We start from the raw sequence: 144,179 nt of genomic DNA on the forward strand, positions 1-144,179 counted from the left end.
TTAGTTGTACCAATCACTACCAAATCACAAAGAAATAGAACTGAAACAGTTATCAGGCATTGACCAAGACACTGAAAAAAATGATGTCAGAAACAGCCCAGTCTACCCCATAAGATTCTTCTCACTAACATTTGAGGGATAGTGCCAAAATTGGAAGAGCTGCTTCATACTCTCGTCAAGCAAAAGCCTGACAATGTCTAAAATCTATGATTCTATGAGTATGACTATGTTGCAGACACCACCAGCACAGGATCTGCCCTGTCTCACTGGGAGGAACGATCCAGCTGAGGTGGCGGAACAGTGGTCTCCAGTTGAGAGGGAGATGCTTTGGGAGACCTCAAATTTGACTCCAGACCCCATAAAGTCTCGTGCCTTCAGGTTAAACATAGTAAAGGACACCTACTGATTACCAAGTGCCATCCTGCTTCAGCTGATGAATGAATATGCCTCCATGTTGTACACTTTGAGGAAGCACAACCATAAAATGTACACTGCGTAGGGGATTTCAATGTCAAACACCAAGACTTCCGTGATGGCAATACTACTGATTGAGCGGATCAGATCATAAAAGACATGGCTGCTATATGGGTTCTGTAGTAGGTAGTATAGGAACAACATGAGGGAAAAAAAACATACTTGACCTCATCCTGCAGACACATGTGTCTATGAGAGCATTGGTAAGAGTGATTACTGCACAGTCCTTGTGGATTTGAAATCCCACCTTCATATTGCGAATGATCTCCAAAATGCTGTGTGATACTATTACTATGCTAATGGCATAGACTTCAAACAGATCGAACAACTAAAGTGGGGGCATCCATGAGACGTTGTGAGCCATCAACAACAGCAAAATTGTATTCCAGCAGAATCTGTAATCCCATGGCCTCGCATATGCCTCAGTCAACCATTACCATTAAGCCATGGATGAACGCTGGTTTAATGGAGAGTGCAGAAGGGCATGACAGGAGCACCGCTGGGTATACCTGAAGATGATGGGTCAACCTGGTGAAGTCACCAAAGAAGACTACTTGTGTGCCAAAGAACAGAGACAAAGCTAAATGATTCCATGATCAATAGATTAGGTCCAAAGCTCTGCAGCCTTGCCACATCTATTTGTGAGTTATGGTGGATGATAACAACTCACTGGAAAAGAAGGCTCCTCAAATATCCCTTTCCTCAGTGGTGGAAGAGGTCAGTATATCAATGATAAAATGAAGGCTGAAGCTTTTGCAGAAACCTTCAGCCAGAAGTGCCGAGCGGATGATCCACATCTGCCTCGTACAATGGTCCCCAGCATTACAGATACCAGTCTTCAGCCAATTTGTTTCAGTCCACTTGATATCAATAAACAGTTGGAGCCACTGAATACTGCAAACGCTGCGGGCCCTGACAATAGTCCAAAAGTATTACTGCAGGTTTGCGCTCCATAACTTGCTGCACACCTAGTCCAGCTGTTTCAGTAGTTACAACACTGGCATCTACCCTGCAATATGGAAAATTGCCCAAGTATGTCCTGTACATTAAAAGCAGGATAAATCCAATCCAGCCAATTCATGTTCCATCAGTCGACTGTCAATCATCAGTAAAGTTAAAGATGTTATCAACACTTTTATCAAGCAGCATCTGTTCAGCAATCACTTGATCAGTGACACTCATTTTGAGATACAGCAGAGTCACTCAACCATGAACATAAGAGCTGAATTCCAGAGTTAAGGTGAGAGCGACGCCCCTTGACAGCAAGGCTGCATTTGACTCTGTGTGGCATCACGAAAACCTCGCAAAACTGGAATCAATGGGTATCAGGGGTTAAAAAAAAACATTCAGCTGATTAGAGTCATATCTGACACATTGGAAGATGTTTGTGGCGATTGGATGTCAGTCATCTCAAGTCCAGGACATCGCTACAGGAGTTCCTTAGGGTAGTGTCCCAGCCTAAATTGTCATCAGCTGCTTCATTAATGACCTTCCTCCCCATCGTAAGGTCAAAGTCGGAATATTCATCAACAATTACACAATGTTCAGTACCATTCGTGACTCCTCAGACATTGTGTCCAAATGCAACAAGATCTAGACATTATCCAGGCTTGGGCTGACAAGCAGCAAATGATATTCATGCCACACAAATGCCAGGCTGTGATCACCACCAAGAGACAATTTAACCACCGCACCACCGCTCCTTGACATTCAATGGTGTTACCATCACTGAATCCCCCACTACGAGCATCTTGGGAGTTAATATTGATCTTAAACACAACTGGACTCACCAAAACCTGTCCACCAGCTTCAATGCACAAGTCAGAAGTACTTGACTGGATAAGTGCAGTTGCAAAAGCTTGACAACATCCAGGACAAAGCAGCCTGCTTTATTGGTATTACATCCACATGCATCACTCCCTTCGCCACTAATGCACAGTAGCAGCAGTGTGCACTATATACACAATGCATTGTAGAAATTCATCAATAGGATCTCAGACAGCATGATCCAAATCGATGACCACTTCAATAAGGAAATGGGCAACAGATACATGGGAAGACTGCCGCCTTCAAGTTTTCCTCAAAGTCACTCACCATCTTGATTTGGAAATGTATTGTCGTTCCTTCACTGTGGCTGGGTCAAAAGCTGAGTTCCCTCCTTAAGGTGATCAACTCACAGCAGGAGGACTGCGGTGGTTCAAGAAGGCAGCTCACTATTACCTTCTCAAGGGCAACTGGAGATGGGCTGATAAATGCTGGTCAGCCAGCAATGTCTGAATCCCGCAAAATGAATGAGAAAAGAAATATATAGAAAAATGTTGAACCAAAGTGAATTTTCCTCAATCAATTCTGCACCAATGTGCTTGGGCCCACGCCTTTAACTACAATCAGTGGCATCTGCATCAACTGCTTCTCACAGGAGATTGGAACCAAAGTTGTATCCTGAATCTGTAATGGCTGTCCCGCCTATCTTCTCAGTCTGGTTTAATTCTTGCACAAACTTAAGGATTGGAGTCCAAAGTGATTCTTATTAAAGACTGGTTCTGCAATCATTGAAAGCTCTGTGCCTGTATTGACCTCCATGAGAATTGCATGGTTATTTAACCCTGTATTAATTTTTTAGTTGTTCTGATTTGAATGTAGCTAAGGAATTTACCTGTTCTGAACCATGGGGTGCATTGTCTCCAGGCTTCTGGCCTATGAGTTCTCGTACTGAACTGAGGTCTCATCAGACTTCTTTGCTATCTTGAGTTTGCACACTAACAGCAACTAGAACGGCTTACCAGGCTGGAAGCTAAAGAACATTTCATCAAGGCTTGGCTTTATTTTTGGGTTCTGCTTGGGTTGAGGTCGAGTCCCTCCACTCAGGATATGCCCTGCCTGAGACTCCGCGTTTGCCTGCAATCAAGTGGTGTTTGCCAAGCTCAGTTGGACAGATAAGGATTCCCTGTACCTTACATGCTCCATTTGCCACATTTCCCATGACAGCACCAGTTGTAACGCTTGTTTGAAATCCAGTTCGGCTTCAGCTACTTGGCACTTTTGCATGGTTACATTGTTTACTCCACATATCAAATGGAGTCTCAGCATCTCATTCAGGGTTAACCCAAAATCACGCACCTATACCAGCTGCTTAAACCGAGTCAAAAATCCCGATAGAGATTCCCCAGTTCTCAAAATTCCAAATAAAAGTGATAGCATTTCAGATTAGTGAAAGCTTGGGGTCGTAATATCCCTTTACTAAATCCATCAACTCTTGCAAGGTTTTAACATCTGATGACGCAGGGAACGTTAGGTGCTAATCAAGGTCCACGAGCAGTCAAAAGACTGTTTGTTACTTTTCTTCTGCCTCAATATCATTTGGCCAGAAAAAAGGCATCTGTTTTCCACATACTTGGTTCAGTTGAGGGCAGGATCGAAGGAGTCAATCTTTGAAATCACTGGCAGAATGCAAGAAATGCATACCCCAACTCAAAGATGATTTTTGTGAGCAAATGTCTTCACAGACATAACTGCTTTTGTGAAGTTATCTCGTCACCAAGTCCCCTCGATTTGCACATGCATTGTGCATGTCACTTGCTCAGTTCTCTCAGAGGAGAAAGTGAGGACTGCAGATGCTGGAGATCAGAGCTGAAAATGTGTTTGCTGGAAAAGCACAGCAGGTCAGACAACATCCAAGAGCAGGAGAATAGATGTTTCGGGCATGAGCCCTTCTTCAGGAATGAGGAGAATGTGCCAAGCAGGCTAAGATAAAAGGTAGGGAGGAGGGACTTACGTGGAAGGTGGTTAAGGGCGATAGGCCAGATTAGGGGTGGGGTCGGAGAGGTCAGGAAGAAGATTGCAGGTTAGGATGTTGGCACTGAGTTCAAGGGTTGGGATTGCGACAAGGTGGAGGGAGGGGAAATTGAGGAAACCAGATAAATCGGAGTTCATACCGCGTGGTTGGAGGGTTCCTAAGCGGAAGGTGAGGCGCTCTTCCTCCAGCCATCATGTTGCTATGGTCTGGTGATGGAGGAGGCCAAGGACCTGCATGTCCTTGGTGGAGTGGGTGGGGAAGTTGAAGTGTTGAGCCAAGGGGTGGTTGGGTTGTTTGGTCCGGGTGTCCCAGAGGTGTTCTCTGAAACGTTCCGCAAGTAGACGGCCTGTCTCCCCAACATAGAGGAGGCCACATCGGGTGCAGCGGAAGCAGTAAATGATGTGTGTGAAGGTGCAGGTGAATTTGTGGTGGATATGGAAGGATCCCTTGGGCCCTTGGAGGGAAGTAAGGGGGGAGGTGTGGGCACAAGTTTTGCATTTCTTGCGGTTGCAAAACGCCATCCCATATTCCCAATTCCTTCGTCTCTGCCGCATCTGCTCCCAGGAGGACCAGTTCCAATACCGAAAGCGACCGACTCCGACAGCTACCTAGACTACACATCCTCCCACCCTGCCCTCTGTAAAAACGCCATCCCATATTCCCAATTCCTTCATCTCCACCGCATCTGCTCCCAGGAGGACCAGTTCCAATACCGAACCACCCAGAGTGCCTCCTTCTTCAAAGACCGCAATTTCCCCCCAGACGTGATCGACGATGCTCTCCACCACATCTCCTCCACTTCCCGCTCTTGTACCCTTGAGCCCCGCCCCTCCAATCGCCACTGGACAGAACCCCACTGGTCCTCACCTACCACCCCACCAACCTCCATTTACATCACATCATCCGTCGTCATTTCTGCCACCCCCAAATGGACCCCACCACCAGGGATATATTTCCCTCCCCTATCAGCGTTCCAAAAATACCACTCCCTCCGTGACTCCCTTGTCAGGTCCAAACCCCACCAACCCAAACTCCACTCCCAGCACCTTCCCCTGCAACTGCAAGAAATGCAAAACTTGTGCCCACATCTCCCCCTTTACTTCCCTCCAAGGCCCCAAGGGATCCTTCCATATCCACCACAAATTCACTGCACCTCCACACACATCATTTACTGCATCTGCTGCACCCGATGTAGCCTCCTCTATATTGGGGAGATAGGCCGACTACTTGCGGAACGTTTCAGCGAACACCTCTGGGACGCTCAGACTAACCAACCCAACCACCCCGTGGCTCACCACTTCAACTCCCCCCTACCAAGGACATGCAGGCCCTTGGACTCCTCCATCGCCAGACCATAGCAACACGATGGCTGGAGGAAGAGTGCCTAATCTTCCGCCTAGGAACCCTCTAACCACAAGGTATGAACTCCGATTTCTCCAGTTTCCTCAATTTCCCCTCCCCCCACCTTGTCTCAGTCCCAACCCTCGAAGTCAGCACCACCTTCCTAACCTGCAATCTTCTTCCTGACCTCTCTGCCCCCACCCACACTCCGGCCTATCACCCTCACCTTGACCTCCTCCCTACCTTTTATCTTAGCATGCTTGGCACACTCTCCTCATTCCTGAAGGGCTCATGCCCAAAACATCAATTCACCTGCTCCTTGGATGCTGCCTGACCTGCTGCGCTTTTCCAGCAACACATTTTCAGTTCAGTTCTCTCAGAGCCAGCTGTGAAGGCAAGGATGCTGACGGACATTCTTGTGTTTTTTTTTATATTTTATTGAACAATTACAAAAGTTTGCATAACAGTTTACAAAAAAAAGTTAATATTAGCAGTTGTATACAAAGAGACAGCAATTTAACAAGGAAAAGGAGCGGCAAAGCCAGGCTCCAAACCCTATCATTCAGCCAGTTTAAAGGGAAATGAGGACAAACCTCAAATCCAAGTTTCAAACATTACACGACAGCAACAATGATATTTGTACATGAAAAGACAATCCAGTTACATAAGAAACGGTGCATACAATACAGACCCAGCAAGCCCCCCCATCCTCCCACCTTCCGGCCACTCTAAGGCAGCCTGCCCCTATGCCCCTTCCAGCTCTCGGTCCACCCTGCCACACCTTTCGACCAGCTCTAGGACAGCCCACCCTGGCACCCACTTGTGGTGACAGCGGGCAGGATGGCCTACCCACATTCTCGCTCTCGGTCTGCCCACCCTAATGCACTGTCTGGCCTGTGGACTGCCCTGACAGACCTTAGGGCCACCTCTAAGACAGCCCATCCCCTTCCCCAGGGATGACAGCATGCAGGGCAGCCCACAGGCCTTCCGGATCTCAGCCTGCCCCTGCAAGCCTTCTGGCTCTCGGCCACTCTGCCACACCTTCTGACCACCTCGAGGACAGCCCCGTCCCAATTATGCCTTCGAGACAACAGTGCTCAGAATGGCCTACCTACCATCTGGTTCTCGGGGGCGACCGGCATTGGGGTGGCCTCCCCACTCTCGGGCTTTCGGGACAGCTACTAACCTTCAGGTTCACAGGTTGGCCTACACACCCTCCAGCTCTTGGGTCATCCTGAAAGCTGTCACCCCATGAGTCTCCCAACTCACAGTAAGGCCTGTCAGATCCAGGAACACACAAGACAGTGCAGGAGATACACCCAACAAACAACATGATAGATATAATTATCAAAAAAAAGGTCCTTTCTGGTACACAGAGTCCAGATATAGAGTCCTCAAAAATATAGAGTCTATTCTCAGGAATAGAGTTCACTCCAGTTTACAACATGCATCATCAGGAGTGGTGTTCACTCCAGTTTACAGGGTCCACTCCCAAAAGCAGCAAATGCACACCCCACAGCACACAGGTGTTCAGTCTCCATGGAGTCCTGGCACATCCTTGGAGAGCCAGGGCCACTCACAGGAACAGTACATTTTAAAGGTGCAGTTGACTCACCTCCTTAAGGCAAGGTCTTCTCCCAAACTCCAGGATACAGCAAGTGCTCACCTCCCAGCACACGCACAGCTGATCAATCTCCAGAAGTCCAGTCCCAGGGCTAGGACTTCCCACAGGAACAGTTCCTCTGGTGAAATGTCTGTCTTCCACAGGCCTCAGTCAAAACACCAATAAAAAGCGAAGACACAGACAAAAAAAAACTACAGTCCAAGGGCTATGCCCTACCACAAAATTAACATTATCCTTTTCTCAAAGGAGTAAAAAGAGAAAAGAGTAACACAGGCTATAACCAGCCAGTGAAAGAACAGTCCCTAATGAGAACTGAGTTACACCTGAAACACATGATGTGCATCAGGAGTTTAACAATCAGTCCTCACTGAAAGGAATACCAGTTCAGTGATCAGGTTTCCCCTTCCAAAAAAAAGGAAGCAGTAACACACTGACTGTAACACCAGCCAGCACAGAGTCAGTCCCCTAAATTGAGACTACCTCTGAATCTCGTTATTTTTTTCTTCTGTAACCACAAAGCTGGACAGGTTTTTTTTAAATTAAAAGCAGTAATCTCTGAGAATTTAGGCCAGTCACATTTTGACAATTTTCATCATATCTTCTGTTTTTTTTATTAAACAAATTACAAAACAGTTTACAATAAACATTTACAGCTGCACAAGAGACAGCAATTTTACAAGGGAGAGGAGCAGCAAAGCTAGGCCCCAAACCCTACCGTTCGACCAGTTTACACTGAGATGAGGACAACCCTCAAATCCCAGCACCACATTTAACAAGACAATGACAATGACATTTGTACATTAAACAATACGGTTACATACAGAAGTGCAGACAATACAGACCCAGCAAGCCCCCACCCCTCCCACCTTTCAACCACTCTAAGGCAGCCCCACCCCTACCCACGTCCAGTTCTCAGTCCACCCTCTCACACCTTTCGACCACCTCTGGGGCAGCCCGCCCCAGTACCTGCCCGGGGTGACAGCGCTGAGGACGGCTACCTGCCTTCTGGCTCTCAGTCTGCCCCTACGTACCATTGGGCTCTCACCCACCCTGTTGCGCCTCCGACTAGTGAGCTATCCTAGCACACCTATCGACCACCTCTAGGGCAGCCCGTCCCTGGGACAACAGCGTGTAGGGTAGCCCACAAGCCTTCCAGATCTCAGCCGTCCCGACACGCCTTCTGGCTCTCGGCTGCTCTGACACCTTTCGACCACCTCTAGGACAGCCCGTCCCGATTACCCCTTATCGGGGCGACAGCGCTCAGAACAGCCTACTCACCATCTGGCTCTCAGGGTGACTGGCATCAGGGGGGCCTACCCACCCTCTGGCCTTCAGAGCAGCCTACCAACCTTCAGGTTCACAGGATGGCCTACGCACCTTCCAGCTCTCAGGGTGACAGCTTTCAGGGTGACGCATGAGCCTCCCAGCTCACGACAAGGCCTGTCAGACCCAGGGACACAGAACTCAGTGCAGGTGATCGATCCAGGAAACCCCACAATTTAAAAAAAAAGAGTCCTTTCTGGTACACAGTTCAAATCTATACATATAGAGTCTTCAAGATATAGAATCATTGCCAGAAAGAGTCCACTCCAGTATACGATGTGCGTGGTCAGAAATAGAGTCCGCTCCAACCTGCAGAGTCCATTACTAAAAACAGAGTCCGCAACCAAGGGCAGAGTCCACTCCTGAAGGCAGCAAATGCACATCCCACAGCACACAGGTGTTCAGTCTCAATGGAGTCCTGGCCCAGCCTTGGAAAACCAGGCCCACTCACAGGAACAGTACATTGTACAGGTGCAGTTAACTCACAGCAGTTTGGTCCACTCCTGAGGGAAAAGGTGTTCTCCCAAACTCCAGGATACAGCAACTGCTCACCTCCCAGCACACGCACAGATGTTCAATCTTCAGAGGCCCAGTCCCAGGGCTAGGCTTCCCCACAGGAACAGCTCCTCTGGTCAAATGTATGTCTTCCACAGGGCTCAGTCCAATCACCAATGAAAAAGTGAAAATACATACAAAAAGCAAAGAAAACTAGAGTCCAAGGGCTAAGCCCTACCATAAAAGTAACATTGTTCTTTTCTCAAAAGGAAAAAGAGAGAGTGAAAAGAGTAACACAGGCTATAACTAGCCAGTGAAAGAACAGTCCCTAATGAGAACTGAGTTACACCTGAAACACATTATGTGCATCAGGAATTTAACAATCAGTCCTCACTAAAAAGGAATACCAGTTAACAAACTGACTAAATAATTCAGCCAGTTCAAGAATCAGGTTTTTCGTCCCCTCCAAAAAAAGGAAGGGAAGCCAAAACTAACAGTAACGTACTGACTGGAGCACCAGCCAGCACAGAGTCAGTCCCCTAAATTGAGACGACCTCTGAATCTCCTGTAAATTTTTTTCTTCTGTCACCACAAAGCTGGACAAGTGTTTTTTAATTTTTTTTTATTTTATTAAACAAATTACAAAACAGTTTACAATAAACATTTACAGCTGTCCAAGAGACAGCAATTTTACAAGGGGGAGGAACAGCAAAGCTAGGCCCCAAACCCTATCGTTTGACCATTTTACAGGGAGTTGAGGACAACCCTCAAATCCCACTTCCACATTTAACAAGACAGTGACAATGACATTTTTACATTAAACAGTACAGTTACATACAAAAGTGCAGACAATACAGACCCAGCAAGCCCCCACCCCTCCCACCTTCTGGCCACTCTAAGGCAGCCCGCCCCTACCCACCTACCAGTTATCGGTTCACCCCGTGCCCCTTCCAGTTCTCGGTCCGCCCTCACACACCTTTCGACCACCTCTAGGACAGCCCACCCCGGTACCCACCCAGGGTGACAGCGGTCAGGACGGCCTACCCACCTTCCGGCTTCACTAACCACCCTCAGCACCTTTCGACCACCTCTGAGGCAGCCCGCCCCGGTACCTGCCCGGCGTGACAGCGCTGAGGACGGCTACTCGCCTTCTGGCTCTCGGTCTGCCCCTACGTACCATTGGGCTCTCACCCACCCTGTTGCGCCTGACCAGTGGGGTATCCTAGCACACCTATCGACCACCTCTAGGGCAGCCCGTCCCCTTCCCTGGGACGACAGCATGTAGGGTAGCCCACAAGCCTTCCGGATCTCAGCCCGCGCCTACGCGCCTTCTGGCTCTCGGCTGCTCTGACACCTTTCGACCACCTCTAGGACAGCCCGTCCCGATTACCCCTTATTGGGACGACAGCGCTCAGAACAGCCTACCCACCATCTGGCTCTCAGGGTGACTGGCATCAGGGTGGCCTACCCACCCTCTGGCTTTCAGGACAGCCTACCAACCTTCAGGTTCGCAGGATGGCCTACGCACCTTCCAGCTCTCAGGGTGACATCTTTCAGGGCGACGCATGAGCCTCCCAGCTCACAAGGCCTGCCAGACCCAGGGACACACGAGACAGTGCAGGTGATAGATACAGGAAACACCACAATAAAAAGAGTCCTTTCATATACACAGTCCAAATTCATACATAAGAGTCTTCAAGATATAAAATCCGTTGCCAGGAAGAGTCCACTCCAGTATACAATGTGCATGGTCAGAAATAGAGTCCACTCCAACCTGCAGAGTCCATTACTAAAAACAAAGTCTGCAACCAAGGGCAGAGTCCACTCCTGAAGGCAGCAAATGCACACCCCACAGCACACAGGTGTTCAGTCTCCATAGAGTCCTGGCCCAGCCTTGGAAAACCAGGCCCACTCACAGGAACAGTACATTGTACAGGTGCAGTTCACTCACAGCAGTTTGGTCCACTCTTGAGGGAAAGGTGTTCTCCCAAACCCCAGGATACAGCAACTGCTCACCTCCCAGCACACCCACACAGGTGTTCCATCTTCAGCGGCCCAGTCCCAGGGCTCGGCCTCCCCACAGGAACAGCTCCTCTGGTCAAATGTATGTCTTCCACAGGGCTCAGTCCAATCACCAATAAAAAGTAAAAATACATACAAAAAGCAAAGAAAACTAGAGTCCAAGGGCTAAGCCCTACCATAAAATTAACATTGTCTTTTTCTCAAAAAAAGTAAAGAAAAAAAGAGTAACACACAGGCTGGAACCAGCCAGTGAAACAACAACCCCCCTAATGAGAATAGAGTTACACCTGAAACACATTATGTGCATCAGGAGTTTAACAATCAGTCCTCACTAAAAGGAATGCCAGCTAACAAACTGGCTAAATAATTCAGCCAGTTCAGGAATCAGGTTTTCTCCTCCAAAAAAAAAGGAAAGCAGAAACTAACAGTAACCATACTGACTATAACACCAGCAAGCATAGAGTCAGTCCCCTAAATTGAGAAGACCTCTGAATCTCCTGTTAATTTTTTTCTTCTGTCACCACAAAGCTGGACAAGTTTTTTTTTATTAAACGCAGTAATCTCATTGAGAATTTAGGCCAGTAACATTTTGACATTTTGATCATATCTTCTGTTTATTTTTTTTAATTTTATTAAACAAATTACAAAATAGTTCAGTTCACAAGAAAACATTTACAGCTGTACAAGAGACAGCAATTTTACAAGGGAGAGGAGCAGCAAAGCTAGGCCCCAAACCCTACGGTTTGACCATTTTACAGAGAGATGAGGACAACCCTCAAATCCCAGTTCCACATTTAACAAGACAGTGACAATGACATTTGTACATTAAACAATACTGTTACATACAGAAGTGCAGACAATACAGATCCAGCAAGCCCCCACCCTTCCCACCTTTCGACCACTCTAAGGCAGCCCGCCCCTACCCACCTTCTGGCTCTCGGTCCACCCCGTGCCCCTTCCAGTTCTCGGTCCGCCCTCACACACCTTTCGACCACCTCTAGGACAGCCCGCCCCGGTACCCGCCCGGGGTGACAGCGGTTTGGACGGCCTACCCACCTTCCGGCTTCACTAACCACCCATTGCACCTTTCGACCACCTCTGGGCCAGCCCGCCCCGGTACCTGCCCGGGGTGACAGCGCTGAGGACGGCTACCCGCCTTCTGGCTCTCGGTCTGCCCCTGTATACCATTGGGCTCTCACCCACCCCGTTGCGCCTCCGACTAGTGGGCTATCCTGGCACACCTTTCGACCACCTCTAGGGCAGCCCGTCCCCTTCCCTGGGACGACAGCGTGTAGGGTAGCCCACAAGCCTTCCGGATCTCAGCTGCCCCTACGCGCCTTCTGGCTCTCGGCTGCTCTGACACCTTTCGACCACCTCTAGGACAGCCCGTCCCGATTACCCCTTATCAGGATGACAGCGCTCAGAACAGCCTACTCACCATCTGGCTCTCGGGGCGGCTGGCATCAGGGTGGCCTACTCACCCTCTGGCTTTCAGGGCAGCCTACCAACTATCAGGTTCACAGGATGGCCTACCCACCTTCCAGCTCTCGGGGTGACAGCTTTCAGGGTGATGCATGAGCCTCCCAACTCACGACAAGGCCTGCCAGACTCAGGGACACAAGACAGTGCAGGTGATAGTTACAGGAAACACCACAATATATAAAAAAACAGAGTCCTTTCTGGTGCACAGTTCAAATCCATACATAGAGTCTTCAAGATATAAAATCCATTGCCAGAAAGTGTCCACTCCAGTATATGATGTGCGTGGTCAGAAATAGAGTCCACTCCAACCTGCAGAGTCCATTACTAAAAACAGAGTGCACAACCAAGGGCAGAGTCCACTCCTGAAGGCAGCAAGTGCACACCACAGCACACAGGTGTTGAGTCTCCACAGAGTCCTGGCCCAGCCTTGGAAAACCAGGCCCACTCACAGGAACAGTACATTGTACAGGTGCAGTTAGCTCACAGCAGTTTGGTCCGCTCCTGAAGGAAAGGTCTTCTCCCAAGCTCCAGGATACAGCAGCTGCTCACCTCCCAGCACACACACAGGGGTTCAATCTTCAGGAGGCCCAGTCCCAGGGCTAGGCCTCCCCACAGGAACAGCTCCTCTGGTCAAATGTATGTCTTCCACAGGGCTCAGTCCAATCACCAATAAAAAGTGAAAATACATACAAAAAGCAAAGAAAACTAGAGTCCAAGGCCTAAGCCCTACCATAAAAGTAACATTGTCTTTTTCTCAAAAAAAGGAGAGTAGGAAGAGAAAAGAGTAACACACAGGCTGGAACCAGCCAGGGAAACAACCCCCTAATGAGAATAGAGTCACACCTGAAACACATTATGTGCATCAGGAGTTTAACAATCAGTCCTCACTAAAAGGAATGCCAGCTAACAAACTGGCTAAATAATCCAGCCAGTTCAGGAATCAGGTTTTCTCCTCCAAAAAAAAGGAAAGCAGAAACTAACAGTCACCATACTGACTATAACACCAGCAAGCATAGAGTCAGTCCCCTAAATTGAGAAGACCTCTGAATCTCCTGTTAATTTTTTTCTTCTGTCACCACAAAGCTGGACAAGTTTTTTTTTTATTAAACGCAGTAATCTCATTGAGAATTTAGGCCAGTAACATTTTGACATTTTGATCATATCTTCTGTTTATTTTCTTTTTTTTAGATATCTTCTGTTTATATATGTCAGCCAGGGTTCCTGGATTGGCCCAGGCTAATAATGCCGATCAGGTATCACATGCACAGCAAGATCCACCTGGGCCAACCACATTCCAATCACTCCAGTATGTTCGTGTTGTTTTAGAGTTCACTGCCAGATTAAGATCAAAGTTGTTCTTCAGGATGGATTCAGTTGCCTTAACCTTGGATAATGAACTGACTGAGCTTCAGTTCAGAGGTGCACAACACTTATGAGAGAAGGGAAAAAAAAACAATAATTTGAACAAGCAAAGAACCCATGCCTGGGCAAAAAGACTTTATTTACTTATCCATACCCCTCATTATTTTTCAATCTTCATAAATTCACCCCTTTGCCTCCAACGCTCCAAGGAAAACAGCCCCAGCCTATTCAGCCTCTTTCTATAGCTGAACTCCTCCAACCCTGGCAACATCTTTATAAATCTATTCTGAACCTGTTCAAGTTTTAGAACATCCTTCCTATAGGAAGGAGACCAGAATTGCATGCAATATTCCAAAAGTCACCTAACCAACTTCCTGTACAACCACAAAATCACCCTCCCAAATCCTATATGCAATACTCTGACCAATAAAGGAAAGCATACCAAATGCCTTCTTCACTATCCTATTTATCTGCGACTCTACTTTCATGGAACTACGAGCCTGAACCTCAAGATCACTTCGTTCAGCAACACTCCCTAAAACTTTACCATTAAGTGTATAAGTCCTGCTAAGATTTGTTTTTCCAAGATGCATCACCTCACATCTAACTAAACCTAACTTTACCTGTCACTCCTGAGCTCATTGGCCTATCTGATCAAAATCCTGTTGTACTCTGACTGTCCACTACACCTTAAATTTTGGTGTAATCTGCAAGCTTACTAACTATACCTCTTATGTTCACATCCAAATCATTTATATAAATGGAGAAAAGTAGTGGACACAGCACCGATCCTTGTGGAACTCCACTTGTCACAGGCCTCCCGTCTGAAAATCAACCCTCCACCACTACCACCAGCATTTTCACTTCGAGCCAGTTCTCCCTTTATTCCATGATATCTAAATGTGTTAACCATTCTCCCATGGGGAACCTCGTCAAATGCCTTACTGAAGTCTACATAGATTACGCACACCACTCTGCCCTCACCAATCCTCTTTGTTACTTCTTGAAAAGAAACTCAATCAAGTTTGTGAGACATGATTTCCCATGCACAAAGCAATGCTGACTATTCCTAATCAGTCTTTGCCTTTCCAAATACATGTAAATCCGGTCCCTCAGGAATCCCTCCAACAAAATGCCCACCAACATCAGGCTCATTGGTCTATAGTTCCCTGGCATTTCTCTTCCACCTTTCTTAAATATTGGTACTACATTTGTCAGCTTCCAGTCTTCCAGCACCTCACCTGAGATTATCAATGATGCAAATATCTCAGCAAGAGGCCCATCAAACATTTCCCCACGATTTGAACTATCGGGGGAGGCTGAATAGGCTGGGGCTGTTTTCCCTGGAGCGTCAGAGGCTGAGGGTTGAAAAATCATGTGGGACATGGATATGATAAATTGAAAACAATATTTTCCTTGGGTTGGGGAGTCCAGAACTAGACAGCATATGTTTAGAATGACAGTGGAAAGATATAAATTCGACCTAAGGGGTAATGTTTTGATGCAGAGGGTATTGCATGTCTGGAATGAGCTGCCAGAGGGAATAAAGGAGGCTGGTAACAATTGTAGCCTTTAAAAGGTATCTGGATGGGTGTATGAATAGTGCTGGCAAATGGGACAAGATTAGGTTTGGATATCTGGTCAGCATGGACGAGTAGGACAGATGGGTCTGTTTCAATGGTGTACATCTCTATGACTCTACGAAATTCCTACTTTGATTTTATCTTCCAAAATTCAACACCTCACATTTTTCTGTACTAAACTCAATTTGCCATTTCTTGGCCTAATTCCCCAGATGATCAAGGAGCTGCTGTAATTTCTGATAACCTTCCTCACTGTCCACAATACCATGTATTTTATTGTCATGTGCAAACTTACTCATCAAGCTTTGAACATTCTCATCCTAATCATTGATATAGACGACAAACAGAAATTGGCCCAGCGCATACCCTTGATGCACACCACAAGTCACAATGTTCCAGTGCAAGTATCTTCCACTATTACCCTTCGCTTTCAACCATCAAGGCAATTTTGTATCCAATTTGCCAGCTCCCCCTGGATTCCATGTGATCAAATCTTTCAGAGCAGCCTAACATGGTGTATTTCATCAAAGGCCTTACTGAAATCCATATAGACTACATCTACGACCCCTCACTTGTCAACCTTCCTGATCACTTCACCAAAGAACTGTAAAAAATTTATGAGGCATGATCTCCCAGGCACAATGTCATGCTGACTGCTTCTAATCAAAATTCCTGTATTCCTGATGAAGGGCTTTTGCCCGAAACTTCGGTTTTACTGCTCCTTGGATGCTGCCTGAACTGCTGTGCTCTTCCAGCATCACTAATCCAGAATCTGGTTTCCAGCATCTGCGGTCATTGTTTTTACCTAATCATACTCTGTCTTTCCAAATGCATGTATGTCTTATCTCTCAGAATCTTCTCAAGTAACTTACCTAACACAATGCTAGGTTTATTGTTCTATAGTTCCCAGGTTTTATTTGCAGTCCTTTTTGCATAAAGACCTCATCCATGGATAACAATCACCCCTCACCTCCGTCCTAAGCCTCAAAGTATCCTTCCATATACGTCAGAAATTTACCTGTACTTCTACAAATGTCTTCCGCTGTAGTCTCCTCTAAATTGGGGAGACAGGACATTCCTGATGAAGGGCTTTTGCCCGAAACGTCAATTTCGCTGCTCGTTGGATGCTGCCTGAACTGCCGTGCTCTTCCAGCACCAGCAATCCAGAACCAACTTTCAGATCCTTTCAGAGAACATCTCTGGGAACTCACATCAACCAGCCCCACCTCCCTATGGCTGAATACTTAACTCCCCCTTGCACTCCATCATGCTCGTCCTGGGCCTCCACCATTGTGAAACCCTAATCACATGAAAGAACACCTCATCTTCTGTCTTGGGACACTGCAACCACACTGGATTAATGTGGATTTCACCAGTTTCCTCATTCCCCCCACCTTATCCCAGCCCAAGCCTCCAACTTGGCCCTTTCCTCTTGACCTGACCATCCTCTTTCCCATCCATCCGCTCCACCCTGTGCTCCAACATATCACTTTCTCCCCCACCTTCATCTCCCTATCTCACTCTCGGTTGCCTTCCCCCCAGCCCCACCCCTCTGCCATTAATCTGTCAGCCCCCTGTTCCACAAGCATTATTCCTGATAAAGGGTTTTGCCTGAAACGTCAATTCTCCTGCTCTTCGGATGCTATCTGACTTGCTGTGCTTTTCCAGCACCACTTGCTCGTCTTAGACAAACAGTGTCTTGATAGCCTTGGCTCCTCCCAGTGCTTATGAGCATTGAAAAATCAACAGTATAACAGGAGGTGGCAAAGTCAGAGAGAAGGAGAGAATGTTGAAGAAAGCAACAGGTAGAAGTTGAAAAGTTATCTGCAAAGTTGGCACAAGTAAGATGTGCAGTATCTTGCTCCATGATACAGTAATTGCATTTGCATTGAAGAACTTGAGAATGAGCTGAAAATGTGTTGCTGGAAAAGCGCAGCAGGTCAGGCAGCATCCAAGGAGCAGGAGAATCAATGTTTCATTCCTGAAGAAGGGCTTATGCCCGAAACGTTGATTCTCCTGCTCCTTGGATGCTGCCTGACCTGCTGCGCTTTTCCAGCAACACATTCTTCAGCTCTGATCTCCTGCATCTGCAGTCCTCACTTTCTCCTAGAACATGAGGATGACCAAGTACATTTCAATTAAGATTGTGAGATATAACGGTGTCAAGGTTTGCTGTGGAGCCACTTAAATAGTATGCACTTCCTGTTTTGTTTGCAAGAATAGGTATCATTCAAATCATTACGTTTAAGGGTGAAAAGGAAGTTGATTGGACACCTTTCAGAAATGTGTCAAAGTAGTGGCATATATCAGAATTTCAGACTAAAATGTCTTCAAGATACTATCATGTGAATTCCTTTGTGTCTGGAAGCATGAGTCTGTTCTACCTAAGCATCTGTTTGTTTCGTAGTTGATGTCCAGAGTACAACCAGGGGGAAAGTCTACTGAAAAAATCCAGGGTCAAATGTCCCCTTGTTTAAGAAAAAGACATGCTAACACTTCCACTAAATACTTTCAGCATGTGCTTTGGCTGTGAGAAGAGAGATATCTGATCATTCCCACGTAACTGCTGTTCGACAAAATTAAAAACTTAATTTGCCAACGCATCAAATGCAGAACAAAACCAATTTGATCAAGCAAGCTGCTGCTGGATGTGTCCTGTTGAACTGTTGACAAATTTAGAAAATCAATGATCATTTATACTTGGCACGACTGGGTCAAGAGACTGCAACTGTCTGAATTAAATTCAAGGCACAATGTAAGTTTATGCATTTATTTTTGGTTCAGTCGTGTGTGGCTATTGCATTCCTTCCTAGTGTCAGCAAATAAACAAAACAGTGCAGTCCTGACAGCAACAAGGAAAGCAATCTGAAATGATTTGAAGTGGGTCATACTTTTACCCCTATGAGAAAGTAAGGACTGCAGATGCTGGAGATCAGATTTGAAAAGTGTGGCAATGTAAAAGCATGGCAAATGGTATTGGTATTAAATGCTTGGGGTTTTGGGATTTGGAATCCCCCCCACAATTCCACTGTAATGCTATCTGAGATAGAGTCGTAGAATAATACAGCATGGAAATAGGCCCTTCGGTCCAAACTGATTAATGTTGCCCACTTAGCTAATTCCAGTTGACCGCATCTGGTCCATATCCCTCTACATTCTTTCTATTCATGCACCTATCCAGACTTTTAAAAAAAATTGCTATTGTACCCGCCTCACCCATTTTCTCCAGCTGCCCATTCCATATGCACACCACTCTCTCTGTGAAGAAGGTGCCCCTTAGGTCTTTCTTAAATTTTTCTACTCTCACTTAAAACCTATGTCCTCTAGCTTTCAAGTCTCCATCCCTGGGAAAAAGACTATCTGCATTCATCCTAACAATGCCCCTCATGATTTTATACACCTCAGTAAGGTTATCCCTCATTCTCCTGCATTCCAGGGAATAAAGTCCTATCTTGGCCTACCTCTCCATATAACTCAGGCCTACTGGGTGCCTGGCAAAATCCTCGTAAATCTTCTTGGCACTCTTTCCAGTTTAACTGACTTTCTTTACCAGGGTGATCAAGATTGTACACAAGACTCCAAATACGGCCTCACCAATGACATATACAGCCGTAAAATAATGGCCGAAAACCTATAGTCAATGCCTCAGTTGAAGAAGCCAGCATCTTAAAGCCTTCTTCACCACACTGTCTACCAGCTATGCCACTTTCAAAGAAACATGTACTTGTACATCAAGGTCCCTCTGTTCCATAACACTCCTCAGGACCTCACCATTTACTGTATAAGTCCTACCTTGGTTTGACTTTCCAAAGTGCAACACCTCACACTTCACCGCACTGAATTCCATTTGCCAATCCTCCACCACTTCCCCATCTGACCAAGATCCCTGTGTAATTTTTGCGAACATACCTCATTATCAATGACACCTGGTAATTTTGTATCATCCGCAAACTTACTAATCATGCCTTGTACATTCACACCCTGATGTAAATAACAAATAACGATGTCCCTTCACTGACCCACGGCACATCACTAGTCACAGTATCCAGTCCGAGAACAAACTTTAACCATCAACCTTTGTTTCCTACCATCAAAGCAATTTCGAATCCAATTAGCTAGCTATTTCTGGATCCAATGTGACCAAACCTTCATGATTAGGGGAAAGTGAGGACTGCAGATGCTGAAGATCAGAGTCGAGAGCGTGGTGCGAGAAAAGCACAGCAGGTCAGGCAGCATTCGAGAAACAGGAGAATTGACGTTTCAGACATAAGCCGTCCTAATGAAGGGTTTATGCCCAAAACATCAATTCACTTGCTCCTCGGATGCTGCCTAACCTTCATCTCTAGCCTGCTGTGCGGGACCTTGTCAAAATTCCATTTAGACAACATCCATTGCCCTATCCTCATCTATCCTCTTGGTTACCTCTTTGAAAAACTCCATAGATCCCCCAAAGTTGCCACACAATTTGATAGGGTTGTTAAGAAGGTGAGTGTTGTGTTGGTTTTCATGAGCAAGGGATTGATTTTAAGAGCCATAGGGTTATGTTGCAGCTCTAAAATGCGCTGGTTAGACCACACTTGGAATGTTGTGTTTAATTCAGGTTGCGTCATTATAAGAAGGACATTGAAGCTTTAGATAGGGTGCAGAAGAGACTTAGCAGGATGTTGTCTGGACTAGAAGGCAGGTCTTATGAAGAAAGGCGAAAGTGAGGTTTGCAGATGCTGGAGATTAGAGTAAAGATTAGAATGGTGCTGGAAATGCACAGTAGGTCAGGTAGTATCTGAGAAACAGGAAAATCGACATTTCGGGCAGGTGCCCAATGCGAATGGCTCCTGCCCGAAACATCGATTTTGGTGCTCCTCAGATGCTGCCTGACCTACTGTGCATTTCCAGCACCACTCTAATCTTGACTCTTATGAGGAATAGTTGAGGGAACTAGGGTGCTCTTGATTGAAATAAAGAAGCTCAGGAGAGGTGATTTGATAGAGGTGTACAGGATGATGAAGGGCAATGATATGCTGGATAGCCAGACACTTTTCCCCAGGACAGACATGAATATCACCCGGGGGCATAATTTTAAGGTTATGGAGAAAGGTATAGGGGAAATGCCATAAGTAGGTTCTTTATACAGAGAGTGGTGGGTGCATGGAATGCAATGCCAGCAGTGGTAGTAGAGTCAGATACATTAGGGACATTTAAGCAACTCTTTGAAAGGCACATGGATGATAGTTAAATGAAGGGTAAGTAGGTTAAATTGATCTCAGATTAGGATAAGAGGTTGACACAACATTGAGGGCCACAGGACTTATACTGTGTTGTACTGTTCTATACTCTTGTGTTCCAACAAGTTTACTGAAGCTTGGGAAACTGATTGGAGAAATGTGGCATCATTATTCAAGAAGGGAGCACGGAATAAACCAGCCTAACATTCGTCGTGGAAGCCTTTGGAAGCAATTCTAAGGGACTGAATTAATCTTCCTTTAGAGAGGCAGGGATTAATCAAGAACACTCAACATGGTTTTGTTAAGGGGTCAGCAAATCTAAACAAATTGATGTAATTTTTCAAAGTTGTGACCAGTGTGTAATTGAGGGTAACGCTCTGGACTTCAGCAAAGCTATTGATAAGGTCTGAGATGGGAGACTGATAGCAAAAGGTCCAGCGGCTCCAAGGAATCTTGGAAAATTTGATGCAAATTGGCTGAGTGGTGGGAAGCTGAGACTGATGGATGAGGCATGTTTTTCTGACTGGATTTCTGTGTTCAGGGTATCATACAAGATTCACAACCCTTGCTGTTTGTGGTTTCCGTAAAAGGTTTAGGCTTGAATGTCGGAGAGTTGATCAGTAAGTTTGCAGACCATACAAAGATTAGTGGGGTGGTAAACTGTAAGTAGGGTAAATAGCCTGGGATGACAGGAGGATATAGATGGACAACTCAGATGGTCTGTTCATTGGGAAATGGGATACAGCCCAGATAAATGTGAGGTGATGCACTTCATAGGCAAACATGCACAGGGAATACATTTTGAATGGAAGGACCATGGGAAGCACAGAGGATCACAGAAATCTAGATGTGATTGTACAGTGGCTTTTTAAGGTATCAGACCAGGTAGATAAAGTGGTTCATGATGAAGAAGGGCTCATTCCCAAAACATCGATTCTCCTGCTCCTTGGATGCTGCCTGACCTGCTGCACTTTTCCAGCAAGACATTTTCAGCTCTGATCTCCAGCATCTGCAGTCCTCACTTTCTCCTCTATGATGTAGCTTCCCCTGTTAGCTGAGCCAAGAGTTTCAGAGCAGGGAAGTGAGCCAGAACTCTAAAAAACCGTGATTTGGCCACAGCCGCAGTATTGTATGCCACTATAGAATGCATAATATAGGAGGGAAAGTGACAGCACTGAGAAGAGAATGAAGAATTTTTATCTGAATATTGCCTACACTGAAGTTTTAGCTATGAAGAGAGATTGGACAGACTTGGGTGTTTGAGAATTTTTTTTTCACCTGGAGTGCAGTGGCAATCTAGAACTCACTGCCTGTAACGGTGGTAGAAGCAAAAATATGTTAATATTTAAGAAGTATAAATATGCACTTGTGATGGGACAGCACACAAAGCATTGGGCCATGCAATGGAAAATGGTATCAGAATAGAGAGGTGGTGGATATTGATTATAGAACATAGAAAGATACAGCGCAGTACAGGCCCTTCGGCCCTCGATGTTGCACCGATCCAAGCCCACCTAACCTACACTAGCCCACTTTCCTCCATATGCCTATCCAATGCCCGTTTAAATGCCCATAAAGAGGGAGTCCACACCACTGTTACTGGCAGGGCATTCCATGAACTCACGACTCGCTGAGTAAAGAATCTACCCCTAACATCTGTCCTATACCTACCACCCCTTAATTTAAAGCTATGTCCCCTCGTAATAGCTGACTCTATACGTGGAAGAAGATTCTCATAGTCAACCCTATCTAAACCCTATCTAGCACAAGCTTGGGCCATGGGTTTTTTTGTGCTTCGACCTCTATGACCAGACTGTTAAATTCTGATTACTCATCCAGTCTCCATGGTGTCTCTCTCAGGTGAGCTGCCATGCTTAATGTTGTTAACTCCCAGTGACCATTGAGTCTTCATCGATATCACTTCTCTGTCACCATGGCATTCCCTTTGCCTTTTGCTCTAGGACACCGTAACCATTTATTCTTAGAATTTGAAAAAAAAACCAGTAGTTCTCCACGAGCTGTGTAAGTACCCTCCACAAGTCCATGATGGAAAATCCACAATTGTCCTGCCATGCTCTGTACTTGGAGACCAAACCAGCCAGGGATTCAACTTCAAGCCAATAGCTGGAACCCCTCAACTTGCTGCTGAAATTACTGACAAAGGCAAAAGGGGTAGACTGAAGCTGTTTTCCCTGGAGTGTCGGAGGCTGAGGGGTGACCCTGTAAAGGTTTATAAAATCATGAAGGGCATGGATTGGGCAAATAGACAAGGTCTTTTCCCTGTGGTAAAGAGTCCAGAACTAGAGTGCGTAGGTTTAGGGTGAGAGGAGAAAAGATTGAAAGAGACCTAAAAGACAACATTTTCACAGAGAGTGTGGTGAATGTATGAAATAAGCAGCCAGAGGAAACATAGGCTGGCACATTTACAAAATTTAAAAGATACCTGGATAGGTATATGAATAGGAAGGGTTTAGAGGGAAAATAGACCAAGTGCTGGCAAATGTAATTAAGTTATCTGGTCGGCATAGAAAAGTTGGACTAAAGGATCTGTTTATGTCCCGTACATCTCTATACTCTATGATAGATTGACTATAACAACTCATCAACAGATTGTTGTTGTTTTATTGAGCCACTAACATGGGGATGTAATTTATATGGTGGAACAGCAATTGACATTGGACACTGACTATGTCTCTACAAAAGCTGCGTTCACAACGTCCACATCAGTGACCATTACAGCGGGTTTCACACAAAATAATCCACCATTTCAACTCTTTCATCACAAAAATGTTTCTGAAATTAGTGTTATAATATTTTACGCTGAGACGAAGTCAAAACATTTATCTCCTGCAATATCTTGTGAAAACCTAAAAATTCCAGAAATATCTCGGACATTGCAGTGACAACTCACATTTAGTGAAAAAAACGTTGGAGAGATTTTCTCTGGAAGAGCCTTCCTATTCTGGAAGTTGTTTAAAACCTCCGCACGAACTCAATTCATCCAAACCCTTCACAGTGCCGCTCCGAACTACATTACCCATACTGCACTTGGGCCCCACGCCTGCTCACTGCAAAGGTAAACGCATTGCATTGCTGTTGTCGCTTCAGGTGCCTGATGGGAGCTGTAGTTCTGACCCGCTCAACCTGACCTGATATTGGAGGTGCATTCCTGTATATGTCGGCCCCTAGCGGTTGAAATCAGGATCTCTTCACGCTTCCCCTTCTTTCAAAGGCCTTCTTCCCCTCCTCCCTCAAACTCACCATTCCTTCACCACCTCTCGGTCCAGAGGACAGGAATCACCCGGGCTCGACTGGACACAGCTGATAACCCGAGTGTCGCCTTGAAAGCATTCTGTTGTAGGTGGTCTGTAAAACGGCCAGTGTCCAAAATCTTTATTTACATAAAATCACAGAGGTTTGATAAGCCCCAGAACAAAGAGATTAGTCAAATCATCCTCCTTTTTCATAAAAAGAAAAATAAATTGCATACATATAATTTATCAGTTATAGATTCTAGATTCCAGCAAGAAAATTATTACATTTAAACAAAATCTGTTGTATTCCATTAGTTCCGATTTCTTCTGTTTCTCTCCAACAGGATTGTCTTTTCAGCAGGCAGGTATGTTTATGTTGTGCCTGTGAGTTGTTGTTGTCTACTCATTTGGTATCTGCTGGCTCAAGGCGACATTGGATTCACTTCAAGATGTTGTTGCTGTGGGGAGTGCCATTCCTGTGATTATTGTTGCCGCCAATCTGAGATATATTAACTGTCTTCTAGATCTGACATTCATTCAGTTCCTCACACAGTTGGTTACATAAGATTTGTCTCATGAACTACATGCTGTGAGTTAGCAACTTATCCAGCTACAGTTCAAAATCCACAGGAACAAAGATGGTCTGGTCATTCACTTTCACTGTGAACAATCGAGGTAGCAACCTCAGTATGCTAAATATTTTCATTCTGACCAGGTCTCCAAATCTAGACTCTGACAACAATTTGGAACTGTTATCAAATTGACCTTTGGGTTTCTGTCTTTAATCTTGTTATGCACTGCTGTTAGCAGTTTTGATCTTAGTTGTTTTGTTTTATCTATTGGAAAAGTAATTTGGGTGCAGTTTTTCATTACTTGCTGGACGGCTTTCCATTCCTTCAGTAGGTATGTTTCTCCATGGTAAGACTGTGTTGTACATGTGTGAGCTGAATATAGTTATCTTTTTCTGATTTGGCATGTTTCACTGCTGCCTCAACCTTTCCATTTGACTGACAATAAAGATGATGTATGGTGCTGAATTTCTCAACCATTCATGAAAGACTGAATTGTTCACTCGTGAATTGAGGTTATTGTCACAGATCACAATGTCAGGAATGGCAGGATGATTTAAGTGTGCTTTCAGACATTCTATAATCTCACTGGGAGTTACTGATCTCAAATGCTCTAACTGCTGCCTGAATAGCAGTGGACAGTGATGAGATAATCAGTTAATGAGCAACTCTTTATCTTGCTTAGCTTGACATTCATCAGAAGCACTGCACTGGCTGATGTGGTCCTTCATCTCTTCCTCATGTTTGGCCAGTACTGCACTTCTCTTAAAAGTCCTTAGACTAGAGTCAATTCCTTGATGTATTGCATGGGATGTATTTCAGCCTCCCTTTTCTCATCTCTTGAGGGATAAAGATGCAGCTCCCTTTGTATAAGGTGCCATTTTGGGTGATCAATTCATCTCAGCTTGTCTATTGGTCCCTCACAGTAACAAGGGTGTCCTTGATGGTGTCAGACTATCCTTACAGCACAACCTCCTGTTTGAATTTGAACAGTTTTTGAAGTGTTACACCATGTTGTTTGGTTTGCTTAATCTTAGCAAGGCATCAGTCTATGAGATTCAGTTTTCTCTACTGAGTTGATGACTTCCAGTGCTGCTTCATCTTTTCAAAGATTTCACACACCGCACCAGCATCAACTTCCTTCAAAGATAGTGCAACTCTCTGTCACACATCCATGGTGTTCATCTGGTTTCCTAACGTGTTAGTCATGTGTGAGTGCGTTTGTGTCTGTGGAGGTTTGATGATGTTGAGAATGTTTTTTCACACACTTTGCACCTGAATGGTTTCTCCCCTGTATGAATCCTCTGGTGGAGCAGGAGTCTCGAGGAGTCAGGGAATGATTTGTGACATGCCTCACACTTGAACAGTTTCTCCCCAGTGTGAATACGTTGGTGTGTTCGGAGGTTTGCTGACCGGGAGAATGATTTGTCACAAGTCTTACAACTGAACGGCTTCTCACCGGTGTGAATACGTTGGTGGTCACGGAGACTTGATGACTGCACAAAGGACTTGTCACAAACTTTACACACAAATGGTTTCTCCCCTGTGTGAGTGCGTTGGTGTCGACGGAGAGCAAATAACAATGAGAATGATATCTCGCAAAATTTGCACCTGAATGGTTTTGCCCCGGTGTGACTCCGCTGGTGCCTGCACAGATCTGATGACTGTGAGAAAGATTTGTCACACATCTCGCACATGTATGGCTTCTCTCCTGTGTGAAATCGGTGGTGTGTCTGGAGATTGGAGGATTGGGTGAAAGCTGCGTGACATACTGTACACCTGAAGGGTTTCTCCCCTGTGTGAATCCCCTGGTGTATGAGGAGGTGCGTAGACTTTACAAAAGCTTTATCACAAACCTCGCACTTGAAGCGTTTCTCTTTCATGAAGGTGTCCTTGAGTTAACAGTTGTACATCAGGCGTAGTTTACATCAAGAAGATCCGATCAGCCTATGGAGTCCTCCTCACACTTGAACAGCCTCTCACCAGTAGGAATAAGTCAGTGGTTCATGAGGCTGGAAGAATGATTGAAGCTCTCACCACACTTGGTACCACTCAACTTCTTCCCAACCTCACCCTGACTGATCACCCAAAATTGGACCATCAGAAACGCTTTCTGATGGAAGACTACACACCACTGACCAGTTTCAGATGTGAAGATGATTTGTCAAAGCTCCCCTGACCCAACCGATTTCCAGATGATGGTTTCACTGTTTGATCTTCTCTGTGTTGAGCAATGCTGTGAAGGGACTGGGTGTCTTCCCACAGTTGTGCGGTTGCAGCTTGAGTGATGCTCAGGTTCTATCTGCAGTGTCTATCCTCTCTGTATTCTCTGGTGTAGTGTGGTGCAATCCTTCTGTAAAACAGGAAAAAGGAATGTGATTTTCTCCAATTCCCTTGCCTCCTTTGCTGAAGGGACTAACTCCTCAGTTAGGGGCTGTTCCAGTCTGCTGTTCCCCACTTGTGAAGGGGATCAGATACAAATCCTTTCTTTTTTCTCACATGTCTATCTCACACACCTTCTGTTTCCAGCAGCGACACTGTCTGCTCCCGGTTAATATCCAATGTGGTTATATCCTTTTATCCAACCAGATCTCTAATTTCCCAGGAAATGTGAGGGCAATGGAACAACAGTTAGGTGGTATGTTAAGCAAGCTGTCTAAGCTTTAGTCATGCTGACAAAAACAAGTTTTGCCCTTAAATGTATCTATATAATATTTTTTAAAATACGAAGGAGAAACATTAATTGAATGAAGATTTTGAATTTTTAACTTATTTTCCAATACAATCAGTTCTACTATCACAAATGTTCCCTCAATGCGAATTGGCTTTAATGCGATTGAAGAATTTAGGCCGTTATTTGCAGAAAGTGAACTTTGCTTGCCTATATTTGCCGTAATGGGGCTAACAGTCCCATTTGTTTAAACAGCGCAACTATTGCACTATTTGAGCTGCAGGGACAGGCTGAAAAGACTGGGGCTATTTTCACTGGAGCATTAGAGGCTGAGGGGTGGTCGTATACAGGTTTGAATAATCGTGAGGGACATGGAGACAGGGAACAGGAAAGATCTTTTCCCCAGGGTAGGGGAGTCTAAAACTAGAGAGCATTGGCTTAAGATGAGAGGAGAAAGATTCAAAAGTGATTGAAGGGGCAACCTTTTTATGCAGAGTCTGGTGCAAGTTTGGAATGAGCTGCCAGAGGAACTGGTGGAAGCTGACAAAAGTATAATATTTAAATGGCATCCAGATGGGTATATGATTAGGAAGCGTTTAGAGGGATATGAACCAAATGCTGGCAAATGGGACTAGATTAATTCATGGTGTCTGGTCAGCATGGATGAGTTACACTGAACAGTCTGCATCCAAACCGTACATCTCTATGATTCTGTGTGACTCTCGTTCCACACAATCACCACAAAGTCCAATAATACAAGGAAAAGCCTCCTGGAGGGACTGCAGTGTATGTTGAGTAGAATAATCCTTGTACTGCAAGGGTTAGTTTAGGAGGAGAGGTCAAACTCGGATTATATTCCTCAGAGTTATTAGAAATTTACGATTGATCTGTTTGAAGTATTTAAGTTACTAAACTGTTTTCATTGTCATAGACTCACAGAGTCACATTACTCTCACACACATCTGTGAACTGTCTACATATTTGCTCCTCTATTTCTTCCTGACTCTTTGAGGGCCTTTAATAGACTCCTAGTAAAGTAGCTGCCCCCTTTACATTCTTAGGTTTGAACTGCAAAGCCTCATTAGAGGATGTTTCTGAGATATCATCCCTCTTTACTGAAGTAATTGACTCCTTAATTAATAGTGCTACACCACAGACCTTTTTACACACACCTCTGTCTTGCCTAAAGATCCTATACCCTGGAATGCTGAGTTGCCAGTCCAGCCCCTCCCTCAGCAATATTTCTTTGATAGCAACAAAATCATACTGCAATGTTTCAATCCACACCATTAACACATCAATCTTAGTTATTACACTCCTAGCATTAAAGACCATCCAGCCTTACCTTATTCTTTAACACTCAACATTGCTGAACTCACTGACTTGCTTCCTATGGTATTGTATGTTGTGTCTCTGTTTCATCAATATTCTGTGCCCCTTCCCTGTACCTGACTAGTTTACACTCCTTTCAACAACACAAGCAAACCTACCTGCACGGATGTTGGTCCCAAACTGGTTCAGCTCCAGACTATCCCATTTGTACATGTCCCACCTTCCACAAAAAATTGCCCCAGCTATTCAGGAATCTAAAGCCCTCCCTCTTGCACTAACCCTTCAGCTGGGCATACATCTGTCCTAGTTTCCTACTTCAAAACTCGCTGGCATGTGACACTGTGAATAATCCAGAGAATTTGGCAATTGAAGGTTAAACATAAACTCTTTATGACAAAACCATGTTGACTATCTCTATTTAACTCATGCCTTTCCAATTGAGTCGTAATTTCCCCCATTAGATTTTTTTTTCCAATAGTTTCTCTACCACGGATGTGGTTCATCTTTATGACCTCTTAAAAAAGTAGAATATTTGAATTCACTCCCATTGGCTTCAATGGGAACATATGTCTGACTCAACGAATGCCACGAGGAAAAGGATATGATTTGAAATATCACATTGTTGACTGTGGGATCTTGCTGTGCACACACTGGCCGCCGGATTTCCCACAACAGTTCCACACACAAAGGTATACCATTGGCTGCAAAAAGCTTTGGGACATCTATGTTCATGAAAGTGTCCTAATGAATACAAAACTTTGTTTCTTCCATTTCTGAATAGTCACAGAGATGGGGTCTTGGACCGATTTGAAAAGACCACACAGATCCCAAAACGCAGACAGAACTGACCATGAACAGTCCGCAGGATAACAACCAGCTCCCACCATATAGAATTCAACAACAGGAAATCAGTAACAATCCCCAGACACTCTGCATCTCCCAGATAATTAAACCTCACCCTCTCATATTCAGGAATGAGCCATCAACAAAACTCAGCCTGGAAATCAGAGGGAAATGCTTCCAATAAACACACTCAATATCCAACATACAGCTCCAGTCACACAGTTCAGCACAAAGCACCGAGTAAACAGCTCTCTCAGCTGGATCTTCTCACACAGCATAAGGGACATTTCCACCCCTGATTACCCACAGGATAGTCAGACTGCCTGAAGATTGGTGTGGATATTATGGGATACAATTTGTATAAAAGCTGCTCCTTCACTCACCATCTCCTCACTTGGTTTTCAGTCCCTATAGGAAGTGAACCGGCTCTGGAAGAGGAAGAGGAGACAATGGGCAGAGTGGGTGGGCTCTCTGATTGACGTCTCTCACAGTCAATCCAAATCGTCATGATTTGGAGATGCCGGTGCTGGACTGGGGTGTACAAAGTTAAAAATCACACAACACCAGGTTATAGTCCAACAGGTTTAATTGGAAGCACACTAGCTTTCGGAGAGACGCTCCTTCATCAGGTGGTAGTGGAGGGCTCGATCGTTACACAGAATTTATAGCAAAAATTTACAGTGTGATGTAACTGAAATTATACATTGAATAATTGATTGTTCAGCCTTTCATCTGTTAGAATACAGTGATAGTTTCACTTCTTTCATCTGTAAATCACAAAACCCTTTTTTTAAAGTTGCATTCTCGGGTTAGCTGTTAACAATGGTGATAGCTAGACAATATGTTGAAGGTGTTGCCCCCCTGTGTTCTCTGTCTATGACCTGATGTTTAGATTGATTCTAATCTAAAAAGTGAGATAACAGAGTTTTACATAAATTCATGCAGTTTTTGAGCTCGGAGTTCGACATGAATGTATGCAGTTTTTCAGCAAAGTACGATGTAACACTGCAAGTACAAATTCATCACACAAAATATATGTGTGCATCTGGGTCTTTGTCTGTGTGTGTGTGTGTGTGTCTGTTTGTCTGTCTGGGGTGGGGGTTGTGAGTGTGAGATGCTGCAAGACGTGTCAGATTGTCGACATAGATACCACTATTACGCTTGGGAACACCTCCCACCTTGTACATGCGAGGTACTCATGTCACTCAGCCAACGTTGTCTATGTTAAACGTTGCAGTCAAGGATGTCCAGAGGCATGGTACATTGGGGAAACCGAGCAAAGGCTACGACAACAGATGAATGGGCACCGCATTACAATCAATAGACAGGAGGGTTCCCTCCCAGTCGGGGAACACTTCAGTGGTCCAGGACATTCAGCCTCGGACCTTCGGGTGACCATCCTCCAAGGTGGACTTCGGGACAGGCAGCAGAGGAAAGTGGCCGAGCAGAGGCTGATCGCTAAGTTCAGTACCCATAGGGAGGGCCTCAACCGGGACCTTGGGTTCATGTCACATTTCAGGTGATCACCATTGCACTACACACACACAGATATTCCTACACACACACACTCACATACACACGGACACAGGTACACACAGACGCGCACACAGACACCCACACACACCCGTATAGACACACACACTTCCACACGCATCCCCTTACAGACTTAAGACACTCTGCACTCACTACACACACACACTTTCTCACGCTCACAACCCCCACCCCAGACACACACACTTTCTCACACTCACAACCCCCACCCCAGACAGACAGACACACACAGACAGACAAAGAGCCACATGCACAAATATATTTTGTGGGGTGAATTTGTACTTGCAGAGTTACGTTGCACTTTGCAGAAAAACTGCATACATTCATGTAGAACTCTGAGCTCAAAAAATGCATGAATTTATGTAAAACTCTGTTATCTCACTTTTTAGATTAGAATCAATCTAAACATCAGGTCATAGACAGAGAACACAGGGGGCTAACACTTTCAACATACTGTCTAGCTATTACCATTGTTAACAGCTAACCCGAGAATGCAACTTTAAAAAAAAGGGTTTTGTGATTTACACATGAAAGAAGTGAAACTATCACTGTATTCCAGCAGATGAAAGGCTTAACAGACAATCAATTTTTCAATGTATAATTTCAGTTACATCACACGGTAAATTTTTGCTATAAATTCTGTGTTACGATCGAGCCCTCCACTATCACCTGATGACGGAGCATCGCTCTGAAAGCTAATGTGCTTCCAAATATTTGTGGAGCAATATGAGTTTCCTGAAACTTGGGAAACTCACCGGGGAAATGGAGGTGACTTTGAGCAGCAGATCAGGTGGGGATTTAAACTTGTCTTCGTCCCATCTGTATAAAACCTCACTTATTGCAGCTGCTGTCTCAGTTTCCCTGGTAAATGTTTGCCAGAGATTTCTAGTGTGGGAATAGCATTCTTCCTCATCAGAGGCTTTCAAACTGACAGCATCAGTGAGGGATGTGTACCTTTGGATGTATTTGACAGCAGATCAGAAGAGGACGATCCATAGCAGCCAAGGCAGCAGTGGTGGGATCAGCTCATGCACACGAGGGAGGGTCATTGAAAATAACACTGAGATGCTGAGGCCAGAAATGGCATTGTGATTTGGCCAGTGAGGTATAGCTCATTGTGACAGTATCTGCCCCATGAGATGATAGCTGTTAAGGGTCATTTCCACCCGACATTCACGTCTTCATGTTCAATTTCCAATATTCAACTGATTTCGGTCTCCTCCCATGAAAAACCCATGTATTCACCTTTCCCAGAATATCACAATCCATTCACCGCTCCCGGATATCAGTCCATTCACTAATCCTGAGATATCACTGTCCAATCACAGCTCCCATCATAACTCAATCCATTCACCATTCCCAGCACATTTTAAAAGCTTCATTTGTGGGGTGTGGGCATCACTGGCTCTTGAGAACATGGTGGTGAACTGCCTTCTTGAATCACTGCAGTCCACGTGTTGTGGATTGAACCACAATGCCATTTGGGAGGAAATTCCAGGAATTTTACCCAGCAACAGTGAATACATTTCAAGTCAGGGTGGTGAGTGTTTTGGAGGGAAACATGAAGGTGATGGTGTCTTCCTGTATCTGCTATGTGGAGAAACCGGTGTTGGACTGGGGTGGACAAAGCTAAAAATCAAGCAGGAGAAAGTGAGGACTGTAGATCAGAGTCGGGAGTGTGGTGCTGGAAAAGCACAGCAGGTCAGGCAGCATCTGAGGAGTAGGAGAATCAACGCTTTGGGCATAAGGCCTTCATCAGGAATAAGGCTTGTGGGTCAGGGCTGAGAGATAAATGGGAGGGGGTGGGGTTTGGGGGATGGTAGCTGAGAAACCGATAGGCAGATTAAGGTGAGGAAGAAGGTAATAGGTCAGAGAGGGGAGTGGTGGACAGGTTCAGAGGTCAGTGTCGAGTTGGAGGCTTGTTAAAATCACGCAGTACCAGGTTATAGTCCAACACGTTTATTTGGAACTTTCGGAGTGCTGCTCCTCCATCAAGTAGTTGTGAAGCAGGACCATAAAATACAAAATTTACAGCAGAAGATGACAGTGTCATGCAACTGAAATGATAAATTAAACAACCCTTGATTGTTGTTAAGTCTTTCATCTTTTAGAATGGGTTGCCGGTTTTGGTTCATTAATACATAAATTTCAGAATGTCTTTTAAGTCGCACACTCTTCACAGACACACAGACACACACACACACACACGCGCACTCCTGCACATGCAAACACATCTAAATATCTAAATCTATGGGGTGAATTTGTATTTACAGAACTATACTTGCAGGCACATTCTATTTTGCTTAAAAAATGCACAACCTGCAGGCAGTCAATCCATGTAATAATGTGTAAAATTCACTTTGGATTTAGAACCAGTCTAACTGAAGATTGGGATACAGATAGACTGTAACCTCACACCTTTAATGTAGTGTCTGAGTTGAGATGTCACCTTTCTTTTATAAAACCGTAAGTTACCTTGAGAATGTGACTGAAAAGATGTTTTGGGATTTATATAATAATAAACTGAAACCAGCAACCCAATCTAAAAGATGAAAGACTTAATAATCATCAAAGGTTGCTTAACATGTCATTTCAGTTGCATGAGACTGTAATCTTTTATGATGAATTCTGTGCCTTATGGTCGTGCTTCACAACTTCCTGATGAAGGAAGTTGTGAAGCTTGTGCTTCCAAATAAACCTGTTGGACTGTAACCTGGTGTTCTGTGATTTTCTTTAACATGTATCTGTTGTTATTGTCCTTCTGGATGGAAATGATCACTGGTTTGGAAGGCGCTGTCTGACGATCTCTTACGTACTTCTTCAAAGCAGATTATTACAGTTTAATCACAGTTCTCAGGATTTCACAGTGCATTCACCACTCTTGGGATATCAATGTCCAATCACAGCTCCTGGAATAGCAGTCCAATCACAGCTGTTGGGATAGCAGTCCAATCACAACTCCCAGGAGATCAAAGTCCATTTAACACACTGGGAAATATCATCCAATCACAGCTCCCAGGACATCACATTCCAAAATGCACTCCTGGAATATCACATTGCACTTACTGCTTCTGGGATATTATGGTCCATTCACCTTTCCTGGTTTTTCAGTTTATCTGTCACTGACTCAGTCTTTGTTGTTATTCATTGCTTGGATGTGGCAAAGCCAGCACTGATCGTCCATCCATCAGAGCCCTTGAAACATTGGTGGTTAGGTGCCTTGTTGAACGGCTGCTGCTAATGGATTGCCAGAAACCCCAATAGCACTGTTATGAGGGAATTCCAGGATTTTGAATCAGTGACATCGAAGAATGTGTGATATAGCCCGAATTCAGGATGGTGAGTGGTTTGGAGTGGAACTTGCAGGTGGTGGTGTTCCTATGTATCTGCTGTCCTTGTCCCACTAAAGTCAGAGAGATGTACAGCACAGAAGCAGACCCTTCAGTCCAACTCATCCATGCTGATCAGATATTCTAACTTAATCTAGTCCCATTTGCCGGCATTTGGCCCACATCCCTCTTAACCCTTCCTAGTCATATACCCACCCAGATGCTGTTTAAATGCTGCAATTGTGCCAGCCTCCACCACTTCCTCATTCCATACACACACTGCATGCACCACTGCGTGAAAATGTTGCCCCGAGGTCCCTTTTATATCCTTCCCCTCTCACCCTAAACCTATGCCCTCGAATTCTGACCTCCCCCACCCCAGGGAAAAGACTTCATCTGTTTATCCTATCGATGTCTCTTATGATTTTATCACCTCTATCAGGTCAACCCTCAGCCTCCAACACTCCAGGGAAAATAGCCGCAGCTTATTCAGCCTTTCCCAATAGCTCAAATCCTCCAAACTTGGCACAATTGTAAATCTTTTCTGAATCTTTTCAAGTTTTACAACATCCTTCCGATAGGAGGGAGACCAGAATTGCACACAATATTCCAAAAGCAGTCTAATTGATCTCCTGCATAGCCACAACATGACCTCCCAACTCTTAAACTCAGTACTCTGATGAATAAAGGAAAGCATATAAAACATCTTCTTCATTATCCTATCTACCTGGAACTCCACTTTCAAGGAACCAAGAACCTGCACTCCAAGATCTCATATCTCCCCACTCCCCAGGACCTTACCATTAAGTTTATAAGTCCAGCCAAAATCTGCTTTTCCAAAATGCAATACCGCATATTTTTATCCAAATTAAACTGCATCTGCCACTCCTCAGCCCACTGGCCCAACTCATCAAGATCCCATTGTACTCCGGGGTAACCTTCTTCACTGTCCGCTACGCCTCAAATTTTGGTGTCATCTGCAAACTTACTAACTATACCTACCGTGTTCACACCCAAATCATTTAGATAAATGACAAAAAGTAGTGGACCCGGCACTGATCCTTGCGGTACTCCACTGGTCACAAGCCTCCAGTCTGCAAAGCAACCCTTTGTCTTCTACTTTTGAGCCAGTTCTGTATCCAAATGGTGAGATGGCAGTATTTATGGGTTTGGAAAATGCTGACAACTCAGCCTTGGTGAGTTGCCGCAGTCCATCTTACACGTAGTAAACACTGCTGCTACTGAGTATCAGAGATCAAGGAAGTCAATGCTGAAAGTCTACGATGGAATACCAATCAATGGTCTGAATGGTATTGAGGTTCTAAAATACTACTGAAGCTGCATCCATCCGGGCATCACATTCCATCACTTTCTTGAGTGATATCACAATTCTTCACTGTCACTGGATCAAAGTCCTGGAATTCCCTCCTGAATAAACTTGTGGCTGTACCTACTCCCAAGAGACTACGGTAGTTCAAGAAGGCAGCGCACCAGCACCTCCTCCAGGATGATAAGGGACAGCAATAAACGTTGGTGGAGCCTGTAAATGAATTAAAACTTGGTAGTTCCTGCACCCAATTTACATTTAAGTCAAAAAGAAAAGGTAAAAGCGAAGCCCAGACCTCAAGAATTATTTCCGTGACCACAGCAAAAACCCTAATGTACATGGAATAATCCATCCAGAGTTGAATTTGAACCCACAGCCTTGCTTTCTGAGTCAGAGGGACGTGTGTTCAAATTTCAATCCAGGACTTCAACATTGACATGTCTGGCTGCCACTTGGGTGATGTACTAAGGGCTGGATGAGAGCATATAGACAGGGAGGAATGAGGTCAATGAGTGATTCGAAAATTTGCTGAAAGACTAACACTAAGCCCTTGAAAGTGAACCCAATAGAACCAATATATTATAAGTTATTATCAGCTGTGTCATAGGATTGCATCTTAGAGTGAGAAGGTTCTGGGTTTAAGTTTCACATCTACAGACCTGAGCACTCAGGCTGACACTTCAGTGCAGTTGGAAGGTGTTGGTAAGCTATGCATTTGTGGATTTTATGTGATTTGAAACAAATTGCTTTGGGATTTCATATTATCACTCATTAAGGAGATGAGTAAAGGTTCTTGCTAATTGAGAAGAAATTAAGGACAAACTACTTGCAATTCACCTCTGTGACTCAGCCATTCCAGGTTGTCAGTCAAGAACCCGCATCAACCGGGTTAGCTGGTAAGTCAGTAACTTTAAAGATTGTGAACCAGTCACTCGTATCTTCTTCACGCAAGTGAAAGACCTTGGGGAACAGAAATTGAGGAGCAGCAACACATAGAGACATATAGACCCTTCACTCCAAGTTGTCCGCACCAACCAGACATCTCAATCTGACCTGCTTCCATTTGCCAGCATCCCACATCCTACTGAACTTTTCTAATTCATATACCTATCAAGACGCCTTTTACATGTTGTAATGATGGCTAAGTGGTTAGCATTGCTGTCTCACAGTGCCAGGGACCTGGGTTCAATCCCAGCCTTGGGGAACTATGTGCGTGGAGTTTGCACATTCTCCCTGTGTTTCCTTCCACATTCCAAAGATATTCAGGTTAGGTGGATTGGCTATGCTAAATTGCCCGGGATGTGAAGGTTAGGTGGATGAGCCATGTGATAGGCAGGAATAAGGTGGGGGGTGAGCCTGGGTGGGACGCTGTCTGGAGAGTCATTGTGGACTTGTTGATGTGAATGGCCTGGTTCTAAAATGTAGGAACTCTATGATTCCTCTTGCAGCTCATTCCAGATACACATCACCTTCTGCGTGAAAATATTACCCCCTCAGGTCCTTTTTAAATCTCTCTCCTCTCATCTTAAACCTATAACCTCTAGTTTTGGACTCCCCCACCATAGGAAAAAAGCCTTTCTGACATACCAAAGGTCAGGAATTCAATAGAAAGGGATCATTGCACTGTTGTGACAGTTTTTCCCTTCATCCATTACACTCAGTTTATTTTCTTTTGGCTGTCTACATGCAAGCAGGGAGACTTTTACAAGGGAGATAAAGTTTTAACCAATATTGTGATAGGTTGGTAGTTCAGAGATGTGTACCTGCAGTGAGAACCTTCCATGGTCTTTGGTTTTTAAAACATTCCTTCTATTTCAGTTCACAATCAAAATTACAGGAAAATAAAAAGGCATGGTCTTTAAAATCTGATATCTTACTATTGTGTAACAAAATGCATTCCTTAAGTAGGTGTCACATTGATTTGCAATAAATAGTAATTCTTCTTAAGTAGAGAAACTGCAGTGAGCTGACAAACAACTGAAAACTGACCAGCTCCCATCGAAATGATCAATTATATATCAGTGGATAAAGCTATTCCAAAGTTTATGAGCTATCCCTTTCAGGCCAACTGTCTTATACAATAATAACTATGATTTAATTGATTAGTTTTACATGCAGAACAAATCTCTTCTTATGGGATCATAGAATTTTACAGTACAAAAGGAGGTCACTTAGCCCATTGTGTCCGCACTGGTTTCTGAACGAATTTCTTTTCTCCAGGTTTACCTCTATAGCCCTCTAAATTCATCACTTCCAAATACTTATACAACTCTTTTGACACCTCGTACGGAATCTACCTCCACCACTCTCCCAGGCATTCCAAATCCGAACAACTCTCTGAGTAAACATCTCATTCCTAGCTCTCTTACTGACAATCTTGAAATTGTAACTTGCTAGTTACTGATATACCTTCTAGTGATAAAAGAATATCCTTTTTTATCCTGTCAAAATTATTCATTATTTTCAACACCTCAATAACGTGACCTCTTAATCTTCTCTACTCCAAGAAGAATAACCTCAAGTTGTCTAATCTTGCCAGGGTCCTGGGTTCGATTTCTGCCTGTCTGTGTGGAGTTTGCACATTCTACCTGTGTCTGCATGGGTTTCCTCCGGGTGCTCCAGTTTACTCCCACAATCCAAAGATGTGCAGGTCAGGTGAATTGGCCATGCTAAATTGCCCACAGTATTAGGTGCATTAGTCAGGGGTAAATGTAGGGTAAGGGAATGGGTTTGGGTGGGTTTCTCTTCGGAGGAGCCGTGTGAACTTGTTGGGCCGAAGGGCTTATTTCCACACTGTAGAGAATCTAACCTAATCAAATCTAAAATCCCTCATCCCTGGTGTTATTCCAGTAAATCTACTTTTCACCGTCACCAGCACTTCAGCACCCTTTAACATAAGATGCCCAGAACCAAGCATATTACTGTAAAGCTGGTCTGACCAATGATTTAGTGGTGTAGCATCACTTCCTTGCTTTTATATTGTGTGCCCCGTTTATAAACCCAAATATGATATAAGCCTTCTGAACAACTGGTTCAGATCACTTTGCGACCTTCACAGAATCATGCACGTGAACCCTGAGGTACCTCCACTTCTGTCCTCTCCTCAAAGTTTTACTACTGATCCTTTGTTGTCTCTTGGTGTTTCTTCTACCAAAATGAATTATCGCATGTTTCTCTGCATTGAAATTCATCTGCCAGGTGTCTGCTGTTTGGACAACTTGTCAATGTCCGCAGCGGACACGCAGAATTATCCTCATAACTCACTATTCTCCCGAGCTTAGTACCAGCAACAAATTTAGAGATTTTGTCTTCAATACCCAACTCCAAATCAGAAGAGTTAAGGATCCCTGTGAAACACCACTTTGAACTTGTGTCTAGTCTGGGAAAGCCAATCCATTATTATTCTCTGTTTCCAGACTCTTAACCAACTTCTATTCAATGCTGACAAGGATCCATCAATCCTAAACATTTTTAATTTGCTAACCAAATGCCATGTGGCATCATATCAAATGCTTTTGCAAAGTCCAGAAATACAATACCCACAGCACTACCCTCATCCACTGCCTAAGTTATCCCATCGAAGGACAGAATTAAAGTTGTCAGACATGACTTGCCCTTGACAAAGCCATGTTGACAGTCTGGTATTAAATTATTTTTCTCTAAGTGTATATTTACCTTATCCCATGCAGAGGATATATTTGTGATATATGAACAGTGAAAAAGGCTACCCAATATTACAAAGAGATCTTGATCAATTGGGTCAGTGGGCTGAACAATGTCAGATGAAGTTTAATTTGGATAAATACAAGATATTGCATTTTGGTAAAACAAACAAAGGCACAACTTATACAATTAAAAGGAAGGCCTTGGATAGTATTGTAGAACAGAGATCTAGAGACTCAGGAACATAATCCTTTCAAGTTTGCATACCTATAGACAGAGTGTTCAAGAAGGCATTTAGTATGCTTGCCTTCATTGCTCAGACCTTTGAATAGAAGAGTTGTAAAATTATGTTGAGGTTGTACAGACGTTGGTGAGGCTTCTTCTGTGGCACTGTATTTAGTTCTGGTCTTTGTGTTATAGGAAGAATAGTATTAAGCTGGACAAGGTTTAAAAAAGATTTACCAGGATGTAGCCAGGAATGGAGGATTTGAGTTATAAGGAAGAGACTGAATAGGCTGGGACTTCCTTTAGTAAGGGGTTGAGAGGTGATCGTGTAGAGTTTCATAATGTCATAAGGGATCTAAATAAGTTCAATGGCAGGTGTCTTTTTCCCTCGTGTGGGTGATTTCAAGACTAGAGGGGATATTTTTGAGGTTAGAGGAGAAAGATTTAAAAAGGACATGAGGGATAACTTTTTTACACAGACAGTGGATCGTGTGTGGAATAAACTTCCATAGGAAGAGGTGGATGCGGCAACAGTTACAGTGTTAAAAAGACTTTTAGGTAAGTACATGCATAAGAAGTGTTTAGAGAGATATGGGCTAAGCGAAATCAGGTTTTGTTTGGGATTATGCTTGGCATGGGCTGGTTAACTGACAGGTCTGTTTCCGTGCTGTATGACTCTTTATGGCCTCCGTCAATTTTCCCACTATTGTGTGTAACTTCCTCAGTTCTCCTTTGTCCTCTTCTGAAACAACGGCATCACATCCATTCCCCCGGGACTACTCCTGTGTGCAGCGGGGCCTGGAAAGTTTCTGTCAATGACTTCACCATTTGCTCCCTTATCTCTCTCAGCAAACTTGGATGCATCCAAATTGGGTTTGGAGTGCTGCCCTTTTTGCGCCCTTTACTTTATCTATCACTGTATTCCGCAGTTGTTAAATACCCACATTTTCACCTGGACAATTGTCACCATTTTCTAAGACAGAAGCAAAGTACTCAGTTCGTATGACTGCCACACCCTTTGCCTCAGTGAGCAGTTTACCCCATTTATTTCTTATAGGTGCCAGTCATCATGATAAAAAGGAGGACAATGCATGTATTGTTCCATTAGAATGGTCTTCAAATATATTGACCATTTCAATGTAACAACAGAGTCAGCCTTTGGAAAACCTTATTTGCACATCTTCCTCTGTCACTGAGGGTCACTGTTTCCCACTCAGTACTGATGCCTTTCGGAGCATGGCAGACCCATTCCAATGTGTGTGTGAAAACAATTTGAGGATTACAAGTGGTCAGATATTTTGAAAAAGAAGCAGCATGGTTGATGGGAATGCCACTTGTATGTTTATTCATGCAACATATGGAGACAGTATTGAGAACAAGCGGTGAACATCTGTTTCCGAAAGTGGCAATAAGCCCTGAGCACTTGTGCGTGGGATAAAGATAGCAATCTTGTTTTTTTACCAACAAAAAGTGTTAACAGAAGCTATATTCAAAAACGGCATAGACACTCTGAATTAATGATTACTATTGAAAGTTCACAAGATCATGGGCACACTCATTATCATAATTTCTAAAGTGACGACTCACCCGAGACACAGTTCAAATCAGGGAAAGGACAAACACTGGCTGTGCTGTCAGCAACTCAGAGGAGCTGTGGCCATTAGGGGTTAATCCATGCTGTTGTCCCCAGTGCCTTGCAGTAGAATCCAGGGGTGAGTCACCACTGATGAAAGAGCTGCAACACCCAACAAAACAGATAAGAAACAACAAAGCCTGCGGTCCTGATGGTATTCCAGCTGACGGCTACAAAGCTGTTGGAACCTTGCTCCCATCATGACTCAATGAACTCATTCTAAGGATTTGGAAATTAAAAATAACTACCCAAACTTCAAAAATGTGACACCTACAACTATCTTAGTGAAGGGCGGCACGATGACTCGATTCCACCCTTGGGCGAATCTCTGTGTGATGTTTGCACATTCTCCCTGTGTCCGTATAAGTTTGCATGGTGGGGGGAGGGGGCTCTGGTTTCCTCCCACAGTTCAAAGATGTGTAGGTTGGGCGCATTAGTCATGGGGAATATAAAGTTATCGGGTTGGGGAATGGGTCCAGGTGGGATGCTCTTCGGAGGGTTGGGTGTGGACTTGTTGGGCCAAATGGCCTGTTTCTACACTGTAGGTATTCACTGATTGTATGAAGATAAATCAAGCTGCATAAACTATTGAGGTATTTCCCTTTTGTCCAGAGTGAGAAATTCATGACATATGTTCTCCTGAATGACTGAATACTGTGGTTGAGGACACAGTGGCCACATGCAGGAGCAGGAGATTCTGTACATATCAATGTCTTCATTTAATGATGTTTGATGATCTTGACAAAGGTTAAATCAATGACTTTGGGCTAATGATGGGAGAGGTTTGAGAGAGACACTACTGAGACAGACAGTAGACTGGAATGATAGCTTTACAGTCCTTAACAATGTACAACACAGTCAACTCTCAGTGCACTGGAGGTTCGTGACCCAGCTCCAAGACCATGTGGAGACAGTGGTGTATGCTGAGAGGGGAGGAAGAGGTGAATCATGTCACACTGAAAGGGTTTGTTTTCCATGCGGACTTATTGATGTTCGAGGAGCACCAACATGTGTGATGACTTTATTCCTGAACTCAAAGTTTCTTCAGCGTGTCAGTTCCTTGATGGACAAAGAGAAATGCTGACTATGTAAATGCCTTGTCAAACAGCTCACACTTGAGTAATTTCTCCAGTGTGTCTGCGTTGGTGCACACGGAGAGTGGAGGACCGCGAAAAGGATTTGCCACACATTTTGCAGGTGAACGGTTTCTCCCCGGTATGAGTGCGTTGGTGGACACGGAAGTGAGAGGAGTGTGAGAAGGATTTGTCACACACCCCGCAATTGAATGGCTTCTCCCCAGTGTGAATGCGTGCATGCTCACGCAGGATGGATGAACGAGAAAACGACTTGTCGCACACATTGCATGTGAACGGCTTCTCGCCTGTGTGGGTGCGCCGGTGACTCACAAGCCGTGATAACTGGGCAAAGCCCTCACTGCACACCTCACACACGAACGGCCTCTCCCCGGTGTGGGTGCGCCGGTGGTTTGTGAGCGTCGAGGAGTGTGCGAAGGCTTGGGCGCAGACCTCGCACTTGAACGGTTTCTCACCGGTGTGCACCCGCTGGTGTGTCAGGAGAGCAGAGGCATGGCTGAACGCCTTGTCACAAACATCACATGCGAAGGGCCTCTCCCCTGTGTGAACGCGTTGGTGCATCAGGAGCACAGACGAGTTTGTGAAGCTTCTGTCACACACCTCACAACTGAACGGCTTCTCCTCAGCATGAACGCGCTGGTGCACACGGAAGTGAGACGGGTGTGAGAAGGATTTGTCACAGACCTCGCAGGTGAATGGTTTCTCCCCTGTGTGAAGGCGCTGGTGTGCCCGAAGGGATGACAACTGCGAGAAGGACTTGGTGCACACCTCACACATGAACGGTTTCTCCCCCGTGTGAAGGCGCCGATGATCCGCCAGGGCTGAGGACTGGGCGAAGCTTTTGCTGCACACCTCACACTCGAAGGGCTTCTCCCCTGTGTGAATGCGTCGATGCTGCCTGAGATTTGTTGGCCATGTGAATGCTCGGTCGCACACCTCACACTGGAATGGTTTCTCCCCTGTGTGAATGCGTCGGTGATTCATGAGCGTTGAGAATCGTGTGAAGGCTCTGCCACACACCTCACACTTGAAAGACTTCTCTTCCATGTGGCTGTCCTGGTGCTAACAGCTGCACACCAAATACACTTGGTACATTAGGAGAAACTACAAACCTGAGGAGACCTGCTCAAACACTTGAATACACTCTCATCTGCAGGAATAAGTCAGTGGTTCATGAGGCGCGATGAATGATTGAAGTTCTCACCACACTTGGTGCCACTCACACTTCTTCCCAGCCTCGCCCTGACCGATCACCCACAGCCGAACCTTCAGAAAGGGATGGATCCAACTGCAGCAGCACTGACCAATTTCAGATCTGATGGTATGTTTAAGCTCACCTGACCCGACTGATTTCCAGATGATGGTTTCACTGTCCAACCTCCTCTGTGTTGAGCAACACTGCAAAGGGTCTGAACGTCTTCCCAAAATGACGCAGTTGTTCCTTGGACGATGGTCGGGTTCTATCTGTGGTGTCTATCCTGTCTGTATTCTCTGGTGTAGTATGCTGTGATCCTTCTGTAAAACAGAAATAAGGTTCATAATTTCCTCCAATTCCCTCTCCTCCTTTGCTAAAGGGGCTAATTCCTCAGTTAAGGACTGTTCCACAGTGAGTCATATACATGGATTTTATTAAGGTGTTTGATGAGGTTCCCCACGGTAGACTAATGGAGAAAGTGGAGTCACATGGTGTGCAGGGCATTCTAGCGAGGTGGATAAAGAACTGGTTGAGCAACAGGAGACAGAGTAGTAGATGAAGGGAGTTTCTCGAAATGGAGAAAGGTGACCAGTGGTGTTCCACAGGGGTCAGTACTGGGGCCACTATTGTTTGTGATATACATAAATGATCTAGAAGAGGGCACTGTTGGTATCATCAGCAAGTTTGCAGATGACAAAAAGATTGGTGGAGTGGCAGAAAGCATAAGGGACTGTCAGAGAATACAGGAGGATATACATTGACTGGAGAGTTGGACGGAAAAGTGGCAGATGGATTTCAATCCAGACAAATGTGAGGTGTTACATTTAGGCAAGTCTAATTCTAGAACGAATTATACAATGAATGGAAGAGCCTTGGGAAAAGTTGATGGGCAAAGAGATCTGGGAGTACAGGTCCTTTTTACGCTGAAGGTTGCTGCACAGGTGGATAGAGTGGTCAAGAAGGCATATAGTATGCTTGCCTTCATCGGACGGGGTATTGAGTATAACAGGAGAAAGTGAGGTCTGCAGATGCTGGAGATCAGAGCTGAAAATGTGTTGCTGGAAAAGCGCAGCAGGTCAGGCAGCATCCAAGGAACAGGAGATTCGACGTTTCGGGCATAAGCCCTTCTTCAGGAATCTGAGTATAAGAGCTAGCAAGTCATGTTAAAATTGTACAAGACATTGGTTCGGCCGTATTTAGAATACTGTGTACAGTTCTGGTCGCCACATTAGCAAAAGGATGTGGACGCTTTGGAGAGGGTGCAAAGAAGGTTTACGAGAATGTTGCCTGGTAAGGAAGATGCTTGCTATGAAGAGAGGTTGAATAGGTTAGGCTTATTTTCACTAGAAAAAAGGAGATTGAGGTTTACAAAATCATGAAGGGTATAGAAAGGGTGGATAGAGACAAGCTTTTTCCCAAGGTGAAGAATTCAATAACTAGAGGTCATGCTTTCAAAGTGAGAGGTGGAAAGTTTAAGGGGGTTACGCACGGCAAGTACTTCACACTGAGGGTGGTGGGCGTTTGGAACGCATTGCCAGCAGAGGTGGTAGAGGCAGGCATTGTAGATTAATTTAAGATGTGTCTGGACAGATGCATGAATAGGTGGGGAGCAGAGGGATACAGATGCTTAGGAATTGACCGACAGGTTTAGAATACATTTGGATCGGCTCAGGGTTGGAGGGCCAAAGGGCTTGTTTCTGGGCTGTAAATTTTCTTTGTTCTTTGAGTGCCAGTCTGTTTTCCCATGTCTGTGCTGGGGGAGAAATCAGATATAATTCCTTTCTTTTGCCTCACTTGACAGCCACACTCTCTCTGTTTCCAGCAGGGCACTGGATAGCGACCAGGAGCAGACCATTTGGCTGATTTCTTTCCTTCACTCAGATCCCATCTTCACAGACCCCATTAGGGCAATGGAAAAGACTGTTGGCTAAAGTGTAAAATAGACTCTCCAATTATTTATGGGTTTGTATCATGCTGGTGCACACCAGTTTTATCATGTATTTACTGTGTAAAAGATATTCAAAGCAAATATTAACTCAGAGATTTTGAAATATCTCCCGTTCTTTTCCAAAGTGACTTGAAGAAAACACACTGAGCAGTAATTGCCAGAAGCTGGGGAAAGTTTTGTTTCATTGTAGCTGACTGAAGGATTCTGGTTTATCCTGGGAAATTAGACATTCTGCACATCCTAAATTCAGCTCTCATTCAGAGCGTCAGGCCAAACTCGCAAATCCATATCCAGGCTTTTGGGAAAGGGTAAGGCCTTCAGGTAAAATGTTTAAAAATGGCGTTGAAAATCAGATGAGAACTTTCAACTCAAGCTGCAGCCTTAATGTGAGCAAACGAAGGGATGATTGGTGCTACGTAGAAATATAGAAAATAGGATCAGGAGTAGTCCATTTAACCCTTTGAGTCTGCTGCACCATTCAATATGATAATGGGTGATCATTCAACTCAACAGTCTGTTCCCACTTTCTCCCATACCCTTTGATTGCCTCAGCTCTAAGAACCCACAGTATTTTTCCCTCAAACGACTTGCTATCCATGAGATAGTTTTCTGGCTTCTGAATTCCCAACTACAACACTGACTATAATCCAAAATATACCATTTGGCCAAAAAAGTGTTTGAGGCTTCAAATGGCTGTGAAAGGTGCCATGTAAATGCAAGACTTGCTTTTCTTCAAATCATCCATAAAAGACAATTGATAAATTGAATGAATGAATGAAATCAATTCAATGAATAAATTCCATTGATGAGTTCAGGAAGACTTTACTGACGTCCTTAATGACCCATTAATATTTTGAACATTGACTGGCCCCCGAAATGACACCTTGTTACAATTTCAATGTTTGGATGCCCCCATCTTGAGTTACCAGAAATGAAGGGTTTGAGTTATATAAGGAGAGACTGGATAGGCTGGATCTTCTTTGATTGGAGCTTAGAAGTTTAAGGGGTCACCTTATAGAAGTTTATAAAATCATGAGGGGCATAGATGAAATGAATCTTTTCCCAAGGGAGGGGGAGTAAAATATTAGAGGGATATTTTGAAGGTGAGAGTAGAAAGATTTAAAAAAGATATGAGAAGTGACTTTTTTTTAAAACTACAGAGAGTGGTTCGTATGTGGAAAGAACTGCCAGAGAAAGTGGGGGATATAGGTAGCTACAAAATTTAAATGGCATTTGCTTTAGTTCATGAATAGGAAAGGTTTGTAAGGAAATGAATCAAACACAGACAAGTGGGACCAGTTTAGTTTGAGGACATGGTTGGCGTGGTCAAGTTGGACTGAAAGGTCTATTTCCACGCTGTATGATTTTCTGGCTCTATAACTACATCAAGCCCTTCTTTAAAATGGGTCTCGGTGTCAGATCGGAACTGGGCAGCAGAGTGTTCTAGAAGCTCAGGTTTCCAGTGTAAGATACTGTTGAAAAAAATATTCCGTTATGAATTCGAGAAGGTGCGTGAAAGATTCCAAGAATGGTTTCAGGGATGGGGAATCTCAGTTATATCGATAGATTGAAGAAGTTGCAGCTTTTCCCCTTGGAAATGCGAAGGTTCAGAAGCGATTTGATCGAGCTGTTTAAAATCATGAGGGATCCTGAGAAAGTAGACAGGGAAAAACTGTTCCTGTTGGTGGAACGATCGAGAAACAGGGGCCACTGATCAAAACAGATTGGCAAAAGAAGCATCGGCGATGGGAGGAACAATGTTGTGACGCAGTGAGTGTTCAGTATCTGCAATGGATGGCCTGAGAGGATGGTGGAGGTTGATTTTACTTGAGGCTCGAAAGGGCAAGTGCAGAACAATGTGAGCTGAAAAGATAAGGAAAGATACGGAAAAGGGAAGTGAGTGGCACTGGGGTGGATGGCACTTGCAGAGAGCCAGCAGTGTATGATGGCTGAATGCCTCCTGTTCAGAAACCATGCTATGATTCTGGGTGAGAGCCAGGACATCACTGGAATGTTTGGTGTTGAGTTGACAAAAGCATGGATGAAGACTTCAGCAGCAGATGAGATGAGGCTTGAACCACACATTTATACAGTGAAGGCCCTTCATCCCATTGAGTCTGCACAGACATAATGACTACTAAAAATGCACTAATCCCAATTTTCTGTACTTGTCCCAAATCCTTGAATGTTATTATATTTGAAGTGTTGATCCAAATATTTTTTGTAAGATTCTAAGATTTCCGGTCTCCACTACCTGCCCACACAGTGCAATTCAGACTTTCACCATGCGTTGAGTGAAAAGGTTTTTTCCCCAACTCCTCTCTGAATCTCCTGCCCCTTACCCTAAAGCTATGCCCTCTCCTGATTGACCCCTCAACGAAGGGGTGCAGCTGCTCTCGATTCACTTTGTCCGCACCCGTCAATCATGTACCCTCTCCTTCCTCTCTGCTTGAAAATAATCCAAGCTTACCTAGTCTATCCTTAAAGATCTACTTTTCCATCCCAGGCAACATCCTCGTGAACCTCCTCTGTACCCCTCCAGTGCTATCACAACCTTCCTGAGGTGACCAGAACTGCACACACTACTCCATCTGAGGCCTGACCAAAGCTCTGTACAACTCCAACACTACCTCTTTGCTTACATAATCTATATCAGGACTGATGAAAGCAAACGTACCATATGCGCTTTTACCTATTCACGTATTTTGCTGTTCTCAGGAAATCTATGAATAATTATCCCAAAATCCAAATGTTCCTCTAAGCTACCCAGTATCCTGCCATTCATTAAGCACGCCCTCATCTTGTTTCTTCTTCCAAAGTGCATTACCTCATATACAGGCATAGAGTCATAGAGATGTACAGCACGGAAACAGACCCTTCGGACCAACGCATCCATGCAAACCTCATCTAGTCCCATTTGCCAGCACTTGGCCCATATCCCTGGAAATCCTTCCTGTTCATATACCATCCAGATGTCTTTCAAATGTTGTAATTGTACTGGGTTCCACCACTTTCTCTGTAGCTCATGCCATACATGCACCATCCTTTGTGTAAAAACATTGCCCCTTAGGTCCCTTCTAAATTTTTCCCCATCACCCTAAAACTATGCCCTCCAGTTCTGGACTCCTCTACCCCTGGGAAAGACCTTGTTTATTTACCCGGCCCATTCCCTTCATGATTTTATAAACTCATATAAAGTCACTCCTTGGTCTTATAGATTAGATTAGATTACTTACAGTGTGGAAACAGGCCCTTCGGCCCAACAAGTCCAAACCAACCCTCCGAACAGCAACCCACCCAGACCCATTCCCCTACATTTACCCCTTCATCTAACACTACGGGCAATTTAGCATGGCCAATTCACCTAACCTGCACATTTTTGGACTGTGGGAGGAGACCAGGGCACCCGGAGGAAACCCACGCAGGGAGAATGTGGAAACTCCACACAGACAGATGCCTGAGGCGGGAATTGAACCCGGGTCTCTGGCGCTGTGAGGCAGCAGTGCTAACCACTGTGCTACCGTGCCGCCCGTGATGCCCCGATGCTCCATGGAAAACAGCCTATTCAGCCTCACCCTGTAGCTCAAATCCTTTAATCCTGGCAACATCTTCGTCAATCTTTTCTCAAGGCTTTCAAGTTTCACAACATCCTTCCAATAGGAAGGAGACCAGAACTGAACAATATTCCTATCAGGTTAAATGTCTGCACATCTGACCAACCCATCGATGTCTTGCTGCAACTGACAACTATTTTCTTTGTTGTTAACCACTCCACCAATCTTGGTGTCACCTGTAAATTTGATTAACATTCCCCAACAGTTACATTAAGATCATTTATGTCACAAACAATAAGAATTGCAGGACTGATCCTTGTGGTGTACCGCTGGACACCAGCCTCCAGTCACTCAAATACCCTTCTACTATTACCCTTTGTGTCCTATTACTGAGCCAGCTTCTGATCCATCTCGCCACGTTTCCCTCAATCCCATGTGCTTTAACCTTCTTAATCAGTCTACCACGTGGGACCTTTTCAGCAGTTTTGCTAAAATCCATTAAAACTGCATCAACTGAATTTTGATCATCCACATACTTGACCACATTTTTAAAATCTTCTCACGAATTTGTCAAGACATAAACTCCTCCTGACCAGGCCATGCTGACTATTTCTAATTAAACCATAAGTGGGTATTAGTTCACTCCTTCAGAGTTTTCTTCGTTTCCTGATCACTGTCGTTAGATTCATTGGTGTGTTATTTCCTGATCCACCTCTGTCACCTCTTTTAAAAAGTGGAACCACATTTGCTGTCCTCTAGTGCTTAGCCATGGTCAGAAAGGAATTAAAAATTTATGTCAAGGCCCCTCCAATTTCCTGCCTCACCTCACACTGCAGCTTGGCATGCAATTCAGCTAGGCCAAAGGATTTATCTGATTTTAAGTCTCGACACAGCATTCCGATTTCGTATGTCCAACTGTACAAGGTCCTCACAGTCCCTTTTCCTGAATTTCATACCTACATTCTCCTTTTCTAGGGTGAAGTCTGAAGAGAAGTACTTATTCAACACCATATGAATATCCTGTGGCTTTGCACACAGGCTTCTCCCTTAGTCCCTAATGGGCCTGACACTTTCCCTGGTTAACCTCTTTAATGTATTTATAAAATATCTTCAGATTCCTGTTTCCAAGTTTCTCATGCACTCTTTTAACTCTACTAATTGATTTCTTAAGTTCCCTTTTGCAGTTTCTGTATTCCTGTCGGGAAGCAGCTAAATTGCTCGCTTTATAGATTCACTAAAAGCTCTATTTTTCTTCCTTATCCAGTCTTGAATTGTCCGTGACATACTGAGTTCTCTGAATTTATGGCTCCTACATGTGCCCCGACATGTTGGACCTGTACTCTCCCCAGCTCTTTTTTGAATGCCCCTCCCCCCCCACCCCCACCCTCCCTTGCTCCGCTATTGACTTTACCTCAAGCAGTTGTCTACTGTGGCCAGATCCTGCTTTATTTTAATTAAGTCTTCCCTCCCCTAATCCAAAGCCAGGTTTTGCAGGACATCTTTTCCCTTGTTCAGGACAAATATGAACCATAACGTGTTGTGGTTGCTCTCGCCTAAATGGTCCCCCTCTGCCACATTGACCACTTGTCCAGCTTCTTTTCCCAGAACCAGATCCAGCACTGCCCCATGCCTTGTTGGGCCTTCTATTGATACAGAAACCTTCCCTGGTTACACTTCGAAAACTCTGCCCCCTCTAAAGCCTGGGTACTATTACTATCCCAAGTTATGTTTGTAAAGTTGAACTCCCTTGGATAATTAATCAATTACTACTCTTACACACCTCTGTGAATTGTCTACATATTTGCTCTGCTATTTCTTACTGACTCTTTGGGGACATTTAATACACTCGCAGTAAAGTAGCTGTCCCCTTAACGTTCCTAGGTTCGAACTGCAGAGCCTCATTTGAAGATCCTTCCAAGATATCATCTTTCCTTATTGCAGTAACTGACTCCTTAATTAATAGTGCTACACCCATCACCCTTTTCACACCTTCACATGACTCGCCTGAAGATCCTATACCATGGAATGCTAAGTTGCCATTTCAGTCCTTCCCTCAACCATGTTTCTTTGATGGCAATAATATCATACTTCTATGCTTCATTCCATACCAATAACTACTCAATCTCACATAATATACCTGCCGCATTAAACTAAACACCATTCAGTTTTGCCGCTATAGGTAGAGGTTGAACAGGCTCAGGCTGTTTCCTCGGAGCGTTGGAGGCTGAGAGGAGACCTTATAGACGTTTATAAAATTATGAGGGGCATGGATAGGATAAATAGACAAAGTCTTTTCCCTGGGGTGGAGGAGTCCAGAACTAGAGGGCATAGGTTTAGGGTGAGAAGGAAAAGACATAAAAGAGGCCTAAGGGGCAATGTTTTCACGCAGAGGGTGGTATGTGTACGGAATGAGCAGCCAGAGGAAGAGGTGGTGGCTAGTACAATTGCAGCATTTAAAAGGCATCTGGATGGGTATATGAATAGGAAGGGTTTGGAAGGATTTGGGCTGGGTGCTGGCAGGTGGGACTAGATTGGGTTTGGGATATCTAGTCAGCATGGACGAGTTGGATGAAGGGTCTGTTTCCGTGCTGTACATCTCTCTGACTCTGACTCTTACTCTTTTGACACTCAACACTGTGACTTGCTTCATTTGCTGCAGTATGATGTGTCTCTGTTTCATCAATATTCAGGGTTCCCTCTCAGTGTGATTAGTTTACACTCCTCCTTACTGCACAAGCAAATCTACCTACAAGAATATTGTTCCCAAACTGGTTTAGGTACAAACTGTCCCATTTGTACATATCTATCCTTCCCCAAAAATGGACTCAGTGATCCAGAAGTCTAAGACCTTCCCTCTTGCACCAGTTGTTGAGCCAGACATTCATCTTTCCTAGTTTCCTACTTCTGAAGTCACTGGCATGTGACGACAGGAGTAATCCAGAGGTTACAACCATTGAAGTAGAACATAGAACAGTACAACACAGTACAGGCGCTTCGGCCCATGATGTTGTGCCGAGCATTCATCTTAATGTACAACCAACCTAACCGACACAACCCTCAATTTATTGCCATCCATGTGCTTGTCCAGCACTCATTTAAACGTCCATAATGTCTCTGACTCTACTACCACTGCTGGCAGCGCATTCCACATAGCCACCATGCTCTGTGTAAAGAACCTGCCTCTGACAACTTCTCCACACCTTCCTCTAAACACGTTAAAATTATGACCCCTTGTGACAGCCATTTCTGCCCTAGGGAAAAGTCTGTGACTATCGTCTCTTTCTATGCCTCATTAGCTTGTACACCTCTATCAAGTCTCCTCTCTTCCTTCCTCTCTCCAATGTGAAACGCCCAAGCTCACTCAACCTCTCTGCATAAGGCAATCCCTCCAATTCAGGCAGCATCCTAGTAAATCTCCTCTGTACCTTCTCTAAAGCATCTACATCCTTCCTATAATGAGGCAGTCAGAACTGGACACAATATTCCAAGTGTGGTCTAACCAGGGTTTTATAAAGCTGCAACAAAACGTCGTGGCTCTTAAATTCAATCATCCAGTTAATGAAAGCCAAAATACTACATGCCTCCTTAACAAGCCTATCAACTTGGGTAGCAACTTTGAGCGATCTATATACGTAGACCCCGAGATCCTGCTGTTCCTCCACACTGCCAAGAGTCATGTCTTTAACCCTGTATTCAGCATTCAAATTTGACCTTTAAAAATGAAATATTTTGCATATATCCAGATTGAACTTCATCTGCCACTTCTCAGCCTAGCTCTGCATCCTGTCAATGTCTTGTTGTAGCCTGCAACAGCCCTCGATGCTATTTACAACACAACCGACCTTTGCGGCATAAGCAAACTTAATAACACCCTTCTACTTCTTCATCCAAGTCACTTATAAAAACTTCAAAGAGCAGAGGCCCAAGAACAGAAATTTGCAGGACACTGCCGAGCACCAACTTCCCGGTAGAACCTCTCTCTCACAAAGCCATGCTATCCCTAATTAACCCATGCCTTTCCAAGTGTGTATTAATTCATTACATCTGATTTTTTTCCAGTAGTTTCCTGACCACTAATGGAAAACTCACCAGTCTGTAATTTCCTGGTTCATGTCTACAACTCTTCTTAAAAGTGGAATGTGATATCTCTGGTCTCTCCTGTGTGTAGGCTGAAGTCATAGTAAAATTCTCAGCTTCTGTGGGCTCCTATGTCTAGCTCAACGAACAATCAGAAATATCAAATCATTGATTGTGGGAGCTTGCTGTGCACACACTGCACACACATTTTCGACGACAGTTCCACACACACAAGTATAACATTGGCTGCAAAAACACTTTAGGATATCTCTCTTCATGAAAGTGTATACAAGACTTTGTTTCTTCCATTTTCATAATGATCACAAAGTTGAGGTCTTGAAGCGATTTGTAAAGACCACACAGATTCAGTACAGGGAGGACTGACATTTGTCAGTCCACAGCATATCTATTTGGTCCCCACAGACACACAGAACTCAACGTTAGGAAATCAGTAAAAATCCTCAGACACTTTGCAGTTCCCAGATAATGACACCTCACCTTCTCATATTCAGAAATGAGCCATCAACAAAACTCAGCCTGGAAATCAGAGGGAAATGCTTCCAATAAACACACTCAATATCCAACACACAGCTCCAGTCACACAGTTCAGCACAAAGCACCGAGTAAACAGCTCTCTCAGCTGGATCTTCTCACACAGCATAAGGGACATTTCCACCCCTGATTACCCACAGGATAGTCAGACTGCCTGAAGATTGGTGTGGATATTATGGGATACAATTTGTATAAAAGCGGCTCCTTCACTCACCATCTCCTCACTTGGTTTTCAGTCCCTATAGGAAGTGAACCAGCTCTGGAAGAGGAAGAGGAAGAGGAGACAATGGGCAGAGTGGGTGGGCTCTCTGATTGACGTCTCTCACAGTCAATCCAAATATTTCTGGAGCAACATGAGTTTCCTGAAACTTGGGAAACTGACCGGGGAAATGGAGGTAACTTTGAGCAGCAGATCAGGTGGGGATTTAAACTTGTCACTGTCCCATCTGAATAAAACCTCACTTATTGCAGCTGCTGTCTCAGTTCCCCTGGGAAATGTTTGATAGAGATTTCTAATGTGGGAATAGCATCCTTAATCGTCAGAGCCTTTCAAACTGAGGACATCAGTGTGGGATGTGTGTCCTCAGATGTGTTTGACAGCAGATCAGGAGGAAGATCCACAGTATCCAAGACAGTGATGATGTGTCATGGTGGGATCAGCACGTAGGGGACAGGGAGGAACACTGGATAGAATCCCTACAGTGTGGAAGTGGGCCATTTAGTCCATTGAGGAGAAAGTGAGGACTGCAGATGCTCGAGATTAGAGTCAAGAGGTTGGTGCTGGAAAAGCACAGCCAGTCAGACAGCATCCATGGAGCAGGAGAATCAACGTTTCAGGCAAAAGTCCTTCATCAGGAATGTCCATTAAGTCTACATCTACCCTCCAAAGAGCATTCCGCCAGGACCCTGCCCATTCCTGGAACCCTACAGTTTGCATGGCTAATCCTCCTAACCTACATATCCCTGGACCCCTTGGGAAATTTCATATAGCCATTCAAACTAATCAAGCTAAAAGTTTACCTAAGGAAGGGGAGCAGTCAGTTCTCCTTTAAACCTATGCCTTCCAGTTCTGAACTCCTCCATCGAGGTGAAAAGACATTGCCTATTTACCCTATCCATGCCCCTCATGATTTTATAAACCTCTGTAAGTTCATCCCTTAGCCTTTAATACTCCTTTGAAACATTACGTTATTTTCAGTCATTGCTGCGTTAGTGCATTTATCCCTGAGACTTAATCATTGAGATTGACACCTATGTGCAGTACTGAAGGAGCGTGCACTGTCAGAGGTACCCTTTTCTCAAATTGGTGAAATCACAGCCCCATTTGCCCTTTGCAGGTGTATGTAAAATATCCCACAACTCTACACTGCAGAAGAATCAGGGGTTAGCACAGGTATCCTGGGCAATATGTATTGCATAATCCGTGTCATGAAAAGCGACCATCTGATCATTATCACTGTGTTGTTTGTGTGAGCTTGCTCTACACAAATTGGTTGCCATATTTTCTCCATCACAATACTTCCAAAAGCATTTCATAGACTAGAGAGAACTGATTAATGTATGAGTTATAGAAAATAAATGCAAACTTTGGTGGGGCGGGGGGGAGATGGAGGAGGAATGTTCCGCTTCCTGTGAAATGGAAATTACTGACCCATTATTATCAAACCATTCCACAGTAACAATGACCAATATAGTGTGACAGGGCTCTAAATCTCAGATCCTGAGTGTTTCAGTGAACAGGAACACTTCATGGTGACTCACCCATCACACTTAGGATAGTTGTCCTCCTGTACAGCAGAATACCAATATTTCACATGATATTAATCAAACACCTGTTTTCTCCTCCGCATTTGACCCTCCTCTTTCCTTTCCCTAAGTACCCGTATTCCCCCACATCAAGCTCAATCACCACCACCCCCCACCAAGAATATGGCCATCTCCCCCTCTTACCCTGTCTAGTCCTTATCTCCTTGATCACTGGGTCAGCTCTCCCTGAGGCCAGGGCCCCCTCATTCCACATCCCCACATCTGCTCTCCATGAGGCCTGGGCCCTACCCTCTGGGCATCTCTGAAAGCTGCATAAATCATAGAGCAGATTCCTAAACAGCAGCCCTCATGACAAGGGTCGATGGGGAGGTGGGGCAGCATGGCAGCATGACGTGCATGCAGGGGCAGAATAGAATGGTGAGGGAGGGTCTGGTTGCATGAGGCGACCATGTCCCAACTCATATTCACTCCAAGTTAAAGAATGGCAGCTTTGGAAAGTGTTGCAAAACTTGTCAGTTTATGGACAGGAGCAGCATGTCACTGTCGAGACTGTTCATCTGGAGGAGGAAAGGTGTCAGCAGGGCCCAGCATCGAGGAGTGGGCATGATGGAAATGTCTGACCGTGGGATTCGAACAGGGGAAGCTGCTGCTGAGGAGACAGGGCTCACCCAGTCTGGATTGCCCTCCCTACATTGACGACTCAGTACCTCAGCCACGATCCAATGCAGCATTTTGTCCCACATGTGGCGAACTAACTTCTTCTGGATCTCTGTGAAATACTCTGGAGGAAGGATCAAAGTGACCAGCCAAGTACACTCCATGGTGGTCAACAGTGGATTTTTGAGCAGCTCTCCAAAGCTGTGGGTTTGTACCTGGAGAGATTGTGACCAGCCACTTCACCAAGTTGGCACCTTTGCCTCTAGCCCCTGCCAGCTTGCTAGGCAGGGCATTTCAGTCCTGAGTCAGATTACACAGGTGTAGAGATGACATAATGCCTTAGCTGCAGTGGCATTGAGTTCACATGCCATTGATTGACCAGGAATCCAAACATTTTCTCCAGTTGATCTTGTGGACAATTTGCAGGAAACACTCTTTGACACTTGGTGGTTTCACACAAAAGCAAAACAACTGGACGTTAAATGAATGTCATGACACATTGCAGTTCCAAAGTGTAGGGACAACACTGATACACTCCAGCCCCAATGAAAAAGGGAGCACTGACACTCCATTCCGAAGTACAATGCAGGTCTGTTCAGTTATTGGACCCTCTCAGTGCCTCAAAATGAACACGCATGGTTTCCTGCATAAGTTATAAATGCCTTTGTGTTTTATTCATAACTGGAGAGAAAGTCCAAAATATGTCAAAATTCCAACGTTTTGATTGATTTTTTTTTCTCTGCAAACCATGTGATCAAGAACCTTTATTTGTACTTATTGATGATTATTATGAATAAACAGTAATTTTGAAAAAAAATTTAAAGTTTCTAGCACATTTGTAGCCATTATAAAGAATGTGAATGGTTTCATTTCATGATAAGGAATGCCTGATTTTTGAAGTTAGATTGAAGCTGTAATGAGGAATGTCAAAATTTCCACTGTATTTTCTGTAGTTTTGTATGGACATGTGTTTTTACTTATGCTGTACTTACAGATAATTTTTGAGATTAAAAAGATTACATTAATACTTTAAAGGAAACCCAGCCTTTCTCATTTGATTCTTGGTTACATCATGTCTTTAATTAAAATTCAACCAAGAATCATTCATTACTTTTACAATCATCTGTTTTGTGTCTGTCCACTATTTAATGCAGTAAGTTGCTAAATTCATGCCATGAATACAGAATCCAAAATGGCTGCTTCAGCCACAATATGTTAAAATTGCTTCCTTGACATTGTAAGCTATTAACGTGAATGCAATAACAAAAGTGTCAAATTCAAACAAAAAGTAACTATCCCCGGTCCCCCTATATATCACAACAGACGTTTGGTTTCTCTGATATTCCAGGAGCTTGGATGACTCTGTGAGAGCTTTACACCAATGTGGTCTCAGTACATTGATGAACCAGGAGATTGGTGGAATGGAAGAATTTCTTTCCTGTTGTAAATTCTGTGGTGTTCCAGGAGGATCCAAAGCATCGCAAAATCTTTTCCGAAAACTTTGCCCTTGAACAGTTACTTCCCGATACAGATCCTCTATTGAAGAGCAAGTATGATGGCCTCCAGAGTGATTTGTTATAAATCTTGTGTGTGAACAAGACTATGAGCAGTTTTGGTCCCATTATTGAAAAAAGATATAATTTCATTGGAGTTCAGAAAAGTTTCACTTGGGTGATCCCTGATGTGGAGGGATTGTCTTATGAGCAAAGGCTGAACATGTTGGAACTCTACTCACTGGAGTTTAGAAGAATCCGAGGTGATCTCATTGAAACATATAGGATTCTCAAGGGGTTTGACAAGCTGAATGTTGAGAGGATATTTTCCCTCATGGGAGAATCGAGAACCAGAAGGCATGGCCTCAGAATTAATGGGTGTCAATTTAAGGCTGAAGTGAGGAGAAATTTCTTTTCTTGGAGGGTTATGAGTCTTTGGAACTCCTTGCCACAGAGACCTGTCGGTGGGGTGGGGGGGGTGGGGGGTGGAGGCAGAGTCCTTGTGTCTACTGAAGGCAGGGAGAGACAGAATCTTGGTCAGTTGGGGAATCAAGAGTTATGGGGAAAACACAGGGAAGTGCAAGTGGGAAATGTCAGATCAACCATAATCCTATTGAATGATGGAGCAGAGTTGAAGGGCGAAGGGCCTCCACCTGTTCCTATTTCTTATGGTTTTGAGCCCTGTTGACAATTGATCATACACCTCACCTCTGTCTTCCATATTGCTGTCCTTGTGTTACAGGTTGAACATGAGAAACTTGTTTTGTCCATTAAGAGATTTTATCAGCCTCTTGGCCCTCTCAACACCTCAGACTTGAACTGTGGGACTGAGTCCGTGGTTCATGAGGCTCGATGCATAACTGAAGCTCTCACAACATTTGCAGCCACTCACACATCTTCCCAACCTCCCCCTGGCCGATCACCCATAGCCAAATCTTTATACATGTTGGTTGTGGTGGAAGGTTCGAAACCACTGACCAGTTTCAGACCTGATGATGTGTCAAAGCTCTCCTAACCGACCGACTCCAGATGACGCTTTCACAGCTCATCCTTCTCTTTCCGCAGTGTTTATCCTGTCTGTCTTCTCGGTTTGAAAGGCTCTGACGATGAAGGATGCTCTTCCTACATTAGAAATCTCTGTCAAACATTTACCAGGGGAACTGAGACAGCAGTTGCAATAAGTGAGGTTTTATTCAGATGGGACAGTGACAAGTTTAAATTCCCACCTGATCTGCTGCTCAAAGTCACCTCCATTTCCCCGGTCAGTTTCCCAAGTTTCAGGAAACTCATGTTGCTCCAGAAATATTTGGATTGACTGTGAGAGACGTCAATCAGAGAGTCCACCCACTCTGCCCATTGTCTCCTCTTCCTCTTCCAGAGCCGGTTCACTTCCTATAGGGACTGAAAACCAAGTGAGGAGATGGTGAGTGAAGGAGCAGCTTTTATACAAATTGTATCCCATAATATCCACACCAATCTTCAGGCAGTCTGACTATCCTGTGGGTAATCAGGGGTGGAAATGTCCCTTATGCTGTGTGAGAAGATCCAGCTGAGAGAGCTGTTTACTCGGTGCTTTGTGCTGAACTGTGTGACTGGAGCTGTATGTTGGATATTGAATGTGTTTATTGGAAGCATTTCTCTCTGATTTCCAGACTGTGTTTTGTTGATGGCTGATTCCTGAATATGAGAAGGTGAGGTGTCATTATATGGGAGGTACGGAATATCTGAGAACTCTTACTGATTTCCTGTTGTTGAATTCCATATGGTGGGAGCTGGTTGTTATCCTGCGGACTGTTCATGGGCAGCTGTGTTTGCGTTCTGGGATCTGTGTGGTCTTTTCAAATCGGTCCAAGACCCCATCTCTGTGACCATTCAGAAAATGGAAGAAACAAAATCTTGCATTCACTGAGACACTTTCATGAACACAGGTCTCCGAAAGCTTTTTGCAGCCAATGATATGCTTTAGTGTGTGCAATTTTTATGGGAATTGTGGCAGCCAGTGTGTGGACAGCAAGCTCCCACAGTTAGCAATGTGATATTTCCGATCATGTCTTTTTTTCTGGTGGCGTTCATTGAGCCAGACATAGGATCCCACAGAAACCAAGACTTTTAAAGTGAATTCAAACATTCCACTTTTTAAGAAGTATTGTAGAGATGACCCACATCCGTGGTAGGGAAACTATTAGAGAAAATTCTGATGGAGTGAATTACTACCCACTTGGAAAGACATGGATTAATTAGAGGTAGTTAACATGACTTTTAGTTAACAAGAGTTTATGGCTAACCTCAATGGTCATATTCTCTGGATTACTCCTGGTGTCATATGCCCGTGAGTTTTGATGGAGGAAACCAGGACAGATGAATGCCTGGCTCAGGGGAGCTGGTGCAAGATAGAGGGTTTTAGATTCCTAAATCACTTGGACCATGTTGTGGGAAGGTGGGACATGTACTGATGGGACAGTCTGTGCCTGAGCCAGTTTGGGACCGACATCCTTGCAGGTTGGTTCACTAGTGCTGTTGGAAAGGAGTATAAACTAGTCAGACAGGGGACGGGCCCAGAATATTGATGAAACCAAGAGACATCATGCTACAGCACAGAAAGCAAGTGAGTTCAGCAAGGTTGAGTGTCAAACGAGCAAGGCTGGATAGTCATTAACGCTAAGACTGTAATACGTCTGATTGATGAAACATGCAATATGATATTGTTGCCATCAAAGAAACATGACTGAGGGGAGGGCTGGACTGGGAACTTAGCATTTGAGGGTATAGGATCATTAGGTGAGACAGAGGAGTGTGTAAAAAGGGTGGCGGTATAGCACTATTAGTTAGGGATTAGTTACTGCAATAAGGAGAGATGATATCTTGGAATGATCCTCAAATGAAGCTTTGTCGTTAGAACTTGGAATGTTAAGGGGGCAGATACTTTACTGGGAGTGTATAAAGGGCCCCAAAAAGTCACTAGAAAATAGAAGATCACATATATAAGACATTCAAAGAGGTGTTTAAGAGTAATAATTGGTGAATTATGCAAGGGAAGTTCAATGTTCCCAACATAAATTGGGAGTGTCATAGAAAATCATGGAACATCTGTGGCAAGATTTTTGAATGCAGAGGGGCCAAATAGGGGCGTTTCTGTGCTGGATCTAGTTCTGGGGAGAGAAGCCGAACAAGTGTTCGATGTGGTAGTGGGGGAATGTAGAGGTGATAGCGACCACAACACGATATGGTTCAAATTTGTTTTGGACAAGGAAAAAATTACTGTGGATTTGGGGAAGTTAGATCTTTATTAAAATAAAGTAAGATCTGGCCACAATAGGCTGGGAACAGCTTCTTACGAGAAGGTCTGCAGCAGAGTAATGGGGAACATTCAAAAAGGAGCTGGGGAGAGTGCAGGTGCAACATGTACCCTTTAGGGGAAATGTAGGAGCAGTATGTTCAGAGAACTCTTTGACAGTTCAAGACTGGACAAGAAACAAGTGCCTATTTTAACAAGTCTCAAGGGAGCAATTCAGCTGTGGCCCTCCAGGAATACGGCAAGTGCAAAAAGGAACGTATCATAGCATCAGAAGAGCAAACATGTGGCACGAAAAACTTGTGAATAGGATTAGGGCACATCCTAAGACACTTTATGAACATATTAAAGGGACAAGGTTAACCAGAGAAAGTGCAGGGCCCGTTAGAAATCAAGGTAGAAACCTGGATGTGAAGCCCCAGGATATTGAAAGGATGTTGAGTGAATGCTTGTCTTCAGTGTTCACTCTGGAAAAAGAGAAGGTACAGAATTAAGGAAAAGGTACTGTGAGGAACCTGCGCTGTTGGACATAGGAACTCGGAAGGTATTGGAGGCTCTTTCGGCCTTAATGTCAGACAAATCACCTGGCCTGGATGAATTGCATCCCAGGCTGCTTTGGGAGGTGAGGCAGGATTTTTTTTTTAAATTAAATTTTTAAAATTCTTGTCTGGCCATAGGGAGAGTGCCAGAGGACTGGAGGACAGCAAATGTCATTCCATGTTTTAAGAGAGGAGTTAGAAATGAATCAGCAAAGACCAATGAGTTTGCCATCAGTGGTTGGGAAAGTATTGGAGAAAATAGTGAAGGAGCAAATTAATGTCTATTTGGAGGCTGTGCTTTGTTGTGGGCTCATTCCTGAATATGAGAAGGTGAGATGTCATTATCTGGGAGATGCAAAGTGTCTGAGGAGTCTGACTGATTCCTTATTATTGAGTTCTCTGTGTTTTGGGGACTGCTTATCATCCTGGAGACTGGGATTAGTCAGCTCTATATGTAGGTATTGGGACTTGCTTATTATCCTGGGACACTGATATTTTCAGACGGAGGGACTGTTTCCTCAATGGAACTGCAATGCTGAGGGTGTGTTGCCTTGTGGGGTAGCAGTACATAGATACACGGGTCTGATCTATACTCTCAAGTATATCCCATTACTTAGTGAGATCAGGGGGGTGTATCTGTGATTGATCTTCATACTCCTGTCCTTTCTCTGTCACTTCAAACCTTTAAAGGAAAAAAGTCTCAGACTGAATATTAACAATTAATCTCCCATTGATAATAGTTTGTGGAATTGAGTCCAATCTTCTGCAACTCTTAAAGGTACAAGGTGTTTGCCTTTTCACTCCTGAAATGTCTGCCTCTAATTTTTAGCAAAGCCCTTATCCCATACTCCCTGGGGTGGAGGAATCCAGAACTAGAGGACATAGGGTTAGAGTGAGAGGGGAAAGATTTAAAAGAGACCTAAGGGGCAACTTTCTCACGCAGAGGCTGGTGCATGTATGGAATGAGCTGCCAGAGGAAGTGGTGGAGGTTGATACAATTACAGCATTTAAAAGGCACCTGGATGGGGATTTGAATAGGAAGGGTTTAGACGGATATGCGCCTTGTGTTGGCAAATGGGACTAGATTAATTGAGGATATCTGGCCAGCATGGACAAGCTGGACCAAAGAATCTGTTTCTGTGTTGTACATTTCTAAGATTCTATGAGTCCACGACAGTGAAAACAGTTTAATAACTTCAATGCTTTGAACAGATCAATCATTAATTTCTAATAACTCTGAGGAGTATAACCCAAGTTTGTTTGATCTTTCCTACTAAATTGACCCTTGCAATCCAGGGTTTATTCCACTAAATCTATACTGCACTCCTTCCATGAGGCTTTTCCTTGTCTTATTGGATTTTGTAGTGGTTGTGTGGGACTGGAGTCATATAAAGCTGTACAGCATGGAAACAGACCCTTCTGTCCAACTCATCCATGCTGACCAGCTATCCTAAATTAATGTTGTCCCATTTGCCAGCATTTAGCCCATATCCCTCTTAAACCCTTCCTACTCAGGTACCCAACCAAATGCCTTTTAAATGTTGTAATTAAACCAGCCTCCATCACTTCCTCTGGCCTTCCATACTTGTACCAGACTCTGCGTAAAAAGTTTGTCCCTTTTGAATCTTTCCCCTCTCATCTTAAACCTCTAGTTTTAGACTCCTCTACCCTGGGGAAGTAACTTTGGTTATTCACTCTATTCATGCATCTCATAATTTAAAAAACCTGTATAAGGTCACCCCTCAGCCTCTGATGCTCCCATGAGAACAGCCCCAGCTTATTCAGCCTCTCCCTGTAGCTCAAACTCTCCAACCCTGGCAACATTGTTGTAAATCTTGACTGAATCCTTTCAAGTTGGGCAACATCCTTCCTATTAGCAGGGAGACCAGCATTGAATGCAGTATTCCAAACTTCCCTAACCAATGTTCTGTGCTTCCACAACACAACCTCCAAACACCAATATTGTACACACTGACCAATAAGTTTAACACCTAGATGTTTACTTGGTGCTTCATGCTGAACTGTTTGCCTGGAACTGTGAGTTGATATTGAGTATGTTTATTGGAAGCATTTCCCTTCTGATTTCCAGGCTGAGTTTTGTTGATAGTTAATTGCTGAATATGAGAAGGAGGTGTAATTACCTGGGAGGTGAAGAGTGTCTAAGGATTCTTACTGATTTCCTAACATTGACTTCTGTGTGTGTTGGGAGTGAGTTTTTCTCCTGTGAACTGGAAATGAAAGACATCGATGCTCAGCCTCTCTCATGCTAGGCTAGTCTATGATAGGGTGTGATTCTATGAAGGATTGTCCATTATTATCCCTGGCTCTCACTGTCATTTCCCAATATTGGTCAGCATCAGGTACATCTGGTACAGAGTGAGGTGCAAAATCCAATTATAGGAGAGACCAGCAATGCCCTGTCTCTGTTCATCTGCTGTTGAACCCCTGACTCAACTATTTTCCAATGCTTTTCTGGCTGCGATCACATTTTGCACTGTGACCCTGACCTCTGCTAAACCTCTGCTGCCCAGATTCCAACTGACAGCAAGACCCGTTCCCAACCACCCCATACACACACAATTGGCTCCTGGTCAAGCAACATTTTGATTTTAAAAGTCTCATCCTTCTTTGCGAATCCCTCCATGGCTTTGACAGTCTTTGTAATATCCAAAACAATGCTGCCTTTGTACCTGAAGACACATTTATTGAAATATCTTTTAATGCCTATTTTAATAATCTTAACCTGTAGACCTCAATCTTTCCCAAAAGCCTGGGCTTAGATTTGGTAGTTTTGTCCACTGCTGTGGCTGATATCTAAACTTGGAATATGCTCAGTTTTGTCCTTGGTTGTTTTCTGAATGTTGTTTGTATTTTCAAATTTCACCCCAAGTCCTTTAACTCCCTCCACAGCTCCCCCCAACCTTTCTGTAACCTCTTCAGAAATAAAAGGACTAACTAATTTTGGTTGAACCCTTCACAAGCACCTGATGTCCTAAAGCACTTTGTCGCCAGCGAAGTTCTGTTGAAGTGTGCTAGCTGTTGTAATGGAGGAAATTTGGCAGCCAGTGTGTGTAAGACAAGATCCTAAGAACAGGTGATCATGACCAGATGGTATGTTTTTATTGATGTTCGTTGAAATATTGTTACAGATTGCAGAGAGTTTGATAAATTTTAAAACCAATTTCAATTCCCACTGACCAACTTAAAGACATTGCAGAGATTTCAACTTTTAAAAGCTTTAATCATACAAACAAATACAAATCAACATTTACTGAGCAAGAAACCATCAGAACTGCTGATGCTGAATATCACAAGCAGAAGCATAAATTACTGAACAATGTAGCTCTGGCAGCATCTGTGGAGAGAAAGCTGAGTTTCAGGTCCACTGACCCTTCTTCAGTACTGATGACAGCAAGGAAGGGGTGGGGGAAGCGGGAGGAATAAATGATAAGTGGAGATAGAGCCATTGACTAAGCAGTACCCTAGTTGGCAACTGTTGCACTGCACTACAGAAAGTGTACAGCCCTTTAACATTTGAACATCCACATCACTGTTCAACTTTATGGTTATTGTCCACCAGGTCATTGATGAAGCAGCTGAAGGTGTTTGGGCCGAGGTCGCTACCCAGAGGAACTCTTGCAGAGATGTCCTGGAGCTGAGATGACTGACCTCCAACAACCATAACCATCTTCTTAGCGACAGGTAAGACTCTAATTGTTGGGAGTTTGCCACGATCGATTTCAGTTTTGCTAGGGTTCCATGCTGCCACTCTTGGTTGAATGCAGCCTTAGTGTCAAGGATTGTCATTCTCACCTCACCTCTGGCGATACTGACCATAATACGGTTACGTTTGCAATAGCAATAGCCAGGGATAGGTATATACCATAGGGAGAGAGGTATAACTGGGGGAAAAGCAAATTTGATGCATTTGGGCAAGAATTAAGATGCACAGGATGGGGCAGGAAACTGCAGGGGATGCACACACTTGAAATGTGGAGCTCATTCAAGGAACAGATACTGCGGGTACTTGATAAGTATATACCTATCAGTCAGGGAGATGGTTGTCAAGAGAAGGTGCGATGGTTTACTAAAGAAGTTGAATCTCTTGTCAAGAGGAAGAGGAAGAATTAGAGGATGAGGTGTGAAGGCTCAGATAGGGGGCTTGAAAGTTATAAGTTAGCCAGAAAAGATGTAAAGAGAGGGCTAAGAGGAGCCAGGAAGCAACGTGAAAAGTTGTTGGTGGATAGGACCAAGGAAGACCCTAAGGTCTTCTATAGATGTATCAGGAACAAAGGAATGACTCGAGTAAGGTTCGGGCAAAGTTGTGTGTGGAATCTGAGAACTTTTCATCAGTGTTCACATCGGAAAAGGGCAATTTTAGTGAGAACACGGAGCTACAGGTTACAAGATTAGATGGGATTGAGATTGACAAAGAGGTTTTCACAATTTAGGAAGATTTGAAAATAGATGGGACCCCTGGGCTGGATGGTATTTATCCTCGGATTCTCTAGGAAGGATGGGAGAAGATTGCAGAGCCTTTGGCTTCGAGCTTTATATCATCATTGTGTCAGAAAACTGTAGGATAGCAAATATTGTTCCCTTGTTGAAGGGGGGACAACCCTGGTAATTATAGACCAGTGAGCCTTACTTCGGTTGTGGGTAAGGTGTTGGAAAAGGTTATAAGAGGTAGGATTTATACTCATCTGGAAAGGGATAATTTGATTAGGGATAGTCCACACGGTTTAGTGAAGGGTAGGCCATGCCTCACTAATCTTATTGAGTTCTTCTAGAAGGTGACAAAACAGGTGGATGAAGGTAAAGCAGTTAATGTGGTGGATATGGACTTCAGCAAGGTGTTTGATAAGGTTCCACATGGGAGGCTATTGCACAAAATATGGAGTTTAGGGAATAAAGGTGATTTAGCGGATTGGAACAGAAATTGGCTAGCTGAAAGAATACAGAGGGTGGTGATTGTCGGGAAATGTTCATCCTGGACCTCAATTACCAGTGGTGTGCTGCAAGGATCTGTATAGGGGCCACTGCTGTTTGTCATTTTTATAAATAATCTGGATGTGGGCTTAGAAGGATGGATCAGTAAATGTGCAGATGAGACTGAGGTAGGTAGAGTTGTGGATAGTGCCGAAGGATGTTGTGGGTTCCAGAGGGACATAGATAAGGTGCAGAGCTGGGCTGAGAAGTGGTAAATGGACTTTAATGTGGAAAAGTTTGATGTTGTTCACTTCAGACGAAATAACAGGAATGCAAAGTACTGCAAATTCTTGACAGTGTAGATAACAGAGAGAGCTTAGTGTCCAGGTTCATAAATCCCTGAAAGTTGCCATCCAGGTCAATAGGGTTGTTAAGAAGACATATGGTGTGTTGGCGTTTATGGGTTGGGAGATTGAGTTTTGGAGCCATAAGGTCACGCTTCAGCTGTACAAGACACTGATAAAGCAGTACCTGGGGGACTGCATGCAATTCTGGTCACTGCATTATAGGAAGGATGTGGAAACCTTGGAAAAGTTTCAGAGGGGATTTACTCAGATGTTGCCTGGTATGAAAGGGAGGTCTTATGAGTAAAGGCTGAGGGAACTGAGACTGTTTTCATTGGAGAGAAGAAGGTTGAGAGGTAACTTAGTCGAAACGTATCAGATAATCAGAGGGATAGATAGGTGGACAGTAAGTGCCTTTTTCCTGGATGGTGAAGGCTAACAAGAGGGGGCATAGCTATAAATTAAGGCATGATAGATTTTCGACAGATATTAGGGGTAGTTTCTTCACTCAGAGAACAGCAGGGGTGTGGAATGGCATGCCTGCAGCAGTACTAGACTTGCCAATGTTAAGGGCATTTAAATGGGCATTTGACAAGCATATAGATAATATTGGAACGGTGTAGGTTAGATGGGCATCAGATTATTTTCTCAGGTCGGCGCAACATCAAAGACTGAAGGGCCGGTACTGCACCGTAATGTTCTGTGTTCTGGAATTCAGCTCTTCTGTCCATATTTGAACCAAGATTGGAATGAGGTAGGGAGATGAATTGCCCTGATGGAATCAACTGGGCGTCACTGAACAGTTTGTTGCTGAGCAGATGCTGCTTGATAGCACTGTTCCATCACTTTACTGATGATCGAGAGGAGACTGATGGGATGATTGTTGGCTGGGTTGGGCTTTTCCTGCTTTTTATGTGCAGACGTACCCTGGGCAATTTGCCACATATTTTGGGTGGGTGCCATTGTTGTAATTGTTGTATTGGAACAGTTGAACTAGGGGAGCAGCAAGTTCTGGAACACAAGTGTTCAGTATGATGTTAGGGTCTGTAACCCTTGCAGTATCCAGCATCTCCAACAGTTTCTTGATATCACATGGAGTGAATTGAATTGGCTGAAAACTGGTATCTGTAATGCTGGGGACCACTGAAATAGGCCAAAAATGATCATCTACTGGCCTTGTCTGGCTGAAGATTGCTGGAAAAGCTTCCGCCTTATCTTTTGCCCTGATGTGCTGGGCTCTTCCATCATTAAGGATGGGGATATTTGTGGAGCTTCCTCCTCCTGCAAGTTGTTATATCATCCACCACCATTCCCAACTGGACATGGCAGGACTGTAGAACTTAGATCTGGCCCTTTGGTTGTGGGCTCACTTGGCTTTGTCTGTCACTTGCTGCTTATGCTGTCTGGTAGCTTCACCAGGTTGACTCCTCAACTTCAGGTATGCCCGGTGCTGCGTCTGGCATACCCTCCCACACTCTCCATTGAACCAGGGTTGATCCCCTAGCTTGATGGTAATGTTTGAGTTGGGGATTTCCTGGGCCATGAGGTTGTAAATTATGCTGGAGTACAATTCTATTGCTGTTGATTTTCCACAGCGCCTCTTGGATGCTCAGTATTGAGTTGCTAGAGCTTTTGAAAATCTGTCCCATTAAACACGGTGATAGTGCCATATGAATGGGCAACTGTCTGTGTGGATTTTGCACATTCTCCCTGTGTCTGCATGGGTTTCCTCTGGGTACTCCGGTTTCTTCCTACAATTCAAAGATGTGCAGGTTTGGTGAATTGGCCGTGCTAAATTTCCCATAATGTTCAGGTGTGTGTAGGTTAGGTGCATTAGTCAGGGGTAAATGTAGGGTAATTGGGTATGGGAGTTACTCTTGGGAAGGTTGCTGTGGGCTTGTTGGGCTGAAGGGCCTGTTTGCACACTGTAAGGATTCTATCGATTCTATAAAAAATGATGGAGGTTATTCTCAATGTAAAGATAGGATTTTATCTCCAAAAGGATTGTGCAGTGGTAGCTATTACAAATACTGTCATGACAGATGCATGTGCAGCTGGCAGATTAGTGAGGATGAGGTCAAGTATGTTTTCCCCTCATGTTGGTTTGCAGTTGGCCTACTGCAGACTCAGTTTAGCAACTATGTCCTTTAGGACCTGACCAGCTTGATGAGTGCTACTGCTACTGAGCCCCTCCTGGTGTGAATATTGAAATACTCCATCCAGAGTACATTTTCTGCCCTTGTCATCCTCAGTGCTTCCTCTAAAAGTTGTTCAATGTGGAGGCATACTGATTCCTAAGCTGAGGGAGGATGGTATGTGGTAATCAACAATGGGTTTCCTTTCCCATGTTTAACCTGAATCCACAAGGCTTCATGAGTCCGGAACCAATGTTGAGGACTCCCAGGGTAACTCCTGAAGAGCTGTGTACAACTATGCAGCCTAAAGTCTATGAGATACTGTTTCTCACAATTTGGAAAGACAGTTTGCAACGTAACAATTTATAAAGTCCACATTCATCCTACCCTCCTGACTGGGCCTTCTCCATTGTGGGGAGGATTGGAGTGGGCTGGAGGGGCACTCTCCAAGCTCCTCAAGACTCAACCAGCTTTGATCATCCTCTTAATATTTTTGCCTGAAGGTACTTAAACATTGTCTGGCTGTTGTGTGCTGGGCTCCAACATGTTATGAATGGAAATACTCATGGAGCCACCTTCTCCAGGTACTTGACAAGTTGTACACAATTCTCAACAAAGTATTGTAGGGTGATAGAGCTGATTGTGCAACTGATTAGCTCTGCTTATTACCTACTATTCTTGGTGTTTAGCCTACATGTAGGCCTGTGTTACATTCACTAGATTCAGACATGGATTTGAATGCATCACCTCCTGCTACTGCTGATGGCTAACTGCACCTCATGTACACCCAGTTCTTGGATCTATCCAAAGTCTACTTCTCTAGTGATGGTGAAGTACTCCTTCATCAATGGGGAAGGGAGTGATAACTTCTCATGGAGCCCTGATACTCCATGGAGTCACTAGTAAGGACTTTTCACCTGCCAATAGAATGAGACAATTCCAGGGATGGTGGTTCAGGAGTCTGGGATGTTTCCAGATTGACATAATTCAGTATGTATCCCTGCTATTTGACCAGTCTATGGGCAACGCTACTTCACTTAAGGACTTGTCCTCCAATCTTGCTAAGAAAGATTTTTCTGGACTGAAGTCAGCTTCATTTCTTTCTTATCGAATACCCGGGTTGTCTGTATCTCTATGACTTTTCTCTTATTATTGGATTTTGTAGGTTGTTTATCATTGTTTGCTTAATCACCTCAGAGGGTATTTCAGAATCAACCATGTTTTTTGGGCCTGGAGTCACATGTAGACCAGACCAGGCAGTTGGAGCAGGTTCCTTTCCCTGAAGGACAACATCTATGTTTTTACGATCACCGGGAAGTTTTCATCTTTTTATTTTGAATCATTTAGCACAATTTGTTAAATGCCAAGATTTATTAACTTCACCTCCACAATATGGTTGAAGTGAAGAGGAGAGATGCCTTTTAGGGAAAGCGAGGTAAATACATGAGGAAGAATGGAACAGAAGGATCTGCTGATAGTGTGAGATGAAGAGGGATGAGAGGAAGAGTGTACAATAGCATGCATCAATTGGGCCAAATGGCCTGTTTCCCAATGTAATTTACTATGTGTAACTTTCTGTGGTTGGATTTGAATTATCAGTCTCTGGATTCCTAATCCAGCACTTGAATTTATATTCAGCTGCCACACCTGAAGATACATTTATTGAAATGTCTCATGCCTTCTTTAAATATTTCACGTGAAGGCCTTAGTCTTTTTCAAAAGCCTGGGGCTACATTTAGTAGTTTTGCCCAGTGCTGTAGCTGAGAGCTGAATTTGGGGTGTGCAATCTGAGTGAATGCAGTGTATCTGATTTCCATTAATAAACCAAATTCCTTAAATCAGCTGTTTGCCCATTGTGTTTTTAGAATATCAGAAATAGAACACAGAACAGTACAAGACTGGAACAGGACCTGTAGCCCACCATGTCTGGATCCAAGATGATGTCATACTTTTTTTCATATTTTATTTACAAAGCCCAGCTGCACATGGTCCATATCGCTTTACTCTCTGCCTGTTTGTGTGTCTGTTTAGCTGCTTCTTGAATGTTGCTATTCTATCTGCTTCTGTCAATTCCCCCGTAGCACAGCCCAGGGTTTTCTGAAATAATTTTGGAAATCAAGGAAGAGATTTCTAAATCTCTACTTAATTCATATTTCTATTGAATTTCTTTTTATGATAAATGCATGCACTAAGAGTATGACTACTCCTCATTGGCATTGCTTAATCTCAGAGTGAGTTGACAGCCCATTTTCCACATATCTGACTGCATTTTCCATTGCATTCACAGTCTTTGGGAAGATGGGGTCTCTGTAGAGGAAAGAAAGTAGTCACATTGTCTGCTCCTGGTCACTATCTAGTGTCCTTTTATGATACAGAGGGAAGCTGACAGTTCAATGAGGAAAAATGACTCATATTTGATTTTCCATAGTCTCTTCAGCAAAGGAAGCAGGAAGTTAGATTTCCTACAGAATGGAAACAGGCCATTTGGCCCAACAAGTCTACACTGACCCTCCGAGGAGTAACCCACCCAGACCCATTCCCCCACTCTATATTTACCACTGACTAAGGCAACTAACCCAATCTAGTGTGGCCAGTTCACCTGGCCTGCACATCTTTGGGCTGTGGGAGGAAACCAGACCACCCATGTGCAAACTCCACCCAGACAGTCGCCCAAGGCCGGAATTGAACCCAGGTCCCTGGCGCTGTGAGGCGGCAGTGCTAACCACTGAACCACCGTGCCACCTGGTGATAGCTGAATTTTTCTTTTTCCTGTTTTACAGAAGGACTACATCGTACTACATCGGAGAATACAGAGAGGATAGACACCACAGATAGATCCTGGCCACCACCCAAAGAACAACGACACAACTATGGAAAGACTTTCAGATACTTCACAGTATTGCTCAACACAAAGAAAGTTGTGCAGCGAAACCATCATCTGGAAATCGGTTGGGTCAGGGGAGCTTTGACATTTCATTACATCTGAAACTGATGGTTCTGTGAGGTGTTCCATCAGAACCAACCTTTGTGAAGCTTCAGCTCTGCTGATCAGTCAAATTGAATCTGGAAAGAAGTCTGAGTGTTTCCAAGTGTGGTAAGAGCATTGAGCATCAGTTATGCACTGAGCCTCTTGAACCACTGACTAATTCCTGCAGGTGAGAGATTGTTCCAGTGTGAGGTATGTGAGAAGGGTTGTTCGGTCTTCATGGATACAAATTTATAAGTGTGAACACAAGACCAGCATAATGGAAGGGAAGGCCTTCAAGTGTGAGGTGTGCAGTAGAGCCTTTGCACATGCATCAACGCTGGTGAATCACAGACGCATTCACACTGGTGAGAAACCATTCATGTGTGAGGTGTGTAACCAGGGGTTTGCACAGTCCTCAGGTCTGGTGAAACATCGGCGCATTCATACAGGGGAGAAACCATTTACTTGTAATGTGTGCGACAAATCATTCTCACAGTCATCAAATCTCCGTGTGCACCAACACATTCACACCGGGGAGAAACCGTTCATGTGTAAGGTGTGCAACAAGTCATTCTCTCGGTCATCGCCCTTCCTCATACATCAATACATTCACACTGGAGAAAAACCATTCACGTGCCAGGTGTGTGACAAATCATTTTCGTCTTCCTCGGATTTACGCATACATCGACGCAGTCACACAGGGGAGAAGCCATTCACATGTGAGGTGTGCGAGAAAGCATTCTCATCATCATCGGATCTCCGCAAGCACCAACGGGTTCACAGTGGACTGAAAACCTTTACCTGTGAGCTCTGTGACAAATCCTTCTTGGAATCATCAAACCTTCGCAAACATCAACGAATCCACAGGGGGGAGAAACCATTCAATTGTAAGGTTTGTGACAAATCATTCTCGCAGTCATCGAATCTCCTGGTCCATCAGAGGATTCACACAGGAGTGTAACTCTTCATGTTAGAGATATGAAATCCAGCATTTTCGATGTTATTGAATCTTCTCTGTCAGTAAGGGGATCCACAGAGGGAGTAACCCTTTGTCTGTGAGGTTTGTACTGAATGTCTGATCGTGCTGTTGACCCTTCTGGGATATCACAGGAAAAGCACAGGGGAGAAACTGTTGAATTGTGACATTTCTGGAAAAACACTTCCACTCACTCTTCCAATTTCTTGAAGTGACAATGGATCCATGCTGATGAGAAAGTATTTCAGTGAAAGTGTGTGACAAGACTCTCACAGTCAGTGTAATCCCTCGTCTACCAGTGTGCTCAGGAATGGGAGAAACCCTGTTTGTGTGAGCTCTGTAATGAAGATTTCATGCAGTTCCTGGAGCTTCTGGGGCATTTTTGAATGTACTCTAGGATCTACCTAATTAAGTTCTTGCCCAAATCATTATCGGTATGTTTACCTGTGCACAGTCTCCCTGTGCAGGATGTTCAGTGGGACTGGGACACAGCACAAGAAGCAGCTTTCACTCCCATCAAACAACTAGTGATGACATCACCAGTGCTGAGGGATGATGATGTAACAATGGAGTCACCCTGCAGTGTGATGTCAGTGAAACAGGACTTGGAGTAACCCCCAGGCAGTGAGGACAGCCCGCTGTGTTTGGGTCCAGATTGAGAAAGAGAGTTTGTGTATTGGCTTTGAGTGTGAGCATTTCAACTCATGCTGGTTTGTGAGAGAGGCAGTGATTGTACAGTCTGAACACAAGCCATTTCAAAGCATTTTCTTCTCAAACCATTTCTGTCTGCTTCAAAGCATTTGAGCAGGTCTTTACTTTGTTTTGTTTGATAGTCAAGTCCAAGAAAGCAAGTTCTGCAGAGATGTTGTCACCTCAATTGGACTCAGTGAAAGCAATTGAGCAAATCTATTGTTTACCCTCTGTCATTGAGGTACAACCCGAGGGGTTGCTCCTGTCCAGAATATACTGCTGAGGCAGATCAGTTGAGCATCCAGAAGACAGGCGAATACTCGGCACCTACATGGGAAATTAGCAAGGAGTTCAAGTTGATAATGATAAGCCTGTGGTTCAGTAGCTGGAGCAGGCATGAGTATAGGGGAAGTATCAGCCACTTATCTCCATTGGTTGTGTTAAAGTCTGACGCCTATAGAATAAATTCCACAGCCTGGGTTCAGCAGACAATTCTGATCCCAGCACTGGATAGTCAGTGATGTACACGAATGTTTTCCAGTTTATCACCTGGAATGATTCATGATTGTGGTCGAATATGTGTTTTTGGTGTTGGGGGAAGGGCTCTTTCAAAGTATTGAAACTTCCCAAGCTTTGTGTAGAAGAGAATATTTGAGATGAAATGTGAATATCACCTCCTGTTCGGCGCTGAAATAAAATGACTTGCCTTGCCTTTTATATCATAACTAATTTAAGGTGTTCTGGAAGGGACCTTTACAAACATTACAAATAAGATGTACAGTGAGATTAATGAGATGTTCCACAGTCATGTGGTGAGCTAACATTTTTCTATGGATAGAAAAAGAAAGTGCGAGTCCTTGAGACCATTTGAAATATGGGCAGAGGTTGGTCTTTTAGCTGCTTGAATTGGCTTCAATAAGATCATTCCTTGCCTTTCCCTGTAAATCTTAATTCCCTTACTGATCGTAGAATCTGTCTCTCTCAGCCCCAAATATGCACAAGGACTCTTCCCCTACAGCTCTCTGTGGCAATGAAATACAACACTCCAAGATGAAATTCATGCTTAACTCAGTGCATCTATGTAAGAAACAAACTCAATAAAATTATACGAGACCACCAAAGCTGGAAACAAGACAATTTATTTTACGATCTTGCAAGAAAGGACCCCAATTGCAGAAAGCAATTGAGGTGAAGAGGATTCAAAGTACTACACAGTTATACCTTTAACCTGAGTGAGGTCACCTCTCCAGACTCCTAATTACCCAATCTCTCTTACTAGGCTATACAACTGCCCATCTTCACTCCACCCTTGTTACTTCCCCTTCCCCATGTTGGTAATTTTCCCTGCTGTTAATGCTGACATGATCATAATTATTTTGTCGACAGTTCACTAAGATACATTTTGTATCAATACTGGGTACATTCCATTCTCTGTACATTTCATCAATTTTGTATCATTCTTGTACAGCTCAGGCATTTGGTTATCTCAGTTTTTGCTGAAAACTTAATTTTAAAAGAGTTAACTTGCTTATATTAATTAAATTCCAGAATTAGTATTTAATTAACCATACGTATTCACGAAAAGTAAAGATGCACTTTCCTAAGTACCTGCAGAGTTAATAGTTTTCCTGCTGGACCCCTTTTCTGCATGCTTTTTCTATATCTTCAAAATCAACACTTTTCCCCATTTCTAACAACGCCTCCATTTCTTTACTTTTACCATTTGTTGTTTTTAAAATTTTTATTTTCTGCCATCTTTTCACCCTAAGGTGCAGAGGTTCACAATCTTGCTGTTTCTATTACTCTTTCTTGTGTGCTTACTTTTCTCATGACCATCATTGATTTGTTGTCCTCCTAAGGACGTTATCAACTTACTCATTATCCACTTTAACACGTTAAATCCTATTATTAAACCTACTATTATCAGTAATACATAAATGCCTAAATTAGCTAACCATTTTCCCAACTGGTCAGTCCCCAATCACCCCATTCCCATTTCTCATCTTTTCAAAGTTTATTCTCAATTTCTTTTATATTCTTTATGTTTTTCTTTACTATTTCTGCCTTATCTTCCACTATGAAAGAGGTGTCCGGGATGAAGATGCAGCATTTCTTACCAATCAGCGCACAAGTTCCCCCTTTTTCTGCCAAGAGATAGACTAAAGCCATTTGATTCTGTAAAGCTGTTAGTCTTGTTGCGATCAGTTCGGTGGTTATGGCCAATATCTGGGATTGAGTTTGTCCCATTGTGCCGGCGGTATCATTAATTAAATTTTCAAGGGCAGCCGCCAGTTTCTGTATTTCCACCCCTGCTCTTGTAGTGCTGTAGCTTGGGAGTAGTGTCTGCAGCAGACGGTCTCCTTCAGGGACCTCTCGGGTCTCACGTCTTATCCCCCCCTCCTTCCTCGAGTTGGGCTCATGTTTTTCTATTCGGAGGTGAGGGACTATATAGGCTAGGTAACAGCAACCACTCCAGCCTTTCTTGTTTTGGGGCAATGCTTATTCACTGCTCCTTTTAGTGGGGAAATTCTGAGGCTATTGATAACATCTCGAATTTTTGGGGCTGGTCTTGGGAACCATCCTGCAAACTTATAGGTACTCCTTTCATATTATTTGAGCCTGAGTCAAATTGTTGTACATCGTATACTTCCTCTTTAGTGAGCAGTATTACCGAGGTGGGGATTCCAGATTCGCCATGGTGTGGAATTTCTGCACAGAGCCAGCAGTTGGCGAGTATCTCCTGTTTGGCATAATTTTGGCATAATGTCATAAAGTGATTTTTCCCGTTTCCTTGAACATTTAGTACTACTAACGTTATAATACTATACCAGTACCCACCCATCTCTGAACCCTGCCTATTGCCCTATCTTAATCTTTTAGGCACCAGGGAGAGGTGAGTCCACACATCCCTTACAATCAATACAATATATATCATCAAACATTAAAAGAGTTTTTTATCTTAGTTCATTCCCTCTTTTTCAGCTTAACTTTCAGAGGGTTGTCTGTAGGATGAGTGTGCCACTCCGCCAATGGGGTGTTCACAGGACCTTTGACACGAGTGTGATGACTCCACCCTTTCCCAGCAGTTCGGATAGCTGTCTCAGTAGCCAGGAGGGTTAGGAATGGCCCCTCCCAGCTCGGTTCGAGTTTGGTATCTTTCCAGGTCTTGATCAAGACCCAATCACCCGGTTGTCGAACTCAAGTGGAGGTATCTGAGTCAACGGACCCTTCTTCCTAAAGGCAGACAAAGAAGAGCCCAGCGTCACAATATAGTTCTTTAAAAACTTATCATTGAACTCTACAATTGATAACTCCCCTCTTCCACCCAAGAGAGGTAATCCAAACATCATCTTATAAGGAGAGAGACCTAGATCATGTCTAGGAACAGTCCTAATGCGTAGCAATGCGATAGCTTTGTCCATGGTAATCGAGTCTCTAGGACTAGCTTAGATAATTGCTTCTTTAAGATTTGATTCATTCGTTCCACCCACCCAGAGGAGGGTGGGTGCGAAGGGGTGTGGAATTCCCAACAGATCTCTAATCCTGCCATTACTACTTGTAAGATCTTTGGAAGTAAAATGGCTACCTTGGTCTGAATCTATACTTTCCACCATTTCATATCATGGGATGATATGTTCGAGGAGGGTTTTTTACCACTCCTTTTGAGGTGGCTAATGACATTGGGAAAGTTTCCACCCACCCGGTTAAGTGGTCTACTAGGACCAACAGGTACTTCTGTTTTCCCACTGGGGTGAGTTCGGTGTAATCCACCTGTATACTTTGGAAGGGTCTCACCCCTGGGTTTCTTCCTCCTTTGAGCCCTTCCCTTATTATTTTATACATACTTAGAATCAGTGTAAATTGATTCCCGATTTTCTATTTGTTTTAAAGCTTGATTTAATGCGTACAATTCACAGGTCTGGGCTGACCATGTGTTAGGCAGCCAATACTCCTCCTCTGTTTGGTTTTTGATACTGTCCACTACTGCATATCCATTGTGTCTTTTTCCTTCCACTACTCTCGATGATCCATCAATAAACAAGCTATGCCCGATCATGTAAAGATAGATCTCTCAGGTCCTGTCTAATTTTGGTTTGATACTCTATGATATCTAAACAGTCATATTCTGGATTCTCGTTTGTCTAGAGATTCTCCATCTAGAGGTAAGAAGGGAGCTGGGTTTAGACAGGTGTCTGTTGCTAACATCAGGTCATCTTTTTCCATCAGGATGGCCTCGTCAACCATCTCCCCTGCCTTTTGGTTTAACACAGTTCTGACTTGATGGGACGTACTAACTACGATAAGGCTGCTCCATCTGCTGTCTTTGCAGCTCTCAAATCCTTTAGTCCCTTTTCCTCCCCTGCAGCAAACAACGGGGCACCCCGAAAATCTGAAACCGTAGGTATCAGGGAGTACATCACTGCTCCTTGTGGACTCAGGGTCGCTTCTTTAACTACCTCTTCGACCATCCATTTCCCCTTACTTCCAGGTCATTCCCCTTCTGATGTCTGTTCATATGAACTACCACTATTTCTCTCAGGAGTAACAGGGATTCCAGCACTTGTTTTATCAATTCCTCACGAGCTAGTTCTTTTCCTCTGATATTTATCAGTCCTCTTTCTTGCCATTTTTTTAAAACATATATTTGCAATCTGTACATATCGTTCCTTTTTGTTTTCTAAAATTCTGAGAGCTCTTTCTAGGGCGTAGAGTTCACAAGTTTGGGCTGACCAGCCGTTAGGCAGTCTTTCAGCCGCGATAATGCTTCCCTCTGTCCCATCTGCTACAGCATATTCATTATATCTTTTACCCTCAATCATCCGGGAGGAACCGTCGATAAACAACCAAGCTCCCGCATGCAACGGTACGTCTCTTAAGTCCATTCGCACTTTAGTCTGATATTCAGTAATATCAATGTTCTGGATTGCCAGGGGCCACCCGGTCTCTCTCCGCCACAGAAATGCAGCTGGATTCAAGCAACTGTCTGTGACTAACACAAGGTCATCCTGTACTATTAAGATTGTCTCATAAGTCAAGATCCTAGAGTCTGTGAGCCATCATCCTGCTTTCAGATTTAGTATGCTCCGTACCTGATGATGGGTGCTGACTATTAAGGCTCCCCCAAAAGGCTCTCCTCTACCAATAAGGCTGTTGCTGCTACTGCCTGCACACACTCTGGTCAGTAATGTAGCTTTCCATTCTTTAATTAACAATGAATTAATGCAGTTCATGTTTTAAATTAACCATGAATCAATATGACAGGTCACTGAGAATATGTGAAGGAATCCTGCCAATTAATATTGATTCAGATTAACACAATTGATTTATTATAAATATTAATTATTAATTATATATATTATATAATTCAGGGTTGAAATGCAACAAGTGACTAAAACATTTTTTTAAAAACTGTAATTGCGCAGTTCTGTTTGTTTACCAGTCAGTTGTGACTTCTCATTTTGTTTCTGTAATTGTTTTGCTCAAGCACATTCATTTTTAAGAACCTCAACAGATTCCACAGCACCTTTTGCAGTTAATTCAATCCCCAATTTGGTGGCAATATCTCGTCATGAGCGCAAAACTGATTCTTCGTGCCTCTCATCACAAAACTGTAACCATAATCCAATTAACTTTTTTGTTCCCACTCCCTTGGGCTTAAAATTTAAGAATGACCTTGCTGCCCCCGTATCGACCAGGAAAACTACATCCTCTTTGTAAGGTCCCACCTTTAAATTTATCAAGAGTTCCTGGTGGGTCCCCAAGGGCAGGAACCCCTGACACCCCTATTTTTCTTCAAGGTTCATAAACGGCATTGCCTTTACTTCCTTTTTCGGATAGGGACACACTCTCTTAAAGTGACCTGTCTTTCCACAGTAATAACGTCCCGCCTGTAGAGATTTCCAGTTTGATCCGTGTTCCTGTCTACCAGACCCCTTAACATCTCCTCCCTGATCCCTCCTCCTCCCTTTATTTTCAGCATGTTGCCCACCACCGTTCCGGTTTCCTTCTCCTTTTAGTTTTGTCCTTTATTATCTCATCAACCATGGCTATCAATATTCTTGCCTTCTGTTTCTGCTTCTCATGTTACGTTGCCAGATCAATTGCTGAGCCGATTTAACCAACTGAACAGCTTTAGGGCCATCCCATGGCCATTCCTCATCACCCAATGTTTTGTTTAGACTTGATTTTTTAAAGAAATATTGCATTATTTCTTGCTCCCTGTAATCTCAAATATAATTTATCAATTTATGCTTGTCTACCTTTAAAGCCGGTTCCTAAATATGCATTTAGGAATCTTACTTGTAAAGATATATTTATATATTATAAATTCATTTAAAATCCTTAACTTTAAAATAAATCATGTTAAAATTTCCATAATAGAAATCAGATTCAAAACAGTGCCGGACCTCAAGCTCCAGGGAACATTCAATCACCAACAAACAAATGTGCATTCAAACTGAATCTCAAAGGGTTAAACTTTCTGCTAGCTGTACAGCTGTTCTCTCTCTCTCTCTCTCACACACACACACACACACACAGATAGACACGCTTCCCGCAACAACTCTTTTAGGTTTTGAATATTTTTCTGGATGTCTGGCTATAAATTAGTCACGAAGTGTACCCTTAGTAGCCCTTCAGTTACTAGCCCTTCTGACACGAAGCATAATCTGATTCCTCCTGACTGTAAGGCTGTTTTCCATTGATATTTTGTCATTTTTTTTATCCTTTCCTCACGTCCGAGGATTGTACTTCCAATCTCTTAACATTTTTCCTACATGTCTCCTTCAACACTTAAACCCACTATTCTTATTTCCCATTTTAATACTCAGCCTTTTCTTTATATAATTTAATTAACCTCTCTGAGGTCCGGTGTCACCTTCTTCCACACCCACTTCAGGGTCCTGACCTTCGTGTGGGGGATTTCCCCTCTTAACAACCGTCTAAGGCTGGGTGATTGAATCAGGTAGACACCTTACTCGTTAGATTAATATAGCCAATTAAAGACCTATATCCTCTATTATTTTTTAAGTTGCCAATTCCCCGTACTTCTCATACGGAACCGACCACCAAGGTAATACTTAAAGGTCAATTTTCATACCTTGGTTTGTGCACAAGAGTTACCTGGTTGAATGCGCGCCCTGTCCCGCAGCAATACCAGACAGCAAAAACCATTGTCAATTTAGGTCGCCCGAAATGTACCTTTACCCGGGTCTTATGTACACAAGAGTAACCCGACCGAATCATCATGTCTTAGTGCCCTTCGCACCGTGGCGAAACAGCAAGTAATGCTGCAAATCCCGACAGCCCGCGAATGCTGACCAACCCACCACGCTCCAGCGCACCTAGAACCACGGGGAAACAGCAAGTACTGCTGCAAATTCAGGTCTTAAGTCCATAAGAGTTACCCGACCAACCCGCCGTGCCTCAGTGCGCCTCACTCGTGGCAACCCACCGCGTCTTAGTTCACCTTGTCCGTGGCAAAGACTAACAACAAATGTTGCTGCAAATCTAGATCGGTCTTGTGCACGTAAGAGGTACCACCACGTCTCAGCGCACCTAGAACCACGGCGAAACAGCAAGTACTACTGCAAATCCCGACCGCCCGCGAATGCGGGTCGTAAGTCCATAAGAGTTACCCGACCAACCCGTCGTGTCTTAGTGCGCCTCACTCGTGGCAAAGACTGACATCAAAACAAAACCTGCTGCCTACCCCTGTCACCCGGATAATACTTATTTAAGACCTTTTTCTTACCCAGGTCTTGTGCACAAGAGTTACCCGACCGAACCTGCCGCGTCGCGTGTGCCCGTCTTGTTTCCAGGGTCTCTCAGTCCGGATCTCGCTCGCCTGAGCCGCCGAGGCAATGGGGGAAAGTAGAGACCACCGAAATCGGTGGGGTGCACCTTTGCCAATTTTTCCGAAATTGCAGAGTGACCGGAGCTTGGGATCCCAGGACGAGCACCCAAATCTGTAAGAAACAAACTCAATAAAATTATATGAGACCACCAAAGCTGGAAACGAAACAGTTTATTTTACTATCTTGCAAGAAAGGACCCCAATTGCAGAAAGCAATTGAAGTGAAGAGAATTCAAAGTACTACACTGTTCTTCCTTTAAGCTGAGTGAGGTCACCTCTCTAGACTCCTAATTACCCAATCTCTCTGACTAGGCTAAACAACTGCCCATCTTCGCTCCACCCTTGATACTTCCCCTTCCCCAGGTTGGCAATTTTTCCTTCTGTTAATGCTGACATGACCATAATTATTTTGTCGACAGTTCACTAAGATACATTTTGTATCAATACTGGGTACATTTCATCAATTTTGTATCATTCTTGTACAGCTCAGACATTTTGGTTATCTCAGTTTTTGCTGAAAACTTAATTTTAGAAGAGTTAACTTGCTTATATTAATTATACTCCAGAATTAGTATTTAATTAACCATAATTATTCACTAAAAGTAAAGATACCCCTCCCTAAGTACCTGCAGAGTTAATAGTTTTCCTGCTGGACCCCTTTTCTGCATGCTTTTTCTATATCTTCAAAACCAACACTTTTCCCCATTTCTAATATCTATTTAGTGCCTTTCATAACCACTGGATCTGTCAAAAGTTTCTTCCAGCCAATGGTGTACTTTGGCAGTCAAGTCACTTTCGAAATTCCTATCCAGGACGGCCTCTTTTTCTTCCTTTCTTCATGGGCTGTAGATATTATTGAAAAAGAAATATTTTTTTCTAAGCTAATTTGTCTTCAACCACCTCAGAGATCAGTTACACTCGACCGCATGTTGGTCAGAACAGGTCAAGATGGCAAATTTCCATGCTACAAGGATATCAGTGAATGAGATGCCTTTTCACTATTCTGAGTGCACTTATTACTGTGACTAGCTTTGTATTCCAGATGTATTCATTGAATTCTAATTTGACTAACTGCTGTGATAGGAGTTTAGCCCATATCACCTGAGTATGAACCTGGCTGTTTGACCCACGACACCACCTCGTCCCCTAATTCTCATTTAAAGAGAAAGAGGCTCCAGTACCTGGTTATGACCTCTGAATGGGCCATCATCGAATGAGGTGCTGTCAACCTTCTCTACTGTGTTGGTTTTAGCAGTGGAGCAGTGGATGCCCCTGATCCAGGGCTCAACAACAGCAGTTGCTGTTGCTATGGTATCAATAGGCACAGCCACCTCAGAGCCAACTGGTGTCAGAGAATGAGTCTCCCAGTTTAAGAGGCCTCTGTCCCGATTAGTCCAGGCACCTCAGTGAACGGTGTCGAGTGAGAGGGCAGAGATTAGTTCAGGAGGGTATTAAACAGCCTTTACAGCATCAAGTCCTCTCTCCTTGAGATTTTCCTGTTCAGAATGGAAATGGAGATGGTCAGGGTCAGAAAGGTGTAACAGCAGGGGAGGGGTTCCCTATTCAGCAACAGTGTCAGGCTGGGATACCTGCCCAAATAGAAAAGGTTTTGAGGGATCTGGGCCAAACACAGGCACATGGGACGAGTTCAGCTCAGCATGGACGAGTTGGACTGAAGGCTGTGTTTCCATGCTGTGTTCTCTATTGCTGTAAATCCTGAAGTGCTGAAGTCATGCCTGTGTGAGAGGCTGTTGCTCATGGTGCTTCTTCAGAAAGTGTGACTTAACAGTTTGGTAGGCGATTTCCAGCTTCATTAAAGTCATTGCCGGGTATTGACTCAACCCCTTCCCGCTGTCAACCTTCTGAATAGCACAGAGCAACCTTGAACATCCAACGAGGAACAGCAGCAACATCAACAATTCCTGTTGGACTGAAGGCTGTGTTTCCATGCTGTGTTCCAGCATTGGGTCATTCAGATTGGATTCTGAGTCATTTACAGATCAGACTGGGTAAGAATTTGAAATTACTTCTGCCCTAAAGGGTATGTGTGAACCAGTTGTGTTTTCCATGGTAGGTTAAAGGTCACCATCACTGGAAGAAACTTTGTTGTGGTTCTGCTCGCCGAGCTGGAAGTTTTTGCTGCAAACGTTTCGTTCCCTGGCTAGGGAACATCATCGGTGCTGTTGGAGCCTCGTGTGAAGCGCTGCTTTGATGTTTCTTCCGGTATTTATATTGGTTTGTTCTTGCCGCTTCCAGGTGTCAGTTTCAGCTGTAGTGGTTTGTATATTGGGTCCAGGTCAATGTGTCTGTTGATGGAGTTTGTGGATGAATGCCATGCTTCTAGGAATTCTCTGGCTGTTCTCTGTCTGGCTTGTCCTATGATAGTGGTGTTTTCCCAGTCAAATTCATGTTGCTGGTTGTCTGAGTGTATGGCTACTAGAGATAGCTGGTCGTGTCGTTTTGTGGCTAGCTGATGTTCATGATGCGGATTGTTAGCTGTCTTCCTGTTTGTCCTGTATAGTGTTTTGTGCAGTCCTTGCATGGTATTTTGTAAACTACGTTAGTTTGGCTCATGCTGGGTATTGGGTCCTTTGTTCTAGTGAGTTGTTGTCTGAGCGTGGATGTTGGCTTGTGTGCTGTTATGAGTCCTAAGGGTCGCAGTAGTCTGGCTGTCAGTTCTGACAGCCAGACTACTGCGACCCTTACGACTCATAACAGCACACAACCCAACATCCACGCTCAGACAGCAACTCACTAGAACAAAGGACCCAATACCCAGCATGAGCCAAACTAACAGAACTGACAGCCAGACTACTGCGACCCTTAGGACTCATAACAGCACACAAGCCAACATCCACGCTCAGACAACAACTCACTAGAACAAAGGACCCAATACCCAGCATGAGCCAAACTAACGTAGTTTACAAAATACCATGCAAGGACTGCACAAAACACTATATAGGACAAACAGGAAGACAGCTAACAATCCACATCCATGAACATCAGCTAGCCACAAAACGACACGACCAGCTATCTCTAGTAGCCATACACTCAGACAACCAGCAACATGAATTTGACTGGGAAAACACCACTATCATAGGACAAGCCAGACAGAGAACAGCCAGAGAATTCCTAGAAGCATGGCATTCATCCACAAACTCCATCAACAGACACATTGACCTGGACCCAATATACAAACCACTACAGCTGAAACTGACACCCGGAAATGGCAAGAACATCCATCAACAGACACATCGACCTGGACCCCACATACAAATCACTGCAGCTGAAACTGACACCCGGAAGCGGCAAGAACAAACCAATATAAATACCGGAAGAAACATCAAAGCAGCGCTTCACACGAGGCTCCAACAGCACTGATGATGTTCCCTAGCCAGGGAACGAAACGTTTGCAGCAAAAACCTCCAGCTCGGCGAGCAGAACCACAACAACGGATACCCGAGCTACAAATCTTCAATCAGATTTGGAAGAAACTTTATTAAATGAAATGAACTCAAATTTTACCTCACCTGTCTCAATTTTGAAGTCCAGTTCTCTGGATTGTAAAGCCAGAAATATAACCACAAGACCACCACACTGTAGATTGCTACACTGGGTTCAAAGTCTGGGGAATTAAAGGATGTGACATCTGGCCCCTTTCAAGGAGAAGCATTAGAACACTGTTTTCCAAAATGCAGTGACACTGACATTGGAATTCTCGACAAAACATCAGCAGCTTCCAGGTCAACAAGGAATGTTGGGGAGGTATCTGCTAGTCCTGAGCAGGACTGGGGATGCTTGGAAACCAGGATTGAGACTCTGTTCAGATGGTGTCTGCAAAGATGAAAGGCCTGTAATCCATGCATTTATTAGGAGCAGACTGAACTCCTGAATGAAAAATGAATTTGCCAGAAAGATTTCCAATAACTTATATATTATTCTGAGTGTTTATTACACCCCATTCCTCAGCTCCTCTCTGAATTTGATCTGGGTCGCTGTAAATGCACGTGTTGATCCAAGCAAGCAAATGCAGGAACATAAAGCTGTTAGTGTCTGTGTGATGTATGGGGGTCATTGAAACTGATGAATAATAAGTTTAGAGATCAATGCAGTATGAAATGATTACATATGCCAGCCATAATAATAGGAAGTATGTAAAGTGAAGAGTAAAGTGATGGGCTTCCTCTGTTTCTCCATCTCTGGAACATTGTGATCTACATTCTTCCTTCAACTCAGCTTTGTGCGGATTCCGCCACCTGTTAGATTTTTTCTCATAGTCACACTGTTGAGCAACAAGATCAGGAATTTTTGTATCAGAAAGGTAAATAGTGGTCAACCTAGCTAAATTTTACCCGTGCAATGAGAGTACAATTTTCGACTTTCATATCACAGCCCCAGACTATTTTGTCAATAATAATGATTGGGTGAAAGTAGAACAGCAGACAGAAATTTCCAGTCACCACAGGTGCCATTTTTTCTGAAATATCTGACCCTCAAACTTTGGCAGCAAATTGTACCAAGACAATCAAAAGGGAAAGTGACTTTTAAACAGCGAGAAATGCAGATGACTGCAAGAGCCAGCAAGTAGTTAAATAACACACATGGATTAACAACAGGAAGATGCAGCCTGCTTCACAGTATTTTGACATGAAGTGTAATTTAGTTCTGGATCTGGTGAGGGGATCTGAATAATTTTGGAGTGGGATGAGAAAGTACAAGTATATTAATACAAAGTTAGAACGCAGTGAATCGTCAGTTCTGTATGTCAAAATGGAAAAGCAAGGTGTCTTAATTAGAGTCACAAAGTTGTACAGCAAACAGACCTTCCAGTCCAACTCATCCATTCTGACCAGATATTCGAAATTAATCAGCTTTTGGCCCATATCCCTACAAACTGTTCCTATTAGAACATAGAACATAGAACATAGAAAAATACAGCGCAGTACAGGCCCTTCGGCCCTCGATGTTGCGCCGACCAAATCCTACCTAACCTACACTAGCCCAATAACTTCCATATGCCTATCCAATGCCTGCTTAAATGACCATAAAGAGGGAGAGTTCACCACTGCTACTGGCAGGGCATTCCATGAACTCACAACCCGCTGCGTAAAGAATCTACCCCTAACATCTGTCCTATACCTACCACCCCTTAATTTAAAGCTGTGTCCCCAGTAACAGCTGACTCCATTAGCGGTAAAAGGTTCTCAGTGTCTACCCTATCTAAACCCCCAATCATCTTATACACCTCTATCAAATCTCCCCTAAACCTTCTTTTCTCCAATGAGAACAGGCCCAAGTGCCTCAGCCTTTCCTCACACGATCTTCCTACCATGCCAGGCAACATCCTGGTAAACCTCCTCTGCACTCGTTCCAATGCCTCCACATCCTTCCTATAGTATGGCGACCAAAACTGCACACAATACTCCAGATGAGGCCGCACCAGAGTCTTATACAACTGCAACATGACCTCAGGACTCCGGAACTCAATTCCTCTACCAATAAAGCCCAGTACACCATATGCCTTCCTCACAGCACTATTTACCTGGGTGGCAACTTTCAGAGATCTGTGTACATGGACACCAAGATCCCTCTGCTCATCCACACTACCAAGTAGCCTACCATTAGCCCAGTAATCCACCTTCTTGTTACTCCTACCAAAGTGAATGACTTCACACTGAGCTACATTGAATTCCATCTGCCACCTTTCTGCCCAGATCTGCAACCTATCTATATCCCGCTGTAACCTGCCACATCCTTCTTCGCTGTCCACAACTCCACCGACCTTTGTGTCATCCGCAAACTTGCTCACCCAGCTTTCAAGCCCCTCCTCTAGATCATTTATAAAGATGACAAACAGCAACGGTCCCAAAACAGATCCCTGTGGTACACCGCTAGTAACTGCACTCCAAGATGAACCTAGTCCATCAACTACTACCCTCTGTCTCCTTCCAGCCAGCCAATTCCTAATCCAAACCTTTAATGCACCCTCAATGCCATACCTCCGTAGTTTTTGCATTAGCCTACCATGGGGTACCTTATCGAACGCCGTGCTAAAATCCATATACACCACATCTACTGCTTTACCCTCATCCACCTCCTTAGTCACCTTCTCAAAGAACCCAATAAGGTTTGTGAGGCATGACCTGCCCTTCACAAAACCATGCTGACTATCCTTGATCACATTATTCCTATCCAGATGTTCATAACTCCTATCCCTTACAATTCTCTCTAAGACTTTGCCCACAACAGAAGTGAGACTCACTGGCCTATAGTTACTCGGGCTGTCCCTACTCCCCTTCTTGAACAAGGGGACCACATTCGCTATCCTCCAATCTTCTGGTACTATTCCCGTTGACAATTACGACATAAAAATCAAGGCCAATGGCTCTGCTATCTCCTCCCTAGCTTCCCAGAGGATCCTAGGGTAAATGCCATCAGGCTCAGGAGACTTATCTATTTTCATCCTTTCCCGTATTCCCAAAACCTCCTCCCTACATACTTCAAGGCCATCCATTCTAATCACTTGTGACTCAATATTCACACCAGCAACAGAGTCCCGTTCCTGAGTGAATACTGACAAAAAGTATTGATTTAGTGTCTCACCAATCTCCTCCGCCTCCACGCACAACTTCCCACTACTATCCTTGACTGGACCGATACCTACCCTAGTCATCCTTTTATTCCTGACATACCTATAGAAAGCCTTTGGGTTTTCCCTAATCCTACCAACTAAGGACTTTTCATGTCCCCTTCTTGCTATTCTTAGCTCTCTCTTCAGATCCTTCCTGGCTACCTTATAACTCTCAATCGCCCCAACTGAACCTTCATGCCTCATCCTTTCATAGGCCGCCCTCTTCCCTTTCACAAGGGATTCCAATTCCCTATTAAACCACGGCTCCCTCACTAGACACTTTACTCCCTGCCTGACTGGTACATACTTATCAAAGACACTCAATAGGTATTCCTTGAACAATCTCCACATATCATTAGTGTTCTTCTCCTGAAGCCTGTTTTTCCAATCCACGCATCCTAAGTCATGCCTCACCGCATCATAATTTCCCTGTCCCCAGCTATAGCTCTTGCTCTGCAGTGCACACTTATCCCTCTCCATCACTAAAGTAAAAGTCACCGAGTTGTGGTCACTGTCCCCGAAGTGCTCACCTACCTCCAAGTCTAACACCTGGCCTGGTTCATTACCTAGAACCAAATCCAGTATAGCCTCACCTTTTGTTGGCCTGCCTACATACTGTGTCAGGAAACCCTCCTGCACACATTGGACAAACACCAACCCATCTAACGAACTCGAGCTATAGATTTCCCAGTCAATATCTGGGAAGTTAAAGTTCCCCATAACAACCACCCTGCTACTTTCACTCTTCTCCTGAATCATCCTCGCAATACTATCCTCTACTTCTCTCGGACTATTGGGAGGCCTGTTCATATACTTGTCCAGATGCCTCTTAAATGTTATAATTGTACCAGTCTCCACCACTTCCTCTGGCAGTTCGTTACATGCATGCACCACTCTGTGCGTGAAAAAGTTACCACTTTGGGCTCTTTTAAATCTTTCCGCTCTCACCTTAAACCTCTGCCAGTTAGTTTTGGATTCCCCTATCCCAAGAAAAAAAAGACCTTGGCTATTCACTCTCTTCATCCTGCTCATGACTTCATAAACCTTTGTAAGGTCACCCCTCAATGTCCAACATTCCAGAGCAAATAGCCCAGCCTATTCAATCTCTCCCGAAAGCTCGAAACCTTCCAATTCCAGCTTCATCCTTGTAAATCTTTTTTCAAGTTTAATAACATCTTTCCTATAGCAGGGAGACCAGAACTAAACACAGTATTCCAAAGGTGGCTGAACCAATGCCCTGTATATCCGCAACATGCTATCCCAACTTCTATCTCAATGCCCTGACCAATGAAGGTAAACATACCAAACATAGAATCTTAGAATCCCTACAGTGTGGAAATAGCCCTTCGGCCCAACAAGTCCACACCAACCTTCTGAAGAGTAACCCACCCAGACCCATTCCCCTACTGTATTATCCTATATTTACTCCTGACTAATGCACCTAACCTACACATTCCTGAACACTACAGCATTTTTGCATGACCAATTCTAAACTGCACAACTTTGGATTGTGGGAAGAAACCGGAGCACCCGGAGGAAACTTATGCATACAAGGGGAGAATGTGCAAACTCTACACAAGCTGGACTCGATCCTGGGTCACTGTTTCTCTGAGGCAGCAGTGCTAACTGCCACCCCACATTAGTCAGTACTCTGCCTCCTTCTCACTCCACTTTCAAGAAAGTATGAACCTAGACGCCAAGGTTTCTTTGTTCAGCAACATTCCCCAGGACCCTACCATTAAGTGCACTGGTCCTGCTCCGATTTTCCTTATCAAGATGCAACACCTCACACTTATCTAAATTAAACTCCATCTGCCACACCTCATCCCATTGGCCCATCTGATCAAGGTTCCATTGCATTCTGAAATAATTTTCTTAATTATCCCCTGTGTCAGTTTTGGTGTCATCTGCAAACTTACTAACCATACCTTCTATATACCCATCCAAGACATTTCCATAAATGACAAAAACAGTGGGCCTAGCACTGATCCTTGCACACAGCAGTGGTCACAGCCTCCAGTCCGCAAAACAATCCTCCACCACCACCCTCTGTCTCCACCTTTAAGCCAAATATGTATCCAAATGCCTACCCTCCCTGCATCCCATACAGAACCTTGTCAACACCTCGCCTAAGTCCGTATAGACGATGTCCAATGCGCTACCTTAATCAAGCTTCTTTGTTACTTGTTCAAAAAATATAATCAAGCTAGTGAGACATGATTTCCAATGCATGTTGAAATCCATGCTGACTATCCCTAACTATTCCCTAACCAGCCCTTCCCTTTCCAAATGCATCAGTCGACTGACAGTACTGAGTATGAAAGTGGTCAGGATCCTTTGTACATGAAATATGTGACCAATAAGGATGAGACCAATCATCAGATTGGACCTATAAGCAGCAAGTGGAAGTGAATACCTGGTGAGGAAAAAAAATGCTTTGAGTTCTCAGGTGATATTCACAAATCAGCCATTAGAGTAGAGGCTGGAGAAACTAATGGTTTCCCAAAATACTGCACTGAGATTCTTTTCCCTGTCTTTAATTGGAGATTGCTTGTTGGAAAGATGTCTGACCTGAAGTTATGAATTAAGGGTTAGTTGAAATAAACTTGCTTCTGTTCTTTTGACTTCAGGAAGTTGCATGGACTGGAGCAGCTCTAGAAAGTAGCTAAAGGCCCAGTAGAGGAATATAAAGGCTGGCTTAGCCAGGGAAGCCCATATCCCATTATTGGGAAAACATGGTGCAAGGAAATAGCTTCCTCCTCTGGCATCCAAAGTCACTTGTGAAATTTAGGCAAAATCATTGCAACTTTCTGAAGTCAAGAGAACAGAAGCAAGGTTATTTCAACTAACCCTTAATTCATAACTTCAGGCCAGACATCTTTCCACCAAGCAGTCTCCAATTAAACCTTCACTCACCCCCTCCCCAGCCTCATTCCAAATCCACTTTGGAATCACACAAATGTGCCGTCTACAGTTTCTGACCACTGAATACATGCAGTTTTGCACCCACTCATTACTATCATAACCTCTACTTAGGAGTTTTTCATAAACAGTGGAGAAGTATTGCAGTGTAATAGTATGGAAGCTAATGTGACACTCCTCATGAAAGCAGTTGAATGACAACTTCTAGCTGATCACAGGACACTGCAGCAAATAATCACTTGTGGCATTATGAATGCACTACGATCCCAAATGGAATAGCTCACTGCACACAGAGAAACACTGGGTACTCTGAAAGACTGCAACAGTGCATTAAGATTTAATACCACGGGATGGGAGGGAAGGGGGCAGTTGATAGAAAGGGAATGTTTATGAAGATGAAATTCTAATGTTGAGAGAGAAGGAGCAACACAAATTCTTCATAAGTAACAGAACACTTTACCACAGGCACGACAACTTTAGCAACAGAGCAAAACTCTGTGATTCCGAATCTGTTACCCAGAACATGAAAAACCACTTCAATATCTGGGTAACATGATATACATGATAAACTTTATACATCTCTGAGAAAAGACCCTTATAGGCCACCACGATACACCTCCCCATTGACCTCATTTACACAGAGTAAGGAAAACAGAAGTTGTTGGAGAAACTCAGCTGATCTGACATATTGAAATATTGATTTGATTTAGCTAAAAAATGACATAAAATGGAATATAAAATGATAAGACACAGAATTTATACCAAAAGTTTACAGTATGATGTAACTGTAACTATATATTGAAAAAGACCTGGATTAAATCTCTCATATTTTTAGAATGAACATGTTGATTTCAGTTATTTCATATGCAAATCACAGAACACTTTTAAGGTTACATTCTCAAGAGAGCTTTAACAATTGGTGTCATTTCGGCCCAAGTAGTGCATCAAAGGTGTGAGGTGCCCTGTGTGAGACTGTCTGTGCCACAATGTTCAGACTGATTCTAATTTACAGATTTACAGATCTTACATGGATTCATGTGGGCGAGCAGAGGCTGATAGCCAAGTTCAATACCCATGGGGATGACCTCAATCGGGACATTGGGTTTATGTCGCGCTATAGGTGATTCACTGCACGACAGACACACACACAGATGTATACTCATTGACAGACAGACACACACACAGATACAGCCACACAGACACTCCTACACATACACTGTTCCACACACACAGGCCAACAGACACACAACACACACACTCCTACATATCCATAACTCACGCAGAACCTCTCTCTTACCAAAGTTCTCTCTCATACACTCACACGTACATTCCCATACTCACGCACCGTCTCACAGACTTGTACCCTTTTACACTCACACTCACGCATATACATACACTTGCTCACAGACACTCATGAAACCCTTCTCCACATGCACACACATAAAATTAAGTTTGTGGAGTTAATTTGTACTTCTCTAATTACGTTTTGTTTTGCTCAAAAACTCCATGAATCCATGTAAGATTCTGGAAATCCGTTTTTTTCGATTGGAATTAGTCTGAACATGGTGGCACAGACAGTCTCACAAAGGGCACCTCACACCTTCAATGCATTATCTGGGCTGACATGACACTAGTTGTTAAAGTTCACTTGAGAATGTAACTTTAAAAAAGTTCTGTGATATACATATGAAAGCACTGAAACCAATATGCTCATTCTAAAAAAATTAGACATTTAACAAACAATTCAAGTCTTTTTTCAATATATAATTTCAGTTATATCACACTGTAAACTTTTGGTCTTATGATCTTAATATCCAAAACCATCTGATGAAGGAGCGTCGCTCCAAAAGCTAGTGCTTCCAAATAAACGTGTTGAATGATAACCTGGTGTTGTGTGAGTTTTAACTTTGCGCAACCCAGCCCAACACCAGCATCTTCAAATCATTGTTTTATGTATTTATTGTCATATGGTATATACGTGAGAAGTGTTTTATGGTGTCATCATTCTTTACCTTATAACACAGAAAATAAGTCAAGGCATAGAATGTAAAGGTCGAAAATAAGGAAATAAAGTTAAAAGTTCTACTTTACAGTCCTTCTAGTACTAAACCATGGACCTGGATCCCATGTCTTCCACTCCAATATCAACATTGAGATGAGAATCCTAGTATCTGCTAAGTTTACTACTTTTGCTTTATATCATTTCCAGATATTTCCACATTGAATTTTCCAGTGGAGTGCCAAAACATCAGGAATTGGAACTTAAGCTTCTTGAGGCCGGAGGTTTCTCATTCTCTGATTCTTCTCCTCTTCCTCCCGTTCCTCCTCATGTGCCTTTTTTTTCCATCCATGAGATTCTGATGCACAGGTCATCTCCATTCTCCCTTTTCCTCCAAATCCATTGACAAAATAACATGCAAAATAAGATGCTGTCCTCATAATCCTGAAACCTCCATGATTTCAGGCATTCACAATTTGCAGGAAAGCCTGAATTTTCCGCAGGCCTTTGTTGTGGAGGGATGCTTCCTGATATTGCTCCTCACTGACTCCCAGGGCCAGCTCCTTTCTTCCTAATGGTTTATTCAGTCACTCGTAGGCATTGCTGACTGGGCCAGCATTTATTCATTCCTAGACCGTGAGAATGTTTTATTGAATGCCTTTTTGAATCATGGAGAAGAGTTTCTTGGAGATGCATTCAAATTACAGCACAAACCAGCACTATCCCACATGTTTCTATCTATCCTGTACACAAACTTCTTCCTAGTTGTGTTAACTGTCCTTGACACCATGGCATTGAACTTTCATCAGCCAATTTGTTTTGCTCATCAGCGACAAAAAAAGATTGAGATGAAATTTGATGCAGGTGTTTGATATCATGAGTTATATAGACAGATCCCTATGGACACAACCAAAGACAATGCTATGAAATATCGCATAAAGGGCAAAAACAAGAAACTTTTTTTTCTGATTCACTGATTTAAAATACAAAGGAAATGTCAAGGAGGATAGTGGAGCTAGAATAAATTGCAACTCTTTTAGAAAAGGAATTGGAAACACACCTGGATGGTACAAGATTATACGCAATGCACGGGAGAATGGAATCATTCAATTCACTCTTGCAGAAATATGTTCCCACTTGGAACATACAAGGCTATGCGGGTACCTGATAGAGATTATGGGCAGGGTGAATAGAGAATAGTTTTTCCCCTTAGCTGATGAGTCAACAACAAGGGTGCATTTATTTAAAGTAAAAAGGTCTAGAGGACATTCAAATAAACTATTTTCATCCAGAGGATAGTGGGGTTTGGAATGCATTGCCTAGAGGGTAGTTGAAATGTGAAATTTCACGACCTATGCTCTTGAAGTAACATAGCATTCAAGACTATGGGCTTATTCCTGGAACATGGGAATAGTATACAAAATCCTGACAGCGTGGAAAGAGGCCGTTTGTCCCAGTAAGTCCACACCGACCCTCCAACGAGTATCTCACCTCGACCCATTCCCCAACCCGATTAATCTATATTTCCCCTCACTAATGCACCAAACCTACACATCCCTAAACACTATGGACAACTTAACATGGCCAATTCACCTTACCTGCCCATCTTTGGACTGTGGGAAGAAGCTGTAACTCCCGGAGAAGACACGGGGAGCATGTGCAATCTCCACACAGATAGTTGCCCAAGGCTGGAATTGAGCCTGGATCCCTGTTGCTACAAGGCAACGGTGCTAACCATTGGGCCAGCGTTGGTAGCCTATACTTGCTTGGATGAAGGATTTCTCCAGCATTTGTATGATTCTGTGATTGAATAATCAAATAAAGGAAGCAGTTCAGAAGAAATATTGGTTGTTATCCTTTATTCAGTAGAATGTGATGTGTAAGAGTGTGACATCTCATAATTCTTTCAGAGATTGCTGATGACATTCCTAGAGAACTGTGTGCAGTATTGATCTCGATATCTAAGGAAGGGTATGTTTGCCCAAGGTGCAGTATTGAAGAGCTTTACATTTCTGATTCCTGCAAAGAAGCACCGAACAGACCACGTCCATCTTCCCCAAAGCTAGGAGTAGTGAATTGTGACCGCCATTGAAGTATTTACATTTCAGACGATCACCGGGACAAATGAGGTGGCCATTCTGTTTCCACTAAGCCTTCCACTATGGATGACTACTACTTTAATTTCAGTTAATCAACTTTATTCTAATTCTCTGATGTTGCTATTTGAAAAAAAAGAATCAATTCAGCTCAGCCTTGTAAATTGCAATCTCAATTTGTAAGAAACATTAAAGAGAATGACGAAAACATTTCAAATATGCTGAATGCATATAAAATCTAATTTTCCTAAATTGTGCTTATGATCTATTGTACTTCATACAAGGCGGTCTCAACGTTAATCTGAGGAAACCAACTTTAACATGATTGCTTTGGATCCAAGGGTAATGATGCTCTAGGCCGACTTTTTCTTTGCCAGTGCATGAGTCGGAATATCTTCACTTAACGCCTGCATTAATGTTGGAAGCGCCTGCAGGTCCTCCCCCTTCCCCCCATCCCGCCTTTATGTTCACTCAAGTCACGTCTTGTCTCTCAAAACGGACTCCGTAACGGGGTCGCTGCCCATAAGGTCACACGAAGTCTTGTTTTGAAGTGGCAAGACTTCAACTTCAATATTGTGCCTATTGTTGTGCGATCAGTAATGTTGTTTTAGAAGACGTTACTGGACAAACTCAGCAGGTTTGGTAGCAGCTGTGGAGAGAAAGTAGAGTCAATGTGTCAGACTCAACTAACCCTCCTCAGAGCAGTTGATGGCTAGGACACGGTCATATACATGCAGAAGACTGTCGCAATGCAGGATGTTTTGGGGTGAAAGAGGGGCGGGTGTGTGGTGAGGAAGGCTGTTGTGGGACGAGTAAGCAAATATGCAGAGAAGGAGCGCAGACAGACAGAAAGACAGTTGGACAGACAAAAGGGTAGATAATGGTATTCAGGGAGAAAGAAAAGCTGACAATTGAGACAGTAAGTAGGTGAAATGGGCTGGCTACACTGAAAGCTGCGTATGCCACCACAAGGACTGAAGTGTGGGAATGGATAAATGACATGGAAGAAGGTTTTTTGGTTCTAAAATGGTTGAACTTCAGATTGAGATTTGGAGGCTGAAGAAGTCCCGAGTAGAAAATGAGATGCTGTTCTTCCAGCTGAGCCTTGTTGGAGTTCTGCAGCAAGCGTAAGACAACCGTGATGGCCAAGGAATATGTCGTTGTGTTGAATTGGCAGGCAATCTATGTTCAGCGCCATTTTTGCATTTAGAAAGTAGAAGGTCCACAAAGTGGTCACCCAGTCTGTGTTTCATCTTCCCAGTGCAAGGTAGACCCCATTGTGAGCAACGGATGCGGTAGATTAGGTTGAGTAGTGCGGGTAAATCACTGATTTACCTGGAAGATGTCTGTGGGGCGTTGAATGTTGAGGAGAGAGGAAGTAAATTGACAGATTTTACAACTTCTCCAAATGTGTAAGAAGGTGCCTTTGGATGTGACCAGGTTTGGGATCGGAGAAGGAGTGAATCAAGGTGTCCTTGATGAAATGTTCCCTGTGAAATGCAATTTGTTCTACCAGTTGTGACTAATATCAACAATTTCATGACTTAATTGTTTCATTTGAGATTTTGATAAACTGATCCTTTCATGAACAAAAGCGTGAGATTAACTCATTTCTAAGAAATTGGAAAGAACTGTCATTTCACATATAGAAGCAACTCACTCGTCTGTCATTGCACTGTTTGCTAGTCCCTGTATGCTACTGCCAACAGTTGTTCCATGCATTTCATTTTGTGAGTATGGTCTCATTTATTCCCTTCATTGAGGGTTTAAAGATGCACCTGTTGAGAAATATTGTTCTAATTGTTCTCACAGGAATAAAATGAGATCGTTTTAACATCTGTTCGTAACTAAGTCCTGATTCTATATATAACAGTTTGCATAACCTTAATCCAATGTTGTTAAAGGTGTCTGAACACAGTGCGTTGAATAAATCAGTTAGTTCAGCTGCAGTAGTTGTCCCATAATGCTATCAGCTCTTTGGATTGATGATTGAACTTACATCATTATATTCTGTTTTTACCTTACCACAACGTCAACATTCTACATATTCAGAATATCTTTCATGCAGGAACAATAACTTGCTACAAATGTATGTCGTGCTGCACACTGACGGATTTATATGCAATATCTTGTACATCTTTGGGGATTCTTTTGACAATGCTGAGACAGGATTTCTACCCGTTGTCTCACATGCAAGAAACACTATTTCTCTTTTTTTCTTCTTGCCTGTGTTCCCAGTTTGGATGGATTTCAAATTGTCTTTCCAGTTGGGAGGCTAACAAAGGCTTTCAATTGAATTGGGATGACTTGACTGAGAGAACAACACTACCTTTAATGGAAGAAGTCATAAGTTTCAGACCTGACTAAATAATAAATCAACAACTTCAACAAATTTAGCAAGAATAATTCTGCGTGAAATATTGGGACAGATCATTTGAAAAAAAGAATGGTTTGTCTCCTCTTTCTCTCTACCATATCACACACAGAAGAGATAAAAAAAATACGTAAGAAGTATGATTGTTGCGTTCCACAAATAACTATTCATAGTTTCAAAAAAGAAAATATTGAATTTCTTAGATTCCTTAAAGGTATTGTCAAAAAGTACACATTATGAAATAAGTTCATTTGAGAATGGTGGCCCCAACCTTTAAGGGCAATGCCCATTATCCTATGTAGAGTATTGTTCACAATAGCAGATACATAGAATCACTACACCTTGGAAGGAAGACATTCAGCCCATCTAATCTGCACCAGTCCTCTGAAGAGGATCCCACCCAGGACCATAACCTTGTATTTACTATGGCTAACCCCACAATCTGTGTATCCCTGGACTATGGGGAAGTTTAACATTTCCAATCCATGTAGCCTGTACATCTTTGGATCATGGGAAGAAACCAGAACACCCAGTGAAAGCCCTTACGGGAGAATGTGCAAACTCCACACAGACAGTCATCCAAGGCTGGAAACGAACCTGGGTCTACTAACCGCGAGGCAGAAGTGTTAACCACTGAATCATCATGCTGCCCAAATGCATTTCAATTCAAAATAACCTAGTAAAAGTTTGGATAGTGGCAAATTGGGTGAATACTTAAGAAGATTTAGTGACAAGTTAAATTCTAATACATCTAATTAACACGCATCTAATGAAGCAAAGTAATTGTTTATAGTACAGACTTGACATCAGCCATCTCGTAAGTCAAAATACGATTATCTGGGGAAGAATGTGCTTGAAGACGAAACAATCCGTGTTAAGTGACTGCTCAATGGATTTAGAGTTAACTTCCACATATCATTCTCAAACTGATTATCACTATGTAATAAATGTTATTTTATTTTCGCTTTTATTTTCCTTGCTTCTTGACAATCTCCTGGCAATTGGGAATTTTTGCCGAGGAAATGAGACTCTTTCTAAACGCTTATTACCTGATAGCTATTACAGTGGCAGATCCACTAGTGATCACAACTGATGTAATATTTTATTAGATTATTTGGATATTCTTCCCCTGTACATTCTTGGACATCATGCAGTCTTCACATCACCTCGGTTTTCAGAACCATTGGTTCTTCTGTCTGGTTAACAATCACTTTCACTTTCGAGCCACTCATTACCATTCATCGTCAGAAACTGAGTAAAAATATTTGCACTGAATGAACTGTGACCATTAGTTATACTGCGTGCGTTTGGAATTAACATTATGGAAACCACTCCAACTTACTTTGAAATTGAACAGTTGGAAATGATTGACAATGTAGCATGATTCAACAATGAAAAATCCATACTCTCTTATGTAGCTCTATGGGTTGCATATTTTTTCTTTAACGTTACTCAAGCTCCATTTGCACTGATTGCGTGGTTGTGCTGCTCAATGTGTTAGCTGTCACACAGATTCAAAGACTAACAGAGTGAGGAAGGGACTCTGAAAGGGTAAGCTTACTGATAATTACAGTGATCCAGGGTTGAAACATCAATGGAAACGAATCACATTGTTACTTGCAATCCCAGGTTGTTGCATAGTGGTATGACTGGTACGTTTTGTACATTATTTACATGCACAGATTTTAAGATTTTTTTTGTTTGCTTACAGATTACAAACTCCACCATGGAACAGTTTGGTTGCAAGCTTCAGTTTTTGAGTTAATGTACAAACACATGTATCAATTCAGTGGTTCAGGCTAAATTCAGTGCTGAATTGAATTCAGTCATTAAATATTCATTGATTTTAACTGAGGTAGTGGCAAAAACGAATCTAAACTTAATTAACTAGTTCTTCTAGTCCCCAGACTGTTGTACAGCTGATTCCCACTCCTCTCACCCAACCCACTCCACAAATCCTTCCTGAACCCATGATTCTTGTCTGGCCCCGACACACAACTGGATTCTATGACATTCCCCGAACTCCAAAACTGGCCATGCACTGATGTGACTGACGACACTACATGTTGCACTGTTGGTACTTTCCTGCCACTTGCCAATCTTGCCAACTACCCATCCTGCCTGTATCTCATTCTGCCACCACCCCCATTCTACTCACGTTCCTTATCAACATTCATTTATGAGTGCTATGAAAAGCTATGTCAAGGTGCAAACCTTTTTCAGTGTTGGTGAATGAATTTGTCAGCTAGTGTCATAACAATTGTGCGTGGCTTGGTTTCTGCGTGACATGGAAGTCCAGAATCAGTTTTGATATACATTTCTGAAGGGAATCAAAAGAGTTCTGAAGTCTGTGGCTGTAGAGAATTAAACTGGAAGGAAATAGTAATCCAATGGAGAATTGCTATTCTCCGGAAGTTCAGTAAATTGATTGTGATATTATGCGGATACAATGGTTTTTTTTCTTCTCTCTCTCACACTTACAAAATCTTCTGAAGTTTTCCATAATTCATTTTACATAAATGCTATGTCACACATCATCTCTTCAAAATGTACTGAAATTACATGGGGAGGACATTTTCATGGGCTCTACTGACAAGACAGTGGTGAACTTGAGACATTGGTGGAAAATTCCATCAAAGAATGACGTTGACTATTGGAAAATGATGGCTAACCATTCTTGAAATTTATAAAGGAATATAAAGACTCATGGGAGTTTAATTGATGGAGGGAGAAGAAAAGGTGACAGTGACCAATCAAGTGGTGAGAGCATGACCAAATATAATGTAGAATAATTGGGGGAGGAATAAAAGAGGGAAGCGAAAAATTCGTTGACAGTGCAGTTGATGCTAACTGAACAGTTGCAAGATAAGCTGGAAAATAGACGTCACCTCTGCTACTATAATTCCAGAAGGAAGAAGTAAGGATTTTTAGGGACTACATCAAGGGTTAACTAGTGCATTATGTAAAAGGCATATTGCTTTTCTGTTTGCGTGTTGATTATGTGTACAAATAAAGGGAGGACGATTTAAAATCAAGGAGCGTGGAACAAATTGCTGCACTTTCAAAAAACAAGTTGCTAAAACTGCGAGTGTTGTTTAGACTGTTGTTTCATTTAAGCAGTTGTTTAACTTGTTTCCAGAGAACCAAGCAACGAAGCACTGCATATAGAGTGAGATCTGACAGGCAACAAGTTTCTAATTAGAGTTCTAGAGTCACAGAGCCAGACAGTTTGGAAGCAGACCCTTCAGTCCAACTCATCCACACTGAACAGTTGTCCCAATTTGATCCAGAGCTAAGACGTTGTGGTCCATGTACATAACTGTCTCTGAAACATTGTTCGTAACATAAACATTAAATATAAGGACAGTACCAAACGTAATAACTCTTTATCGATGGTACAGTATTTTCCTTAGTGCATATTGAGTTTCATCGAACGGTAGCCAACTGGCTGTTCAATTCCATTATCAACTTTCTGCACCTACACAGCTCCAAATCCATTTTTTTTTAGATTATTAGATTACTTACAGTGTGGAAACAGGCCCTTTGGCCCAACAAGTCTACACCAACCTGCCGAAGTGCAATCAGCATTTAATAAAAAGTGTTGTAGTTAAAACTCGTGCAGTGGTTAATATGGTTTTAACGTTCTCAAATGCCTGCTGGCGTTGTTCTGTCCACCGAAATTTTATGTATTTTAGTAATTCTGTCAGCAACACCAGCAGGTTGCTGAAGTTTGGCTCACACTTCTGGTAGTATCTGCTCAGTTCCAAATATTGAAACACATTTTTTCGAGGACGATTATGAAAATTCTTTGATGGTCTTCATCTTCGCGTTCCTTTGGATCAGCCTTCGATGTTCGATGCTATGTCTCAAGAATGTCACCGGTGTCTTTCTGAATTCAACTTTCTTCAAGCTTAAAACCAGTTTTGCTTCTTTTAACCGCTCAAAGAGCTCTTCCAGCTGTACCAGGTGATCTTACCATAGATAGCAAAAGTCTTAGTCTGGCCACAACTGTGTTCATGAACCTTTGGAATGTGGCTGCTGTGTTCTTCGTTCCAAAGGGCATGATATATCTCATTTAGGGCTACAAACGTAGAAAATTCTTTCGATTTCTTTGTTGGAGGTATCTGCCAATATCCACGCAGTAAGTCGAAGTTCATGATGTAAGTGGCTTGTCCAACTTCCAGTACACAGTCCTCCAATCTTGATATTGGACAGGAGTCCAATTTAGTTATGGCATTAACCTTCTCAAAATCCGTGAGTTCCATCAGGTTTGGGAGATAACATGATTGGTGAACTCCACACAATCTGACTTGGTTTGATGATGTCAAGATTAGAATGGTGCTGGAAAATTTTCAATTTGATAGGGATCATTAAATCTAGCTTTGAAGGGATCACCTACTACTGGTGACAGCACTAATACATCATCCCCACTGGAAAATGTTTGTATTTTCGAGTTTTTAAAAAAATCTGCCATCTGCTTCATTCTGTGCTGTGCCCTCTTCAGGTGCTGTTTAGATAATCCACACGACCAGTTTAATCTGTCACTCACCTCAGATCCATAATCCAATTGTGAGATATTGACTTTGGTCCTGTCAATTTTTCCTTAATTAATTGCAAAGGCCCCCTCACTTTATTCCCAAACTCTAACTCAATGGGAGTTAATGGAATACATTCGTTTGTGGCATCACTAATAGCAACTAATGTGGATGGGTTCCCTTTATCTCAATTAATCGGTAATCCTGACCGTGTGCTCTTGATATGGTATTCAGGGCCTGATGTCACATTTCCAAGTGATCCATGATGGTATGCATTTGACTTAAAGTGCTGTATGCCTAACGAGACATGACTTCCATAAATAGTTTAGTAGTAAAATTAGACCTTTGGTCTGACTGACTCTCTGTGGGTAACTCATACCATGTAAAGAAACCTGCCCACTCCCCCACAATACTTTTTGCCTTAAAGCTCAGTAATGGAATCACCTCCAGAAATCTGGTAGACATATCCATTATGGTCAGCAAATATTGGTTTCCAATTTTAGTTTCGGGGAGGGGAGCTACACCATCTAACATAACCCACGTGAAAGATTCTTCAAATGCTGGAATTGACAACAAAGATATTTGTTTTATTAGTGTCTATAGCTGACCTACCATTTGGCACATGTATGGCAAAATTCAACCACATCCTTGTGAAGTCCAGGCCTTTTTGCACCTTACCCTGAACATTGTCGAGGAGAAAAATTAGTTACTAAATGTTAGACTAGAAAAGATTGATGTTAGTTATGAACAGGTGTTATCAATTCCATAAGGAGTGAAAGTAGAATAGTCCCCTGGGCTGGATGGGATTTATCCGAGAATTCTATGGGAAGCTAGGGAGGAGATAGCAGAGCCTTTGGCTTTGATATTTGAGTCGTCATTGTCTACAGCTTTAGTACCAGAGTACCATATCTACTTGTTCAAGAAGGGCAGTAGAGATGACCCAGGTAATTATAGACCAGTAAGCCTTTATTCTGTTGTAGGACAGGTTTTGGAATGGATTATAAGATATAAGATGTATAATTATCTAGCAAGCAACAATTTGGTTGGAGATAGTCAACATGGTTTCACCAAAGGCAGATCGTGTCTCACAAACCTCATTGAGTTTTTTCAGAAGGCGACCATGCATGTAGATGAGGTTAGGGCAGTTGACGTAGTATAAATGGACTTCATTAAAGCCTTTGGTAACTTTCTACATGGTAGGCTGTTGGAGAAAATACAGAGGGATGGGTTTGAGCATGATTTAGCAGTTTGGATTAGAAACTGGCTTTCTGAGAGAAGGCAGCGAGTGGTGGTTCACAGAAAATATTCAGCCTGGAGTCCGGTTACTAGTGGTGTGCCACAAGGATGTGTTTTGGGACCAATGCTGTTTGTCATTTTTATAAATGACATAGACACAAGCATAGGTGGATTGATTAGTAAATTTGCAGATGACACTAAAGTCAGTGAAGTAGTGGACAGTTTGAAAGAATGTTACAGGTTGCAGGGGACTTGTCTGCTCCTGCTCAGTGTGCACTCCGCCTGTACACCATATAAACCTTTATATCTTTTACAATTTAATTTCCCGTCGGGCTTCTGCTCTTCGCTGTTGCTCCTCCCATTCCAACTGCTACCTAACCAAAATAAAGAACACTGAAGTCCTGAAGCAAGATTTATATCTTTTAAAATTTAACTTCTCATCACGCCTCTGCTCCTCGCTGTCGCTCTTTCCATTCCAACTGCTGCCAGGAAAAAAAATGAAGTGAAGGGCGTACTGTCATGTTCAGAGCGTACTGTCCAGATTAACGAATGAATGTGATAAAGGTATCCCATTCGTATTGTTAGCCATTAGAGATACCCAAACGGATATAGTCATTTTACTTTCTTTGATATAATGTTCGGACATGAAAGAAAAGGCCCTTTGACATGAATTAAAGAGAAATTGATAGGACTAAAGTCAGATGAAATACCGTATATAAGGGAGAGATTCAGTGGAATAGGTGAGCTAGTTAAACAGCAGCTGGAGAAGGAACAGCATAGAATTTAGCTTGTGGCAGGTAAATACTCTGAAAGTAGGACGTTTTCCTGCGGGGATGACATATTAGTGTTTTTACCAGTGGTAAGAAATCCCTTCAAAGCCAAGTAGAGTGGTCTGTATCAAATTGAGAAAAAGTTGAGTCAGGTGAACTATCTGGTAAAGATGCTGGATGAGAAAAAAAAAACGTTATTGTGCATGTCAAGTGAATATGTTGAAACCTTCTTATAGTAGAGAGAAGGAACTGGAGAAACAAGTATTCTTTACTGCCCCAAAGAGTGAGGAATCAAATCCAGATATTGTGGAGATTGATGTGCATCAAAATACGTTAAACAACGAGGAATTCCTTGAGGTGTGGGATAGGTTAGTAAACTATCTATCTCATGAGCAAAGAACACAGTTCAATGGTTTGTTGCAACAATATGAGGAAATATGCAGGGATAGTATGGGTAAGACAAATGCTGTTGTGCAGGGAGAAGGTGATACTGTTCCAATAAGACAACATCACTGCTGGTTTCATAGCCCATCATTATTTGCCCTTGAGAAGATGGTGGGGAGCAGCCTTGTTGAATCGCTGCAGTCCACTTGATGTGGGTTGACCCATAATCCCGGTGGAGAGGGAATGCCAGGATTTTGACCCAATGACTTTGAAGGAATGGCAGTATATTTCCAAGTTAGGGTGGTGATAGGCTTGAAGGGGAACTTGCTGGTGATGGTGATCCCAAATACCTGTTGCCCTTTTCCTTCTAGGTAGAAGTGGTCGTGGGTTTGGAAGGTGCTGCTGAAGGATCTTAGATGAATTTCTGCAGTACATCTTGTGGATTGTACAAATTGCTGCCACTGAGCACCGGTGATGAAGAGATTGATTGTTTGTTGATTTGGTACCAGTTAAGCGGGTTGCTTTGTCCTGAATGATGTCAATCTTCTTCAATGATGTTGGAGCTGAACCCATCCTGGCAAGTGGGGAGTATTCCATCACACTCCTGACTTCCGCCTTGTTGATGGTGAATAGACGTTGGGGAGTCAGGAGGGAAGTTCTTCACTGCAGTATCCCTCGTCCCTGACCTGCTGTTGTAGCCACTGTGTTTATGTGGTGAGTCTAGGTGAGTTTCAGATCAATGGGAACCCCAAGGATATTGACAAAAGGAGATTCAGTGATGTTGATATTGTTCAATGTCAAGGGGCGTTGGAGTGTCTCTTATTGATGATGGTCATTGTCTGGATTTCTGTGGTACGAATGTTACTTATCACCTGTTGACCCAAGCCTGGATATTGTCCAGACCTTGTTGTATTTGAGAGTGGACTGCTTCAGTTTTTGAGGAGTTGCGAATACTGCTGAAAACTTTGCAATCTTCAGTGAACATCCACTTTCTGACCTTATGACAGAAGCAGCTGTAGATTATTGGGCCAGGACACTGCCCTGAGGGTCTCCTGCAAAGATGTCCTCATGCTGAGGTGACTGACCCTCCACAACCACAACCATCTTCCTTTGTACCATGTATGCCTCTAACCAGTGGAGTGTTTGTGCCCTGATACCTATTGATTCCAGTTTTGCCATGGCTCCTTGATACCATACTCGAACAAATGCGGCCTTGAAATCAAGGGCCATCCCTCTCACCTCAGCTCTGGAATTCAGCTCTTTTGTCCATGTTTGAAAAAATGCTGTAATGAAGTGAAGAGCTGAGTGACACTGGCGAATCCCAAACTGGGCGTCACTGAGCAAGTTGTTGCTGAGTAGTTGCTGCTAGATAGCACTGTTGATGACCCCTTCCATCACTTTCCTGATGATGGAGAGTAGACTGATGGGGCAGGAATTGGCTGGGTTGGAAATGTCCCACGTTTTGTTTACAGGAAATACCTGGGCAATCTTCCCCATTGTCAGTAGATGCCAGTGTTGTAACTGTACTCGAAGAGCTTGGCTAGAGGGGTGGCAAGTTCTGGCACACACGTCTTCAGTCCTATTGCCGGAATGTAATCATGGCCCATGGCTTTTGCAGTATCCGGTACCTCCAGCCATTTCTTGATATCACTTGGGGTGAATCGAATTGGCTGGATACTGGTATCTGTGATGCCGGGGAACACTGGAGGAGCCCGAGATGATTTCTGCTTGAAGATCATTGTGAATGCCTCAACCTTACCTTTTGCACTGATGTGCAGGGCTGTTCCATCATTGAAGATGTAAATACTTTTGAAGCCTCCTCCTCCAGTGTTTTGTTCAATTGTCCACCACTATTCATGACTGGATGTGGAAGGACTGCTGAGCTTAGATCTGATCCATTGATTGGGGGATTGCTTAGCTTCGACTGTAAATTGCTAGTTCTGCCGTTTGGCACGCACGTAGTCCTGCTTGGTAGCTTCACGAGGTTGACACCTCATCTTTGCATATACCTGATGGTGCTCCTGGCATGCCCTCTTGCAATCTCCATTGAAACAAGGTTGGTTCCCGGCTTGATTGTAACGGTTGATTGGGGGATATGCTAGGCCATGATGTTGCAGAGTGTGCTGAAGTACATTTCTGCCGCTGTTGACGGCCCACAGCGCCTCATTGATGCCCAAACTTGAGCTGCTAGATTGATTCAAAGGCTGTCCCGTGTTGCACGATGGCAGTACCACACATGATGATGGAATTAGTGTCAGTGTCTAGGCAGGAATCCATCTCCACTAGGACAGTGCAGTGGTCACTTTTACTTGTACTGTCATGAGCAGATACTTCTGCAGTCGGTTAGTAGTCAGGAAGATGTAAAGTATGTATTTTCCTCTGGTTGGTTCCTTCACCATCAGCCGCAGACCCAGTCTCACAGTTATATCTTTGGGACCCTACCAGCTAGATCGGTAATGCTGCTGCTGAACGACGCTCGGTGGTGGTCATTGAAGTCCCCCGCCCAGAATACACTTGAGCCTTGCCACCCTCAGTGCTTCCTCCAAGTGTCTTTCAACATGAAGTCGTCCTGATTCATCAGGCGAAGGAGGGAAGTACGTGGTGAACACTAAGAGGTTTCCTCGCCCATGTTTAACCTGAAGCCATGCGACTACATGAGGTCTGAAGTCGATGTCAAGGACTCCAATGGCAACTCCCACCCAACTGTGTACCACTGTGCCACCACCGCTGCTCTGTGAAGGTCAACAGTGTAACAAAACTAGACTCATGCACAATGCCAAGATTTGGGGACTGTATAGAGAAAGTTGGGCAAGCAAGTTACATCACAAAGATAGACTTACTGCGTGGTTATTGGCAGGTACCTGCAAAAGAGGGAGGGAAAGAGATTTCTGTGTTTGCAACCTGATGAGGGCTATATCAATTTAAAGTGAAATTCCCTTGGAAAGAAGAACTCATCGACCACATTCCAAAGAGTCATGAACAGAGTTGTGGCTGGGTTAACAAACTGGGCAGTCTATTTGAATGATGTAATCATATTCAGTGAGTCAGGCAAAGGTCTCTTGGTACAGTTGGCATTCCTCTTCGAACGATTAAAAGAAGCAAAACTGGTAATATAACTTAAAGAAAACAGAATTCGCACAAAAGCGGAATCTACAAGAAGTTTGTTCTAAACTTCAGCAGCGTACTGGCACCACGAACAGACTTGCTGAAGAAGAACACAAAGTTTCGTTGGAGAGAACATGCCAGGAGGCATTTCCCAATTTAAAAGTAGTGTTAGCCACCACATCAGTTTTAGCTGCAACAAGCATTTTGTAACCCTTCAAAGTTGCAATCGAACCTGGCCATATAGGAGTTGGAGCTGTACTGCTACAGGAAAGTGGTGATGGAAATGAATGACCAGTTGGTTATTTTTCAAAGAAGCTCTACACCCACAAGAGAAAATACTCTCCCATCAAAACGGAGTTATTGAGTTTGGTATTGGCCTTACAGCATTTTAATGTTTATGTGATGAACAATGTGTCAGAGATGGTTATGTACACGGCTTACATTCTTCTTGCATTCATGGGACGATTTAATAACAACAATATGAGACTATTTCTTTGGAGTCATTTATTTTCAGATTTTTAATTTATAAATCGTGTGGGTCTTATGAATGTGATAGCAGATCCGTTTTCTCGAATTTATAGGGTAAAGTGCAGATAGGATTGAATTGATTAAGAACTAGACAAAAAAAATCTTCTTTTGTTATGATGGATCTTTTTCTTAATGGGGGGTATACTGAAGTTGAAGGCGTGGACGAGTACCTTTGAAAGAGAGAGAATGCAGGCACCCGTCACGTGACTGTGGAACAGTCTCAGAGTGTACTGGAAAATTGAAACTGGTGGGAGATCGGTTACATGATAAGGTTGTGAGTGATAAGAACTTCATGTGTTTTGAGTGGCAGAGTGTGATTCGGAATAGTCAGCATGGTTTTGTGCGTTGGAGGTCATGCCTTACAGATTTGTTAGAGTTCTTTGATGTAGTGACCAGGAAGGTTGATGAGGGCAGGGTTGTAGAGGTCTTTGATATGATTCGAAATGGTAGGCTGCTTCTGATGGTTAGATCGCCAAGGAAACTGAAGGGAGTTGGCAAACTGGACACACAATTGCCTTGAAGGAATCAGCAGAGAAAAGTGGAAAGATGCTTCTCGGATTGGAGACTTGTGACTAGTGGTGTATTTCAGAGTTCGGTGCTGTGCCCATTGCCATTTATTATGTATATCAGTAATTCGGATGAGAATGTAGAAGGAATGACGAGCAAGTTCACAGATGACATTAAAATAGAGGATATTGTGGAACTGAGGAAGGTTATCAAAAATTGCATTAGGACCTAAATCAGCTGGTGAAGTGGGCCGAGAATGGCAAATAGAGTTAAGTACAGAAAAATGTAAGGTTTTGTCTCTTAGAAAGTCAAATCAAGGTTAGAGTACCATGATTAATGGCAGGGCCTTAAGGAGTGTCGTGGAATTGTTGGACCTTAGTGTCCAGGTGCATGGTTCTCTGAAAGTGGAGTGACAGGTAAACAAGTCAGTGAGGAGCGTTTATCACACAGGCCTTCATCAGTCAGGGCATTGAGTATATAAGTTGGGAAGTTATGTTGCTGTTGTACAGGGTATTGGCGAAGCCACACTTGGAGTACTGTATTCAGTTTTGGTCACCTTGCTGTAAGAAGGATGTAATTAAACTAGAAAGAGACCAGAAGAAATTTACAGAAATGTTGCCAGGGCTCAAGTGTCTAAGTTACAGGAAGAGGTTGGAAGATGTTTTTCTTTAGAGTGTAGGAGGCTGAGGGGCTATCTTATAGAAGCGTACAAGATTATGAGAGTCATGATTAGGGTGAATGCACTCAGACGTTTTCCCAGTGTTGGCGAATTGAGGACAAGAGGGCATCAGTTAAACTTAGACGGCAAATTGCAAAAGGAAACCTTAGGGACCACCTTTACACACAAATGGTGCTGTGCATAGGGAATGAACTGCTTCTGGAAGTGGTTGGTGCAGGTGCATTAACAATTTTAAAAGGCATTTGGACAAATAAATGGATTGAGAAAAGTTTAGAAGGAAATTGCCAAGTTCAAGAAAATCGGGTGAGCGTGGATTGACATTTTGTTCAGCATTGATGAGTTTGTGATGAAAAACCAGTCTCCATGCTTTAGGACTCTAATAACCTCATTACTTTGTGCAACAGGTTAGTTTGTTTCACGTTGACTGGTCAAGGTTTCACCCTGAGCAACGAACCAAAGAATAGTTGTCACTGATTTTGTTGACCTGAAACAGGACCATTCTGTCTGCAAAGAATAAGTGTGTGTGTATTCTTATCTGTAGATTGTTGTATATCTTAACTTGGTTAAATTTTAAAAAGATAATAAGGAGAAAAATAATGGGGTCAGAAACATTGCCAAGTGCAACAACCACATTCAATTCCTGTTGCTTTCTCAACAATGGTATGTGTGAAGTGAGAAACACACCGAATTGTCCCTAAAATGCACTGATGTCGAGTGACAGCTGACAGTACTCAGGTCGGAGTCTGAATCAGAGAGATTCTATGCTCATGGTATGGTGCAGGGGGAATGATAGTTGCAGAGCACAGGTGAACTTCTGAAGGTTGCAAATGGCGAACCTCAAAGTACAAACCGTTGCAAGTGGTGCTCAGAACACAAAACCAACAGTGAAAGTTGCATGTTTCACCAATTGAACAATTCGGTTGTATCTCAGTTGTGTGGTCAAACTGTTGTCCGACGACCAACATGTACTGAAAATGGGTTTTGCAACATGGTTCCAATATCATCACTCAGGGCAACCCAGGGAAAATGCTTTGGAGGAAATACCAAATGGTGAAATCTAAACCCAAAATGCTGCAGACCCGCTGGCCAGCAGCCGCTGTAAAATCAGAACTAATAATTCAGTTGACGTTTCATTAGAACCTGAATAACTAATTCCGTAGTGTAGTGTATTTCTCTCACTTTTTGTTTCAGATTTCAAACGTTTTCAGAAATTTGGTTTCTTAGTATTGTCTGAAAACTGGGTGGATTTCGACCACGCCTGTGTAGTTTCTGAAATCTTCACTGAGCGTTTCCAACCATTCAGCCACCTTCCCCTGGTGTCGCAATTTGTTGTTTTGAAGCTGAATGTTTTTGGTCTCTATTCCAGAAATTTAAAAAAAATACTTTGCATTGAAGGAAAACATTTAAAGTCAGTCCCAGCACAATTCATGAACAGAACTGACTGAATTGTTACGTTACTGCAATACTATTACAGGGAACCTGCGCTTAAGTCATGAAGAAGTTGCATTGATTTTTTCTATCCTCCAAAATAAAGCGTCAGTGATAAGTGTCAGTAAATCTGTCAATGCCATTGTTCGCAGATAGTGAGTTGCACACTTGGATAGATCACATTTTCCTCAGGACAGGATCACAATAGTTACTACATTAGCTGTAAAAGGATTAAATACAGAAATTAGGGATCACCCACCAGAATGATAAAAAAACGATCTCGCCATGCCTTGAAGTGTAGTTTATTTCACGATGTGCTGACGGATTCTGAGTATTACTGTAGCAAGAATTGGACAAGAGAAGCGATATTAATGCAATTTTCAATTGAAATAAATTATGGATATTTACATCAAATATACACCCCTCAGTAAATACCCATTGAACTGTACAATTCAACGGCTCCAGGCATTCAAAACTGCACAGGCAATGGTCACTGATAACATTCCAGCAAACACACTGAATATGCATGCTCCAGAAATTGCCGCACCTCGAGCTAAGCTCTTCCAGTAAAGTTACAACACCGCCATCTGGCGGACAATGTGGGAAATTGCACAGATATCTCCTGTACACAAAAAGCAGGACAAAATCTAACCCGGGTCAATCTGCTCAGTGACGCCCAGTTTGGGTTTCGTCAGGTTCAGTCAGATCGTGACCTCATTCCAGCCTTGATTCAAACATGGACAGAAGAGCTGAATTCCAAAGATGAGGTCAGAGTGATACCACTTGATATTCATCACTTGATACCACTTCATCGACTATGGCATCAAGGACCCCCAGCACAACTGGAATCAAAAATCTTCAGCTGCTTCGTCAAAGGCGTTCCCTCTGTCATAAGTTTAGAAGTTCATTTGTTCGCCAGTGATTGCATAGTTTTCAACACCATTCGTGTCTTCTCAGATACTGAAGCAGTCCTCGCTCAAATGCTAACAGTTATGGACAATATCCAGGTTTGGGCCAACAAGTGGCAAGTAACATTCATGCCGTACCATTGCAGAAAATGACCATCATCAATAAGAGATAGCCCAATCACCAACCCTTGACATTCAATTTCATTAACCTCACTGAATCCCCCGCTGTCAACATATCTGAGGTCACCATTGACCAGAAACACAATTGGACTCACCACATAAACACAATTGTCAACAAGAGCAGGTCAGAAATGAGGGACACCGTGGAGAATAACTCACCTCCTGACAACCGGAAGTCTATCCACCATCTACATGACACATCCATCGGGTATGTGATGGAATACTTCCCATTTGCCTGGAAAGGTGTAGCTCCAATAACCCCCAAGAAACTTGACAGTAAACAGGATAAAGGAATCCGCTCGATTAGGACCATATCTACTAACATTCCATCCCTCCACCACCATCACTCAATAGTAGCAGTGTGTGCTATCTTAAAGGAGCACTACAGAAATTCACCAAAGATCATGATACATCACCGTCCAAACCCACGACCACTTCCATCTTGAATGACGAGGTCAACAGGTACTTGGGAACATCACCAACAGCAAGTTAACCTGCAAGCCACTCACTCCACTGATTTGGAAATATACCATGGTTCCTTTACAGTCGTTGGCTCAAATTCCTGGAATTCCCTCTCTACTCGTATTGTGGTTCAACCCACAGCAATTGAACTGTAGCACTTCAAGTAAAGAAATGAACATCACCTTCGCAACGGCAAATGGAGATTGGCTATCAATGCTGGCCAGCCAGCAACACCAAAGTACCACAAATGTTTTTGTTTTTAAATAACTGAACAGTTTCTCTGTTATTAATGAGTGTAGATGCATTGAGCTTGAAATACAACAAAGAAAATAAAAGAAAACGCAGGGTGATTTTTACATGCGAAGTCTGTCCAAACACCCAACCTGGATTTGGATCATGAGCAACAGCGGATACCTGGTGAGGAAAATTACTTTGATGTATCAGGTTTCTTGTTTACAGAAGAGTGGTTATGATAAGCGGCTGTGAGAAGAAAATGGTCATATTACGCGTTGTTCATATTAATTTGAACTAAACATAGAGCATTTATCAGAGACTGCTCTCTGATCCATGTTTTTGTTTGCCCATCTAATTTGCCCCAATTCTACCACGGGTTAATAATCAACATCTGGTTATTGCTGAGGTGCTCCTTCATGTCCTGTGTTCTTGCTCCTATTACTCATTCTGAAGACTATGTTCATGCTTTTGATGGCTTTTCTTCCATGTGGACCACAATAAGTGGACTCTACATATCTGAGTGTAAGACCTTCCAATCCAAGGGCAGATATACAGAAAAATGCCATAGGGTACACAATACAGAAATTCAAAATACATCATTTTCGAAAAGAGAACACTTGTCTATCTCCCTTGCTGTACTGTCACCTCGCAACGTTATTTTTTTGCACCACATGCATGAATGACATGTTTTGTCATAAGGCATGGTTCAATTAGAAATCCAACTTTGTTGTTCTCACAGATTAGCTCAAAACATTGCTATCCTGCCACATTCACTCGTAAAGGTTATTGCAGACCTTAGTATAGCACAAGAGGAGGTGGGTCCACAAATAATGTCAACCTCAATAATGGGAGAACCTAGCATAGCAATGCAAAAGATGAATAATTTGTTGCAGAATTCACCAGACGTATCGAGTGGATGATCAATCCTGTCTTCCTCCTGAGGTCCGCAGCTTCATAGAATGAGTGTGGCTCCATGTAAAAAGTGAGGTCTGCATCCGCTGCAAGACACACAAGTTCACCTGTACCTCCACACACATCATCTATTGCATCCGCTGCAAGACACCTCCACACTCACTTCCCTCCAAGGCCCCAAGGGATCCTTCCATATCCGCCACAAGTTCACCTGTACCTCCACACACATCATCTATTGCATCCGCTGCAAGACCGTGCTGGCCTCCTACCCGCCCTCAACCTCTTTATAGCCAACTGCCGCCGTGACATTAACCGACTCAACCTGTCCACCCCTCTTACCCACTCCAACCTCTCACCCTCAGAACGTGCAGCCCTCCACTCCCTCCGCTCCAATCCCAACCTCACCATCAAACCCGCAGACAAGGGAGGCGCGGTGGTAGTTTGGCGCACTGACCTGTATACCGCTGAAGCCAAACGCCAGCTCGCGGACACCTCCTCTTATCGCCCCCTTGACCATGACCCCACCTCCCACCACCAAACCATCATCTCCCAGACCATCCAGGACCTCATCACCTCAGGGGATCTCCCATCCACCGCCTCCAACCTCATAGTCCCACAACCCCGCACCGCCCGTTTCTACCTCCTGCCCAAAATCCACAAACCTGCCTGCTCCGGCCGACCCATTGTCTCGGCCTGCTCCTGCCCCACCGAACTCATCTCCCAATACCTCGACACGGCCCTGTCCCCTTTAGTTCAAGAACTCCCCACCTACGTTCGGGACACCACCCACGCCCTCCACCTCCTCCAGGATTTTCGCTTCCCCGGTCCCCAACGCCTTATTTTCACTATGGACATCCAGTCCCTGTACACCTCCATCCCCCATCACGAAGGACTCAAAGCCCTCCGCTTCTTCCTTTCCCGCCGCACCAACCAGTACCCTTCCACTGACACCCTCCTTCGACTGACTGAACTGGTCCTCACCCTGAATAACTTCTCTTTTCAATCCTCCCACTTCCTCCAAACTAAAGGAGTTGCCATGGGCACCCGCATGGGCCCCAGCTATGCCTGCCTCTTCGTAGGATATGTGGAACAGTCCATCTTCCGCAACTACACTGGCACCACCCCCCACCTTTTCCTCCGCTACATCGATGACTGTATCGGCGCTGCCTCGTGCTCCCACGAGGAGGTTGAACAGTTCATCAACTTTACTAACACCTTCCATCCCGACCTGAAATTCACCTGGACCATCTCAGACTCCTCCCTCCCCTTCTTAGACCTCTCCATTTCTATCTCGGGCGACCGACTCAACACAGACATCTATTATAAACCGACTGACTCCCACAGCTACCTGGACTACACCTCCCCCCACCCTGCCCCCTGTAAAAATGCCATCCCATATTCCCAATTCCTTCGTCTCCGCCGCATCTGCTCCCAGGAGGACCAATTCCAACACCGCACAGCCCAGATGGCCTCCTTCTTCAAGGGCCGCAGATTCCCCCCAGACGTGATCGACGATGCCCTCCACCGCATCTCCTCCACTTCCCGCTCCTCCGCCCTTGAGCCCCGCTCCTCCAACCGCCACCAAGACAGAACCCCACTGGTTCTCACCTACCACCCCACCAACCTCCGCATACAACGTATCATCCGCCGCCATTTCCGCCACCTCCAAACGGACCCCACCACCAAGGATATATTTCCCTCCCCTCCCCTATCAGCGTTCCGCAAGGACCACTCCCTTCGTGACTCCCTCGTCAGATCCACACCCCCCACCAACCCAACCTCCACCCCCGGCACCTTCCCCTGCAACCGCAGGAAATGTAAAACTTGCGCCCACACCTCCACACTCACTTCCCTCCAAGGCCCCAAGGGATCCTTCCATATCCGCCACAAGTTCACCTGTACCTCCACACACATCACCTATTGCATCCGCTGCACCCGATGTGGCCTCCTCTATATTGGTGAAACAGGCCGCTTACTTGCGGAACGCTTCAGAGAACACCTCCGGGCCGCCCGAACCAACCAACCCAATCACCCCGTGGCTCAACACTTTAACTCTCCCTCCCACTCCACCGAGGACATGCAGGTCCTTGGACTCCTCCACCGGCAGAACACAACAACACGACGGCTGGAGGAGAAGCGCCTCATCTTCCGCCTGGGAACCCTCCAACCACAAGGTATGAATTCAGATTTCTCCAGTTTCCTCATTTCCCCTCCCCCCACCTTGTCTCAGTCGGTTCCCTCAACTCAGCACCGCCCTCCTAACCTGCAATCCTCTTCCTGACCTCTCCGCCCCCACCCCACTCCGGCCTATCACCCTCACCTTGACCTCCTTCCACCTATCCCACCTCCATCGCCCCTTCCCCTGGTCCCTCCTCCCTACCCTTTATCTTAGCCTGCTTGGCTCTCTCTCTCTCTTATTCCTGATGAAGGGCTCATGCTCGAAACGTCGAATTCTCTGTTCCTGAGATGCTGCCTGGCCTGCTGTGCTTTGACCAGCAACACATTTGCAGCTGTGGCTCCATGTAAGACAAGGAAAACTCGAATCAGTGGGAATTGGGTAGAAAACTGTCCATTCTTGCCTGTCAGTTGATACACTTCCTGGACATCTTTACATGAGCTCTGAGAGTAGTGTCCGATGCTCAACCATTTTCATTATTCATCATTCACCTTCCCTGCACCACATCGTCAGAACTAGGAATTTTCGCCAGTGGTACCATAATACTCAGTAGCTTTCCCGAGTGGTCAGATATTGCAGAAGATAATGTTCAAAGATAACAAGCTCTGGGCAATATTACGGCTTGGACTAAGAAGTGGTAAGTAATATTTACACCCCAATAAATGGCAGACATTGACATTCTCCAACAAGAAATAATCTGACGATAGCTCCTGGAGTTTCGATGACTTTACCATCATTGAATCGGCCACGATTAGCATCGCGAGAAGTCACCTTTCTCTGAACCTCAATACCTTTTCACGTGTACATGCATTGGTAGAATATGTTTTAAAAGGCTAATATACTGCTTCGAGGAACTTACCTCCTGATTCCCCAAAGCCTGTCCAGTATGTGCAAGACACAAGTCAGGAGTGCTAAGGACTATCACGCACAAACCTGTATGAGACATTTCCAACAATACTCAAGAAGCTTGAAAACACTCAGGACGGTGTCATCATGCTGTTCCTTGAACAATGCAATGCTGTCCTTGTTTTTAGTTTATCAAGAAGTGTTGAAAAAGGCTAAGGTTCCGTTTGAGCTGGGGTTTAGGGCACTTTGTGGCGAAGAGATACTGTCTCAGGCAACCATCAGTGACAAGGTTTTTCTTTTACCTTAAGAAAAACTATCGCAGTAAAAGGGGACTGGCCAGGTCTGTCTGTTCAGAGGGTTATTTCCCCAGTTTTGTTACTGCAAGCAGTTTGTTCGAAGCTTCGAATCAAATAAAGCTGCTGGGAACGAAGTTTCCCTGAATCAACAAACGCTTCTTGCAGACTCTCTTTATTTGACATCTCTCTGGGAAGAAACTTTTGCGGGAGTTACAATTATGGTTATGTTGCAGTAAATTGGAACAACATCAGTAAGTGGTGATACAACGGTTGGGTTTTCAGAACAGTTAAGTTATTCTATATCATGTTCTCTTTTGTTCATATTTCATTCAGTCGTCTGCAATTTTTCTTTTGTTTAAAGCTGAGTGTTTAGGCCAAGTGTGTCTCTCCTGGAATATCCACACCACAACTGCTACAAAACCTGGAAAAGTTAGGCTCTGGGCTACCTTCGGCAAATGTTTTGAGGGAATCTGACCTGGAGTACGACAGCAGGTTATAACTGGTTTACTCATCATCACACTCTCTGCTTCTCGACTGTAATTTAAAACGAAAGGAACTACCTTGGGGACAGTTATGCAGATGAAAGTTTTACTTTTACTAAATCCCAGAGTGCTGATCTTTTGGCCAACGCTCTGAATTTAACTCAGAATCTTAATAACTTCCAAGTAAGACAGCCAAATTAATTTGAATTAAACCTACTAACATTTACTCCCACTACTCTGATAGTCAGCAGTTGCACAATTTTAAGGTACACTCCAAAACCAAACAAAAGAAAACACTAAGACTCATAAGACAGATCATTCCAAACGTAGACCATTATCATACGAACAGAGAAGGTCAAAACATAAATGGCATGTCAGCACCTAAAGATTCCCTAATAGTCCGCTCACCAAACTAATCTGTAAATATGTCACCATTACTTCAGTGTTGCTGAGTCAAATTCTTGGAAATACACCGCACATTACATTGTGAATCTGGCAACACCAAAGATGGCAGCTTACCAGCACATTTCCAATAGCAACGAGGAATGACAAGAAAATTCTGTCCTTGCGTGTGACACGCCTATAAATGAAGACAACGAAAATAGAGCAACTGGAAACAATTTCTTTTTGTTCGCAATTCCAGGTCAGTTTTAGAACTGAAATACATCCACAGTATTATCCTCAAAAGTTTGACCACAAGATTTGCGTTACCTAACCATAATTTAATCATTTTAAGCATCACTAATCATTCTTAAAATCTGTATTAGAGCCTCCACAAACTCACCTTCAAACTGTGCGCACAAAATCCACTTTACTATGACCCAACATTGTAGCCCTAAAATCTCTGCCAAACCTGAAGCGGCAATTCTGTCTTTTCTTCACCTCTCTGATAATCTCTGTGTGAAACATTCAGATAAGGCACAAAACCACAGCACTGGAAATTTGCAATATGGAATCTGAGATCTTAGCATATTATTTTCTGAAAACTATTGTGTAAATGCAAAGCAAAATTGGAGGGCATGCACCAAACGGTCAATAACAAAGGCTCTTGTAATTATTACGATCTTTAACATTGTGATCTTTAATGTGATCGCTTCCTGTACAAAGTGAAACATGCAGGCACTCCGAAGGACTGTAATAGGACAGTTTCACTAATTGAAAACACACAGTGAGGAATGAGTCGAAAAATGAAATTCTAATGTTGATTGAGAAGCAGAAAAATGAATGGTTTAGAAGCCAATACTCATACTATGACCACCGACTGTAAAGCAATAAGAAATTGGCCTCTCACACGTCTGCAAGATCACATTCCTTCTAAAGTTTGCATTCTGAAAGCTGTACTGGGATTCCCATCTAGAGACAAAGCTTGGAGCGTTTTGAAATTCGGTGTAACATTGTTTGAATGACCGGCATCTGAAGCTGCCGCTCTCCCCAGTTTTGGATTGGGAAGGAGGGAGGGTGTCTGGATCAAATGTCTACCACTGCTTGAAGCAAACAGAATTCCTGGCAAGAATGTTTCGAAGTTCGATGTAGCATTGCTCTTAAACTAACGTCCGAAACTGCTGCTCACGCCAGTTTTGGGGTGAAAAGGAGGGAGTGTGTAGGAAGTATTTGCCGACCACCGCCTGAAGCAAAGGAAATTCTTGCTGGTTGTGTGATGACGTGATTGAGATCAGACGTTGATAAAATAATTACAATACTTCATTGCGACAGCCAGTATTGAATTGCAACTGCAAATTCGAAAATAACAACAACAACAACAACAAATATTTACAGCATTTGTGGAAGATTTAAAACGTCTTTCACAAAAAGCGCATGAACTGTCAGTGACCAAGGGCAGCAGGCAGGACACATATTGGATTTCTGCTTTTGAATCATTGTGAGCAGAAACGCAACATTGAATAGAGAGTGTCTGACATCGAAATGGGTACATGGATATCCATGATTTATACAATTCGTACTAAAACTGCATCCCATCACTTACCAGGGATTCAAAATGCTACTATAATTGGATAGTAAATCATGGCAGACTTGACAACAGATGGATATGAACTGAATGGAACTCTCATTATGTCTGAGAAGTGACAGTGCCTCTTATCGCTGCACAGTGAACCACAGCTCACTACGATATGATGGATGAAAAGAAAACACATTTATAATCGAGAGACATCTCCCTGTTACTTTCGACATCAGCTGTACTCTTGACCGTTCACCAATTGTACTGAGCAAGCAGCCAAGTCCCTTCTCTCTAATGTGTGAGTTTAACTCAGTACATCCAAATCGAGGTTGTGAATGTTGTCAATTAAACTTCCCAAATGCTAGCATAACAGCTCATCATATTTTTATCTAACAATGTATTCAACAAGACTCTGACTGCATCATTGCTGCTACACATTAAAACGAAGAAAATATAATTTTCCTCATTTTATTCCAAGGATCACTGCTGTTAATCAGCAATCACCTTCCACAAATTCATAGAACATAGAACATAGAACATAGAACAATACAGCACAGAACAGGCCCTTCGGCCCACGATGTTGTACCGAACATCTATCCTAGATTAAGCACCCATCCATGTACCTATCCAATTGCCGCTTAAAGGTCGCCAATGATTCTGACTCTACCACTCCCACGGGCAGCGCATTCCATGCCCCCACCACTCTCTGGGTAAAGGACCCACCCTTGACATCTCCCCTATACCTTCCATCCTTCACCTTAAATTTATGTCCCCTTATAACACTCTGTTGTACCCGGGGAAAAAGTTTCTGACTGTCTACTCTATCTATTCCTCTGATCATCTTATAAACCTCTATCAAGTCACCCCTCATCCTTCGCCGTTCCAACGAGAAAAGGCCGAGAACTCTCAACCTATCCTCGTACGACCTATTCACCATTCCAGGCAACATCCTGGTAAATCTTCTCTACACCCTCTCCAAAGCTTCCACATCTTTCCTAAAGTGAGGCGGCCAGAACTGCACACAGTACTCCAAATGTGGCCTAACCAAAGTCAAGTACAGCTGCAACATCACTTCACGACTCTTGAATTCAATCCCTCTGCTAATGAACGCTAATACACCATAGGCCTTCTTACAAGCTCTATCCACCTGAGTGGCAACTTTCAAAGATCTATGTACATAGACCCCAAGATCCCTCTGTTCCTCCACCTGACTAAGAACCCTACCATTAACCTTGTATTCTGCATTCTTGTTTGTTCTTCCAAAATGGACAATCTCACACTTGGCAGGGTTGAACTCCATCTGCCACTCCTCAGCCCAGCTCTGCATCATATCTAAGTCCCTTTGCAGCCGACAACAGCCCTCCTCACTGTCCACAACTCCACCAATCTTCGTATCATCTGCAAATTTACTGACCCACCCTTCGACTCCCTCATCCAAGTCATTAATAAAAATTACAAACAGCAGAGGACCCAGAACTGATCCCTACGGAACTCCACTTGTAACTGGGCTCCAGGCTGAATATTTACCATCTACCACCCTTCTCTGACTTCGACCGGTTAGCCAGTTTTCTATCCAATTGGCTAAATTTCCCTCTATCCCATGCCTCCTGACTTTCCGCATAAGCCTACCATGGGGAACCTTATCAAATGCCTTACTAAAATCCATGTACACTACATCCACTGCTCTACCCTTATCCACGTGCTTGGTCACCTCCTCAAAGAATTCAATAAAACTTGTAAGGCAAGACCTACCCTTCACAAATCCGTGCTGACTGTCCCTAATCAAGCAATGTCTTTCCAGATACTCATAAATCCTATCCCTCAGTACCCTTTCCATTACTTTGCCTGCCACATAAGTAAGACTAACTGGCCCGTAATTCCCGGGGTTATCCCTATTCCCTTTTTTGAACAGGGGCACAACATTCGCTGCTCTCCAGTCCCCTGGTACCACCCCCGTTGACAGTGAAGACGATAAGATCATTGCCAACGGTACTGCAATTTCCTCTCTTGCTTCCCACATAATCCGAGGATATATCCTGTCAGGTCCGGGGGACTTGTCTATCCTCAAGTTGTTCAAAATGTCCAACACATCTTCCTTCCTAACAAGTATCTCTTCTAGATTACCAGTCCGTTTCACACTCTCCTCTTCAACAATACGGTCCCTCTCGTTCGTAAATACTGAAGAAAAGTACTCATTCAAGACCTCTCCTATCTCTTCCGACTCAATACACAATCTCCCACTACTGTCCTTGATCGGACCTACCCTCGTTCTCGTCATTCTCATGTTTCTCACATCCACATAAAATGCCTTGGGGTTATCCTTGATCCTATCCGCCAAGGATTTTTCATGCCCTCTCTTAGCTCTCCTAATCCCTTTCTTCAGGTCCCTTCTGGCTATCCTGTATCCCTCCACTGCCCTGTCTGAACCCTGTTTCCTCAACCTTATGTAAGCCTCCTTCTTCCTCTTTACTAGACATTCAACCTCCCTCATCAACCAAGGCTCCTTCACACGACCATTTCTTTCCTGCCTGATAGGTACATACATATCAAGGACACGTCGTATCTGCTCCTTGAAAAAGTTCCACATTTTCACCACATCCTTCCCTGACAGCCTATGCTCCCAACTTATGCTCCTCAAATCCTGTCTTACAGCATCGTAATTTCCCTTCCCCCAATTGTAAAATCTACCCTGTTGTGTGCACCTATCTCTCTCCATAACCAAGTTGAAAGTCACAGAATTGTGGTCACCATCACCAAAATGTTCACCCACTAACAAGCCCATCACTTGTCCCGGTTCATTACCGAGTACCAAATCCAATATGGCCTCCCCTCTGGTTGGACAATCTACATACTGAGTTAGAAAAGCTTCCTGGACACACTGCACAAACACCGCCCCATCCAATCTACTTGATCTAAAGAGCTTCCAATCAATATTTGGGAAGTTGAAGTCGCCCATGACTACTGGCTTCTGCACCTTTCCAAAATCTGTTTCCCAATCTGTTTCTCCACATCTCTGCTGCTATTGGGGGGCCTATAGTAAACACCCAACAAGGTGACTGCACCTTTCCTATTTCTGACTTCAGCCCATACTACTTCCAAAGACAGATCCCCCTCTAACTTCCTTTCTGCAGCCGTTATACCATTCCTAATTAGCAATGCCACCCCCCTCCTTTTTTACCACCCTCCCTAATCTTACTGAAACATCTGTAACCAGGAACCTCCAACAACCATTCCTGTCCCTCATCTATCCATGTTTCCGTGATGGCCACAACATCGTAGTCCCAGGTACCGATCCACACCTTAAGTTCACCCACCTTATTTCTGATACACCTTGCGTTGAGGTATACGCACTTGAGCCCATCTCTGTGTCCGCAAGTATTCCCTGTCAGTTCTACCTTCTCCACAGCCTCCCTACATTCTTGGACATCATGACAAACAGTTAGCTTACTTGCTGGACTACAAGTCCGGATCCCATCCCCCTGCCAAATTAGTTTAACCCCCCCCCCCCCGAAGAGTGCTAGCAAAACTACCCCCCAGGATATTGGTGCCCTTCTGGTTCAGATGCAACCCGAACTGTTTGTACAGGTCCCACCTTCCCCAGAATGCAGTCCAATTGTCCAAATACCTGAAGCCCTCCCTCCTACACCATCCTTGCAGCCACGTGTTCAACTGCACTCTCTCCCTATTCCTTGCCTCACTGTCACGTGGCACCGGCAACAACCCAGAGATGACGACTCTGTCTGTCCTAGCTTTTAGCTGCCAGCCTAACTCCCTGAGCTCTTGAATGACCTCCCCACCCCTCTTCCTACCTATGTCGTTGGTGACAATGTGTACCACGACTTCTGGCTGCACATCCTCCCCCTTAAGGATTCTGAAGACACAGTCCGAGACATCTCGGACCCTGGCACCCGGGAGGCAACAAACCATCCGAGAGTCTCACCCATGTCCACAGAACCCCCTGGCCGTCCCTCTAACTAGAGAGTCTCCTATAACTAGCACTCTCCTCCTCTCCCCCTTTCCCTTCTGAGTCTCAGAGCCAGACCTCACGCCACAGACCCAGTCACTGCAGCTTACACCTGCAAGGCTGTCCCCCACCCTCAGCAGTTTCCAAAGCTGTATACTTATTGTTTAGGGGAACGACCACAGGGGAACCCTGCACTGCCTGCTTCTTCCCCTTCCCACCTCTAACTGTTACCCAGCTACCTCTGTTCTCTGGAATTTCTGGAATTCTCTGGAATTCTCCTTCAGATTTCAAGGATTAACGCTATTGGCAGTGATGGAGATTAACTGTTTCCGTTTCAGGTTTTAAGCATGATCCTTTGTTCCACCTGTCAGTGGATTTCAAATATATGGATTGAAATACTTCAAAATAAATAGGGCGCTGAAATACAATGTCAAGGAATGTTGGTTAAAACATTGACATTTTTAGGAAAATTGACAATGGAGTTTGACTTCTGCCTTCAAAGAAAACATCTGGACTTTCTTTCGTAGAGACAATGTGACGCGGAGAGCATGGGGGAGTTGGATAAGTTCATGAGTTTGGAGAGAATCGGCTTCCTTTAGATGCACCAGATGACGTTTCATATTGTGAACATGTTATCATTGAGTGTAAGAGTTGAGGAAGGGGATTGCTTTCTCTTCAGCTGATGGACAGTGTGGAGCATGGAGGAAATACTATTAAAATATCAGAAGACTTCTTGATGATATCCATGGAGAAATGTACAAAATGTACTTCTTGTGCAAAGAAGGGAAAGACCTGCTCTGGAGGGTGGGGCCGAATTTATTCATGGAAAGCATTTCACAGAGTGAATGCTGACGCCACTTGTTGTGCAGCATTTATAGCCAGCCACACATTGCCTTTGGAAAATAGTTGTGAGTTACCTTCTTGAACTGCTGCAATCTCCTTGCTCTGGGCTGACCGATCATGACTTGGGTAGGAAATTCCAGGCGTTTGAACCAGGTATACGGAAAGAATACTACAACATTTCCAAGTCAGGATGGTAATTGATAGCTCGGAGTTGAACGTCTCGTAGATAATATTAGGAATATCTACTGCTATTGTCTTTCTACTTGGAAACATTCCTTTGTTGGAAAAGTGCAATCTGAGGAAACTTGATGAATTTCTGGAATCCCTCTGCTGGGTTGTGAGCACTACTACTCCCGTGATGTTGAGGGATTGTAAACTATTAAAATTCTGCAAAGAACCGAGAAATTCTCAGAAATTAATCTGCAATGAATTGCACGTTTCATTCCGTACTTTACATGTTTCCAGACTGAATTTAAAGGTTTCCGTCTCAGCTCAACTGTACTCGACTTAGAGTAGTGGTAGTATCTGTGAACGCGTCTGATTGTCTCCATATGAATCCATGAACTGAATTCAGGAGATTATGAACTAAACAGTTTACTTGTCAAAGATTCAAATGAAGCCAGTATATGTAAATATGTACCTAAATATCTAAAACACCAAACACTCAGATTGAGGCTGATGTCATAAATTGATGTTTCATCTGAATATGTGTTGACCGCCAGACGAATACAAAAGGGATGATACAGATTTCTCTAACCAAATAAGTTGCCAATTGGTCGTAAAGAAAACGATTTCTGCTTTTTTTTATTCATTATTATTGATGTTTTGAGTCTTCAGGATAAAACGATTTTCAACAAGATGACAATTTCGAAAGCAAAGTCAATAAAATGCTGCCCTTTTTGCTGATCGGTAGTGATTTTTATAAACAGTGTCATGGACAATGTACTCAACAATAGTGAATAAACTGAACAGCCAGAATCTGTTTACATTATAAAGCAGGTCAGGCCAGTCAGGCTCGTTTTTTTTAAATCAATATTCTCTGAGTAAATTCGTGTTTTTGTACCTTCTAATGTGAATACCAGTGTTGAAAGTTAACATCGAGACTGAGAAGTGTTATTTTGGAACTCAAAGATCTTGTGGGTCTTATCAAACAAAGTTTAGGATATCGTATTTTCAGAAGATTATGTCAGGCTGATAATATAAATCTTCACGTTTTTTTACATTAAAGGACAAGTGTCACGCATTTCGTTTCAGATGTTTCAAACTAATAGCTTCCAAACACAGCAGACTTTGTTCCAATGCCTCTTTTAAAATACAAGCGAAATGATTTTTAAAAAAATGTTCATAATTGTGACCTTGTAGGAATACTAAAGAAAATTATAATAATTAAGTACTACACACGAACTGTTTCAGTGCCTCAGGACTCTATTGCCTCATTTGGCAAAGACAATTGGAGCAAAATAGGCTTCCCTCACTTGATTGCTTCAATTCAGGAGGAGAGATATTCAAAATCAGAAAAGAGAAAATTTAAGTATTTGCAGCAGCAAAGAGCTTGATCATCCTGCAAAATCCTTCCTTCACAAACTGAAAGTAAAGTCTGGAATACACTGCGTCTGTGTGAGCCTGACACTTCCTGATCATTCTTCTTTAGACAATTTTGATAAAAAAAAATCCAAAGGCTGCTTTTCATCGAGAAGCCAAAGTCATAACAATCTATGCACAGCAAGCCAACCTCGACACTTCAAACAACCATTCGCCTCACTAATATCTGATAGTTACCCCTGACTAATCCGCCTCACCTATACATCTCTGACCTCGATGGGTAAGTTAGCATGGCCAATTCACTAAACCTGCATATCTTTGAACTGAAGGAGGAAATCGGAGCAACCGGAGGAATCCCAAGCAAACACAGGGACAATATGCAAACTCCACACAGACAGTCGCTCGTGGCTGGACTCGCACCCGGGTGACACCTACCGCACTTCCTACAAAAAATGCCTAAACAGGATTACGACACTGGTCATGGTAGTGGAAGGACCTAAATACAAGCAGGAGAAGAAAGGGAGAAAAAAAGCGAGAACACAAAAAGAGAAGAATAGAGAATTGAAGATAAGAAGTTGTGAATCAACCAGGAAAGTCAATTTAACAGGATGGAGATGGAGGGAGAAGCTAGTGACATATGCATATATAGTAAGATATTAACTGATTTGCACTCTTTCTGGCCTTTTACCCGGGACAATGGTAATGTGTGGGATGGCTGGTGAGAAAACTAGCTTTCCGATATGTAAGATTAATTTTGAGTACGAACTAAAGATTGGGGAAGTAACATTGAGAGTTATTGACGGAGTAAAGTTCCTGGAAGCCGGTTTGTTCAGTGGAACATTTCCGCAGGGTCCTAGGAGGAAGTAACACCACTGGTTGTGGAGAAATCTAATGTGGACCAGGAAACTGAGGAGTTACAATAAAAGTATGCTGGAATTTTCCCAGCTGACAAGATCCCACTCATATAAATCACAGTACGCAGCAAAGTCTCTACAGAAAAAAATGAACGAGTTGATGTTCAGTTAGGAGATATCCTGGTTGATCTAACGTTTGCTGGAAAAACCTGAATAGGCAGAGGGTCTGAAAATCTCATGGATTATCAACAGAAAGATGAGACAATAAAAGACACGGATTCTTGACAGTATGAAGGAACAGCGGGATCTTGACGTGCAGGTATATAGATCTCTTAAACTTTCCACCCAGGTGGACAGGATTGTTAATGAAGCATATGGTGTTTTGGCTTTCATTAACAGGGGATTGAGTTTAAGAACTGTGAGATCTTAATGCAGCTCTATTAAACTTTGGTTAGACCGCACTTGGAATACTGTGTCCAATTCTGGTCGCCCTATTATAGGAAAGGTGTGGATGCTTTGGAGAGAGTTCAGAGGAAGTTTACCAGGATGCTGCCTGGAATGGAGGGCTTATTTTACGAAGAGAGATTGACTGAACTTGGACTTTTTTCATTGGAAAAAAGGAAGAGAGGGGACCTAATTGGTGGAGATTGGGTGAGATTAAAAACATTGTCCATCAGTGTTTCCTGTGGAGAACGATATAGAATAATTGGAATGTGGGTTAATAGATAATGACTTCTTCCAAAATGTCAATATTAAACGGAGAAGATACTGGACGTCGTAAAACATATAAAAATGAATAAATTCACGGGACCTAATGAAGTGTACCCTCTAACTCTGTTGAAAGCGAGGGAAGAGATTGCTGGGCGATCTTCTGAGAAATTTGTAATCACAGGTGAGGTGCCAGACAACTGAAGTTTTGCTAACGTTGTGCTAATATTTGAGAAAATCAATGCTGGCCAAATTGTTGGAGGGAATCGTCAGGAACCGTCAGGAACAGTATTTACATGTATATGGAAAAACGAGGATTATTTGGAAACTACCTTCAATAAGTATCTCAGTGCCATTATTGTACAGACAACCACCACGAGAGCCTGCAGAAGAGCAAAAGTTTTCACTTCAGGATATTGAATGCTTCAAAGCGATCACTGGTCATTCTTCTAAGATCCAGTGATTATTGGTCCAATTTACTTCGCTTCTAGTCACTTGTCTCGTCACACTGTTTATTCCAACTTGACGACTTTTGCGATATCATTTTGTTGTCAAGTGAGCATGAAATCAACTTTGGACATTTTGAATTGACCACACCGGGATTAAGCAGGTTGACAGAAAATTGGCCAAAATGAATTATGCAACAGTGAGGACATATTGGCTACGGTGGATCCCGAGGTATGGAGATGTATCATTCAGATTTTCCAGCTCTTTAACTTCCAGCTAGTCACTGAGGACATGAAGTGTTCACCTGCTTCATGTTTAAACAGATGATGATATTGCCATAACCCATTGGATGACTTCAAACACGTACAAGGTCCAATTGTCCAAAGGTGAAAAAAATATTCTATAACGTCCACAGCAAGGAAGTAACACTACACTCTTGAAAGACAACCGATCAGCAAAGACACATGATGGGTTGTGCAGCAAAATTTGAAGACACAGGAGAAATGCACATGAGATCTGCGAGACTAAAACTCTGGTACATTCAAAGTGGAGGATGGCGAAAACAATTGGCTGTCACTGCTGCTTTTTGTGAAGCATTGAAGATGGTTTCCTTGAATTTCTCGAGGAGTCATTACTATTTTATAAGCTGTTGCATTATTTTCAAGCACTGGGTTAAAAGGATCAAAACAACGGTACTTTAAAAAAATGGAAGAAGAGAGAAAAGGGGAAAGAGAATATGGTCTGTGAATCAAACGAAAAGCAAACGCTGTCTGACACAGCAGTTAATATGTGCAGTTCCTGCTTCTGATGTTCAAGTATCTCTGGGGATCATAGAGCATTGGATAGAAATTAACAAACATTGAAATTAACAGCTGGCCTTGGAGGAACCTGTCTGTAGACCTCAGAGTAGGTGAACAGGTATTATGAATTTGAAGGAGTACACTTTGCCTTTAAGAGTGACTGAAAGTGTGTTGCGCTGAGATCTCACTTGTCATGTGACTGACTGGCAGTCTCGGAATGCACTGGAAAGTTGAAAATAAGTAACTTTTGGATATTTTCACAACAGTTCAACTGTACACAATCAGGTTCAATTATATCCAAGGATACTAAAACAGCCGAAATTGAATTCATTGCTTTTGTCAACTTCGAACCAATGAAATGAGCCTATGATCAGAGTGCAAATAAATTGGCAAGTTGACAGTAAGCCAGTGAGAGTAACTGCCACTTATCGACAGAATGCCATTCAAACATTATCAAGGAGACCTTTCGAGTATGAAACATCTTTGCACCAAAAAACCGAAGATGACCCAAGGACATCTCAAGCTGAAAGAAGGCAGTCACCAACGCTGACAGCTGCTGACTGGTTTCGAAATGAAGTTGATGGAACTTTAATCTTGTTTTGGATTGGATCAATAGATTTTTAATTTAGTGGGAAGGAGATAACAAATGTTTGAGAGTTGTAAAAAGTTGTGGTTTTAGGAGGCTTATATAACGATGAGGCATTGATGGCTCACTTAGAGCGATTGAATGCAGAGGATATAGAAGTTTTTGGCAGGTAGGATCAAAAAAAATCCTAGTTCTTTGGCGAGGCATGACAGGAATAAACAATGACCAGAATAAGATTAGGGACAATCAAGGGCAGGAGGGAGATATTGTTTGTGGAATCTTAAGCGACAGAACAGGGACGAAATGAATATTTTTTCATCAGTATGCACACAAGAAAAGAAAACGCTGTCGTAGAGAATACTGAAAGTTTTCGAGTATCTGAGTCCAGGCTATCAGACTGGAAGAGATTGCGGTTCATAATGAGGAGATGTTAGCAATTCTGGAAAGTGTGAAAATAGATTCACCCCTTCTGTTGGCAGGGACTTTTCCGAGATTTCTCTGGGAAGCTAGGAAGGAGATTGCAGAGCCTTTTTCTTTGCTCTTTCTCTCGACGTTATCGGCAGGAGTAATGTCAGAAAGTTTGAAGGAGGAGAAGTGTTGTCCTCTTGTTCAAGAAAAGGAGTTGAGACAACCTTGGTAATTTTTGATCAGTGAGCCTTACTTTTGCTGAGGGCAAGTTTTTGCAAAAGAGTATACGTGATGTGATTTATAATATTTTTGAAAGGACGAATTTGATTTGGAATAGTTTTGTGAATAGCAGGTCATGCCTCACAAATCTTGGGTCTTTAGGCAGGTGATCAAACAGGTGGATGAGGGTAAAACAGTTGATAAGGTGTATATGGATTTCAGTAAAGCGTTTAGTCAGGTTCCCTCAAGTAGGATATCGCAGAAAATACGGAAGCATGGGATTGAGTTTTGATTCAGCTTTTTGAATCAGAAGTTGGCTCCCTGTAAGAAGACAGAAAGTGGTGGTTGATGGGAAGTGCTGTTCGTGGAGTTCAGTTGCTAGTGGTGCTCCACAATGATCTGTTCTGGGGCCACTGCTGTTTGCCACTTTTATAAACGATCTTGATAAGGGTGTAGAATGATGGTTAAGTAAATTTGTGGATGACTCTCAACTCGGTGGAGTTGTGGACAGTGCAGGAGGTTGTTGGCGGTTACAAAGAGACAGATATAAGCTGCAGAGTAGGGCTGAGAGATGGAAAATAGAGTTAAATGTTAAATAAGTGTGCAGTGGTTTATTTTTGAAGGAGTCACAATAATACAGGTTACTGGGCTAATCGTTAAATACATGGTAGTATGGATGAGCAGAGTGATATCAGTGTCCAAATGCATAAATCGCTGGAAGTGGCCACCTTGGTTCGCAGGTTTGTTAACAGGACGTACAGTGTGTTGGCTTTTGTTGTTCAAGGAATTGAGTTTCGGACGGGTGTACAGAAAACCCCAATGAAATGGCTGTTATTTTCCTTTTGCTGACTTCCACCCATACTGACTCAGCAGACGTACACTGTATGGTAAGTTCCTGGTGGTATGTTGCTAAACAAAGAGATCTTGGATTGCAGGTTCCTGGTTCATTGAAAGTGGAATGGTAGCTAGTTACGCATGTGGGGAAGGCGCTTGGTATGTTTTACTTCATTGGTCACAGCATTGAGTATATGAGGTTATGTTGTGGCTGTACAGGACTTTGGTTAGGCAGTTTTGGAATATTGGTGTAATTATCGTTTCCCTCCTAAAGGAAGACTGCTGTGAAACTTGAAAAGATTTAGAAAAGATTTGAAAGGATGTTGCCAGGTTTGGAGGGCTTGAGCTCTGGGTAGCGGCTGAATAAGCAGGGGCTCTTTTCCCTGCAGCGTTGGAGGTTAAACTTTGGACGTTCTGGAGGCTATCCATCGGAGCATGGGTAGGGTAATTAGGCAAGGTATTTTCCCTGGGTTGCGGGAAATCCAGAACTGGAAGGGTTAGGTTCAACGTGAGATTTAAAAGTGACTCAAGAGACATGACAGATTGGTGGCTGATTGCGGGATTTGAAACGGCGAATGTTCGGTGCTAGAGTCTTTATTTCGGGTGACAGTGTAGTTGGGTATAGACAATGCTTCGGACAGTAATGGATCTTTCAGTCGCCAAACGTTTTCTGGTTGTGTATGTTGCGTCTTTGGAAGTGTCATAAAAAATTAATGAGACCAAGTCGCAGGAATTAGCAGAGAAGTTGCAGTTGGATCTGCCTGCTTCTGTGAGGGAAGGAGAGATAATTACAGCAGTAGGTCAGCATTCAAACTTGCTGGAGAAACCAGCAGAGTCAAGGGAGATGGCAGGAATTCAGCTGCGTATAAAACAGTTTGACTGAGAGGCGAGAGATAAGGAAAGGGGAGGAGAAATGAAACAGTTTGAAGGGATGGAAAAGAGAGAGCAGATAAAAATAAAGTGACAGCTTTGAACCTCAAAACTGACGTTTAAAAAGGAAAGTCAGCTTAAAAGCCTGAAGATAAATGTTGAAGGAGGCCTTAGTTGGGAAAAGAGTGAGGAAAGGCAAGCCCCTGGTAGTCAGGAGCCTGGTGACAAACTGTTGAAATATGTTCAAGCATTGTATAATCTGATGAGAAGGATGCAGAAGCCTCTTCATCATATTTGAAAAGGTGGCTAAGCAAATGTCATGGCCAGTGGCAATGAGGTTTTTGTTGATCCAAATGTAACTTGTAAGTACGGCTGGTGAGGTATTCGCATCACCATCAGAGGAGGTATCTGGGGAGTATGAGGAAGCGAAAAAGGCTATTTGAAGCACTTGTGAGCTTGTATCAAAAGCCAACTGACAGTATTTGTGGAATCCAGGGAGCGACCCTGGTCAAACCTATATTGACTTTGAATGGATCGAGCAGAGTAATTTTGGGAGATGGATAAGAACCAAGAAAGCACATGATGCTCTCAAAGGGGTAATTATATTGCAGGAATTCAAAAATTCACTGCCTTAATAGTGCGACCTCATGTGGAAGAGTAGACCGAAAAAAGACCAAGGTTAGCAGCTGAAGTGGCTGATAATTATGACCTGGTTAATAAAACTCGGGTTGGATCCCAGAATCAATTTCTGTTCATGAGGGATAGAAACTGGGTCAAAGAGAAATTCTCACATGGAAAGGGAAAGGTTTATCAGAGTGAAGAGCATAAAGACAACTTACCGCAGAGTGAAAAAGAAAGAAACTCTTGAGACAGAAAAAAGAAATGAATAGGCTCGGTGTTTTCATTGTAATAATGTATGTTGCACAAAATCACAGTGTGGGTAGGCCACGAGAATGCCAGTAAACCAGACAAGCCTGGAAATTGTGTTGGACAATAACAAAAAGCCCAAGGAAAGTTAGACAACTGCCTCAGAATGTACAAGATGATACAGGTTGATGAAAGAGTACATGCTAGATCTGCTTAGAAAAATATACATGCAAGGGTAACGTTTTAGATATAGGCCAGAAGCAATAGGTAAGAAGGTCACAATATTAAAGGACACAGCATCCTCTCAGTGTGCAATGCTGAAGGATGGGGAAATATGCACTACAGAGGGACTGTTGCCTAAAAAAGGCACTGCTAACAGGAATTCAAAGTGAGGCAAAAAGTGATCATTTTAGTAAGCTGAGTCAAGAGCGACCAGAGAAGTGTGGAGAATTTGTGGTTGGAGTACTGGACAAGCACTCAGCTCCAACAATGCAATCGGTCCTTGGAAATGGCATCACTGATTCGCCAGTAGGTGTGCTGTCTACCCTAGTTGAATAGCCACTGTAGACACAGACAACCGTAGACATGGAAGAAGTTTATCTCGGAATGTTCCCTGATTATGTGATCACAAGGCCACAGAAGCAGAAGGTGAAGCAGGACGGATCTAAAGGCACAGATTTGGAAGCTTTCCAGGTGTCATCAGGGACTCTGTTCGATCACATAAGTGGAACAGTGAAGGCGCAAATACGTGAACATTATATTATCTTTAGTTCTGCTGAGATGGTTGAATTCCGTCAAAGAGATGAGGAGTTAAAACAGTTGTATCAAAAGTTATTTTCACAGAATGAGAATGCATCCCTTTGTGTTATTACTTGACAAATGATGCCCTAAAGAGGAATTTGCAGCATTTAACTAACCCTTCACAAGAATCTTTTTGACTGCACAGGTCGACTACCTCAAAAAAAAGGGGAACAAATACTTATTAACAATAATGTGCAGGTCCACTAGATTTCCAGAGGCAATTCCATTACATAACATTACAGCTGAAATGGTGGTAGAAAAAATGACTTACTTTTTTCTCACAAGATAAAGACTATCAATGGAGATCCAGTCACATGAAGGAGAAAACTTTGCATCCAAACTATTTAAGGATGTTATGGATAACTTGGGGATAAAATTTAAATTCAAATTCAAATTTACTGCGTACTATACAGAATCTCAGGGAGCTCTAGACAGTTGGAATCAAACACTAAAGAACATGTTGAGAGCTTATGGTCAGGATGATCCAGATGATTGGCATAAGGGTGTTCTGTTTGTAATGTGTGCGATCAGAGAATCACCAAATGAATGAACCAAATTTAATTCATTCGAACTAAGTTTGGGGCATGAAGTAAGAGGACTATTAATATTGATTAAGGAGAAATTAATAAGTCTGAAGTCAGAGTACGCACATTTGGACTATATGTCAAATTTTAGAGAATGAGTAATTAAAGCTTGCGAGTTGGCTCGACAGCATTTAAGTGTATCACAGCATACAATGACGCAGCAAATGGACAAGGAATCACAATTTCAGAACGTCCAAGCGAAATTCAAGCAGATATTTTTGGCAAAATGATGTAGTTGCATTTTGCAAGTGATGTCATACATATCAGAGGCAACATTTGTGGCGCTGGAGAAGCACAGTAGGTCATGCAGCATGTGAGGAGCAGGGCAGTCGACCTTTAAGCCAAAGTCGACATACCTCGCAATTGGAAAATATCAGGCAGTGATAACACCAGCACCCGTAATACTACGTCTATCATCCAAAGAATCATTTTAAAAGACTCTCAATTGATTACATTGGGCCCCTTTCAAAAACAAAAAAGAAGTGACAATGTTTGTTGACCCCAAAACATGTGTCTACTCGTTTCCCAGAGGGCACCACAATACATAGTATCGCAGATAAAGGATTGGGTAAGATTTCCTCTTTAATTTGGGTATATGGACTACTCTTGGATCTAGTAATATATTTTTGGTAAAAAGTATTCAATGAAGATTTGGTTAGCTGAAAATTAAAACAAATCAAATGCACTACATTTAGATTCGCAAGAAGCTCTCCAGCGAAGGCATCATACATTAAAGACCACGTTGAGCACAAACAAGGAAGACTATCCAGCGCATATTTGGATTTAAAAAATCCATTTCTGCTTTTTCCAATTAGGAATGCAACTAATTAATCAAATAGTCAATCCAATTGAATCAGTTTTTGTTTGTGAAGTAAGAGGTTAACTTGAAACTTTAAAAGGAGAAACTGATAAGTCAAATATTAGGCGGTTCACATTTGGACAATGTGTCAAATGTAATGCAGAGGTTGTGTGGAACGAGTGAGTTAGCGAGAAAACAATTCAAAATAGCACAGTGTGTTATGAGAAAGCAGCAGACAGGTCTTCATAAATACTTAAATTTTCTCGTAGAGACAAAGCATTAGTGGTGCCATCTCTAATAAGTGAACCTTTAAAGGCAAGTTTTCATGGCACTTATGAAATTGAAAGGAAATTAGTTGCAGTGAATTATTGAGTAAGAACGCCAGATAGGAAGAATTCTAAGAGAAGATGTCTTGTGATTTTTGTTCAAAAGTTGCTGCTTGAACAAAAGAAAGCAAAAGGAGACTGTGTTACTATTTACATCTCAGTGAGAAGATCAAGTACAGACGATTGTAAATTGGACATTCCTCAAATTAAATTGCAATATTAAGAACGGCGAAAAAAAGGTTAAATTACGGTATTTCTTTCAAGACGAAAACGGATATAACCTGAAAGAAGTATAATCATCACTTGAGACGATATTACAGTACAAGGTGGAAATATTAATCTGATCTAACATTCAGTATTAATTTTCAATAAAAACAATCAGTCCTATGAAACGTAGGAATTCCTTCTTCATCGACTACATGAGAAAGACCTCCATAACTGTTATTTCCACGTCCCATGGGAAATCTGGTCATATCCAATCCCATGGCGAGGTATGTGACATGGGCTCTTGCATGCTCACTGAAAAAAGCTTTATGAGCCATCCGCCTCTTGAAGTTCATTGAATAATTCTGCCACTTGCTCCAAAGGTTCTTTCATTGTGCGAGATGAAATAGTAAGTGAAGGCAATTCTGTTGCAATTAAGCAACATCCTTAACCGCCCAACCCTTTACATTTGGCACAGTTTCAAAGGGAAATTGAAAGCATTCTCGCAAATCATATACTTGAATTGAGTTAGAAGCAACTGGAGCTCAGCTATATTCATGGTCCCAATACTAAATGACACATATTGATTACGTGAGGACTATGGAGCAAAATCAATATAGTAACGAAGTCTGATCCACATCTAAGTCCACGTTTGGAAGAATGTAATGACACATTAGAAGACATTTCTAAGGTGGACGTACTCTGAGGGTATTGGCAGAAACAAATTTTGGTTTTCATTACTCTAAATAGACTTCGCAGGTGAAGGTCATGCCTTTTGGTATGGAAAATGCATCAGCCATATTTCAATGATGAACAAATGAGGTAATTTATGGGCTATCCAATTACGTGGTGTGTCTCAACAGTTTAGTGACTTTTCCTCAACAATGAAATAATTTTTGCAGCATCTGGCAGAATGATTCAATGGACTTCAGGAGGCGGGCCTTGTCATAAGTTTTTGAAAGTGAGTATGAAAGAACCCAAGTCACATTCCTTGGCCATGTGACTTGATACGAACAGATAGCCCCATGGAACGTGGAAATGAAACGTATTGTTTTTTTTCTCATGCAATTGACGAAGAAGGAATGCCTACGTTTCCTGGGACAGAGTGTTTTGATCGAAAATTAATACTGAATTTTAGTAACGTGGTTTGTCAACTAACTGACCGTTTGAAGAAATGCAGAAACCCTCTGTGTATGAATGAGTATCAAAAGGCTTTTGACAACTTGAAAGCTGTGTTGACTGCTGCTCCGGTGTTTGCACCGCCTAATGGGTATTTCTCGTGGTAGTTCAATATTGGTCAGAAGCCTTCACTATTGAGAAGATGATCTTCAATATGGTGTTGACCTCGCAACGTTTGAACACTTATGATGCCAGCAATGTATCTCAGCATATTGTATCCGTTGAATTCACTCCTTATCGCTCATGGAAGTAACAAAAAATAGGATAAACATACCTGACTGTTCATAAGGACTTAATTGTTGCAGCTATTCAATTTGAAAATTGTACACGTTTCCGGATGAACAGACGGAATTGCTGATGTGTTATCATAACGTTGATGAAGGAAGACACTAGTGTTCAGTAGAGTAAGAAACAGACTGAGAAGAAATTTTATGTTGAAATTTGACGTGCTGAAGTTTAATGTAATATATTTCTATAATCTTGGGTATTAACGTCAAAACATTGTTGAAGCCTTTTAAAAAAAATGAAACTGCTAGTTAAAGCTCTCTATCTATCTCTCCCCATACCACCCCACCCCCCTCTCTCTCTCTATTTATCCATCTCGGCACCAACCACCTGCTGCAACTGGTACTGCTGCTTCGTCAAAATCTGCAAAACCCGTGCACTTATTTCTTTCCATTCTCCAACACGAGGGAAGCTTAAAAGTGATGAATATCTGCTTTGCTCATTTTGCCTTTGCCGAGAGTGCATTTAACAGATTCCGCTGCATTTGAACAATTGTTGAGTAGTAATGAAACCACATTTTATCTTGCACTTTGTGCCTTATCTGGGTAAGAATAAAGTTGGTTTTGCTTCAAGATCAGTAATTTGAACAATCAAGTTGCATCTGTCATGAAGTGTCTTACATTTGACTTGAAGCAGGATATTAATTCGAATATAGGTTATAACTTTGATACGTTTTGATCCTGTTCAATAGTAATTGTTCCAAAAGCAACGTTTTCCTGAGTCAATCAGTGAGTGTGAAAATTTACTGAAATGTTCAGATACATCACTTTTTCCAAAATGTAATCAGACTGAGGTTTCTTCTAATCCATCTTGTAAAAAAATAAGCAGGTAACTGTTATCACTTCCTAAGCCCTGGTGACCGAGTCTTGCAAAGGGAAACAAAGGTGTTCTCACGTCCTTTTGGTGATCAAGCTGGGGCAGAATGGGTCAGAGATGGCGCCTGCTGAGCTCGTGTTAGGCACAGACAGAGGACAGAATTGGAAATAGGATTCTTGACCTCCATGCTAAACATACCTCTATTCTTATCAGAGTTTCACTAATTTAAACATAATATTGAATGGATATTTGATTCCTTTCGTCAGCTCTTCTCTAAATTTTTTCTGGGCCACTGCATAAATAAACGTGTTTGTACAGCAACTCAAATGCAGGAGCATAACGCTGGTAGCGTCTGTGATCAGCATTGGGTCATTCCAACTTGTCGAATAATAATGGTTTGCAATTTTCATGAATATGAAGAAGATCACATACGTCATCCATAACAGAAGGAAGTTACCAGATATAGTGAACAATAAGATGATGGATTTTCTTCGCTTCTCCATTTCTGCGTCACTCTGATCCACAACGTGTTTGTTACCTCTCAGCCTCCTGCGGATGCTACTTGCTATTAAAATGTTCTTGACAGTCAGAGTATTGAGCATCAAGATCAGAAATGTTGGGAGAACTGGGGTAGAGCAGCGATCAATCCAGCTAAATGCTATCCATGCAGTGTCGATGTAATATTCTGGTTTCCAAGCACATCCCCACGCTCCAGTTTCGATGGTAAAGAATGATTCGAATGCAAAGTAGAAGGGAATGTTTTTTGAACAGAACAGCAGACACACAGATCCGGTCACCACTACTGCAGTTTCCTGAGTGCAATATCTGACTCTCAACTTATAGCAGCAAATGATAACAAAACGATCAAAAGTGAAAGCAACTGTTAACCAGACAGAAGCATCAGTGGCTGCACGGAGTAGCAAGAAGTTCACAGAACAGACAGGTGTTAGCAATAGGAATGAAGTTGGGAAATAATAATCATTAATCCTCCAAAGTAAAGCGTCAGTGATAAGTGTCAGTAGATCTGCCAATGCCATTGTTCGCAGATAATGAGTTACACACTTGGAGAGACCACATTTTCCCTTGGACAGGATCACAATAGTTATCGCATTAGCTGTAAAAGAATAAGAAACATGAATTGGGGATCACCACATCAGAATCATAAGAAACGAGCTCGCCATACATTGAAATGTAGTTTAACTCACAATATAGTGATGTGTTCTCAATATTACTGAAACGGGAATTGGACAAGTGAAGTGATATGAAATTAATATTCAATTGAAATGAATTACTGATTGTTTACATCAAGTATACACCCCCCAGTAAATATCCATTAAACTGTACAATTATCTTTCCAGTAATTTTCCCCTCCAACTGAAACGTGTGATGCAAGCCCAGCAAAATTGCCAGGAAAACCAACGAACCAGATCAAAGTTCTGCAGCTCTTCCACTTAAGTCGTTAATGGTGATGGAGAATTAAGCAACTCACTGAAAGAGGAGCCTCCATCATCCTCAATGATGGAGGAGTGCAGCATAATAGTGCAAAGGATTGGGCTGATGCATTCAGAATAATCTTCAGTCAGAACTGCCTAATGGATGATCCACCTCGGGTAGTCCCCAGCATCATAGATATCATTCTCCAACCAATTCGATTCACTCCACCTGATATCAGGAAACGGCTGGAGGCACTCAACACTGCAAACGCAATGGACCCTGATAACATTCCTGAAATCAGTGTGCTCCAGAAAGTTCTGCACATCGAGCCAAGCTCTTCCAGTACAGTTACAAAACTGGCATCCTGGAAAATTGCAGTTATCTCCTGTACAAAAAAAGCAGGACAAATGTAACCCGGCCAATTATCGTCCAATCAGTCTACTTTCCATCATCAATAAAGTCATGGAAATTGTCATCAACAGTGTTATCAAGAACCACATTCTCAGCAACAATGTGCTAAGTGCCGCCCAGTTTGGGGTTCGTCAGGTTAGTCAGCTCCTGACCTCATTCCTGCCTTGGTTCAACCAAGATGAGGTGAGGTGAGATGAGGTGGGAGTGACAGTTCTTGACAAGGCTACATTTAATCGAGTATGGCATCAAGGACCCCTGGCAAAACAGGACTCCACAATCTTCAGCTGGCTTATCAAAGGCATTCCCCTGTCATAAGATCAGAAGTTCGGATGTTCATCAGTAATTGCATAGTATTCAGAACCATTCGCGGCTCCTCAGATGCTGAAGCAGTCCTTGATCAAATGCAAAAAGGTATGGACAATATCCAGACTTGAGACAACAAGTGGCAAGTAAATTGCACTCCATACCATTGCCAGAAAATGACCATCACCAATAAAGGCCGTCCAATCACCACCTCTTGACATTCAACTTTCTAAAAACATCGCTGAATCCCCCACTGTCAACATCACTGAGGTTACCATTGACCAGAAACACAATGGGACTCACCGCATAAACACATTGGAGACAAGAGCATGTCAGAGACGAGGGATACTATGGTGAATGTTTCACCTCCAGACAACCCAACGTCGATCCACCATCTACAACACGCATCCATCAGGAGTGTGATGAAATATTCCTCACTTGCCTGGAATGGTGCAGCTGCAACAACACTCAGGCATCTTGAAACCAAACAGGTGAAATTAATCCTCTTGATTAGCACCACATCTACTCACATTCAATCTCTCCACCACCGGCACTCAGTAGTAGCAGGTGTGTGCTATCTAAAAGATGTACTACAGAAATTCACCAAAGACCCTTAGAAGACACCTTACAAACCCACGACCACTTCCATCCAAGAAGGACAAGGCTAACAGATACTTTGGAACACCACCATCTGCAAGTTACCCTGCAAGCCACTCACGACACTGTCTTGGAAATATATCACCGTTCTTTTACATTCCTTGGTTCAAATTCCTAGAATTCCCTCCCTATTAGTGCTGTGAGTCAATCCACAACAATTGGAGTGCAGCGTTTGAAGAAGAAACTCAGCATTACCTTCTCAAGGGCAAAGAGAAGGGCTATCAATAAAAGCAAATTACTGTGGATGTTGGAAACTGAAACCAAAAGCGAAAATGCTGGAAAAGCTCAGCAGGTCTGGTAGCATCTGTAAGGGGAGAAAAGAGCTGACGTTTCGAGTCTCACTGACCCATTGTCAAAGCTCTCAAAGGCTATCAATGCAGGCCAGCCAGCTACATCATCGGACCACAAATGAGTCTTTTTTTTAAATGACTGAACAGTTTTCTCTGTTATTTGATGACGATAGAGGTTTTCAGCTTGAAATAGAACAAAGACAAAAAGAAAACTCAGGGTGCTTTTTACATGCAAAAACCACAACTCAACCTGGATATGGACAATGAGTAGTAGCAAATACTAAAATTATTTTGATTAATCAGGTTTTGTTTTCACAGACTGGCGGTTATGATGAGAAGCTGCGGGAAGAAAATGATCATATTAAACATTATTCGTACCAATGGCCAACTAAATGGAGAGCATTTCTCGCAGACAGCTCTCTAATCTATGTGTTTTGTTTGCCCATCTAGTTTGCTCCAATTGAACCACGGGTTAATAGTCATTTCCTGGTTGCGTCTGAGGGATCCTTCATAACCTGTATTCTTGGTCCTCATATTCATTTTGCAGACTATGTTCATCCTTTCGATGGCTTTTCGCTCTATATGGATCGCAATAAGTAGGCTCTCCGTGTCTGAGTGTAAGTTCTTCCCATCCCAAGGCAGCTATCCTGAAAAATGGCACATGGTACACAAGACAGACGTTCAAATTAAATCATTTTCGAACAGAGAACATTTTTCTGTATCACTCAGTCTACTGTTACCTCGCAACACTCTAAACTTTTTTGCACCATCTACAGAAATGGCATGTTTTGTCATAGTGTATTGTTCAGTTCGAACTCCAACCTTGCAGTTCTCACAGATTGTATCAAAACTCTGTCATACTGCCACATTCAGTCCCAAAAGTTGGTGCATAACTTAACTCAACACAGGAGGCAGAGGGTACACAAATAATTCCAACCTCAATGATGGAAGAACTCAGCATAGCAGTGTAAAGATGAGGAAATTGCAACAGTCTTCATCCAGAATTACCGAGTGGATGATCAATTCTGTCTTTCCCCAGAACTCCGCAACTTCATAGAATGAGAGTGACACCAAGTGAGCCAAGGAATCTCGAATCAATGTGAATCGGATATGTCCATTGTTGGATGTCATTTGTTACACTTCCCAGACATCTCTACATGAGTTCTTAGGGTAGTGTCTGATGCTTAAATATCTTCAGTTGCTTCATCATTTAACTTCCCTTCACCACAACGTCAGAAATAGAAATGTTCGCCAATGATGACAAAACATTCAGCAGCTTTCACGAGTCTACAGATATTGCAGAAGACACTGTTCAAAGACAACAAGCTTTGGACAAAATTAAGGCTTGGACTAAGAAGTGGTAAGTAGCACTTAGACCACACAAATGGCATAACATTGACATTCTCCAGTCAGAGATAATAGACAATAGGTGCAGGAGTAGGCCATTCTGACAATCATTATGATCATGGCGGATCATCCTCAATCAGTATCCTGTTCCTCCCTTATTTCCATAACCCTTGATTCCACTATCCTTAAGAGCTCTATCAAACTCTTTCTTGAATGTATCCACAGACTTGGCCTCCACAGCCTTCTGGGGCAGAGCATTCCATACACCCACCACTCTCTGGGTGAAGAAGCTTCTCCTCAACTCTGTTCTAAGTGGCCTGCTCATTATTTTTAAACTGTGTCCTCTGGTTCGGGAGTCACCCATCAGCAGAAACATGCTTCCTGCCTCCAGAGTGTCCAATCCTTTAATAATCTTATACATCTCAATCAAATCCCCTCTCAGGCGTCGGAACTCAAGCGAATCCAAGCCCAGTTGCTCCAATATTTCACCGTAAGGTAGTCCCGCCATTCAGGGAATTGATCTCGTGAACCTACACTGCACTCCCTCAATAGCCAGAATGTCTTTCCTCAAAATTGGAGACCAAAACTGTGCACAACATTCCAGGTGCAGTCTCACCAAGTCCCTGTACTGCTGCAGAAGGACCTCTTTGCTCCTATACTCCATTCCTCTTGTTATGAAGGCCAGCATGCTCTTAGCTTTCTTCACTGCCTGCCGTACCTGCATGCTTCCTTTCATTGACTGATGTACAAGAATACCCAGATCTCGTTGTCCTGCCCCTTTACCTAACTTGACTCCATCTAGGTAGTAATCTGCCTTCCTGTTCTTGCCACCAAAGTGGGTAACCACACATTTATCCACATTAAACAGCATCTGCCATGCATTCGTCCTCTCACCCAGCCAGACCAGGACACCCATTGTTTTTCTAACATCCACCTCACATTTCACCCTGCCACCCAGCTTTGTGTCATCAGCAAATTTGCTAATATTACCTTTAATACCTTCATCTATATCATTAATGTACATTGTAAAAAGCTGCAGTCCCAGCACTGAGCCCTGCGGCACACCACTGGTCACCGCCTGCCATTCTGAAAGGGAGCCGTTTATCATGACTCTTCGTTTCCTGTCAGCCAACCAATTTTCAATCCATGTCAGTACTTTGCCCCCATACCATGTGCCCTAATTTTGCTCATTAACCTCCTATGTGGGACTTTGTCAAAGGCATACTACATCCACTGGATCTCCCTTGTCAATCTTCAGAGTTACGTGCTCAAAAAATTCCAGAAGATTAGTCAAGCATAATTTCCCCTTCATAAATCCATATACACTCTGACCTATCCTGTTACAGTTATCCAGGTGTGTTGTAATTTCGTCCTTTATAATTGACTCCAGCATTTTTCCCACCACTGAGGTCAGATTAACGGGTCTAAAATTTTGTTTTCTTTCTTCCTTCTTTCTTAAAAAGGTGGGACAACATTAGCCGCCCTCCAATCCGCAGGAACTGTTCCTGAATCTATAGAACATTGGAAAATGATCATCATTGCATCCACGATTTGTAGAGCCACCTCCTTCAGTAGCCTGGGATGCAGACTATCGGGTCCCAGGGACGTATCAGCCTTCAGGCATAACAGTCTCTCCATCACCATTTCCTGCCTCATATTAATTCCCTTCAGTTCTAGTCAAAAAAGCTGACAATTGGTCCAGGACTTTCAATGACTTAATCATCATGGAATTGGGGAAGATCAGTATTGTGAGAAGCCAGCTTTCCCCTGAAACTCAATAGGTTTCCACGTATAAATGCATTAGTAGAATATCCATGAAAAGGCTAATATACTGCTTCCAATAACTCACCTCCTGATTTCCCAAAGCCTATCCAGTATGTGCAAGCCACAAGTCCGGAGTGCATTGGAATATCACGCACAAGCCTGTCTGAGACATTTCCAACAATACTCAGGAAGCTTTAAAATACTCAGAACGAATGCACTATGGTGTTGCTTTAATAATGTAATGCTGTCCTTTTTGTCAAAAAGGATTCTAAAATGCAAAGATTCTGTTTGAACTGGGGTTAGGGCACTTAGTGGCGAACAGATACTGCCTCAAGCAACCATCAGGAACAAGGGATTTTACTTTTTTTTAAGATAAACTATGACAATAAAAGGAGGCTGGCCAGTTTTCCCTCTTCAGAAATTGTTTTCCGTATTTGTTACTGGAAGGTGTTTGTTCGAAGTTTCTAGTCAAATAAAACTGCTGGGAACAACGTTTCCCTGAATCAACTAACATTTCTGGCTGACTCTCTCTATCTGACATCTCTCTTGGCAGAACCTTTTGACGGGGGTACGTTTATGGATATGTTGCAGGAAATTGGAATAATATGAGTAAGTGTCGATGCAACGGTTGGGTTTTCAGATGAGTTATGCTATATTATGTTCTCTTTTGTTCGTATTTCATTTGGTAGTCTGCACATAAATTTTGTTTAAAACTGAGCGCTTGAGCCAGGTGTGTCTCACCTGGTATATTTTCACTACACCTGCCTAAAAACCTGGAAAAGTTAGGGTCTGGGCTATCTTCAGCAATTGATTTGAGGGTGTCTGACCTGCTGTATAATAGCAGGTTACAACAAGGCATCGATGCTTTACTCAACATCATACTCTCGGCTTCTCGACTGTATTTTAAATTCAAAGTTTGTGAGAATTTAAAATGTATTTTAAATGTAAGGAACTGTCTTGAGGACAGTTATCGTGGTAAGAGTTTTCCTTTTGTTAAATCCCAGAGCATTAATCCTTGGGATGAAGTCCCAACGCTCTGAATTTAAATCCGGAATCTTAGCGACTTCCAGGTTAAAGCATCCAAATTAATTTGAACTAAATTTACTAACATTTATTCACGTTTACGCGGATAGTCAGCAGTAACAGCAGAACGATGCACAATCTTCAAGGTACACTCCAAAACTAAAAATCAACCACTAAGACT

At 43.2% G+C, this 144,179-nt stretch overlaps 3 protein-coding genes across 6 annotated transcripts; 1 reads left to right on the plus strand and 2 right to left on the minus strand.

The window, feature by feature from the left end:
- Positions 1–24,102: 24,102 nt before the first annotated feature.
- On the minus strand, positions 24,103–41,137 carry LOC132832523 (zinc finger protein 239-like). 2 transcript variants are annotated; one of them, XM_060850606.1, is made up of 2 exons: positions 41,076–41,137; positions 24,103–26,900 (listed from the first exon to the last, which is right to left on the minus strand). In XM_060850606.1, exon 2 carries the CDS (start codon positions 26,428–26,430, stop codon positions 25,753–25,755), a length of 678 nt encoding a protein of 225 aa, XP_060706589.1. In that variant the 5' UTR covers positions 26,431–26,900; positions 41,076–41,137; the 3' UTR covers positions 24,103–25,752. The 2 variants fall into 2 exon arrangements, with proteins under 2 accessions (XP_060706589.1, XP_060706591.1); XM_060850608.1 differs by lacking the exon at positions 41,076–41,137 and adding an exon at positions 29,777–29,801.
- Positions 39,361–58,743, minus strand: LOC132832519 (zinc finger protein 271-like). 2 transcript variants are annotated; one of them, XM_060850597.1, is made up of 2 exons: positions 58,437–58,743; positions 39,361–43,730 (listed from the first exon to the last, which is right to left on the minus strand). In XM_060850597.1, exon 2 carries the CDS (start codon positions 43,260–43,262, stop codon positions 42,231–42,233), a length of 1,032 nt encoding a protein of 343 aa, XP_060706580.1. In that variant the 5' UTR covers positions 43,263–43,730; positions 58,437–58,743; the 3' UTR covers positions 39,361–42,230. The 2 variants fall into 2 exon arrangements, with proteins under 2 accessions (XP_060706580.1, XP_060706579.1); XM_060850596.1 differs by lacking the exon at positions 58,437–58,743 and adding an exon at positions 53,756–53,827.
- A 105-nt stretch (positions 58,744–58,848) lies between these two features.
- LOC132832522 (zinc finger protein 271-like) lies at positions 58,849–74,439 on the plus strand. Of its 2 annotated transcripts, none has more exons than XM_060850605.1 (3): positions 58,849–58,881; positions 64,870–64,991; positions 71,478–74,439. In XM_060850605.1, exon 3 carries the CDS (start codon positions 71,943–71,945, stop codon positions 72,624–72,626), a length of 684 nt encoding a protein of 227 aa, XP_060706588.1. In that variant the 5' UTR covers positions 58,849–58,881; positions 64,870–64,991; positions 71,478–71,942; the 3' UTR covers positions 72,627–74,439. The 2 variants fall into 2 exon arrangements, with proteins under 2 accessions (XP_060706588.1, XP_060706587.1); XM_060850604.1 differs by lacking the exon at positions 58,849–58,881 and adding an exon at positions 59,079–59,149.
- The last annotated feature ends 69,740 nt before the right edge of the window (positions 74,440–144,179 follow it).

The sequence above is a fragment of the Hemiscyllium ocellatum genome, chromosome 35 (assembly GCF_020745735.1).
Source record: "Hemiscyllium ocellatum isolate sHemOce1 chromosome 35, sHemOce1.pat.X.cur, whole genome shotgun sequence".
Taxonomy (NCBI): domain Eukaryota; kingdom Metazoa; phylum Chordata; class Chondrichthyes; order Orectolobiformes; family Hemiscylliidae; genus Hemiscyllium; species Hemiscyllium ocellatum.

What these genes read in the sequence shown, in the direction of transcription:
- LOC132832523 (XM_060850606.1), bottom strand. Translation starts at nt 26,430, where the DNA reads ATGAAAGAGAAACGCTTCAAGTGCGAGGTTTGTGATAAAGCTTTTGTA.
- LOC132832519 (XM_060850597.1), bottom strand. Translation starts at nt 43,262, where the DNA reads ATGGAAGAGAAGTCTTTCAAGTGTGAGGTGTGTGGCAGAGCCTTCACA.
- LOC132832522 (XM_060850605.1), top strand. Translation starts at nt 71,943, where the DNA reads ATGGAAGGGAAGGCCTTCAAGTGTGAGGTGTGCAGTAGAGCCTTTGCA.